Genomic DNA, 139,011 nt, shown 5'->3' with positions numbered 1-139,011 from the left:
AAATTTTTGCTATTTTGTTTAATTTTTTCTGGTTTTGCTAGTTGGGGTTAGGGAGAGGTATTTAAGAATAAGAAACCTTTATCATGTCTGGGTCCCTTTGGACTGCAGTTGATAGCTTTCAAAAGTGTTACCTATCTACAGCAGGAGCAGCTGGCCTGTGGTCTTCCAGATGTTGTTGGACTGCTATTGTTGTTGCATCCATCGAGAGACAATGGAGTGCACCTCCAGGGTTGAAGTCAAACCACTGGAGAATCATGGCGCCCTCCGTGGCTGCAGAGACTGGCAACTCCTAATTGCTGCCTCCTGCGTTCAATCAAAATACTTTATTCAACCGATAGTCAGAAAGAAAAACATTTCTCAATGCAAATATAAAAATATAAAACTGAAGGCATCAGAGGGATACATAAATGAAGTATGACCGCGCTACTGAACCACCTACAGGTAACCCACATCAAGGCGTTCGATTATACGTTTCCCACACTTGAGCGCCAGGAAGAGGAATTTAGCCACCGAGAAGGTTACTTTCCCAGTGGGCTTGTTTAGCAAATATGCTGCCTGCCGTTCTCTTAGTTGGGAACTAAACGGAGATAAATATGGGGTTATAAGATATTGCCTTAAATCATTATAAAAGGGACAACTCAGTAAAATGTGTTGTGTGGATTCTACCTCACCCAAGGCACAATGGCACATTCTCTGACTGTATGGGACTCCTCCAAATCTTCCCCTCAAAACTGCTGAATCAAGAACATTCAGTCTGGCCGCAGTAAGTAAGCTGCGGTATTCCACGTAGCCCAATGCACCTGCTCCCCTAAAAACATCCCAGATTTCACGCAGGCTGTGTCCTGTCTGGCGATATCCCCCAATCTCTGAGCGATCACCGCTTTGGTGCGGCTATACGTCATGGACTCAATATAAAGGGAGGACAAACTGCATTTCTGCACTTCCTCTACCACTTCCCCTTCCCATGGAGATTTTTGGTGCTTTAGCAGCACCAACATGACCTCTCCGGGGGCTGGGCTTCCCAGGTGACAAGACCCTGCCTGCTCAGCCTCGTGGGCCAAAGGAAAGCAGAGCTAATATGTTTGACACCAGCTTGGCTGCAGGAAACAGGCATACAAGGTGCTATCCAACCATCTTAGGAGACTACCATTATCATAATATATTTATGTATACCCTGCCTTTTCCCCTGACAGGTGGTTTACACATAAAATAGGAACAGCTGAAAAACATGGGGGTGGGGAGGCAATAATTTTAAAACATTTAACAGTAATAGAATATATTCTATCTAAACCACTGAGCCTCTTGGGCTTGCCGATCAGGTGGTCGGCGGTTCGAATCCCTGCAATGGGGTGAGCTCCCGTTGCTCTGTGCCAGCTCCTGCCAACCTAGCAGTTTGAAAGCATGCCAGTGCAAGTAGATAAATAGGTACTGCTGTGGTGGGAAGGTAAACAACATTTCTGTGGCTTCCGTCACGGTGTCCTGTTGCACCAGAAGCGGTTTAGTCCTGCTGGCCACATGACCTGGAAAACTGTCTGTGGACAAACGCCGGCTCCCTCGGCCTTAAAGCGAGATGAGCGCCGCAGCCGCATAGTTGTCTTTGACTGGACTCAACCGTCCAGAGGTCCTTTACCTTTTTCTACCTTTTATATTCTATCTATTTAAGAACATGGATAATTACCATAAAGCAGCATGGCACCAGCCCTTTCATTAAAAGCAGTCAGTTCCCAACAGCCTGTTGGAATAAGATGGCGGAAGGACAAGAAGGAATGACTACAACTCCTCCTTATCCCTGAGCGTTGACCACGCTGGGTGGGACTGATGGGGGATGTAGTTCCATAACATCTGGAGAGCCATAGTTAAGCCACTTTTCTCTGTAGTTAACTTTTAAAAATGGGATGACCCTTAATTTGGGGCAAATAGAGAAAGCATTTCCCTGTCTTTAAAATGACGCGAGCAAATTACACATTACCAATTATAATGAAAAGCAACCTTTTTGTGTGTGTCTTCAGCTTATTGCTCATGAATTTACCTTTTGTTTTGTGTACATAAATATTCATGCCCAATGGTTCTTTTCAAACCCTGGATAACATCAGAGGCAGGTTGAAGTGGGTGCCCCCTGGTGTAGCTCCACTAACAGCAGGATGTTGTCAGTGGCTGCTCCTCAGTAGAGCTGCCCCCCCACAATCTCCCTTGTTTGTGACCTTTTTAAATATTTCTCCCACCCAACATGAGTGAATGTCATTACCTGAAACCAAATGCGTCAAGCAGGACTTGGGAAATGCATTCTTTGGGGTTTTTTAAATTATTAAAAGTAGCATCTGCTCTTTAGAAATGTAAACTCTTTGTGGCAGCAACGTTTGCTGATGGGAAAGCTCGTTGGCAGCCAAAGGCTTTGTTTTCTCTTCGTCTACTGCTGTTTTCAAAACGCAAGACTTGTGTGTACAATTTGGACAATCCACCCATCCTCACATTGCACACATTAGTTGGGTTATTCGAATTACATCGTACAACCTTGGAAATACGGGATAATCAACAGAGAAGTGGAATCCATGCATGCATTTATGTCATATTGAGTTATTAATTTATTGCAGTTAAGAGCAACATTTAATACTTTCTCATTTCTGCCAAAAGTTGCAGAGTGGAGAAATTGCAGAACCTTGGTGCCAAATTTATCATGACCACTGAAGATACTGTGGGACTTAGCACTTATAGGAAAAGATACTATAAAAGATACTTTAAACTATATCAGACTGAGAAAAAAGAAGAAAGGTCAGCTTCACCAGCATGGTTTTCTTGTTGCCCAAATAGATGATTATAAGGCAGGGATCAGCAAACTTTTTCAGCAGGGGGCTGGTCCACTGTCCCTCAGACCTTGTGGGGGGCCAGACTATATATTTTTTAAAAAAATATGAACGAATTCCTATGCCCCACAAATAACCCAGAGATGCATTTTAAACAAAAGGGCACATTCTACTCATGTAAAAACACCAGGCAGGCCCCACAAATAACCCAGAGATGCATTTGAAATAAAAGGACACATTCTACTCATGTGAAAACACGCTGATTCCCGGACCGTCTGCGGGCCGGATTTAGAAGGCGATTGGGCCGCATCCGGCCCCCGGGCCTTAGTTTGGGGACCCTGTTATAAGGTTTATAAAAAGTTTATGGAAGTTTAAAGATTGCTGTAGATCTCCCAAGTGACTGGCAATAGATCAGCAAGCATTTCAAACTCCCACTTATTTAACAACAGAAGGAAGAAAACGGCGCTTGCTGCCTGTATTAAGTTGCTGAAATGAAGAAAGCTACCTAGGAATGGACTTGTGTGGAAAGACGGAGGTCAATGTAGATTTGTAACTGAATGTGCTCAGAGGTACCCTGTTCATTAATTATAACTCATACCTCTCTCTGGTCAACATATGTTACATTTATAGTAAGAAATGAAGTTGATCCAACAAGTCTGAAGTCTGTCCAATCATGCAAAACACAGTCAAATGGCTTAGCATTCACTACACTGTTAGTTCCCAGCTTCCTAGTCTGGGTAAATGCCAATACTGGAAGGACCTTCTGTCTTGAAAGAGATAAAATATATACCTGTAAAAGAATATCCCTTCAAATGCTATTTAGCATTTTTAACATGATTGAAAAGATAGATAAAATTTTGTGAAGTATTATCAGTTGCTTGTAGCTTTCCAATATTTCCTAAACCTTTTTTAAAAAATTAAATGCCTGTATATTTATGGCCTTGTTATGTACACAGCCTATTCCTTATTAATTTATCTTTGCTTAAGTGAATTCAACCTATATGTGAGGCATCTCTTACTCTTACCTCCATTACAGCAGTGCCATCAATTTCTGGCTAACCAAGCTGTCTCCTTGTGTTACGACGTTATTTGCAATTCTGAGTGGAGTGACTCTTGGAATATGGTTAAGAGAGATCCAGTACATTTCAATTACTCTTTATGTGTATTAATTATATCACAAATAGATGACTGATCTTGTGCATTTTTTCATCAAAGGACCCAACAAATGCTGTTATTAAACCTTGTGTTGCTAACTCTGTCTTCAGATCGCTCACACTGTAAGCCAATTACGCTGCTGGAATTTAAAGTCATTATTTCTGCTGTTGCCTGAGGACTTTGCAGAAGAAATAGTGTTCATAAGTTGCCAGAAGCATGGGTTTCTTAATCTTTGTCGTACAGCATCATTCAAATAAACAAAATGACATTTTAATTTGTGATTACTTGACCCTCTACAAATTCAGGTTATGAAGGAGTGTTTTTGCTTTTTATATTCCATGAAAATTAGAGAAGAAGTGGGGAAATTGATAGGATATTCTTAAATTTATTTAAATGAAACCTTCAACAACATGGAGATACCCATGAATCTTTGAGGATTACACTACTGTATAACATAGTCTCATGCACAGAACAAAAGAAGCAGGAGAAAAGAATTCAAAAAGTGTGACCTTCCAGTGTTAAGTTGAAAGCTGATACTGAACATGACTTTATGGACATCGCCGCATCTCTGTGGTAAAAGGCGAGTAGATCTGATGTTGGCCAGAGAGTGGCAACAACTCTAATACCAGAAGTACCAATAACAATGATCTTGGGAATTGGACCCATAGTTCACATGGAAATGACTTAAAATGTTTTCTCTCTGCTTTTTGACACTCAAGCCACCAATATCAGATTTTAAAACACAGACAAATAAAACAGTAATAAAGGATCAAAATAAAATTTATAAATAAGTTAAAACTACATCATCTTAACACGTAAAGCAACAGCAGAATTAGATAATAATTTGAGATAATGGGGGGAAACGGCCCCAAGCTTACCTTCGGTTGAAATCTAACATAAACTAAACTATTCCACAACCTGAGGACCAGGCAGCTGTAATTCCTGAAGGCAGGGCCCCCGAGATCAAGGCTTCTGGTGACAACTTTAGCAAATGGGTAGGTTCACAGAGAAGGTGATCCTTCAGATGCCATGATTCTAGGCTGTTTAAGGCTTTCTTTGTAGTCAACACCAGTACTTTATCAGTAGAGTACTTCAATAAAAACGCAGTCCACAAGGACAGAAAACTTAACAAGATTGTAACTACTGTGGGTTAGGCTCTATAATGAGCTCAAACTACACAGCTCTTCCTCAAGCTAGATTTTTTTATATATATAAAAAAATGTAACTTAGATTCCAACTCTACCCCCATTTTATTCAATTTAGTGTTAAACATTAGATTTACTGTCTTCCAATCCTCTGGGGAGCTCTGTGTGCACATTACATTGAGAGCATGAGCTGTCCTAGTTGCACTTTGCTAATGCTATAAAATGGTTATTAATAGTAGAAAGACAAGAGTTTTACTCAAGCCATTTTTCTTGGTGTTTAACAAGATTTATAAGTGTCCTCTTAGAAAAGGTGTTTCCAGTTACTTTTGACCTATAGATAATGTGCCATCGCACATTTTTTGAAAGTATCAAAACTTCCGATTCAAAATACTTGCTCTGACATTTTTCTTTGCAATATGGGACCTATGAAGCAAATGTAGCATGAAAGAGTGTGCTGGTAATCTAGCCATTTCACTATTTGTTTGAGCAGCACCCTGCTATGACTTCGAAAATAACGATTTTGTTCTGAAAGCATCAATCAGGATTTGAGATACCCCCCCTCCCACCTTCATTGTCACTGCAGAAATGGCTTGCTGCCTGGAATCTCGCAAGGAGACAATACCTTCTCCACAGTACCTTTTAGGAGATTGTCTTTCAATATGATAAATGTGTGAATATATATTAAAAAATCGTGTTTGTTTTCCATGCACTGGTGGGAGCCACAAAAAACATGTTGATGGTCCATGTCCATCCGCACAGTGGGTGGCAAAGATCCCCCTGAACCATTTACTTGTAATTTCTTTAACAACAACAAAAAGAGAGACTGAAATAGCTTGGCCACTGGTCCTTAAAAAACATTACTGTAACCAGGCATTCTTTTGTCTAAACCCTGGACACAGCCATAGTGATCAGAACATAGAATTGTAGAGTTGGAAGGGACCCTGAGGGTCATTTATTCCAACCCTCTATACTGCAGGAACCCTAACTAGATAATACATGGCAGATGGCCATCCAACCTCTGCTTAAAAACTTCCAAGGAAGGAGAGTCCACCACCTCCCGAGCAAGTCAGTTTCACTGTCAAACAGCTCTTACTGTCAGAATTTTCTTCCTGGTGTTTAGTCCAAAATCACCTTTCTTGTTGTAACTTGAATCTTAGCTTTCGGAGGTCTTAGCTTTCGGAGCAGGTCTTAGCTTTCGGAGCAGGATAAAACAAGCCTGCTCCATGTGACAGCCCTTGAGATATTTGAAGGTGGCAATCATATCTCTTCTCAGACTCCTCTTTACCAGGCTAAACCTACTCAAATTCCCTCAACCGTTCTTCATAAGGCTTGGTTTCCAGACCCTTGATCATCGTGGTTGCCTTCCTCTTTGCACATCCCAGCTTGTCAATATCTGTCTTAAACTGTGGTGCCCAGAACAGGACATACTACTCCAGGTGTGCTCTGACCGAGGCAGAATAGAGCATGAAATCACAGCTATAGAAAACAATGCAGTGAAAATATTGTTACATTTTTAAAAAGATCATGTTAGAGCAGTGTCCAGTAGAGGGCAATGGCACAATACTTAATTAATGCTATCAAAGCTCTTTATTCGGAGTGAATGTCCCAGTCTGGCTCTGTACAAGTATGAGTGTGCTTTGCCACTTTCCCAAATGCCTGTGTCCTTACTGCTGCATAGTTATATCCACAATGCTTCGTGAATCTAGGGTATTATTAAGAGCTTCAGCTCTAACATTTGAAATTGATATCCATGATAGCCCGGCAAAAAAGCCATTCCAAAGTCAATATGAAATTGTACCAACCAGTCACTTACAAGTGGAATGGGAAACCTGTGGCTCTCCAGATGTTTCTGGACTACAATGCCCACCATCCCTGACCATTGGCTAGGGCTGATGGGTGTTGGGAGTCCAAATAACTGCTGAAGGACCACAGGCCCCCTATCCCTGAAGGCAAAGTGTTTGCAAGGCAATCTTTCTCTGATGCCCACCTCTTTCCAAAACCACAGAGGTGACTAAAACATTTAGAGTCATTTACAATTTATGAGGGATCTGTATACAGCTGGCAAGGTAGTAGCCACCATATTGTATACAGATGAAAATAATCCTTCTGCGTATGTTTACATATGAATTATCCAATGGGGACTGCTCAGATTGCATTGTAATCTTGCTGTTGGTTTTCCTTTGGGTGGGTCATTATTTCCTTTAAAGCTGCCTTCTTATGGTCTCTTTTACCTAGTTTTTTTCTCCCTCAGGTGTTCATATACCTAAACTGCTGTAGCATCTTTCAGTTACTGTTGTGATTTAGTGATGGGAGAGTCTTGTGGACTCCTATGGCCCCAAGAACGAAGCTGTTCCCAGGAAAGCAAACCATTTAAGTTTCCTGTGCTTGAGAGGGTCAAATAGTTAGCAGCCAGACTAAGAATTACTGAGCGGGTGGCGCTGTGGGTTAAACCACAGAGCCTAGGGCTTGCCGATCAGAAGGATCTGCGGCTCGAATCCCTGTGACGGGGTGAGCTCCTGTTGCTCGGTCCCTGCTCCTGTCAACCTAGCAGTTTGAAAGCACATCAAAGTGCAAGTAGATAAATAGGTACCGCTACAGCGGGAAGGTAAACGGCGTTTCCGTGTGCTGCTCTGGTTCGCCAGAAGCGGCTTTGTCATGCTGGCCACATCACCCGGAAGCTGTACGCCGGCTCCCTCGGCCAGTAAAGCGAGATGAGCGCCACAACCCCAGAGTCATCCGCAACTGGACCTAATGGTCAGGGGTCCCTTTACCGTTACCTTACTTCTTGTTAGATATTGTTAGGATCACACTTTTTTTAAATAAAAAAACACACCTGAATATTCTCCACATGTAGTCAAAACTGCAACAGCCGAGCACAAGGAGGCAGATACCATACCATACTGGCAGAGTTGGGGAAACCTCAAGGTTTCCAGAAGGAAGGAAGGAAGGAAGGAAGGAAGGAAGGAAGGAAGGAAGGAAGGAAGGAAGGAAGGAAGGAAGGAAGGAAGGAAGGAAGGAAGGAAAGAAGGAAACCTCTCAGAACATCTAATTAAGGACTGTGTGTGCTTATTTTCCCATGAAATGCTGACTGGGACTTTCACCACTTTGCATCTAAGCTAAGTTTTACTGCCTGTGCAACTTCTGAAGCATGGGGACCTGATCTTTGAGGAGTTTGTAAATAAACCAATTTTTAACATGCCAAACATGCGGTCTTTTCCTAAGCTGGGGGAAGAGGGAAGATTTGGAACTCACAAGGGCATATTTAAAAGGTCTAGCAGCCTGCATTTCCATGCTTTACTTTGCTGCATATTTTGTGACTTTAAATCTCTGCTGGGGTTCTCTTACCAAAGAGAACTTGCCCCAAACTTGGATCTTAGCATCCAGGAATTCTGCATTCCCTATAAAATTTCTCCCTTGCACCAGCAGTATGTGTGTAGAATAGAATGAAGTGGCTGGAACCCTGAACAGAAGCACCCCACACTAACATTTTATATTTTCTGCTTCTTCTTTGTTTAATCAGGAGTTTCTTAAAATTGGAATAATATTGTAGGATATGAAGAGTTACAATGCAGAAAGCCCGTATGAATCAGAGCACGTGGAAACAGGGGCAGCTCATGCCCCAATGGACAATTTTAAGATATTAATTTATTTTATAAGAAGGTAAGTCAGATAGCAAGCCTCTCTTAAAAACAATGAATTTAGCACTATTTGTGCTCAGCCCCCATATTTGCAAACTCCTTTCTGTCTTCTGATGTAATGCCCATGCCACCACTCTGGCGATTCAGCTCCTGTCTAGTCAGTGATCTCAACACTGTCTTGAAAGATTCACCCTGTCTGGAGGGAGAGTCATAATTCAGACTCCCTATTAGCTTAGATGTAAGCCTGCAATGCAATGGATGACAGACTGTGCCAGTTATGCTTGGTGGCTTTATGATATTGAATGAACTGTCAGCTTCAAACATTTCACTGTAGGGCAGGGGCTAGCTGTGAGCTACAGTCCTGACAGAGAGTTAACTGTGTTCCACCATGAGCCAGGGCTTCACTTACTGCAGCATGTAATGTGCTAAGGAGAGTAGAGGTAACCCCAGGCTTTCCCCAGATAGCATTTAAAGTATAAAGGATCCAAAATGGATAGTGTGATTTATTTAACGTTTTCAAAAGACACATCTCATATTGTTAAGAGTACAGCAATCCTATTTGTTAGCATTTCCATAAAATGCAGTACAGATAAGAATGTCTTGCTCATTTTATCCTTCCACTGCCTCTGTCTCTTCCCTAACTAATAGGGCCCTTATTATTTGCATAGGTCAAAGAAAACAATATTAGAGGTGTAGTCTCTTAGGTTCAGTCTGAGGAACTGGAACTGCTTTATGTTGTACTGCTCCTAAAGCAGTCTGCTTAGCTCCCTGGGATAAACCTGGCTATAAAGATTGCATGACTGGCTTCTCATCATAAGCATGAAGGGAGAATGAGAGCACACCTTTGATATGTATATATGACTAGAGGCTGTGTCCCTGCTCGCTTCATTCACCAACCCCACTGCCATTTTCCCCCAGATTAACCCCACCTCTCCCCGTATGAATTGACATGTGTGCCTCCTCCATGAGAAGTCTGGCGGGTGGTAACACAAGAACAAGCCTCTTCTGCAGTGGCACCCTGTTTGTGGAATACCCTCCCCAGGGAGGCTCGCCTGGTGCCTTCATTATGTTTCTTTAGGCACCAGCTGAAAAGGTTTCTCTATAACTAGGCCTTTGGCTGATTAACATTCTATATGGCCTTTTAAATGTGTTTGCGGGAGGGAGGCTATTGGTTTATTTTTGTTTTATTATGTATTTTGTGTTCTCATTTTGTATTTTTATGCTGTGAACTCCCCTGTGATATTTGGATGAAGGGCAGTATACAAATCTAAATAATAATAATAATAATAATAATAATAATAATAATAATAATAATAACATAAAGAGCCAATAAAATAAATAAAAAACAATAAAAACATGAATATTGAATGTGTATCTGCTGTGGACCACCAGAATCAAGCTGAAGGACCACTGGTGGTCCATGGGCAAAATTTGGGGACCCCTGAACTACGCTATTGATGGGAAAACATACCATTGCTATGCCCATGCTTTACTTTTTATTCATAATTCTTTATTATGTGGTTGTTCCAGTACCAATGCTGTAAAGTAAAAAAACAATAAAGCAGGCAGGAAAGGGAGGCAAAAGAGAAATGGGGAAATGAGTTATCAGGGTTACTGATTAGGACAATCCATTAATCAATGGGTTAATCAAAACGTTAGTTGATTAAATTACTGATGAAACAAGTTCAAAACTGCAGCCCTGATTTTTTCCCCTCCAAGCAGACTCCTTGCAGCACAATCCTAAATTTGTTTATACAGAAGCAGGTCCTATTTAATTCAGTAGGGTGTACTCCAAGGTAAATGGGGTTAGGATTGCATTCTTTACTGCAGGTCAGCACAATCAAACACAGCACAGAAAAAACAGGGCGATGAAATGGTCACTGCCACGAAAGTAAAAAGGGAGTGATACTTAGTGTGTTACTACGTATAAATGACCCCCTGCCATTCAGTCAATCTGTCTTTTTAATGGATTCAATATCTAAGCTGTGAGTTGTCTGAAGACCTTGAGTACTTTACATTAAGAATGAAGGCTGAAGTGGGAGGAAGGTGTTAGAAATTAATTACAAGTCCTCTACCCATACAACAGGTTCTGAAAGTAGTTTCAAAGCATTCCATTAAAAACAGAAACGTGCATGGAACAGAAGTAAACAGAAGAAGCTGTTTTGTTCTTGCAGAACAGCCCAGTAGGGGCATTACCTCTAAAGAGAACTTTAGCTTTGAGGCACAACATGGTGCTGATTAGTGCAAATAAACCTCTAAGTGAGGCACCTTTTCAGCAATTGCAATCAGACACTGCCACTGGGGCTTCGAAAGCTTCATTAGCAACCCCCCCCCCAAAAAAAACCCAACCCGAAACACCCCCCCACCTTTCTAAAATGAAAGTCTATTTTCAAATACCAGAGGACTTCAGCTGATCAAGAACACTTTTCACACTAAAGTACTTGGTTGTTTTCTTGAAATGAAAAAGCTCAGAAAGGTAATAATGTACATAAAAAAAAAACCCAGGGCTACTCCTCCTCAAATATTGGCGGAAATACATCAAACAAAGATTTTTGAATAAAAGCAGAAATCTTTTTAAAAGAAGAGAGTACTGCATGGCTTTTTAAAAGGAAAACAAAAGCTTGTTAAATAGCCTTTGAAAAAGAAAAGAACATGAGGTTTCCTCTCTCTGTGTAAGTGCTGTTTAAAATTGGGGTCTTTTCACTAAAGATGCAATAGAATTCCCATTGATTGGCCATTGAGCAATCTGAGCTCTGAATTCTTTTTTGTTTATCTTACGGGTTATGTACCTATCCTAGACATTTTATCGGTAGATTATTATTATTATTATTAGTAGTAGTAGTAGTTGTTGTTGTTTAGTCATGTCCAACTCTTCGTTACCCCATGGATCAGTTCCTTTTCTAATTCCTTGGGAGAAAATATTACATAGTTTTCCCTGCAACACCAAAGGCTTATAAATCACTTGTTAATCTTATTTAGGTTGAATTTTAATAATGAATGAATGAACTCTCATGAATTGGTCACTCTGCCTTAATTATGAATGAAGGAAATGAGGTAATATATCAAACACAATTTCCTGTCCTCTATCAAGGCATTGAGATATGCCTGATGAGAAAATTAGCCTTGGTGTGAAGTGTTCTGGTCAGCAAGGAGTGGAACATATAGCAAAGGGATAATCTGCTTCTCCTAGTTTAGAGCCTTCAGGAAAAAAAAGTGGAAAGGTCCAATCATTAGCTTTCACACAATCCATTTGGATATTTGTTCTATTCATTCATCTGCTAGACACACAAGGGGACAAAAGCATTGTTGTGGTTCCTCCATCCTCTATCACTTCTCCCATACTGGACATATGAGCAGGTATTTATGTAACTGTGCATGCACACCTTTTAAAAATATTTTTTTCCCATTGGAAGTGAACTTCTGCAGCATAGGCTGATGTCACAATCTGAACCACCTTGTTCCACCTCCTCTGCCACCTCAGGGGATAAAGTTGCAAGCACAAATTTGGTTGGCTACCAAAGCCAGACAACATCTGTGAATATGTGCTTATGTAGGTTGTCTCTGTCTGTCTGATTGACATAGTTGTCCTTAAGGTCCAAGGTTCTTCCCTTTGACGGTACCTCATTTTATTAGTATATTTTGCTTGAACATGTTTTATCTGTCCTGAGTGATGGGATGGGCTAAAAATGGAAAGGAATGAATACAAATGAAGTTCTTGTAATAGAGTTTGAAGTGTCCATCTATGTTTTTCTAATGCAACCTCTGCCTCCCCTTGCCAAATCTGAATTGATGTGGAGACTACATAGGATAAATGGAGTAGGATGGTAGAGTATACATAGAAAGAAAGCATATTTAATTTATGCAAAATTCTTCTGTCTATGGACCTATCAGTGTTTAGTATACTATGAACTAATGTAAGGCAGACTTCCCCAAGTTGCTGCCCTGCATATATTTTAGACTACAACTTCTACCTGCTACAGCCTGTCTGCATGGATGAAAATTGTAATTCAAAATATCTGGAAGGCACCATGTTAGGGAAAGGCTGATTTAAGCACATATGAGTATAATCCCATGTCCAAATGGACATTCCCTGTTAAAAAGTATTTATAACTTAAATATAGTGGTGATGTTATTAAAAACAAAAGCTGTGGAGAAATCCTAGAGGATGGGGCGGGGGAGAGAATTGTCATAGAAATTTCTTGTTCTCGTGAAACACCTGTCAGTTGCTGCCCTTTGCAATTTGGTTCCTTGTGAGATGATGATCTAAGCCCAAGGGGGATTCAAAATTTACAATTAATAGCCTACTTTCTCACTCTAATGGGCCTAAACGGGATTAGCAACTGGGGTGTGTGTGATGGGGATTTTGAAGCAATGTAAAGTGATGTGACAATAGAATGGCACCTGAAAAAGGCTTTTGGTGAGTGCTGCTAAACCATCTTTTGAAAAATCTGAGTAAGAAATGTGGAGGCATATACATGTAAATTTATATGAATATCAGAGGCTGCATCAGGCCAGCATGCAAAATTGTAAAATAAGGTAATATAACATGAGCCTAGTTAAGGGTGAGAATGTATGTAAAATAATTACAGTGCCCCCAAATTGGTGCTGATAAAACACACATCCTATCATTGTAAAATCAAAAAAGATTCTTTTTCTAAAATTTCAGACTAATGGCAAAGCATTCAAAGGTGCATGCCTTGCTTTGCGGCTGAGAAAGGGCAAGCAAAAGGTAATCAGTTGATGGCCCATTTCCCTGTCTTTGTTCTCTGTTAATTGGTCATCTCTCATGGGAAGCTGAGTCTAGCTATTAAGAGTCTGGCTTCCAGTTTAACTCTCTAAACCATAGCTGCCAAGTTTTCCCTTTTCTCAAGAGGAAGCCTATTCAGCATAAGGGAATTTCCCTTAAAAAGAGGGATAACTTGGCAGCTATGTCTAAACATTGATTAAATTCTGACACTTACTAAATCCAGGAATTATCGGTGCTTGCTACCCACGAATTTTGACACCCATAAACTTACGACATTGTGATATAACAAGGGAAACATCTAAGTCTATTAACAGAGGTGATAAAGGATGTTGTTTAGTTATTTAATTCAGTGGGATGTTCTCAAAATATGAAAGAAAATTAAAATGTCAATATTAACCTCCTCCACCCTGGTGTGCTCCAGGAGCTTTGGGTTATAATTACCAGTCAGTATGGTTCGCGCTGGTGGGAGCTGATGAGAGTTGTAGTCGAAAACATCTGCAGGGCACCAGGTTAGGGAAGCCTGGTCTAAAATTGGCTTTAACTGCAACTGAGTGTTTCTTCAATGTCTCTCTTCCAGCCACTTGAAGGGAAGTAACAGTGAAGGGACCCACACAGTCCTCCCCCAATTCCCTTGCTAATACGAATACTGCCAGTGTATGGGATATGGGAAGATCAGAGTGTTTCAGGAGAAGGGAACAACCTAGCCTTGTTGCCATAATATTTTAATTTGTGGCAAAATGTTTTCTGACAGTTTATGTTAATATAGGGGGTGGGGTGGGGTTAAATTCATTGGAATAACACTCCATGTGGATTTAACCTCAGGGTATTTTCTCCATTTGGGATTATTCTGTTCTTCTGCACCTGGATCATCCAATGAAAGCCAGGCTCAGAGCCAGTGAGTGAATGGATGCATGAATAAGCAGGCCAACAACCGTAAAAAAGATTCTGAGAACCTGCAGTAAAGCATTACTTTAAGTATTATTATTAAAGCACTTTAAAATATATATTGTGTTGTGACCTGCACTGTTATCACAAATGATGAGAAGTGGGATATAAATTGTATAGATAAATAAAATAAGTAAATTAGAAGAACTCATCTAATAGTGGGATTTCAGTCATTGTACTATATACTCACACAAGTCATAGTGGTGGAAGAACACATAACACAATGGAAAATAAAGACAGAACTAGAAACAGGCAAACTCCCCAAACATTAAAATGATCCAGGATGAAAACCCTTCAAACTTATCAAGAAATATTTTAAGGCACTGAAAAATGAAAAATAAAGCAAATGAAATGTCATATTAATGACACTATTCAGTTAGAAGTTCTCCCTCGTAGAAAACTAATTGAAGAACTGGAACATCTTAGTCAGAGGCACAGGCATTTCTCTGGTAATTTGCCAATGTTATGAACACATTGCCACAGAGAATGGCCTCGTTGGGCGCATTCCCTAAGGAGATAACCCCATTTGCCCACAAGTTTTCCCCTTTTCTTTTCATTGAAAACCTGTTAATGTCAACTGCGACAAAGATCCACTTTTTCAAATTTGTTTCATTTACAGGTGGTAAGGTTCAATCAAAAATTAATTAAAGGTAAACGTAAAGGGACCCCTGACCATTAGGTCCAGTCGTGACCGACTCTGGGGTTGCGCGCTCATCTCGCATTATTGGCCGAGGGTTAGCCACTAGCAAATGATGTTGAGAAATTTGGACAGAATTAAACTTCCAAGTGTTTGCTGGCTATCCAAGGCTTCATTCATAAGTGTCTATTATTTGTGAGAATCCCAAAGCACAGACATAATAGTACTAGGTAACATTGCTGAAAATGGAAACAGCTCTGAAACATTTATGCCAACACATTTCACCAGTTCAGGGTCTATATTTGGTTTTTTTTCCTGTTAGAAGCATACATATTCCTCATTACAAATTAAATTTCAATAGGATCGTCTATGCACTACTCAGATCACCAACATTCCATTAGGTTTGGGCAAAGATAGAATTAAAGTGAAATACATTGAATTTGTAACGCGGGTGGCGCTGTGGGTTAAACCACAGAGCCTAGGGCTTGCCAATCAGAAGGTCGGCAGTTCAAATCCCTGTGACGGGGTGAGCTCCCGTTGCTTGGTCCCTGCTCCTGTCAACCTAGCAGTTCAAAAGCACGTCAAAGTGCAAGTAGATAAATAGGTACTGCTCCGGCGGGAAGGTATACAGCGTTTCCGTGCGCTGATCTGGTTCGCCAGAAGTGGCTTAGTCATGCTGGCCACATGACCTGGAAGCTGTACGCCAGCTCCCTCGGTCAATAAAGCGAGAGTGCTGCAACCCCAGAGTCAGTCATGACTGGACGGTCTGGACCTAATGGTTTGGGGTCCCTTTACCTTTTACATTGAATTTGCATGATTTTATATGTGGTCTACATCCCAATCCCAAAGAAGGGCAGTGCCAAAGAGTGCTCCAACTACCGCACAATTGCACTCATTTCACACACTAGCAAGGTTATGCTTAAAATTCTACAAGGCAGGCTTAAGCAGTATGTGGACAGAGAACTCCCAGAAGTGCAAGCTGGATTTCGAAGGGGCAGAGGAACCAGAGACCAAATTGCAAACATGCACTGGATTATGGAGAAAGCTAGAGTTCCAGAAAAACATCTACTTCTGCTTCATTGACTATGCAAAAGCCTTTGACTGTGTCGACCACAACAAACTAAGGCAAGTTCTTAAAGATATGGGAGTGCCTGATCACCTCGTCTGTCTCTTGAGAAATCTCTATGCTCACAAGAAGCTACAGTTAGAACTGGATATGGAATAACTGATTGGTTCAAAATTGGGAAAGGAGTACGACATGGCTGTATATTGTCTCTCTGCTTATTTAACATATGCAGAATTCATCATGTGAAAGGCTGGACTGGATGAATCCCAAGCCGGAATTAAGATTGCTGGAAGAAATATCAACAACCTCAGATATGCTAATGACACAACCTTGATGGCAGAAAGTGAGGAGGAATTAAAGAACCTTTTAATGAAGGTGAAAGAGGAGAGCGCAAAATATGGTCTGAAGCTCAACATAAAAAAAACCAAGATCATGGCCACTGGTCCCATCACCTCCTGGCAAATAGAAGGGGAAGAAATGGAGGCAGTGAGAGATTTTACTTTCTTGGGTTCCATGATCACTGCAGATGGTGACAGCAGTCACGAAATTAAAAGACGCCTGCTTCTTGGGAGAAAAGCAATGACAAACCTAGACAGCATCTTAAAAAGCAGAGACATCACTTTGCCGACAAAGGTCCGTATAGTTAAAGCTATGGTTTTCCCAGTAGTGATGTATGGAAGTGAGAGCTGGACCATAAAGAAGGCTGATCGCCGAAGAATTGATGCTTTTGAATTATGGAGCTGGAGGAGACTCTTGAGAGACCTATGGACTGCAAGAAGATCACTGGAAGGACAGATCCTGAAGCTGAGGCTCCAATACTTTGACCACCTCATGAGAAGAGAAGACTCCCTGGAAAAGACCCTGATGTTGGGAAAGATGGAGGGCACAAGGAGAAGGGGATGACAGAGGACGAGATGGTTGGACAGTGTTCTTGAAGCTACCAACATGAGTCTGACCAAACTGCGGGAGGCAGTGGAAGACAGGAGTGCCTGGCGTGCTCTGGTCCATGGGGTCACGAAGAGTTGGACATGACTAAACGACTAAACAACAACAACAATATGTGGTCTTGACACATTCACTCCAAATCAAATGAAAGCTTACATTGGTAAATTACACTGTACAAACTATACCTTTAAAGGTATACTGTGTACAAACTATACCTTTAAAGCATATTCAAAGTACATTTTGATAAAAGGGCTCTGAAGTTTCACAAGTGCTAGGGGGGAGTCCCCAAGGACACCACATTGGTGACTCCAGTGTTTAATTAGAATACAAAGCTTTTCACACCTGCTTCCTCTTAAAATTTCTTTGTCACTATATAGATACTGTACTGTAGTTTGACACTGGTAAAGCAATTTTAGCTACACACTTGCTCTATTGAATGAATTGCAGCACTTTCACTCTGTTTGTTCCTTTCTAGGTCAGGTGAATTTCTGCTTTTAATCCCACGGCATTGTAACCTCAACAAAAATTGTGATACATGTTGATATTTATGCCACAGAAAGTGACAATCTTAATCAGTTCTACAGATCAGACCTTGGTTGGCTGTTGCTCTGCTGCTCCATGAAGCACAGCAAATATAGCAACATACATAATCAAAGCAAATCTGTAGCCTGGAAGAAAACATAAGCAAAAAAGGTATGATAGGAAACTAAAGAAATAACTCAGTTCATGTTGCAATGTTGTGCTTGTGTCATTTTGCTATATACTCCAGCAGAGAATGGGGGGATAAAATTCTTTCTTATAAATGGGGATTTTCAGTTATTACCAGTCATGTTGCCAAGGTCTAAGATACTTTCCTTTTATTCTATTTCAAATACTGGTCTTAGATGGAAAGATACAAAAATAAAATTCAAGAGTATCTGGATTTTCTTCATGAAATAATACATGTAAATTATTATCAACAGGCTTTAATAAATTACATCTTTGAATTTAGCCTCTGGGTCTGCTCATCCCAAACCTATGTCCAGCTACCTGGGTAAAATATGAATAAAGGTACTGAAATAAGACTTCCATCATTGGAGGATTTTAGGTAGTGGTTGGATGGCCATCTGCCATGAATGCTTTAGTTGAGATTCCTGTATGACAGGGGGGTTGAACCAGATGACCTTCGGGGCCCCTTCCAACTCTAAAATTCTATTATTCTATGCAACAGCGGCAGCAGAACTAGAAAGAGATCAATAAAGCGGGAGTTTGAAAATACCAAGGCTGCAGCTTGAGACAAAGTGAAAGCTAGGAATAATTCTACAAATTCTAGATCACCAGGCCTCCAAGATCACAAAATTGTGAGCAAGCTTTTAAGGCCACCAGAACTATATAACTGGAATGTAATTGAAATTACTGTAGTAAGATTTTGGAATGCAGAAATAAAGAAAATCATCAAACCATCAATTCTAGCACACCAGAACTATTAATCATGCTGGATGTTAAGCAAAGCGGGGTGGGAGTGGGGGTGAGACCTGGTTTGATATTGAAGCCATAAAAATATTGGGTGTTTTTTTAAAAAAAAATTAGGTATTTTGTGGTTTTATACCTTGATTTTATTCTGTGAACTGCCCTGAGACCCCTGAGTATAGGGCAGTATATAATTCAATTAATAATAATAATACTTGTTTTAAATATAGGAGGAAGAAGACTCCCTAACTGGGGCTTCTTTGTGGTGATGCCCCAGTTGCGAAACTCCAGAGGTGGAGATGGATGTGCTATTGGGTTTCTGTCACATGGTGAGGATCCACTCCCCGTCATAGCTTTTAAAAACCATTTTTCCATCACTTCCAGCCGTTCGCCTCCCTTTACATTTTCATGTCTGCCGCTGTCATTTTACTGTTGGTGTTCAGAGGTCTTGCACAGGTGTATTGTTTCGACAGTTGCGTGTAAACCATTTTTAGGGGTCGTCTGCGATGGGAAGCGGTGCACAAGAGCTTCAAAGAAACACAACGGACCAAATAATTGCCGCACACAGGAAGAACAAGGATATAGTTTGAGTGCCTCACTTGTTTTATAAATCATTTAATGTGTCAACACGAATGGAAGTTATTAATATTGCAGTTGTTGTATAAGGGATTATGATTTTGACCGGAATGCAATTGAAATTAATAAGATTTTGGAACGCAGAAATAAAGAAAATCATCAAACCATCAATGTGGCACTTACTGTAACTACTTTCACGAGAGTAGTTACCAGCAAACACCCCCCTCCCCCACCCAGAAAGGCAAGAAACAACCGCGAGGAACTGAAGCGCGCCGACTTTTCCGTAGTCTCGGAAGAAGAGGAAGGAAAAACGGGACGGGAGAAGTCCATGGAGGCGGCGTCGAGGAGGGAAAGAAAGAGGCCCTCTATCTATTCCTCGGAAGCGTGGAAGCGGCAGTGTGAACTCCCGCGCGGTTGTGAGCCGGTTCACACGCTCCTCCGCTCCCGCTGGCGGGCGGGCGGGCGCGTGCGCACACCGACGCAGGCTCCCCCTCCTCGCTCCAGCACCGCCCCGCGCGCGGACAGCGAATTCCCGCGGCGAGGCCCCGCCCCCGCCGCGTTTACGACAGAAGAGGAGGCGGGCCTCTTTTTCTCTTCGGCGAGCATCCCTAGGCGAGCGGCGGGCTCGCGCGCCTCACGTGACACAACAGGTATCTCTCTCTCTCTCTCTCTGCTCCCCCCCCTTTCTCCGTTCGGAGGGGAGGAAAATTAAACGAGGTCTGTCCCCTTCTCTGGCGGGTGAGGGCTGCGGGGGGTGAGGTGGAGAAGGAGGAACCAGGGTTTCTATGGTAACGGAGTGACACCCCTTCCCCCCCCCCGCGCGCACACATACACCGTTTCCTCCTCCTCTTCAGGCCTCGGCCGGTCTCCAGGGGCATCATAAAGCAACGGCAGAATGCGGGGAGATTGGGGGGGGGAAAGCAGCAGGGATTCGTGGGGTGCTGTGGGGGGGAAATGAGAAATAAAGGGGGCGAGGGGGGCTGAGGGGGTTGGATGAGGATGAATGGGGGGATGGGATGATCTTCCCTTTCACAGCTGCTTAATCAGCAAAAAAACAGGGGGTGGTGGTCTCTAAGCAAAGGTCTTCTTGATGGTTCCCTAACATTTACTTGGAGGCATCTTTCCACTGTAGTGATAATTGGGAGGGGAAGGCCTAGTTGCCTTGGCAGAGGTGCCCTTCAGTTTGACCTAACGGGGAGGGCGGACTTGGAAGCAGAAGAGGGATTTGAAATCAATCAATCAAACCGCTGTTTTAATTGTGTCATTGAGGGCTGGAGTTCTATGGGTGCAGCTTAGGGTTTGCTGGGCTGTCTCCGTGCAGGCCAAAGCACCCCTGCCTCTCCGATTGGCGGTACGTATTTGGAGTAGGGAGGCAATGTTGATGATGATGGACTTTGGTAGACGTGGTCCAGCCAGGCATGAAACCTAAATGGATGGGGTCATCTCTGCTTTAAAAGGTACATAAATTTTCAGCTAAAGTAACCTGGCTGCCGCTTGTGCATCTGGCTGAACGATTCAGGACCTTGCGTTTCATCTCTGCTTCATTGGATATCTCTGTGAACTCGCCAGCACATGCCTAAAGAAAAATGATAAATGCAAAAAGGGGAGGGTGTATAATTAAACATGTTAAATGGGGAAGCAACAGTTAATTTATTAGGTGGTATTTCAAGAATCCCTGCAAATCCAAAAGAAAATATACACATTACAGTATTTGTCTGTGTGTATCGGAAAGGTGTGTATCGGAAAGGTGTGTATCGGAAAGGTGGCGCTGTGGTTTAACCACTGAGCCTAGGGCTTGCTGATCAGAAGGTCGGTGGTTCGAATCCCTGTGACGGGGTGAGCTCCCGTTGCTTGGTCCCAGCTCCTGCCAACCTAGCAGTTCGAAAGCACGTCAAAATGCAAGTAGATAAATAGGAACCGCTATAGCGGGAAGGTAAACGGCGTTTCCATGTGCTGCTCTGGTTTGCCAGAAGCAGCTTTGTCATGCTGGCCACATGACCTGGAAGCTATACGCCGGCTCCCTCGGCCAATAATGCGAGATGAGCGCGCAACCCCAGAGTCGGTCACGACTGGACCTAATGGTCAGGGGTCCCTTTACCTATCGGAAAGACAGCCCCATGTCTAATATAGTCTTAATAAAAGACTAAAGTATGATTTTCAATATATATTTGTCAAATCTGTTCTAGAAATATACACGGGAATATTACTTGGTATATAATTTTGTGACTTCACATAAATTGATATCATAAACAGTAAGTCAGTATAATTATTAAAATCTCTTTGTCTTATTTATTACATTTATATCCCACCTTTGCCTTTGTTCAGATACCAAATACAGTACTAGCACATGAATGTTCAGATTTTCTGGGGAGCTGGGGGTGGTGTGGAAGAGAAGGGGAAGTTATGCCACTTGAGCATTTATGCAATATTGGATGTCACCTATCAATATTTCCCTTTTCACAATGCCCACATGCAAGTTGACATTTTTGTTGAACTAATTAGCACAACCTCAGTATCTCTCTTCTGGAGAGTCCAGATTCTGAACAAGTTGCTGCTCCTTAGCCCCAAATAGAGGGATTTACTTCCATCAAACTTTATTTGCCACTTTGTTGTACATTTTCCCAGTTCAGGAAAGTCCTTTTGGAACTCTTCCTCATTTGCTTGGGTTCTTACCATCCTCAATAATTTAGGTATCCCATGAAAAGTCTGCTCCCTGATTTCAGATTCTTTTTGACTAGTAAAACAGCACCATTCCTATAAAGATTACTCTTGATCTGGAGGCTAGGTGCCGAACCAATGGCTTCAAGTTATGAGAAAGGAGATTCCAATTAAACATCAGGAGGAACTTTCTGACAGTAAGAGCTGTTTGACAGTGGAATGATTTCCCTTGGGAGGTGGTGAACTCATCTTACTTGGAGGTTTTTAAGTAGAGCTTTGATGGTCATACAGTATGTCATTTATGATTTAGTTGAGATTCCTGCTTTACAGGGGGTTGGACTAGATGACCTTCAGGGTATCTTCCAGCTCTACAGTTCTGTGATTCTGTGATTCAGAAGCACCCCACTGTTTAGTTCCCTTAGTTATGAAAGCTGCCCCCGCCTCCAGTTCTTTAACCAGTTATTGAGCTTTAAGAGGACCTGGCCTCCTGAAAAATTTGTGAATGGATTCCCTAGAGCTTGGAAGAAGTTACAAAATACAGACATGTACGCCTATAAGCAACACTTAAAAAACACAAATCTACACTCATTAAAAGCTTAACTTTGGTCACCCAAAACCAGCTTGAATGAGTAAGTTGTAGTTGTCCTAGATACCCCATAAAATTAAGCACATTGTGGGGTTTGTTCCCCATTGGGAGTGCGCCTTTGGGGGTGAGGTCAAGCTGTTGGAAGGTTGCAACACCTGCTGTGGCTGTAGACACTGATGTGGGTATTTGTTCAAACTTTGGTGAAATGAAAAGTGTTTTTGACATCAGCTAGATTCACATTAGGGACCCAGGTGGCGCTGTGGTTAAACCACTGAGCCTAGGGCTTGCTGATCAGAAGGTCGGCGGTTCGAATCCCTGTGACGGGGTGAGCTCCCGTTGCTTGGTCCTAGCTCCTGCCAACCTAGCAGTTCGAAAGCACGTCAAAATGCAAGTAGATAAATAGGAACCGCTACAGCGGGAAGGTAAACGGCGTTTCCATGTGCTGCTCTGGTTTGCCAGAAGCGGCTTTGTCATGCTGGCCACATGACCTGGAAGCTATACGCCGGCTCCCTTGGCCAATAATGCGAGATGAGCGCGCAACCCCAGAGTCGGTCACGACTGGACCTAATGGTCAGGGGTCCCTTTACCTTTTACCTTAGATTCACATTGGCATAATGGCAGGCTACAGTTTTTTGGCCAAATGAACAAACCAAAGACTCTGACAAGCTTTTGACTTGTGTGCCACTCCCCTCTTGTGCATCAGAGGAAGAGATCAAAAGCTTCCACTTTAAAATTAAGTGTATTTCCATACAGCATCCAGGATTCATGGAGGCTTGGACCATGATTAATGAAAAAAAGAGGCAGAATCTGAAAGTTCATTCTTTATTCTGGCTTGGCACTTAACTGACTCCAAGAGAACTGTAACTGTCCAAGTTCTGGTTGTCATCAGGAACTGCACTTAGTTTAAAAAGTGCTTGGTTTTCTTCTCCTTTGTTGCATAAGAGAGCATTGGGGAGCTTATGATCCTGAGACTTGTTTGTGTAGCATGGAAACATGGTTTTCTTTTACATCTGAATCAAACCATTACCTTAAACTAAGGCAACAGAAGCTCCTCAACCCTGACCCCTTGGCTGCACCCTAGCCATACAGATTTATTTGAAAGAAATAGCACTTGTTTTCTTTCTGTTTATTTCCAAAAACTTAGGATAGCTGCATTGGGAAGGTTCCTTGTGATATTTGATATCAGCTCTGTGGCCTTTTGTGTTAAAATATCTCCTCCCAGTCTCAGTTCTAAAAAGATTAAACTCACTATTTTCAATGTGATTTAGGTCTCTGTTTAAGGTTGCTAGCAAATTCTCCAGTTTTTCTCTGACTCCTTTCGATACATAGAATCATAGAGTTGGAAGAGACCACAAGGGCCATCCAGTCCAACCCCCTGCCAAGCAGGAAACACCATCAAAGCATTCTTGACATATGCCTGTCAAACCTCTGCTTAAAGACCTCCAAAGAAGGAGACTCCACCACACTCCTTGGCAGCAAATTCCACTGCCGAACAGCTCTTACTGTCAGGAAGTTATTCCTAATGTTTAGGTGGAATCTTTTTCTTGTAGTTTGAATCCATTGCTCCGTGTCTGCTTCTCTGGAGCAGCAGAAAACAACCTTTCTCCCTCCTCTATATGACATCCTTTTATATATTTGAACATGGCTATCATATCACCCCTTAACCTTCTCTTCTCCAGGCTAAACAAACCCAGCTCCCTAAGCCGTTCCTCATAAGGCATCATTTCCAGGCCTTTGACCATTTTGGTTGCCCTGCTCTGGACACGTTCCAGCTTGTCAGTATCCTTCTTGAACTGTGGTGCCCAGAACTGGACACAGTACTCCATACATATTTTATGAGACAGGTATTGGGGACTCTGGCACTGCCTGTTTTGATAAAATTTTGGAGACCCACAGAACAACAATGCACAAGATTCTTTCATAGGATTTATAGCTATAAATGGCTTATTCTGGGATATTAAAACATACCTTGGGTCTATGTTACTCTGAATCCCTTCATTTATTTTATTTTATTTGGATTAATAATAAGTACTACCAGCAGATCTGTCTGTTTTAGGGGTGACTCAATGATAAGAAATGGTGACGTGGAGTTGAGGTGGAGTAACACAGCTGGTTCAACTTTTGCCTGTGCTGATCTTGATCTTCATCACCTTGTGATGAAGCTCTGTATGGAATAACATGAATGAATTCACTATCCATTTTATACCTATTTGCTGTGTGATTAATAGGGCAGCTCCATGTATGATGGTCTGGTCCGTAGATTTTCATCATACCAGAAGTTAATATTCACCATGAGTCCAATTTTAGTGAATTTAACCTTAGTTCAATTTTAGTGACGGCTATTGAGGTGTGTTATGACTTATTCATGAAAATGCAAACTATTCAGGTTTTCCAGAGGCATTAACCGTCAGCAGAAATATGTGGGCGTGTACATTTTGAAACCTGTTCCAGGGAATTTGTTGACCTATGACATGTAGTTCTCTTGTTCCACCTGAGTTCAAAAAGAATCAGATCATTCTAAGATTATACCTGGTACCAAAATTAGTTTGTTGCAAACTTCTCCTTAGGGGAGAACAAGAGGTTAGAGGTAAGTTAGACATTGACAGGATCATTTGTGCCGTCAGGGTTATCTAGGTTATTGCTGTATTTAGTTGTTTTAAGGAGTATTATAAATATACATAAGATGCACTGATACTTTAAAGCCCTTCAGCTGTTTATTGTCCCACTTTAGTTTATTATACCCCAGCAGTTTGATAAATACAAATCACTTTTCTTTTGCAATCCAATTCTCTTTCACAGAAACATACTTTTTTAAAAAAACCTATGATAAACCCCATGTTTAATTATCATTTGTTTCCAGATGGAAATTTGTGTTTAATTTTTGGGTTGAGGTGGAGTAACACAACTGGTTCAACTTTTGTCTGTGCTGATCTTGAGCAGACTTCCATTCCTGGCCTGTTTGGAAGCAACGAACTAGAATTCTGCATTCAGACCCCATGCTTTCTGGTTTCTTTTACCCACATGTGAAGAGAGGACAGAACCTTGAGCAAATGAGATGCAAACCCCAGCATGCTATGTAATCACATTGTGGTTTAGGTAAACCAGAATAAACTAGGAATTTCTGGCTTTTTCTTGTTGTTGTTTAGTCGTGTCCGACTCTTCGTGACCCCATGGACCATAGCACGCCAGGCACTCCTGTCTTCCACTGCCTCCCGCAGTTTGGTCAAACTCATGTTCGTAGCTTCGAGAACACTGTCCAACCATCTTGTCCTCTTTCGTCCCCTTCTCCTTGTGCCCTCAATCTTTCCCACCATCAGGGTCTTTTCCAGGGAGTCTTCTCTTCTCATGAGGTGGCCAAAGTATTGGAGCCTCAGCTTCACGATCTGTCCTTCCAGTGAGGCTTTTTCTTAAGGGATAATAATAATAATAATAGATATATTTATACCCCGCCCATCTGGCTGGGTTTCCCCAGCCACTCTGGGCGGCTTCCGACAGAAGTATTAAAATACAATAATCTACTAAACATTAAAAGCTTCCCTAAACAGGGCTGCCTTCAGATGGATAATGCTGTGTGTCTCAGATAGTTGAGTATTGTTGATGAGAGCAGTGTGATCATTTATACTGTATGTCAGTTCAGTGGGCTTACTCCTAAGAAAGTGGATCTATAATTGCAGCCCAAGTTTCTGCTGTAGAATAAACACCAGGAAAAAATAGGCTAGATTTACTGTACTGAGGACAATTTGAGGATTAAACAGATTTGACTCTCATTTTACATTCTGACATACTCAGTGATTTCTGTTTCATATCTCCATTAATTGAAGATGTGTACCTTCATAGATATTGATTAATAATGTTGAATGAAAAATGTTAAGATACTAAACTTTGTGAGAGTAAGCAAATCTGTCTGACCATGTGGATTATCCATCCATGAGATGGATTATTGTTTAAATGGGACTGTTATAGAAAAAACCTGCTCCTTTTCCCTTATCCAAGAGCTCATATAGAGTCCTTAAGTGGGTTCCCTGTTGGTAGGAGAAAATAACAAAGGCCAACCAGAGAATATTGTGACGCAAAGCAGCTAGTAAGCCTGTTGCAACAACGTCCTCACTTACCATGTGCAGGAGGGAGGAGGAACCCAGAACAATGGTGAGCAAGCCCTTATATAGACTTTTGAAATTGCCCACCCTGTAGCTCAAGACCACCCCCAAAACATCATACATACATCACAAAAGGGGGTTGTCTACAGCAGAAATACATCACAGAAGGCGGTCTACAGCAGAAATCCTGTTTGCCAGGATATTTGTTAATGGTCACTGGTTGCTTTACCTGGGCAGTCTGGTTATTCTTTTGTGATGGTAAATACCTGAAACCAGGTCACAGGCTCACTCTATTCATACACAAATATGCCTTTAAGACAGGTAAGCAAGAGACAATGGAGAGGCTTTCACATTTCCTTCCTCCCTGCAGAGAAATATTTGAGGTCAATTTGGGAGAGTCAAAATGGCTTCAGGATGGCTCTCCTGTACTATTTCAGACACGTGGTTACTTACTGTATGTATGTGTTTGCCTTGTACATTTATGAACATTTATACCTGAAGGAGCGTCTCCACCCCCATCGTTCTGCCCGGACACTGAGGTCCAGCTCCGAGGGCCTTCTGGCGGTTCCCTCACTACGAGAAGCCAAGTTACAGGGAACCAGGCAGAGGGCCTTCTCGGTAGTGGCTCCCACCCTGTGGAATGCCCTCCCACTAGAGGTCAAAGAGAACAACAACTACCAGACCTTTAGAAGGCATCTCAAGGCAGCCCTGTTTAGGGAAGCTTTTAATGTTTGATGGATCTCTGTATTTTAATGTTTGATGGATTTCTGTATTTTAGAATTTCTGTTTTGTTGGAAGCCGCCCAGAGTGGCTGGGGGAACCCGGCCAGATGGGCGGGGTATAAATAATAAATTATTATTATTATTATTTCGGACCTTAGAATTCTTATAACAGGTCACTGACAGTACTTTGTAGTCTCAAGAATTTTTTTTTGTTTTTAAGTTGACTGATAACCACAGAAAGATGGTTTTGTTTTCCCTTTTGGGGGGAAACTTTTAATTTTACAGTTAAACTGTAAATAAGATTTTAACTATTTTTCAAAAATTACATTTATCCATAAAGTTCATTTCTAAAGTTTTTGTTGTTGTTGTCCTGTTTCAGATTGTGTATTTAAATCACCCCAGAAACAAGGAGAGAAATTAAGTCATCAAGTGAAATACCCTTTGGCTATCTATGTACATACTGTATACAGATTTATTTTTTAAAAAAAATGCTATGGTTTGGATACTAATGAGTGGAAGGAAATTGACTCCCTTCTTCTCCAGCCCCATCCCTGCTGAAAACTTGAATATACAGTTGTCAGATACGTTTTGGAACCATTTTTTCATATGTGGTGGACATCTAGAAAGGTTTAAGAATATTGGGAAATGATCTTTAATGAGTTGAAAAAAATGTTTAAATTTACCTTCCCAATAGGTAATAACCCAGACAGAAATTCCCAGGTGCCAGAAAAGTTCATTTATGTATGCAACAACAGTGGCCTGTTGTCTGTTAGCCCAAAAATGGAAAGTGAGCGAGGTCCCTTGTAAAAAGGATTGGCAATTTATGATGTTGCAATATGCAGAACTTGCAGATTTAACACACAGAATAAGAGTGCAGGAAGAACTTATATTTAGAGAAGAGTGGAAAATATTTATTGAATAAATGGAAAATAATTGTACACAGCTGAAAACGCTGGCAGCATTAAGATAAATTCAACAGAGTATACAATATTTGATTGATGTAAAAGTGGAAAACTGATTTGAATGGTTATAGTAAAGGTATGATGTGTCATATGAATCATAGAAGGAGAAGAAGGGACGTCATTGGATATTTTAAAGTTTGTAAAATGTTTGAAATTATATACCCTGTTTCTCATATTTTAAGACATACCCATAAAATAAGCCATAGCAGGATTTTTAAGCATTCAAGGAATATAAGCCATACCCCGAAAATAAGACATAGTGATAGGCGCAGCAGCAATGCCGGCCGCGGCAGAAGGAGGAGGAAAAAAATAAGACATCCCTTGAAAATAAGCCATAGTGTGTTTTTTTGAGGAAAAAATAAATATAAGACATGTCTTTTAATATGAGAAACACGGTATGTAAAGATTAAAACTACCCACAGGTTGTAAGGACAGGAATAGATTTGTGGGTTAGGCAGGGAAATAAGACCAAGGTAGCTAAAGAAAATGCATGTTACAATCAGTGGACTGAGGAACAGAAACAGGAAGGAAGAATATCTGATAACTAAGGAAGTTTGAAGATAAAGGGCAGAGCCAGGCCTGGCTCTAGGTGCAGTCCCGGTGGCGTGGGGCGCCAGGCCAGCGGTGTGTGTGTGTGTGTGCTGCATGGCAAAGCCGTGCGGAAGCCGTGCTGCGCGCTGCGGGGGCGCGGGAGCGATCTCTGTACCTCAGCGCCAGGGTGCCCGACCTGCTTGAGACGGCCCTGGGCAGAGCGGATGGGAAGGAGGGACTATTAAGATGAGCAGGTGAGAACAGAGTTTTCATATTTATGAATTAACTAGCCACTTGTATGAGACTACATCTTTCCACCATGGAGTGATCCTAATATCTAAGGAGGTTTTCATTACTGTTTTTCATTATGGTCGATGTAGTCGTTATTGTTGTTGTTCTATTTTCTTTTTCCATATGTATTTTCAAAAATGGCAAAGTGTCATTTTTAAAGGACGGATTGAAAAAAGAGCATCTAAATGAGACAGTATAACAATGCCTATTGTTGATGAGCTTAGTTTTCAAGCCTGAAACATCCTTTTTGGGGGGCATGGTGTGGTGCATGAGTAAACCCCAATGCATATCCTTAGTGAAAGTATGTGTGATCAGATTGATGTTCTGCTGTATGACATTTGGCAATAAATAAATAAATCCTGTACAAGGTTATAAAAATGAAGCATTACTGTGACGTTCTGGTCATTAGTCAGAAGTGGCTTGCTTGCTGGATTGGAGCTGTTTTGGTTGCTTGCTTCCCAAAAGGTGGGTCACTGTTGCTTACCAGTTGGGAGAGGGGTGGTGTTGTAGAGAGGTTGGTGCAGTGCAAAGGGCACCAGATTGACTCCACTGGAACATCTGTTTTGCCCCAGTCTCCCCAATTCCTTGCCCCCTCCTTCTCTAAGCAACAGCAGCTCACCTGCCAGGAAGCTAACATAGCATCTCTTGCCCATTGCTATTGTCAAGATGTTTCAAATACTGACTTCCTATCTGCTGCCCATGAATACAGATAATTCTATAAACTGTGCATCAGAATGAAGTAATTTCTTTAGCATTCCTGACATCAGGAGTTCTTTTATTTCATAGGATCTATTTCTCATTTAGCTGAAAATTACCTTGATAGAATATGCAACCTGTGTAAAAGTGATCATTGTGGGATGTATATAGAAAAATCTGTTGGTGAGGAACAATAAACTATCAGCCAAAATAATCACAGTGATAACATCACTGTACATGGATAGATAGTGATATAAGAGAGTGTTATTGTAATAATTATTGGGGATCAACTAAGGATTAAGCAGAAGCAATGACAACACTGTCTTCTTGAAACACTAATGTTGCTGAATTAGATTTCAAGTGTAGCTTCCGGCCCTGCAGGAATCTGTGTGCTAATAATTCTTGTTAAAATCAATGGGTTTCACCGTTAAGTATTTCTTAGGAATTGGATTTCTGTCATCCAGGACAAGATTCAGTTTCTAAGTAGACTCTCTATTAAAAAGGAAAGCCTTTAATTGCAAGATATCCATTAAGTGTTGGCTGCTTTTCTAATTCCTTTTTACTGTTTTCTATCAACAGAAACTCATCTACGAAATATACAAAAATGAGTCATTTGCGGCTGATTGCTGCTACCCTAAAACATCGTGGCATTTGTTCGTTGATGAAGAAAAATGTAAACAAAAAAGAATTTCTGCCAAGTCGGAGTTATGTTTCAGCGGGAGCCACAGAACCATTCTTGAGTGGAAGTAATTCAAATTACGTTGAGGAAATGTATTATGCATGGCTTGACAATCCGAAAAGTGTGCATAAGGTAATGCTGTGTGTGTGTGTGTGTGTGTGTGTGTGTGTGTGTGTGTGTATTATACTAGGACATTTCCACAGCTAGAAATCTGAAGTTTGATACACATTGTGACTTGAGCCTAGCTTCCTTGAGCAAAATTCCCTTTCCTGTTTTAGCCCTCTGTGCATTCCATGTCTACTCAGAAGTAAAGCCCACCATGTTGCTCTCTTTTATATTTAGGATTGAAGCATTTATTTTATATTGGTGAACATATGTGAATTTTCCTGAAATAAATTGGGTTCTGGCAACCGTTCATTCCAAGTAGTCACACAGAGCTTTTGAAAGTACTCAAAAGTAGTGCTCACAAAAAAATATTATTCTCCTTACAAGAGCAAATGGAGGGGGAAAGTGCATGGTAGGCTCAGGACTGCAATATCTCAAGGATCTCCTGAAGTTGTTACAGGAAGTGCCACACTTTTTAACAACCACGAAAAAGCGGTGCCAATACTGTGTACTCTTGAGTACCCCTTGGGAAAACAAGCACTGGTGTCAGCTTACCTTTGTATTCCTGCCAGCATTTTAGATGACTTTTTGGTTGGAACTGCTTTGCCCTAGTCTTAATTGTGTTTTATTTTTGTCTGCTTCTTATCCTGCTTCTTGTTATTTTAATAAAAGCATTGTGTTAAAATATGTGAGTAGTTTTATTCACGGTTTTGTACTTCTCCTTGGAATCTTTTGAGGAAGGGCAGCTCAGAAATATTTTAAGTAAATATACTGATACAGGTGTTTGTGTCACTCCTGGACAGAGATAGTGGGCCTGTAGGCCAGGTTATGCCATAGTCCCTCCTGTGTCACTATTGCAGAAGATAGTGGGCTGGTTTTGTAAAAAGTTACTGCTAACTATTGTGATAATTTGTGGTGTTTGATTCTCTCTCTCTCTCTCTGTGTCTGCATGTGTGTGTTTGTATGGTTGCGTGAATACATGTGTTTTAAAGCTGTGGCTTGCTTTTGGACATCGTCCTAGGTGTTTTGTAACTGGTGATTAACACGACAAAAATAAATGGCTTGGGCTAATAAAGCTAAGGCATGAACGTCAGCGGAGATAAATAGATTTAAAAAGCTTGGTATAGAGCTAAACTGAAAACACTTCATTAAAAGTTGTCAGAAGCAAGGCTTGTAATCACTTGGAGCTTTAAGGTTGAGTAACTTTCTATCTGTCACCTTGCCCAGGTTACTAGAGTTATTAAAAGTATCAATAAAGCTGGCTAGAGGAACTTTGTATATTGAAGCCAAGTAAGAGTAAACCCCTGTAATGAAGAGCCTGGCAGTGCTAAGGCTCGTTTAAAAACAATAGGTCAAAGCATCACACAAATACAGCTGAATCAGTTAGCAAATGATTTGTCAAACATGATTTTTGACTGTATTTTTTCCCCTACTAGCATTTGCGTGCTATCATGTAACTGCATTTTCTGCTACAGTCCAATGCTATAGCTCCAGCCTGTAAAAACATACGTGGAAGTCAGTCCTGTTGAGTTCAGAGAAAGGCATGTTCAAGCCTGATGCCTGACAATGAAAAAACAATCTTGTAGAAGGTTCCACATGCTCATTTGAATGGTGCACCTACACCTAATAAATGCAGTGCTAGCATACCCAGCCCATAGAGCCCTAGTGCCCTAATGTTGCACATGTAACACTCCAGTTTAAACAAAACGACAAGTGTGTGGCACCTGCACAATTACGTATGTCCAATTATGTCCCTCATGTTTGAGCTAGACCTCACTTTATTTAGATTTGTATTCTACTCTCTATATGTCTTCCAGAGTGGCCAATGTAACCTTTGATTGTTTGTTTGTTTTTTAAAATTAAAGCTTACGTTGGCCACTTATATACCGTGTTTCTCATATTATAAGACATGTCTTATATTTATTTTTTCCTCAAAAAAACACACTATGGCTTATTTTCAAGGGATGTCTTATTTTTTTCCTCCTCCTCCTGCCGCGGCCGGCATTGCTGCTGCGCCTATCACTATGTCTTATTTTCGGGGTATGGCTTATATTCCTTGAATGCTTAAAAATCCTGCTATGGCTTATTTTATGGGTATGTCTTAAAATATGAGAAACAGGGTATATATTTGTTTTGATCTGTTGGCAGACAACAATAAAGCAATTACAAACAAGGTTGCCACTTTTGCAGCAGTAGATCGAAAAATTCACTGCAGTTTTCTAAAAATCTATACCCTGAACTGCAAAGACCATCCACATAGTATTTTGATGTAGTTGTTAATCTCAGGGTGTTTTTTTTTTTGGTGCTAGGTTTTCTCCCTGCTTCCCTAGCAGGAGTTTAGATCTGCTACCAATTTGGGATTGTAGGTACTTCTACTGTTCCCGTGTTTTGTAATGGCCATTGGGCAACAGGCAAATAAAATCTCTCACACTAAGACAACTGCAGTCCTAGCATTTTACCAGGAAATAGGTGCCTGTGGGAGTAACATCTGAGTAAACAGATTTAGGATTGGGCTGTAACCTGGAAAGCATTTTCTAGAACTACCTTTCCCCCAACTGATATTTTGGGTCTTCTTTTCTTACAATGCTCTTTGCTCTTTCATCTCTTGTCCCTACTAATCCTTTGCTCCACTAGTGCAAAGTAGCATCTGAAATGACTCTAGGAATGAAATGATACAAGCGCCGAGAAAGGTGTCATTATTTCTGCTCATAGAATGGTGTCAGGGCCATAGATCATAAAGAAGAGACTTGACAAGGCTCAGCTATTGCTATCACAAGATTAATTGAAAAAAACTGCTTGGTTGTCTATTGAGTACACAGCAGTTGCCATGTTTTCCAGTATGTAGCCAGCCTACCATGAGAGCGTAATGACTTCCTTGATAGTGTTTGCTTGGAGATGAGTGGTGCGTTTTTGTTGTTGTTGTAAAAAACGCAAAAACCCAAGTTATTACACCTAACACTCAAGAGTAATAATGGTTAAAAGCCAAACAGCTAACATTGCAGTGTTTTAGTCATCACCACTGAACAGTAAGAAAAAATAACTGAAGCAGCTTTTCAGGAGAGCCATTCTTAACACTGGATAAACAGTTGTATTCTGGGTTTAGGCTTCAGTCCTAATCCCAATCTCCACTGTTGGAGGGGATGAGGATTCAGCAGATGCCCTTGTCTGCTGGCCTGTACCGGTGCTGGTGTTCCATCGCTAGAGACCGTTGCTGCAGCCACAGGAAGTACAGTGGAGGAAGCACTACCCCAACAGTGTTCTATGGCCCGTAGTGGGCCTAAATATGGGGTATTAGCGGTTTGGAAAAAGCCAGAGCTGAACCAGACATGGATCTACTGGATCTTAAACTGGGCCAGCACCTGGAAAGGGGGCTTTGCTGTGCCAGTCTAAAATTGGTACAGTGAAAAAAAGAATCTGCCCACCTCCCACCCTTCCTGGCCAGCTTTCTCACTTAAAATGAATGGATCATGTGACCTTCATATGCTGTTTCTTATTGCTCGCTTTAATAATAATAACAACTAATACAGTATCCTGTCCATCTGGCTGGGTTTTCCCAGCCACTCTGGGCAGCTTACAACATATGAAACACAACAAAACATCAAACATTAAAAACAAGATGTCCTATACAAGCAATAAACAAACCAATAAATCAATAAAAACTAATAACAATAACAAGAAACAGTTTACAGTTATACCCAAATTAAAGTAACCACCAACCCCAACTAAACATTTACCCAACACCAACCTGACCAAAATGAAACAGAGGAACCAAAATTAGAACCTTTAAAAACATTTTAGCCAGTTGCCCCAACCCAAGGAGTTGGTCCAGCAATGTCCCTCCAGCCACCAAGGAGCCTCTTTTAGCTGTTCAATGTGAATCTGGGCCCCGCCCTCTAGGTCAGGTAGAAATGGGCCTGGGAGCAGGTCTTTCTTCCAGAGCTCAGGCAGCAGCACTTTAAAGCACGTTGCCCAAATGTTGGGGGCATTTACAAAATATAGGATAATACAAATGAGTAGATTGTGCTCCTTATGGTCCATGATTTCGGGAGCTTTCTGACAGCACAGTCCCCCCCCCCAATTTTATTAGTATACTGACTTGTTTAACTCAGTAGTTGTGAGCCCCAAGTCTGAAAAAAGTATCTTTTAAACCATCTTGCCACCCAAGACGTAGCTTTGAACTATTTTTGTCTTATCACTGAGACCTATAACAAAACGTGGCAGTGTATCACTAATCCCTAAGAAGAATGCTCTTGCAGGGCACAAGACAGCTACAAAGAGGAGCCCCATAGTACTTTGAGTGGGGATGGTAGTGAAATATTGGTTTAAGAGCTAGGTAATAGAGAGGGATAGCAAAAAGAATTGTTGTTGTTTAGTCATTTAGTCGTGTCCGACTCTTCGTGACCCCATGGACCATAGCACGCCAGGCACTCCTGTCTTGCACTGCCTCCCGCAGTTTGGTCAAACTCATGTTCGTAGCTTCGAGAACACTGTCCAACCATCTTGTCCTCTGTCGTCCCCTTCTCCTTGTGCCCTCCATCTTTCCCAGCATCAAGGTCTTTTCCAAGGATTCTTCTCTTCTCATGAGGTGGCCAAAGTATTGGAGCCTCAGCTTCACGATCTGTCCTTCCAGGGAGCACTCAGGGCTGATTTCCTTAAGAATGGATAGGTTTGATCTTCTAGCAGTCCATGGGACTCTCAAGAGTCTCCTCCAGCACCATAATTCAAAAGCATCAATTCTTCGGCGATCAGCCTTCTTTATGGTCCAGCTCTCACTTCCATATATCACTACTGGGAAAACCATAGCTTTAACTATACGGACCTTTGTCGGCAAGGTGATGTCTCTGCTTTTTAAGATGCTGTCTAGGTTTGTCATTGCTTTTCTCCCAAGAAGCAGGCGTCTTTTAATTTCGTGACTGCTGTCACCATCTGCAGTGATCAAGGAGCCCAAGAAAGTAAAATCTCTCACTGCCTCCATTTCTTCCCCTTCTATTTGCCAGGAGGTGATGGGACTAGTGGCCATGATCTTGGTTTTTTTGATGTTGAGCTTCAGACCATATTTTGCGCTCTCCTCTTTCACCCTCATTAAAAGGTTCTTTAATTCCTCCTCACTTTCTGCCATCAAGGTTGTGTCATCTGCATATCTGAGGTTGTTGATATTTCTTCCGGCAATCTTAATTCCGGCTTGGGATTCATCTAGTCCAGCCTTTCGCATGATGAATTCTGCATATAAGTTAAATAAGCAGGGAGACAATATACAACCTTGTCGTACTCCTTTCCCAATTTTGAACCAATCAGTTGTTCCATATCCAGTTCTAACTGTAGCTTCTTGTCCCACATAGAGATTTCTCAGGAGACAGATGAGGTGATCAGGCACTCCCATTTCTTTAAGAACTTGCCATAGTTTGCTGTGGTCGACACAGTCAAAGGCTTTTGCATAGTCAATGAAGCAGAAGTAGACGTTTTTCTGGAACTCTCTAGCTTTCTCCATAATCCAGCGCATGTTTGCTATTTGGTCTCTGGTTCCTCTGCCCTTTCGAAATCCAGCTTGCACTTCTGGGAGTTCTCGATCCACATACTGCCTAAGTCTGCCTTGTAGAATTTTAAGCATAACCTTGCTAGCGTGTGAAATGAGCGCAATTGTGCGGTAGTTGGAGCATTCTTTGGCACTGCCCTTCTTTGGAATTGGGATGTAGACTGATCTTCTCCAATCCTCTGGCCATTGCTGAGTTTTCCAAACTTGCTGGCATATTGGGTGTAGCACCTTAACAGCATCATCTTTTAAGATTTTAAATAGTTCAGCTGGAATATCATCACTTCCACTGGCCTTGTTATTAGCAGTGCTTTCTAAGGCCCATTTGACTTCACTCTCCAAGATGTCTGGCTCAAGGTCAGCAACCACACTACCTGGGGTGTACGAGACCTCCATATCTTTCTGGTATAATTCCTCTGTGTATTCTTGCCACCTCTTCTTGATGTCTTCTGCTTCTGTTAGGTCCTTACCACTTTTGTCCTTGATTATGGTAATCTTTGTACGAAATGCTCCTTTCATATCTCCAATTTTCTTGAACAGATCTCTGGTTTTCCCCATTCTATTGTTTTCCTCTATTTCTTTGCATTGCTCATTTAAGAAGACCCTCTTGTCTCTCCTTGCTGTTTTTTGGAAATCTGCATTCAGTTTCCTGTATCTTTCCCTATCTCCCTTGCATTTTGCTTGCCTCCTCTCCTCCGCTATTTGTAAGGCCTCGTTGGATAGCCATTTTGCTTTCTTGCATTTCCTTTTCCTTGGGATGGTTTTCGTTGCTGCCTCCTGTATAATGTTACGAGCCTCCATCCATAGTTCTTCAGGCACTCTGTCCACCAAATCTAAATCCTTAAACCTGTTCCTCACTTCCACTGTGTATTCATAAGGGATTTGATCCAGATTGTATCTTACTGGCCCAGTGGTTTTTCCTACTTTCTTCAGTTTAAGCTGGAATTTTGCTATAAGAAGCTGATGATCTGAGTTACAGTCAGCTCCAGGTCTTGTTTTTGCTGACTGTATAGAGCTTCTCCATCTTTGGCTGCAGAGAATATAATCAATCTGATTTCGATGCTGCCCATTTGGTGATATCCATGTGTAGAGTCTTCTCTTGTGTTGTTGGAAGAGAGTGTTTGTGATGACCAGCTTGTTCTCTTGACAGAACTCTATTAGCCTTTGCCCTGCTTCATTTTGAACTCCAAGGCCAAACTTGCCAGTTGTTCCTTTTATCTCTTGATTCCCTACTTTAGCATTCCAATCCCCTGTAATGAGAAGAACATCCTTCTTTGGTGTCATTTCTAGAAGGTGTTGTAGGTCTTCATAGAATTGGTCAATTTCACTTTCTTCAGCACCGGTAGTTGGTGCATAAACTTGGATTACTGTGATGTTAAAAGGTCTGCCTTGGATTCGTATCGAGATCATTCTGTCATTTTTGAGATTGCATCCCATTACAGCTTTTGCCACTCTTTTGTTGACTATGAGGGCCACTCCATTTCTACTACGGGATTCTTGCCCACAGTAGTAGATATGATAGTCACCCGAACTGAATTCGCCCATTCCCTTCCATTTTAGTTCACTGATGCCCAGGATGTCGATATTTATTCTTGTCATCTCATTTTTGACCACATCCAGCTTACCTCCACTCATGGTTCTTACATTCCAGGTTCCTATGCAATATTTTTCTTTACAGCATCGGACTTTCCTTTCGCTTCCAGGCATATCCGCAACTGAGCGTCCTTTCGGCTTTGGCCCAGCCGCTTCATCAGCTCTGAATCTACTTGTACTTGTCCTCCGCTCTTCCTCAGTAGCATGTTGGACGCCTTCCGACCTGAGGGGCTCATCTTCCAGCGTCATAACTTTTATATGCCTGTTGTCTTTGTCCATGGAGTTTTCTTGGCAGGGATACTGGAGTGGCTTGCCAGTTCCTTCTCCAGGTGGATCACGTTTAGTCAAAACTCTCCACTATGACCTGTCCATCTTGGGTGGCCCTGCATGGCATAGCTCATAGCTTCTCTGAGTTATTCAAGCCCCTTCGCCACGACAAGGCATTGATCCATGAAGGGGCAAAAGGGGCAAAAAGAATTAGGGGCAAGGAAATGAAGGGATTGAATTTATCACCTGTATTGTTTTCTTTTAAAACTTCTTAGGGCTATAATAGCTTTCTATTTCCCAATTCCCCCGCTTCTTCCTCTCTCTCCCCGCCCCCCCATCCTTTCTAGTCATGGGATTTATTTTTCCGAAATGCTACTGCTGGAGCCCTTCCTGGACAAGCCTTTCAAACTCCTTTACCGGACCTTTCAGGAAGCAAAACATCACTTGTCCGAAGCCATGGACTGACAAAGTCGCCTGCGAAAGCTGAGAAACTGGTCGAGGATCATCTGGCTGTGCAGTCATTGATCAGAGCATATCAGGTGGGTGTACAGAAATTTGCAGCAGCTGAGGGTGTTTGCTTATAACAACGTTTTGTAAATAATGCGCAACTAAGGAGCCTCTTCTTCAAAGGTGTTTAAGGGCATTTCCACACAACACTTTATTCTGGACTCAGAGCTGTTTGTGCATGCAATATTTTGCGTCATCCACATCCTCCCCCGAATGAAACATTTTTGGTTTGTGAATCCCCTTAAATTTCTGTTCGTATAGATTCCTTGTCAACGCTAATCTAAAAAGCAACCAGAATATTGTCGGACAAGTGATTTGCACGGGACCCCCTGACTATTTTTTTAAAAAAGAAACATAATCGAACTGTTTTCGTGGCTGTTGCATTTGCTCTCTGAATGATAAATTAGTGTGCTGCAAGAACTCCCTCTAACTTTGCTTTATATACACATACTGTCACTGTGTGTATTAATTGGAGGTTTTTGATATGCAGAAGGCCTTTTTGTTACAAAATACAGCCAAAACAAATGAGTTGCATTCTGTCATAGGAGAATCGCCATTTATTAAAAAGATAAATTAGCAGAAGATCATTGAAATGTTGTACTATATGCAGAATTATTGTTTCTTCTGTCTTTATTTCCCCCCCCCCCCTTGGACTTTGCAATTAGTCAAGATAAAAGCCGATTAAAAAAAATAAAAGGTCTGTGGAAAATATTTGTGGGAGATCTTTACTGCATGCTTACTTTATGCTGTCTGTTTCTGCCTAGTACTGAGAATTAAAGACTGTATTTCCCTAAATTGTTGTGCAACGATCCCTACTGGTGCAGCAGGACTCCCCCACCCCCACCCCCCAAACCTGCTCTTGAGAATTCAGAGAATTCCCAGAACTGTGCATGGTGGGGTGGGGTGGGGGGAGAAGAGGGGATCTAGTTCTGTTGGGCAAGCAGAAATGCTTGCACTGGTGGATTGATCCCCTTAGTGCTACTTTGACTGCAACCCTGAATTTTTAAAAATAAATGTTTGCAACAATTGGCCTTAAGTAAGAAGAGCCCTTCTGAATCGGATCAAAGGTCCACTTAATGCCATGTGCCATGGGAGCCAACTCCTAGGGGCCAAGGTCCCTACAGCCTCCCCAATAAAATATTTGAGTGGGGCACCCCGCCCAAGTTGATGGACATTGCCATTCAATAGTGTGTGTGCACTGCATCATGTGATCAGTTATGCTTACCTTCTCCCCCCAAATATTTTATTCAAGTTGGCACCCTTGCCGCATGCTGTTTCATACAGAAGTCAACCATATTCTTGTCCACAGCCCACAACCAGGTCCTGCAGGCAACAGCTCTTCCTTGTTGTTCCAACTCTGCAAATGGTATTCAGAGCCATATAGAGAGGATTGTCTGTAGCCATCATGGTTGTTATCATTGATGGACTTATTCTCTACTAGCTGGCCCTGCACGCATTGCTGTGTGTTAGTCTGTCAAATGGAGGGTAATAGCCCCCCTTCAGATCCCCCTGAGTCTCAGAGTCCCCCTGTTTTACAGGATCTCGTGGCGGAGGCGGGGTTTGTGGGTGTGGGCTAGACTCCATGGGGAGGGAGGAGGAGGTGGAGGAGGAGCTGTGGGAATAACACCACTTGAGGGCGCTCTTTTAGTTTGTGGAAAAGTAGGAAGCGAAAGGAAAGTCCGATGCTGTAAAGAAAAATATTGCATAGGAACCTGGAATGTAAGAACCATGAGTGGAGGTAAGCTGGATGTGGTCAAAAATGAGATGACAAGAATAAATATCGACATCCTGGGCATCAGTGAACTAAAATGGAAGGGAATGGGCGAATTCAGTTCGGGTGACTATCATATCTACTACTGTGGGCAAGAATCCTGTAGCAGAAATGGAGTGGCCCTCACAAGACAGGAGTGCCTGGCGTGCTATGGTCCATGGGGTCACGAAGAGTCGGACACGACTAAACGACTAAACAACAACAACAAAGGTTTTTACCTGTGCAGGTATGAGATGTGAGCAATCCGAGGTTGTGCAAACACTCGGGTAGTGGCATGGACCGTTGTGTCCAAATTCCAGGACAATCGGTCAAGCAGTTTCGGAGAAAAGTGGAGCCCACATTTTCACCTTTTTTTACATTTATATATATATAATATATATATATTCATGTCTTATGTGCTCTTTTAAAGCCATGCAAGCTAGTGCCTGTCACTGCATCTTCTTGCAGTGAATCTGCCTGCTTAACTGCTGCTTAATTACTGAATATACTGCTTAATTATGGTAGTTTCTAAGCAGTATATACAAAAAGTATAAAATCAATTAAAATTAATCATGAAAACAGAAATACCTTTGCCAAAGAACTACCGGTATGCATGTAAATATATGTGCTTCGTAGGGATCACCATCTGAACAGTTATTTGCAACTTTTATTTATTTTGCTTTTACTGGTATTGTATTCATTTCTAAAAATGCAAGTTCTATAGTAGGGAAAATGTAACAGTAAAAAACAATAAAAATCATCCCACCTTACTGGTCAAATGCAATACTCCTCTGCCACACACCTTTACACAGGTTGAGAAAAATTAATCATGATCTCCCAGTGCAAATCTAGTTGTTATTTTGAAGAAGTGTAGCCAGTGCTGGCAGATGGGGTTTGGATGCTCATCCAACTGAAAAGCAGTGCAGCATGAATAGATGGCACCCACACTTAGATGCACATCAGATTTATGCCTGTGGTTCTTGATCCAGCAGATGATGTATGTACCTAACCAGCCTTCCATACAAGGAGGTCTCTCTGCATGTGCATTTCTCTTAGCTGACTCAGGATATAAGTGGCTTGAATGTCAATTTCCCCCACTTTTTATTGAAAAAATATTTTGAAAAATGAGTGCTTGATTCAAAAGATGTAAAGGGTTCCGGGTGATCTCTCTGTTATTGCATACAATTAATGAGAAGCTGAAGAACACACACACACACACACACACACACACACACACACAGCTCTCTCTTTGAGTCACCTTATTACTACAATGTTTTCTTCTTTCCCTTTCCTACCGCCTTTCTTACCCACTTCAACCTATGCAGATCCGTGGACATCATGTGGCTCAGTTGGATCCCTTAGGAATCTTGGATGCCGACTTGGATTCATTCATCCCCTCAGATTTAATCACTACTATAGATAAACTGGGTAAGAATTTTAACTCCTTGGCAGTAAATTAATATCCATGGTGAGGAGCATGCCTTATGATTTAAGTGCAACAGGCAGTCAGGTGAGCACTGCAAAACTGAATAGTCGCTCCTGTTTGCAGCAGAGCAAGCAACTCATCTTTAATGAGAGAGTCCTCTAACTTTATGTATTAATTCATGTTAAATTGTTACATATATGAAGAAGATGTGAGAATGGCATTCTCATTCTCATTATAAAAGCACAAGTGGCCAACATAGATTTAAAAATGATTATTTACAAGAACTTGGCATGAAAGAGATGTTGCAAAACAAATGCCTGGCTCCTAAATGCTGATAGATTAATAAAAATGGGCATGAAAATAAGGATGAAACACAGGAAAAGAGTAGGCAAAGAAACAACAAGGTGCATGTGTGTTCATGCCAAGGCTATTTGACTTCATTGGTTCATCTCCTGTTAAGTTTAAGATGCCTTGAAAATTTTTGCCCTCAAAGCTTCAGATATTTTCAGGTATGTACCAAATTGCATTATTTGTATCTAAGTTAATGAGGTATATGTGGCTCTGTTGAGTCAATGTTTGAGGTTTGAACTTTTTTTCCTGCCTTCTCACTATATACCATAGGGTTTTATGGCTTAAATGAATCTGACTTGGACAAAGTGTTCCAGTTGCCCACAACCACCTTCATTGGAGGAAATGAAACCATGCTTTCCTTACGAGAGATCATCAAACGGTTGGAGGTAAGTATGATGACATCCTGTATCATTGATTCCTCCTAAAATGGAGTTCAGTTACCCAGTTATCAATCTTCATTCCCTGGGTTGTATAAAATATAGCATGGCGGGGGGAAAGATTAACATTATTTAATCTTCCAAATGCTTCAAATGAACATTGCAAGGGAAAAGTTGTATGTGGAGTGCCCTGTTACAGTGTAAGAAGTGCTTCCAACTAGAAATAAAAATTAATGACATGCCAACAGAATCTGCGGATGTCATGCAGCAGGTGGTATCATTTCAGTATAGACTTGAAGACTTGCCTAAGTTTGAGGAGGTATTAGTAACCAGGTGAGTCGCTCTGGTCTGATCATTTCTCGGACCAGTTGCTAATGTAGGCCTTCACCTTGGGGTGGGGGGGAGGACTTCTAAGACATGGCATTGGCCACAGTTGAGTTGTTGCTGCTTATCGAATTGTGGAATGCATAAGAGGTGGATCCGTTTGGCCCAGTTTTGTTAATAGATTCTTAACCCGGTTTTCCAGAGTGCCTTGCGCCATTTCTGTTTTGAGGGACTTTAGTAAAAGGTGGCTAGGATTAAACCTGGAGCCTCATAGCCAAAGTGTATGGTCCATTATGGTTCCTTTGTGTAGTGCATATACGTGTGTTCCTTATGTAAATTCTGTTATTTTGGAGGGATGTCTAGAAGTATTTAATTGATTTCTACCAGGAAGGCTTGTGAAAACATAATAGATTCCAAATGCTGACTGGTTTAGGTATCTAAAGTAGGTCATGGGCTTGTGCGCTCCTGCACCTATACTAGCTCTTAGGAGGAGCTAGTTCCTTGGGTAGAGAGAAAAGTACCTTTAAAAAACATAGTTTATACTCTGTCGTTGCTACCTTTTAAATGTTTTCATGCTTTTAATGTATCATTTTACCATCCAGAACACATATTGCCAACACATTGGGCTGGAATTTATGTTTATTAATGATGTGGAACAGTGTGATTGGATCCGGCAGAGGTTTGAGACTCCAGGTGTCATGAAATTCAGCAATGAGGAAAAACGGACGTTGTTGGCTAGATTGGTGCGGTCAACAAGGTATGTTGGGAAGGAGTAATATTGTCAGGGTGCTGTCAGCGGCTCCCAGCTGGTTGCCCAGGAATTAAAAAGACAAGGAAAAGTTTCTTACAGCCCTTTTTTATTTCAATCTTTATAGAACCCAGCCTCTTGGATAATGGTGTTGTCCCAAGTGAATCTCTACCCCCCCCCAAAAAAAATCTCTCCCTCGTCCTCATTTGTCATTCTCATAATCTCCTCTGTGGGTGCCACTAAGTGTCCTCTGTCTTTGAGCTCTTTGCTCTCCTACTTTTAAGGCTCGCTGGGTTCTGGGAGATGGAGGGCCTGGAATGCTTTCTAATGACAATGTGTCAGCTGGGTGTTGTTCTGGCTTTTCCATGATTTCCCAACTTTCCCCCTCATCTGCCTCTGAGCTGCGACCCCCCTCAAACCCCGGTTGTAAATCTATACAGTCATACCTTGTGCTGCGTCCGCTTCATGTTGTGTCTTTTTGCGTTACATCCCGCGGCAACCCGGAAGTACTGGAATGGGTTACTTCTGCGTTTCACCACATGCGCAGAAGTGCTAAATCATGCCACACGCATGCACAGATGCGGCACTTCTGGATGCGAACGCTTCAAGTTGTGGATGTGCCTTTGGGATGAATTACGTCCGCAACCCAAGGTTCCACTGTACTGTCTTCCTTCTCCCTGGAAGGGTAGAATGGGGGGGTCTCCACCATTCCTCCTCTGCCCAGTCCCTGACAGATATGGATTCTGGATGGGTCCAAAAATGGTTAGCATCTCACTGTGTGGGAGTTATGGCCACTGCCTTAAAATAGTGGTGAATCCCCTCTTGAAGAGGCCTTCCCTAGTCCCAGAGGTTTTAGAAAACTACTTCTCTGGATGAAGCAGATTATCCAGACCTGGTTCAGTTTCAGCGTTTTAGCATTAAAACAGCCTTGACCACCCTGATTGATGGCCTTTATTGAGAAAGCGACAGGGGAGTGCAACCTGGTTAAGGTAAAGGGACCCCTGACCATTAGGTCCAGTCGTGAACAACTCTGGGGTTGTGGTGCTCATCTCACTCTATTGGCCGAGGGAGCCAGCGTACAGCTTCCAGGTCATGTGGCCAGCATGACAAAGCCGCTTCTGGCGAACCAGAGCAGCACACGGAAACGCTGTTTACCTTCCCACTGGAGCAGTACCTATTTATCTACCTGCACTTTGACGTGCTTTCGAACTGCTAGGTTGGCATCAGCTGGGACCGAGCAACGGGAGCTCACCCCGTCGCGCGGATTTGAACCGCCAACCTTCTGATCGGCAAGCCCTAGGCTCCGGAGTTTAGTTTTCCTTAATCTCTTAGTGGCCTTTGAAGCCATTGACCCTGATGTTCTTCTGGAACTACTCAGGAGGTTAGAAGCTGCAGGTGTACTACGTTATAGTCCTTTTGTTTCTTCCTTTAGGGTCACTACCAGAGAACAATTCTAGGATGCTTTGCCCTAATAGTTATTGGATTGTGGGGTCCCATAGAGATCTATTATTTGCTGGCTTGGGCTGTGGGGAGCTGTAGTGTAAAACATTTGAATGGTAGTGGGGAAGGATGTTTTAGTTGCATTAAATGATGATAATAAGAACATGAAAGCAAGGAGCTGATAAAAATATGGTCATGTTCTATTGGCATGGATCAGTTCATGAACATAACCATTAAGACTGGTTCTGCTCTATAGCATTTGGGTAGATATTTTACTTTGTTAGTCGGATATAACATTTGCCTTCTGTGGTAGTGTTTATATAGTGAGACAGCAGTATATAATTCCTGCCCAAGTTTAATTAAAAGAGAAATGAATTTGAACCAGATGCTTTTTAATAAACAGGTTACCATGGTGTTTGAATGACAGGCTGTTAACAGTCTGCCACACAGAATGTTTTCTCATTTATCTTCCTGATATGTGCATCCCCCCTCCTCTTCCTCCACAACATACATATTGTGTCCTGCTATACATATTGTGTACTGGTTAACTAGAACGATCTGTATAAAAAACCAGGGAGGAGCCTGATATATCCTGTTCATGCAGAAAAAAATGCTAGGTAGAGGAATGAAGCTCACTGTCTGCCTTTTCACTCTGCAATTTCTAGAGATCCTAGATATAGCATGGCCACACTCCCAATAATGATAGACAGCTTGTGACAAATATCAAAATTAAAAATTCTGTAAGAGATATTTTTTCATGTTTTGCATTCAAATCACGCAAGCTGTGTGTCCTGCATAAAATCACTTAGCTTGCATATTCTGAACTGAATATTTGGGAGTTTTTCCATTTGCAAAAAGAATGGGTTAGACAGGAAAGGAGAATTGGGTCAACAGGAATGTTGTGCTAAGGGAGATAATGAAAGGCTAGGAGTATCCCTGCTTGTTTCTCAAGGAACTCTGGGAATTGTAAAGGGGGCTGCGTATTTCTAGATATGCAGGGTTTCTCTTAACCCATAATTTCGGCTACTTTAAACTGCAGTTTCAGAACCTGGTATAAGAAAAATCCTGTTTAGGATGTTAAGTATCTGTCAGGTCAAAAGAGTAAGGTATTTTAATTAATCACTTCCAATTTGTACCTTAAGATTTTATCGGTTTTATAAATTCTAAGTATGCTTAGTGGGAACTGACTGTGTAATCCTAACTCTGTCTATTTGGAAGTAAGTCCTACTGAATTCATTGGCACTTAATTCCAGGTAAGCATGGAATTATAGAATTGTAGAGTTGGAAGGGACCACAAGGGTTATCTAGTCCAACCCCTGTAATACAGGAATCTTTTGCCTAAAGTGGGACTTGAACTCACAACCCTGAGATTAAGAATCCCATGCTCTACCAACTGAAAAACTGAGTAAGATGTAGTCTGTAGACATGGCACAATTTTCTATTTGGGGGCAATGAGTATGCTACTGATATTTGTTAAGGGATTTACAACTAATACCGTATTGGCCTGAATATAAGCTGCACCCGAATATAAGCCGCACCTTTAAACTTTAATGGGGGAAAAAAGAAAAAAAGACAATACCTGAATATAAGCCACTCCCTTAAAATTCCACAGGCACTCACACCCATTCCGTTTTACCATATGTCTGTTTCAGCAGTGATATCGGTAAAAGCCAATTTTTGTAAGGTTGCGAATTTAAGCTACACTAACTTTTCATGGTCGATTTTTTTTTGGGGAAAGTAAAGCTTATATTCAGGACAATATTCAGGTATACAGCCTTGGCCCAGTATACCTGAAGGAGCGTCTCCACTCCTATTGTTCTGCCTGGACACTGAGGTCCAGCGCCGAGGGCCTTTTGGCGGTTCCCTCACTGCGAGAAGCAAAGCTACAGGAAACCAGGCAGAGGGTCTTCTCGGTAGTGGCGCCTGCCCTGTGGAACGCCCTCTCACCAGATGTCAAAAAGATAAACAACTACCTGACATTTAAAAAACACCTGAAGGCTGCCCTGTTTAGGGAAGCTCTTAATATCTGATGAATTATTGTATTTTAATCTTTGTTGGAAGCCGCACAGAGTGGCTGGGGAAACCCAGCCAGATGGGCGGGGTACAAATAATAAATTATTATTATTATTATTATTATTATTATTATTATTATTATTATTATTATATTACTGCATGTTTAACTGGACTGCTTACTATGAGCCACGTTGAGAGCCCCATGAGAGACAGAAGTCAGGATAAAATTTTAAAGAAATAAGTAATTCATAGTATTAATTGACCCCATGATATAAACGGTTCTTGCAAAATCTTGGTAGCTTTAGCTCCTAAAGTGATCATAAAGATGCTTCTCCCCATTTAATATTTTGTTTTAAAAAGAGAGGGCTTTAGTTAGAATAATTTTTAATTGTGTACATTGGTTCTAGTCTACTTGCGTTAAAAAAGAAGATACTAAAACCTCTCACTAAAGGATAGCTTTATTTTTCTGGTTATTGATTCTCAAGGAATGTATTCCAGTATAGTTGTTGCTGGCAAATAACCAAGCATTATATCATCAGTCTAGACAGCTGTGTTACCCAGTGATATTCCTAAGTTTACTGATTGTTTCATGCTGTTTCTTTCCCTCTCTTCATTATTACCTCTTTATTTTTAAATAATATAGAATTATTGCTTGTTGCTTCACTTCCTTAATAAGGGCTCTCTCTTAAATCTATCTTCATGGACAGATTTGAGGATTTCCTTGCTCGGAAATGGTCATCAGAAAAACGCTTTGGTTTGGAAGGATGTGAAGTAATGATCCCAGCTCTGAAAACCATCATTGACAAATCTAGTGAAATGGGAATTGAGTATGTTATAATGGGCATGCCTCACAGGTAACTATTTGCCTGTTTTAATTTAATGATCATGATCACACAGCAGTGTGCAGTTTAAAAACATGTAATAGTTACATTTGTTAACACAGTTACATTTTAAAGTTTCAGCATACTGCTATTTCCATAATATTCTTATTCCTTAGTTTCCCTATTCTTTTGTTTCTGTTTATTTATTTATTTATTTTAAGAAAGCCAGTTTGAGCAATGTTTTCACTTTATTTCATAAACACACACAAACAAATCTTGCACACTTTCAGGTGCTATAAAAATAAAGTTGCTGCTACTGAGACAAACTGAATGGGAAGCTAGTAAAAACATAAAATGGTGATAAGTTTGTGGTATTGAACCAGACAATTGGAACTCAGTATTCAACGCTCTACAGAAGCTGTGATTTTACTTGCAGTTGCTTATTATAGCTTCTATGTGCGGTTCATTCACCCGACTTTTTTTTGTTTGGTCTCCAAGGGGAAGGCTGAATGTGCTGGCCAATGTTATCCGAAAGGAGCTAGAACAGATCTTTTGTCAGTTTGACCCAAAGCTCGAAGCAGCTGATGAGGTGAGCTACAACTTCATTGGCCATTATTACTAATGGATTCTTTCTCGTTAAAACTAGAGTTAAGGCTAATTGTGTGTGTTAGATTCATATTCAGACTTGTATTCTGAGGGCTTTCAGATGTTATATCTCAGAAATGTGGGAGGTGGTCTTTTCCTATCAGGGTGCTACCTCTCAAAGGGTGGAGCTGGAACATTTGCTGGGGGTGTATCTCAAGTAGTTGTAGTTTTTGCAGGCTGTGTCTTGGGAGAGCACTGGAGGCTGTCCTGCAAGCACAATCTGTGTCAGATCATTTCTGCTGGGATTGCTGCCAAATAGGACCAATGGGTTTCTGCACAGAGATCTGTGAAAGTGCCACTGAACATCTCATCCCGGTGTGACTGGTTTCATTTTCTAACCACTCTTCTTTCACGTCTCTGTGGCCAGGAAGACAGCAGAGGTGCAGTGACAAAGCAAAATAGGATTAAGTCAGGGTGCCAAGTTCAGATATAATGATAAATCACACAACGCAAGCTGAGTCACAAGTCATCTTCAAACCATAATTTACAATGGTAGTTTGTTGGCTCCAGTCAAACCACAGTTGGCTGTTGAGGATTAAGAGGTACAAATAAGACAGACTCTAGCTAAATAAGCTATCATTTAGTGTTAAATACGAACCCAGCCATTGAGATGATAGTGTTTGGACTTTCATAGTTTCTGGTGTCTTAGGGATCTGGGGATGTAAAATATCACCTGGGAATGTACCATGAGAGGATCAACCGAGCAACAAACAAAAAGGTCACCCTATCACTTGTGGCTAACCCATCTCATTTGGAAGCAGTGGATCCTGTTGTACAAGGGAAGACCAAAGCTGAGCAGTTTTACCGAGGGGATACTGAAGGGAAGAAGGTAACATTGCCTGGATAATAACTTCTGCTTGACCTCATTTCTAATAGCCTATGGTAGATTTCATCTATTGAAATAAAAATATGCTACTTGTGTCTTCAGAATACTTTCCCCCCCCAGTTGAGTCAATGTACAAAATGTTTGAGGCACATAGCTTCTCCCACATTTTCGTTTAAAGCTAATCACTTTCAATTGCCATGAATGTTCAAAATGGCAGTTTCTTAAAGAGGTTCGGTCAGAAACAAGTTTTGTTGAATGGCTACTTTGACAAGGGATTGAGAGCAAGATTCCAACTCCTCTGGCAGAATAGCTTGCTGCCAAGCCATGTTACAACAGATCTTGCCCATCCATAATCCTCAGTTGGATCCTAGATGGCCATATGGAACAGATGGCATCAGTTATTGATCGTTTCAGTGACGTATCAGATTCTTTACAACTTGCATTACATTAGGAGGGGGGGGAGTGAATTAAACTAGGGATTTGTGAAACTTGTTGACGGATGGATAGCACCAGTAATTTTTAACTCCCTCTCCACTTAGGTTATGTCTGTACTTTTACATGGTGATGCTGCCTTTGCTGGGCAAGGAGTTGTTTATGAAACTTTTCATCTCAGTGATCTTCCATCATATACCACCAATGGCACCATTCATGTAGTGGTCAACAATCAGGTAAAAAGCAGAAGTAGCAAGTCGGGGTTCCTTAATAGCTTTTGGCAAGCTTTTCCGTTGCCTTCATGATAGATAGTGGACAGCGCATTACATTCTTCCCTTGAGCCAAGGGGTTGCTCTGCGGTTACAGGAAGCCTTTATGAGAAGGAAGACTAAATGTTATTTTTGGAAAACGTTACCAGAAAGACTGGGGGAAAATCCAAGGGAAGACAGAAAGTAGTTTTTTCTGCTGTTTATGCAGGGTCACTCTGAATTTAGAAGGCAAAGTGTTTTATTACTTATGTCGAAATTGATCATGAATTGTCATGAAATGACGTGGTGGCTTTTTGCTGTCCCTGTCTCCAGCACCAATAAAATGATGTTAATGTACAAATGAAAAGAATGAAATGTGATAACTTTCACAACTTGTTCTTCCTAACTGAAAAGCATATCATCCTGCTGTATAAATAACGAGTCTGTAAACTGAAATGTCAGTTCTCAACACACTTTGAAACACTGCCACTAAAAACTACATGTTAAGTATTGCGTTTTAGATTGGCTTTACTACTGATCCACGAATGGCTCGCTCATCTCCCTATCCAACTGATGTTGCTCGCGTGGTCAACGCACCTATCTTTCATGTCAATGCTGACGATCCTGAAGCAGTGATGTATGTCTGCAATGTAGCTGCAGATTGGAGAAACACTTTTAATAAAGATGTGGTTATAGATCTGGTAAGTACTATCATTCTTTACTATTGAATGGTCTTCCCTGCATACGGGGCTAGGTGGGCATCCATTTTCCACTACAGCTCTTTGTGCCCCTTCAAATCTCTCATGAGAGTTGAGGGGCTCCGAAACAGCCTCCATTGAAGGTTGAGGAGCTGTGGTGGAAAGAGAAAATCGGCATAATCCTGTAACACGTTGAAATACTTGAAGTATGTGCACACAGCGTCTTTGAAACCTGGACTTTGAACTTACTGGAGTAGGTTCTGAATATGATGATGTAGTGTTAATTATGGATTGTGCATTTCCGTTTGTAGCATCTAAAAGTCAATTAAGAACAGGACACAATATTGCTCTGAATCTACCTAGGTATTTCCCTTAAAATGTATTTCACCCCACAGATAATAAGGGAAAATGTTACTGCTATCTGTAACCTTTTGGTTTACATTCTGTCCAGGCTCGAAAGCTAATTTACACAATCCCACAATCTTTAAAAAAAAGACAGACCTGACTTATGTGCCTTTATTGCTTGCTGCTTCCTGACCATACTTAATTACTATGCTTTTGTAAGAGAGTACAAGGAAAGGAGGGAGAAAAAAGCCCTCTTGTGTTGTATGCATTTTAGTCTCTAGGAACTCTCGAGAGTCAAATTGGGAAGCTATCCCAGAGGAATTAACCCTGGGATCTTGGGGGGAAGCACACTCTCCAAAGAAGAAGACTAAATAGCTTGAAGCATTAATTCCTTTATTGCATTTATAGACCTTTCTGCCAAAGCTCCCACAGACGGATTCACAGTTTTAAAATATTAATTCAAATAAATAGTACAAAATATTCTCAGGGCTGCTTCAGGAGCTGATGGCACTGGCACCCTGGCACAGGCTTCTCTTGCCATTTTTCAGGGCTCAGGGATTTAACTGTAGATTCCTGGGTGTTTTGATTTCTGATGGTGTCAGGGAGACTACCAAACTTCTGTCAGGACTGAGCGAGCTAAGTCAGGAAGAAAAATGGGGGGGGGGGGAGTATCTGCTCACTGAGCTTTCAGCCTTTCTGGAATTCTTTCCAGAACTGGGTGTGTACAGAGAGCTACAGCTGGTGGGAACTGCAAACTGTAAAGTAAATTATAGAGAAAGCTTTAGAAAGCAATGGCCATTCATTGTTCTTATTATCACCCTTTTCACCGTGATCATCGCATTGACTGAAATATGTAGGTTTGTTACCGAAGACGGGGCCACAATGAAATGGACGAGCCCATGTTCACCCAGCCCTTGATGTACAAGCAGATTCACAGGCAGGTGCCTGTGCTTAAGAAGTATGCCGACAAGCTAATAGCTGATGGAACTGTGACGCTGCAGGAGTTTGAGGTAACAAGGCTAGCAGTGGAGAGGATCGTTGATGGTGTTGGCTTTGTAACAAGTAATACTGCTGTAGCTTTCTATTTTAACTGGTTTGACTTGTTTTGATTTTTCTAGGTCAGGAAATAACTTCTGACTTATTCTTTAAAACTTACAAATAAATTTTCCTTAGTGGAAATCTGTTGATTGTCTCAGTAATTTCAAAAAATAAAAACACGAAGAGCAAGAACGGTATGCAGTGGTGCATTGGTTCACAGCAGCAGTAGCAGCAAAAATTATGCAGGCAAAATAGTGTTTTGGATTTGCAGGGGACACCTCTAAACCCTAGAAATTAATAAATGGTAGGATTTGGAGTATTCAGGGAAAGGCCTCTAGCAGGCTTCATCGTGATAGGCTGAGGCCCAGGGTGGATCCTGAGTCCTGCTGCGAGACATAAGCCAGGGTCTCTGAGTTTAGACTTTGGGTTCCCGGACATTTCCCATCTGTAACCTCTTTTTTCCGTTTTTTATTTTCCTTTCTGTCTCCAAGCTCCTAAGATAGTGACGGCGAACCTTTTAGAGACTGAGTGCTCAAACTGCAACCCCAAACCCACTTACTTATCGCAAAGTGCCAACATGGCAATTTAACCTGTATATCTCACTTTTTCTGTGTGTTTCATGTTCCTTCTTTATGACTGCTGTTGTAATAAATAATCCTTCATAAAAGTTATTCCATTACATTCTTCATTAAATTATCTTTCCATTGATAGAAAAGGAGCAGTATGTAATTGATGAATAATAAAGAGAAAAGAGAACCACGAGTTCTTTACCACCAGCTAGACTGGTGACTGGGAGTGGCCGCCAAGACCATATAACACTGGTCCTGAAAGACCCACATTGGCTCCCAGTATGTTTCCGAGCAGAATTCAAAGTGTTGGTACTGACCTTTAAAGCCCTAAATGGCCTTGGCCCAGTATACCTGAAGGAGTGTCTCTACCCCCATCGTTCTGCCCAGACACTGAAGTCCAGTGCCGAGGGCCTTCTGGCGGTTCCCTCACTGCGAGAAGCAGAGGGCCTTCTCGGTAGTGGCACCCGCCCTGTGGAATGCCCTCCCATCAGAGGTCAGAGAGATAAACAACTACCTGACATCTAGAAAATACCTAAAGGCAGCCCTGTTTAGGGAAGTTTTTAGTCTGTGATATTTTAATGTATTTTGATGTGTGTTGGAAGCTGCCCAGAGTGGCTGAGGAAATTATTACAGTATTATTATTATTATTATTATTATTATTATTATTGGCAGACCAATGATAGAAAAGTGCAAGGATCTGCTGATTTGGTGACCATGATACCTATCCCCACCCTCTGGTGATCTTCCCTTCCCTGGTTTCTAAATTCATGCCATGCTTTGTAGGAACTCGGAAATCCTTGTTCCTCCCCAGAGTCCTGTGAGCAGGCTTGTACAAGTGGCTTCTGCCCAATATCCTCCTAATTCTCCTCACTCCCAGTGTAATATATATATATATGGACCCAGGTGGCGCTGTGGTTATACCACTGAGCCTAGGGCTTGCTGATCAGAAGGTCGGCGGTTCGAATCCCTGTGACGGGGTGAGCTCCCGTTGCTTGGTCCCAGCTCCTGCCAACCTAGCAGTTCAAAAGCACGTCAAAATGCAAGTAGATGAATAGGAACCGCTACAGCGGGAAGGTAAACGGCGTTTCCATGTGCTGCTCTGGTTTGCCAGAAGCGGCTTTGTCATGCTGGCCACATGACCTGGAAGCTATACGCCGGCTCCCTCGGCCAATAATGCGAGATGAGCGCGCAACCCAAGAGTCGGTCACGACTGGACCTAATGGTCAGGGGTCCCTTTACCTTTACCTATATATATATATATCTGCGGTAAAAAACTAATTGTTTGTAAAGGTGACTAAGGGATTGTGCTAGGTATAAAAAACTTGAATATTACTGCTTTGATGGAATTTAATTTTCCCTGTCCCTCTGCATTCCTGCTGTGGTATTTGCCACATGACGTTTTGCCCCTATTCTACAGGAAGAAATTGCAAAGTACGATAAGATTTGTGAGGAAGCTTATTCTCGATCCAAAGACAATAAAATCCTACACATTAAGCACTGGCTTGATTCACCTTGGCCAGGTAGGAAGTGTTGCTGTAAATCTCATTGGCTGCATTTCGATGTCACAGTAAAACATGGTTTATTGTGATAGGAGGGAACGTGGTTGTCTCCCCTTTCCCCTTCTCTGCGGTGGCTGCGAGATGCAGATTGCAGGAGGACAAATCTCGGCTGCAGCCTATAGTTTTTCTGAGGGAGACAAGCTATGAGCCTGGGTCTTGACATAACACTAAATCAAACCACGCCTTAGCTGCAGTTAGCAAGGGGGCTGCAGTTTCGGCTGTGAGTATTCACATGCTTGCACATTTATGCTTACCCATGGTGTGGCTTAGCATTTCATGAGAAATAGGCCTATGTCAGCTTCCCCTTTCTGATTTGCCTTGCTGTTTAAAAACCACTGCTGCAGCAGCTATTTTGCCCCCCCATTGCTTTTTAACTGTACAAAAACTTCTGTCATATTTAGCTCCTCAAATGACCCTCAAATGATGCTTTTCTAGGTGTACAAACAAGTAAAATTGAGGGGGGGCTGGGAGCTGGCTCCATACCAGCATTTTTAAAAAGCAAAAGAAAAGAGAAGGCATTTGTTCCTTTCCAAGAGAGTTGGGTACATTTAACCTCTCTATTTCCCCAAATTACTCTTGGCAGTTCAGGGTTGGCCTGAAATCCCCATTCCCAATTTGGCAGATCTCCAAACTGGAATAAAGTTCCATTTTAATATGCAAACAAATGAGCCATAAAAAGATGTACCCTCCCTCTCCCCTGCCCCCAGGAACTCCAAAAACTACTACAAATGCCTGTTTAGCACTCTGGCCAGGCAAAAAGGAACACTTTTCTTAAGGGCTGGGGGTGCAATTTAGCATTTGGTTCCAGGTCACCCACTTGTGTGTTTCTAAAAGGGGACTTTATTACACAGGATGGGATTTTTCTAAACAAGCAGGATCTTTCTGGAAAAAGTTTCTGTACTTTTTCAACATGTCTCCCCATGTTTCAGGTTTTTTTAATGTGGACGGAGAACCAAAGAGCATGACTTGCCCTCCAACTGGAATTCCTGAAGACATGCTGATTCATATTGGAAATGTAGCCAGCTCTGTGCCTCTGGAAGGATTTAAAATACACGGAGGTGAGAACTTAATTCTTACTATATTTCCAGCACTGGCTTCCTTTTTCTCTAGAGATGCAACGTTGACAGGAGGATATTTGCTAGTTGCATGCTGATTCTCCCTGTCCTGAATTTGGAACGCCGTCTGTTTCCTGAACAGAAGAAACTTCTTCCCTTTCATATCCCTTTCCATTAAAAAGTAGTGTTTGCTGTACATACTACAAGTGCACAGCATTACCAGCTAGGAGTTTGTATGTTTCTCTTTTTTGTTTAGGCTTAATGCTCCTACAAGCAGCATTAATGAGTTTTGCTAATTATTATTTTCAGCCTTATTGAATTGAAGCAATCATGAGTTTATTGTTAACTTCAGTGGTCTGGCAGACATTGTGCAAAGGACTAGGGAAGTTGTGGGCACTTGAATTAGTGTTAAATTAATAGTACCAGTGCTTGCATTTATGTGAGGGGCTTCTTTAGTTGTAAAAACATTCTTTAAAGAAAAATGTTTCAACTGATGCTTTGCACAACACTTAAAAGTGATGAAAATGTAGAAGAAAAGGTGGACGTTGGGCAGAGGTTGGAAAGAGAGAGGTTCTCAAGGGAATCAACAAGATTTGAGGGATTACATATCATTGTTAAAAATGCCTCTGCAGAGATTTTTGCCTCTGGAAGCCAGTGTCTGAGTCTTCCTGCCAGAGCTAGCAAATTACATTTGCTGCATGGTCTGTAACCTGCATTGATTCATTCTCTAACGTGGGTCACATTATGAGCTGTGTGAAATTTGAATAATGTTTTTGATGATCACATCTGTCTTTCTTTTATTTATTTTCCTTCCTCTGAGATTGATCAACAGGGGTTGTTTTATACAATTAAAATTCCTGAGACGTTATTACAGCAAAGCTTTCAATTACACATCTTCAATGTTTTGTTTTCAAGTGGCATGTAATTAACATACACTTTCTTATTAAATCAAAATATCATTATTCATTAGTAAGTATCTGGAGAAATCCTTGTATACAAAGTGTAGCTTCTAGTTCTGTCCTCTGTTGCTATGCATTGATGTGTAAATATTTTATTAAATATGCACACATGTTCCTGAAACACTGAAAAGTAACACGATGCTTAGAGTGAACCATCTGCTTGGTGCCTCTAATTTTTAATAGGCAATTGTTAGGTTGATATGGATTTGATGTATCAACCATACTACAGTTTTGAAATTGCTTTATTCATAAAATAAGTGAAATATTGCTTGCCAAAGTCATTCAGCAAAATCTTATTCATGAAACAGCACAGCTAGCTATGCAAGACTTTTCATGAATAAGACAGAAACTTTGCCTGTCATAAAAATACAGTATTGAATTAGGCAAGGATTTGCTTATTCCATGAATGAAGCTGAGGATGTGGTTAATTCATGTATTAGACAGCTATTTGACTATATTATTTCATGAATAAAGCAGGTTCTCTCATATATACAATGAAGGGTTTTGAATAACTAAAAAGTGGAACAAAAAGCAGGACACTTTCAATATTGGAACTTGCTTATGTAAGGGAGTATAAGTTTTCCAAGCCTTCAGTCTTACGGTACTCTAGTAACATTCTTAAAAAGAAATAGAGTATGCTAATAACTTGAGGTGTAAAAGTATACCACCGTTGATGGGTACAATAAAAGAGGTATTCAGTTTTAGTGTGTGATTAGCAAGCAGGAATTGTGACAGTTAAAAGTTTACCTATGGAGCAGTGTAGGTGGAGAGATAAATTATTAAGACCAAGAACTGAAATAGAGCTGGAGCTTAATTGTGTGAAATGTTATCAATATAAGGACAATGAACTTGTGGTTGAATTGAATTGTCTGGATTGTGAATGACTATCAGAAGTATTCAGAAGGGAGGAAAATCAAAGAGACATTCAGGTCACCATTTAGTTATCAGTATTACATCCTCTTTTCCGTTTTCTTAGTGCTCCAGTCTTCATCTTGGGAATGGAGGAGGAAAAGTATTTGACCCCCTGCTAAATTTGCCCGTTTGCCCTCTGACGAAGAAATGACCAGTCCATAATTTTAATGGTAGGTTTAGTGTAGCTGTGAGAGACAGAATAACAACAATCTCAGTTCGTTACATACAGTGAAGATACCAGGTAGCCTGACATTTGGCTGGTTGATAGGGGATCAAATACTTATTCCACTCATTATAATGCACATCAATCTCTGACTTTTGTCTTCTGGGTTTCTGGGGTTTTTTCTGTTGTTATTCTGTCTCTCACAGCTACAATAAACATACCATTAAAATTATGGACTGGTCATTTCTTCATCAGGGGTCAAACGGGCAAATTTAGCAGGGGATAAAATACTTTCCCCCCTCACTGTATTGGTATCCTGGTAATGGTTTTTTTTTTTTTTTGCTAATTGCAGTCAGTAATAGTCAGTAATGCTACTTTTCTCCTTCCTCTCCCCATTTAGGACTTTCTCGGATTTTGAGAAGTCGACTGGAAATGACAAAGAACAGAGTTGTCGACTGGGCCTTGGGGGAATACATGGCTTTTGGGTCTTTGTTGAAGGAAGGTATCCATGTCCGACTAAGTGGGCAGGATGTAGAAAGGGGCACTTTCAGGTGAGTTGTATAATACGGCTGCTGGCCATCTGGTAGAAAATGTCATACAGATTTTGCTGTGAGTTAATGCTAAACTGGGTCGCTCTGAAGGATGGATGTCTTGCTGTTTGTAACAGGTAATATGTTAAATGCTATAGGGGAATGCACATGTAATTGCATGAGGTAGTTGAGTATGAACATGAATTTGAATTAAGAAGTAATTGCAAAAGCTCAGGAAGAGGTGTTAGGGAGGGCTACTGCGATGGTGGAAGGAAAGAGATCAGGCAAAGAAAAACAGGTATATAATACATGCTGCCTTTCTGTTTCGGTTTACATCAGAGTGGCAGGGGGGGGTCTCGTCATTTGAGCAGCCCATGACCTCCATATATGCTGCCCAGGCTTGTGTCCTGGAGAGATCACTCGGGTGCTACTAACGCAGCAAAAACAACATGGGAGGCAGAGGTTAAGAGTTACTGGTCTCTGCAGCCACAGCAGGCACTGTGATTCTCCGGAATGTTGGCTTCACCCCCGGAGGCGCTTTCCATTGTCTCTCGAGACAGACAGATGCCCACGACAACATCATGTTTCAGGGTGAAAGGTTCGAGTGGGAAGGAGAATGAAATTGAATGACAGGAATCTGGAAGAGGGACACTTCACACTGCAATCTTTTGTCGCAACAGGGCAGCACATAGCTGACACAAAATACAATCATAATACAGCAGTAATTAAAATTATTTGATTTTATACTATAGCAAACCTGTTTACTGAGTACCTGTCCTTAGATAGCCAAAACAGCACCATCCATACTGAAGACTGGATGTATCGGCCGGTGTAGGGGAGTTCTAAGATTTGCAGACGGGGGAAAACATTTTTTTGGGGGGGGGGACTAAGATCAGGGGGGAACCCAAAACAGCTAGGAGCAGTATACTCAGTGACCACAGAACCTTGTCTTTTTGTGGGAGGAGGGATAATAAAAGTGGGGGAGGGAAAATAGAATGGAATGTCCAGACTATGGCATGGTTGGCTGGAACCCATGGAGAAAGAGCCCATCATATGCTGCAATAGATCCCATTTGGACCCACTGAACTATTTTCTCTTTCAGTGTGCTCATGCAGGTTGGAAGATTTTTGACTTTTAGAGCCAATCTGTACATTATTTGGATCAATGATCTGTTAGACTGAAATGAGCTACAGCAGATCAGACTGCATATGGGAGATTAGGGACTACATATGGGAGAACGTACTTTTTTTAATGGTTACCCACCGCTTGCTTCCGGAAACCATATGGTCTAGAGTCCCACCATATTTGCCTACTGTCTTTTGCTACACGAAGTGTAGATCGTTTGCTAGAGGCATTTTATGGGGAAAGGGGTCGACAAAAATGGCCACCTCCATTGCACTTCTGTCGTTGTCGCGTTTTAACCTTCGGCACACCGTTGGCTCCTGTTTTATAACATTAACTAGTTTCTATTTCGAGTGGTGAACGGTTCTTGCTAAGATGCTTTAGAAGAACAGAATTTCTGCTTGCAATTTGTTCAGCTTCGGCAGGCGTGCACCACAGAATAGCTATTATCAGGGTAATAGCCCTTCTTCCTTTAGTGGTGGTAGAGCTTGAACATATTGGTGTGTTTCACTCAGTTAGTCTTGCTCAGGGAGTTAATGGATTACAGTAATTACTTCAGTCATCTCTGTTTTGATAATGTTCCTTAGTGCACCATTCTAATGCTGATTAATGGAACTCTAGAGGGCACTAAGCAGTGAGCCGATGAAGGGTGGGCAACGAGGACCGAAAGATGCAGCTCTTTCAAGACTTGAACCTGAGAAGTGCTCAAGGAGCTGAAAGCCGGTGCACAATACAGGCTGCGCATGACTCAAGGCACGAGGAATAGAATTTCACAGCTAATTATAATTTGAGCGAAAGCAGCCCTGTTGTGTAATGGCTTCCACACTTCATATTTTATGGAGTGTAACTGCATGCCACTAAAAGCTTCATGCATCGCACAGCAACAATTGCCAAGTTATCTGCAGCAATGTCAGCCTGTTGTCAGAAGTTAATACTTGAGATATTGAAGAGCTTTAATTTAAAATAACAGTAATGGTTAATCCCTTGCGACTGCCTAGATGCAGTGAATGGTAGTTTCCATACTGGATGCCACTGTTGATTTTTTATAAATTTAGCTGTAGCTTTAATCTTTCCAAACGTGTGGAAAATAATATGAGAGACTTTGTGTAATGGGGAAGGGTGTGAACTGAGAAATACCAGATTCAAATCTAAGCTCAGCCAGAAACTCACTTTGTGGCCCAAGACAAGCCATCATCTTCCAGTCTCTCTCTTTTTTTAAGCAAAATAAAAAAAATTCCTTCAGTAGCACCTTAAAGACCAACTAAGTTTTTATTTTGGTATGAGCTTTCGTGTGCATGCACACTTCGTCAGATACACTGAAACAGAATCAACCAGACCATTATGTATATTCAGAGGGTGGGGGGGTGGGAATGGATGATGGACTGATAGGAGTGGTGAACCTGTTGATGGCTGTTAACGACTGCTGATGACCGCAATCTGTCTTTTTTTAAGGTTTACGTTGTATTTATTTATTTAAATATATTTTTTTTAATTAAATTTTCTGTTTTACAGTTTAGAATATTCATTTAAACAACCTTAACGTATCATTGACTTCCCTTCTTCTCTTTCCATGGTTCATTTTGCACAACATAAATCCCTGCATATTTTACATAAACTAATCCATTCAGTACACTCGTACCTTGGATCCCGAACGCCTTGCAAGTCGAACATTTTGGCTCCTGAATGCTGCAAACCCGGAAGTGAGTGTTCCGGTTTGCAAATGTTCTTTGGAACCCGAACATCCGATGGGGCTTCCGTGGCTTCCGGTTGGCTGCAGGAGCTTCCTGCAGCCAATCAGAAGCTGCGCTTTGCTTTCCGAACATTTTGGAAGTCAAACAGACTTCCAGAACAGATTCCGTTCAACTTCCAAGGTACAAGTGTATTCCATCCATCAAAACTTATGTACACTGCTGAATTTATCTTAATGTTGCCGTTTTCAAATGTACGCAAAACTGCCCCCCCCCCAATATTCAGTAAACATTTTCTAGTCTTCTTTAAACGTATGTTCTTCTTGTTCTCTGATTCTATATGTTAGGTCCGCAAGCTGCGCATATCCCATCAGTTTAAGTTGGGACCTCGCTCGCGTTCCATTTTGGGGCTAACACCATCTCCCAGTCTCAGTCCTCAGCCTGCAAATGGCTATAATACCAAGCTGCCTTGCTGGGTGATTGTTGTAATAATTCCGAAGAACTCTGAACATTCGAAAAGTGTTCTGTGTGTGCTCTTGCCACAGTTTCTTTTCCTAAAAATATATTTTCTTAAAACGTCATTGTGTTTTTAAAAATCTTTGTAGCCATCGCCACCATGTGCTCCATGATCAAGATGTTGACAAGGGGACCTGTGTTCCTATGAATCATCTGTGGGAGCAGCAAGCCCCTTACACCGTATGCAATAGCTCCCTTTCAGAATATGGGGTCTTGGGTAAGTTTGGCGGTTTTTTATTGGATTACTTGAGTACTTTGAGATTACATAGAACTATATACCATACTTTCCTGTGGATCAGACGAGGGTTCTTTACTCTAAAATAAAGTTTAAAATTGGGGGGGGGGGTTTCGTCTTATACATGATAAATAACAAGATGAAAGATGAAAAAATAATTTTTAATAATGCCAGAGGCACCTTTAAGAACAACTAAATATAAGCTTTCAAGGTATGAGCTTTCGTGTGTAATACACACTTCGTCAGATCCTCTGAAGCAGAGGTCGCTTCAACCTTATAACTGTTGATGACTGTTATGGCAGTTGGTTCCACAGGGAAGGGCAAGGGATTTTTAAAGGGATAGATGACCAAAATTAGCTTCAGTATGTATACAGTGGTAACTCGGTTTAAGTACACAATTGGTTCCGGAAGTCTGTACTTAACCTGAACCTTTCCCATTGAAAGTAATGGAAAGTGGATTAATCCGTTCCAGACAGGTCCACAGAGTACTTAAACTGAAGTACTCAAACCGAAGCATACTTAAACCGAGGTATGACTCTAATGGGACATGAATCCAATATCTCTATTCAGAACAGGTCTCTACATAAGTCTCTCCACGTCTTATACATGGATAGTGCAGAGGGTGTGTGTGTGTGATTGGTTGCAGCCGCCAGCAGGATCTTGCAATTGGGTGGGTGAATGGTGTCTGCTGCAAGGGCTGCTTTTTATTGGCTGCTGCCTTGTCAATTTGGTGTGCGTTGCTTGCGATTGGTAGTGTTTGTCAGTTAGGTGACAACTCTGGGCCATCTCCTCCCATTTTCTTTAATTTTAGTCCCCCCAAATAGGGGGGCTTATCATGGGGGTGTCTTATAGACGAAAAAGTACGGTAGCTTTGCTTATTAGGGTCAGCATTGCTATGAGTGTATCTGAATCTATACACTTGGACCTTTGTCTTTATTTTTTAAAACTGTGACCTCACTTTTCGGATAAACAAGCAAATGGATTATTTTTGCAATATGCTTGTCAATATTGGGCTCCACGCGAATTGAAACTCTTGAAATTTTTCATTCGCTTTAGCACGGGTTTCTTTATTGTTGAAGGTTGGGGAAATGAACTCTCTGCATTCCTTCTGATTGCAAGTCATTTTAAATAGTAATTAGGGAAGGACATTTGTCTGCAAGGCAGCATTTTTGAGAATTACCACTTTGAAAGAGAGAGGGAGATTATTAATGTTCCAATATGGTATAGACCAATAGCATCTGATCCAGAAATTCCTGCTTCATGTTTTATATACTACCTTTCATTTTGTTTTCTAAATTCATCCCATCATAAACACAAGTAAGCACAACTCCAAAAAGAGAGAGAAGAATTAAGCCCTGAACTTGAACTTCAATTTGCGTAAACAAGCAAAATGATTCTGTCATTTTAGGAATTCCCACTAGTGTCTTAGATTGCAGCTAATTAAGTAAAAATGAATTGAATAGCCCTGCATGATGAAGCTTCAAATTGTTTTTCTGGCAGGTGCACAAGCAGGGAGCTGGCACCTGTTCAGAGCTGCGAGTCAGTGCTGAGCTACTATTGAACCACTAAAGAGCACCAAGTGTATAATAGTTCTACTAAAATGTTATTCTTGCTGGACTAATTTGCCACAGGGATAAATCCACTGCAGTCTAGGTACTCTGCAATGTAAAAGAGGATTTTTGGGAAAAAGGAAGAATTATGTTAAAGATAATGGAGAAAAAAACCATCCTGTTTAGCTTGCATTCCTTCCTGTAAACTGGCTACATCACTTACTTTGTAATTTTAATGATGGGGATTCTGTAGACAGGGCCAGCCTTGTATTTTGCCAGTCATCAGCTTGCCCATGCTGAATAGCAGCTGCTCCTGTTTAAAAATGTGTGGCAAACTGCCCAGGAATAATCAAGGTAGAGTAATGCCACAAAAACATAGCTTACCATTTTAGTTTTCTTCCCCATATTGAAAATGCAGCCATTTTTTCCCCTTTCCACGATTACTGTTAGAAAGAATCTTAAAACCTAATGGCAGTCACCTCCTTATTGGTCTTCACTGAGAAATATAGGAGGAGACCTGTTCAGAAGAGTGAAGAAGACATTACAGTAAATGAAGTGCTACCTTGCCATTTCAAAGCACTTTGGGTGTTTTGTTATTTGTTTTAAATACCAGCCTGAGAACCCTTGACTGATGACAAATCATGTTGCATTAAACTGCAGCTTAATTAATTTTAATTGAAAGACTCTTGCTCTTTCTGACAGTCACACAACTTGCTGTCAGGGAGAAGGGGGAGAGATAACATAATATGAAGTGCAAGCTGAGGCTGCTTCTCAACACCTCTGTCTGTCAGAGTGACACATGAAAACAAAGATGAGAGGGGAGGCACCAAGAATTGGACTGGTCACTGTTTCCTCATCTGATGATTCTGTTACCTGACGTTCTCAGAGCATATTAGCAACATAATATTTGTACCATCATTGGACTCCACCTTTAGTGATTTTCTACTAAAGAACACTTGCCTGATGGGATTGCATCACTTATAAAACCCCAAATTATTTTAAAATCTGTTAGTTAAACCCATGTGAGTGCCTGGAGGCGGTTGGAGGATGGATGGCGGTTAACAGATTGAGGTTGAATCCTGACAAGACAGAAGTACTCTTTTTGGGGGACAGGGGGCGGGCGGGTGTGGGGGACTCCCTGGTCCTGAATGGGGTTACTGTGCCCCTGAACGACCAGGTGCGCAGCCTGGGAGTCATTTTGGACTCACAGCTGTCCATGGAGGCACAGGTTAATTCTGTGTCCAGGGCGGCTGTCTACCAGCGCCATCTGGTACGCAGGCTGAGACCCTACCTGCCCGCAGACTGTCTCGCCAGAGTGGTGCATGCTCTAGTTATCTCTCGCTTGGACTACTGCAATGCGCTCTACGTGGGGCTACCTTTGAAGGTGACCCGGAAACTGCAATTAATCCAGATTGTGGCAGCTAGACTAGTGACTGGGAGTGGCCGCTGGGCCCACATAACACCGGTCCTGAAAGATCTACACTGGCTCCCAGTACGTTTCCGAGCACAATTCAAAGTGTTGGTACTGACCTTTAAAGCCCTAAACGGCCTCGGTCCTGTATACCTGAAGGAGCGTCTACACCCCCGTTATTCAGCCCAGACACTGAGATCCAGCACCGAGGGCCTTCTGGCAGTTCCCTCATTGCGAGAAGTGAGGTTACAGGGAACCAGATAGAGGGCCTTCTCGGTAGTGGCACCCGCCCTGTGGAACGCCCTCCCATCAGATGTCAAGGAAATAAACAACTATCTGACTTTTAGAAGACATCTGAAGGGAAGTTCTTAATGTTTGATGCTGTACTGTTTTTAATATTCGGTTGGAAGCCGCCCAGAGTGGCTGGGGAAACCCAGCCAGATGGGCGGGGTATAAATAATAAATTATTATTATATTATTATTATCAAGATCCAGAAATAACTTCCTTCTTTGTAAACTATCAGTTCCTGTCCATACACACATACCACCAATGTATTGTTTCAACCCTAATGTCACCTCCCACCTGAAGGTCAAACTAAAATATTTTTGTTTTGTGGGGTTCCAGCCCCTCTTTTCGGAATAACTGGGTTGAGACCAATTGCCAAAAGTAACTTCCACGTGTGGAATTGTTTCTTAAAACTGTACCTGTAAGGTCAAGGAAACATTCCTGCATTGTGGAATTATTTACGACTTGGGAGACCTGCCCTATCACTGGAAATCATAAGGGAGAAAGCAGCTGTTAGTCTGTCTTTTAAGGTATTGCTTAATTTAGTGGTTTTGGACAGTGTGCTGTTATAGTAGAGTTAGGAGAAAGGAATTAATGTATTGTCAGTTTGAAGATACAATTTAAATCTACAGGGCAATCTTTAAGACTAGCCAGAATATAAGTATTGAAATCTTTCATCCTATGTGTACTTCAGTAGGATCTTTGACTGAGATTAAATTTCCATTTTTATATTGACAAAGCCAGATTTCCCTATTCTAATATAGTAGCATGTGTGTGAATAAGGCTTGAACAAATGAGCCATCTTGGGTGTTTCCTCATCCATGTCACCCAATCTGGAGAAAAAGTCTTTGAATGCTTCTTTAAAAATAGAATTGGACTCAAACCTATCCAGGAAAGCCTATTTAGCGCCTCCCTTTATTTAAATAATACCTTAAGGAACTTACAAGAAGAGCTACAAAAGATTTTCACTATTTCAGCAGATGATGACACAGCATGACAATTAGGATGGTTTTTTTTAAAAAAAATTTTTAAAAAATAAATCTGTCTTGTTGGAAATGAGCATTAATAGCATGAAAGAGTATGAATCTCTGTCAGAGAGTCAGTAGTACAGACACATTGAATGAAAGGTTAGAAAGCTAGTATGTCGTGTTTTCTAACTTTTTGGCAGAGGGAAGCATAGAACATGTGCTGCAGTTTACAGATGGGTTCTTTACAGAGTTCAGCACCACAGAAAGTGAGCAGTTTATTGACATACCTTCATCAAGATCTGGCTGAATGTCTCGAATACAATTAGCATCAGGATAGCACATAAAAATTCACATTCTCTGCAAATGAAGTCTGCCTGTGCATTCATGTATGGACATTATAAGTGCCACATTGCTGCACATAATCAGACTATTCAGCATATTTGCCTGGCATCAGGAATGTTACTCTGGGTTGCAAAGTTGTCGTTTTGCCCTCACTCGCCGCCTCTTCTGATAGACATCTAGCACAGGACTGGGGGAAACCTCCAACCTGAGAGCGGGATGCACCTCCAACTTTTAATTAATTTCTGTTCCAGGAATTTTGAGAGATCCCTTGAACATTGAGTTTGGTGGGTATAGCAGTTCGTCAACGCCAAGCCCAGTGTAAAAGGCAAGGATTTTTTCCAGTGGTGTCTAGGAGGAAGTTGAACAGTGCTGTTGAAGAAGGCAGCTCTGGACCAAGACTGGCCTTGGGGGAAAACAGAGGGAAAATGGAGAAGGAAGAGGTTAAGAAGACACCATTTTTGTAGGCGTGAAAGAGCAAATCCTGACCCATTACCGCCCATGTGGTGCTCACTATGACAGTCGCCGTCGACTGGGAGTTCTGCTTGCTCCACCCATCATGAGGTCAGGCAGTCATAATGTTGGCTGGGTTTCCAACAAAAGATTAAAAATACATTAAAACATCAGTTATTAAAAACTTCCCTAAATGGGGCTGCCTTCAGATGTCTTCTAAATGTCAGATAGTTGTTAATTTCTTTGACATCTGATGGGAGGGCGTTCCACAGTGGGGCGCCACCGCCGAGAAGGCCCTCTGCCTGGTTCCCAGATTTAATAAAGAAATAATGTAAAGATAATAAAAGTGGTAGGACATGAAAGAAAAATGGAGAGTAAGCAAGGCTCTCTTCATGTTAGTAACAATGAAAGGTTTCTGTCTCCATCCCCATTTCAATATCTGTCATGAAAACCCACATTGCATGCTGTGATCCTACATACACTTCCTCAGGAACAAGTTGTATTTCAATGCAATCTCATTACTTCTGTGTAATTTAGTAAATCCTACTAAAAATGTTTGTGTTTGGGGAGGGGGGGCTTACCTGCTAGAGCCCAACAACCAGCACCGCCTGATCATTCAATAATGTTAGGGATTGTCTCATTTTTATTTTAAATTTTCGGTTCTGTCGCCCTAGGTACAGTGGGATTGCATCTTATGCAAGGGTTAGGTTCTGGGCAGAGATACACAAAGTTGCTTATTGTCCAGGAGCCGTAGACTCCCTGGATTGCTGCTTTCCATCCCAGCTGGGACACTAGACTGCCACCTCTCTCTTTTCCCCTTTGGTAACTCTAAATGCTTGCTGTGGGGCTGATTCAAACCACCCTTTCCTTGCTGTCAGCTCCTTGCCTGGAGAGCAACTGCCACGCCACGGCTGCCACACCCTGCTGGGATTGACAGTGCCCTTCCCTACTGAAAAGACAGCTTTCCTCCGGAGATTGAGCCAAAGCCACCTAAGCTGGGAGAACGGAAACTTTCCCCGGTCAGCCGGAGCACGCAGTGTTTGACCAATGCCAAGGGGGGGGGCAGCCATGAAACCTCTGTTGCCATACACATGATGCATCAACCTCTAGCTCTGGGACTGTGGAGGAGCAGGAAGAGGGAAGAGGCCAAGGCAGAGGAAGAGAAGCCATGCCAAGTGGCTTACCCGAGTTTGCTTTCTCCTCCCCCCGCCATCCTTCCTTCTCTCCCCACCCTCCACAAAGCCCCCTCCCAGCAGATGCTGGTGGGGTACCACTGTTCTCCTGTCTCTACCCACTTCTCCCCTGTTCCTGGGGATCTTCCTTGCAGAGAAGTGGCAGGAACACCACTTAAAGGAGAGGTTTTTTTCCTTGGCTCTTTGCTTTCGAAGGGCCTTTCCCCCAATAAACCCAGATGCTGCAGCCAAGAGTGTGAAGCAGAATCTGCGCAAGTCAAATGTTTGCAAGATGCAATCTTATTGTATGGCGTTTATGTTTATTTACTGTATTCAGACTAGATTTTTTTTTAAAAAAAATAATTTTTATTTGATTTTACAAGTATAAAAATATGACAATCGTACACCTTAATATTTAAAGATTCCTCCGAATCTGTACTTTCCACCTTCCCCACCACGGGTCCTATTGTCAACCCTTTCAACAGCATATTATTCAGTAGTCCATATTTTATATCACTGCATTGTGTCCATAGTATTTGCTACATTGCGAGTGTTACTGCAATCCTGCTAACGTTTTCATCTGCTTACAGTGGTCTCCAAGATAAATTACAAAATTTCTCCACTCTTTGTTAAAGTTTTGGTCTTCTTGGTCCCTGAGCTTCCCGGTCAGTTTTGCCATTTCGGCATAATCCAACAGTTTAATTTGCCATTCTTCTCTGGTAGGGACTTTGTCTTCTTTCCATCTCTGGGCTAGCAACATCCGTGTGGCTGTCATCGTGTACATAAAAAGTTTTTTATACTCCTTTGGAATGTCAGCACCTACAATTCCTAGTAGAAAAGCCTCTGTTTAAGTTAGTTTGAACATTTTTTTCCAACTCATTATATATAATTTCTCAGAATGCTTTTGTTACCTTACAAGACCACAACATATGATAAAAGGAGCCTTCTTTTTCTTTACACTTCCAGCAGATATTTGTACCCGTCTTATACAAACTAGATTTTTTAAAAAGCCTTGTTGTTGTTGTTGTTTAGTCGTTTAGTCGTGTCCGACTCTTCGTGACCCCATGGACCAGAGCACGCCAGGCACTCCTGTCTTCCACTGCCTCCCGCAGTTTGGTCAAACTCATGTTGGTAGCTTCGAGAACACTGTCCAACCATCTCATCCTCTGTCGTCCCCTTCTCCTTGTGCCCTCAATCTTTCCCAACATCAGGGTCTTTTCCAGGGAGTCTTCTCTTCTCATGAGGTGGCCAAAGTATTGGAGCCTCAGCTTCAGGATCGGTCCTTCAAGTGAGCACTCAGGGCTGATTTCCTTCAGAATGGATAGGTTTGATCTTCTTGCAGTCCATGGGACTCTCAAGATTTTTAAAGCCTACAATCCACTTAATAAAGACAATTAGTGGAATACCTGTGTGTGGCCCAGGATTGATTTCTTCTTCTGTAGAACAGTGGTGCTTAATGGGGGGGTGGGAGACCCTTCCACCCTTGATGTAGGGCAGTAACTGTATGCATTTGAGTGGATTTTGTAGAAATGTACAGGTGCCAAATACACATTTTAATTATGATGCATATGGCTGCAATGTTATAATGGCGGTGGACCTCCTTGTTGTCAAGCTTGCGTTGCCCATATTGATACTCAGTACATTCTGTGAAAAAAACAGACCTCAAATTCCCACAAGCGCATTACCCTTGGCTACATTCTCCATTCCCCACAGTATAAATCACAAATGACAAGTACATGAGACCTGTCAGTGACTGCTTGCTGGTGGGTTTGAAGCGGTAGCCTACTGTGTGCAGAGCATATCAAGAGCCAAGTTGCCCTCCTTTGGTCAGCAGGAGTTTCAGAGTTCACAAAACTTTCCTAATTAAAGGTATGAATGCAAATTCTTATCACAGCTAGAAACGGAGTCTAGGGACTTCATTCTGTGCTTATTAATAACTTCTCCCTAGGTTGCCTCATATATTTGCAAATGGTACTCTTGGGGGTAAATTTACTGCAGCTACCTGAATATAGTAAATCTGACAGATAATATATTGCATAGATAATTGCAACTGTAATTTTATGGGTTTTGAGTATCGTCATCGTTTTTATTTGTATGTCGCTTTTCCGCAAAGAGAATCACCCTCATAGCGGCTTACCACAAAGGAATCGGGAAAACATCTCAAAATCAACCATCATTAGAACGGTTTCAGCACTATAAATATAACAAGATTACATTAATAACATTACACCTCCTGGCGGTATCCAAAATAACACCTTGGTCCTATAAGTCCCTCTCAGGCCCTCCCTGAATCGGCCTCTTATAAGGCTTTGAAAGGCAGAGGGCCGGGTATCAAGAAGCACCTTTGCCATAATGTTGCTCATGAATATACCCTTAGATACAGGGTTTTGAGTAGATTGTTAGATTCTGAATTGTCAGCTTTCAAAGTATTTCCTATAATTATAGATCATATTCCCCAGTTTGTAGTTTTCTTTTCTTTTTGAAATACAGAAATCACAATAGCACACTTAGATTTAGGACAACTCAAAGCATCACACTTGTTGAAAATAACACTGATGTTTCTTGCATCACATAAGTAATTCTTTAAACAGATGTAATATGTGCAGCCACCCTCAGTAATTGTGAAATTGCAATTACTTCAAGTCTCAGACTTATGCATGTACAGTATATAGTGACATGGAGATGGGAACGATAATTTTACAGAAAGGGAAAAGGCTTCTTTCACAACACAGTGACTTAGTAACCTTGTTCACATAACTAGATCTACATTTCAGCAGCCAAATGTATATTCCACACACTTTGGCTTTTGTCTTGCCAAATGTCGCATCCAGCTCTGCCTTTCAGCTGCCAGTCCCAGTTAGCTTGTTCAGCAAAAAATGGTAAAAGCCTTTTTCCCAACCAATTTTAATTGTATCTCTTAGCTGCTTTCTCTGCCCAGAGATGCTCAGTGTGGCATGCAACAGTCCTGTTTATAATACAACTGCATAAGTTAATTGGACAAAGAGCATTTAAAAGCACAATTTAAAATCAATAATGAAAAACAAACTAACAGCATGTGAACCAGAAAAAGAAGACATATTGAACATTTGAACTTTTTGACTCATGCAAGTATGATGAAAACTTTTACTAGCTGGAAGAACTGGAGGCTTCAGCTAAGTACCGTAGTGAAAGGAATTTCTTTCATTTTATGGAGTTGTGGTTGTATTTTATAATGTAAGTGTTCAGTCTTCATGTCTTCAGAAAAACAAATTCTGAAAAACAAGCCTGCAAAATGCAGCTGCAAAAGTGTTCCCTTAGGACTTACATTTAACAGATGCTGTTGCATGCTTTGAATGGCTTCAATAAATAAATGTCTGTGAATAATACACTTTGATAAAGGTTGGTACGCCAGACTTTGCCCCCATAGCTGCCAAGTTTTCCTTTTTCTCGCGAGGAAGCCTATTCAGCATAATGGAATTTCCCTTAAAAAAAGGGATAACTTGGCAGCTATGCTTTGCCCCTCTTTCACATTTCCTCCAAACCCATTTCAGCTTCTGTGCTGTCCATTGCATTCTAACCTAACCTAGCTACCGAAACCTATTTCCACCCTTCCTCATCTGAATCCCTTATGCTTGATCACATCTCCAGTTGGAAGGGATCCCAAGGATCATCCAGTCCAGCCCCTGCAATGCAGCAATCTTTCCCCCCCACGTGGGTCTCAAACCCACAACCCCGAGTCTTAAGTCTCATGCTCTACCAACTGAGCCATTCCTTACCTCTGTTTCACTATTGACTAACTGCTGTCTTCTCCGTTCAATATCCTGGTTTCCTTTTCACAATCCATGCTTTTCCCTTTCTTGTATTCTCCTGATGAGAAATTTCCTTGATGGATTCCCACCTTTAAGACAGGTCCAAGCAGCTACTGCCTTCTAGTAGTGTGACTATGTGGGACTCTCTTTTCTTCACTCAATTCCATATGAAGCGCCAGTAAAGAGTGCAGGGTTTGAGTGAGTGCAAATTCAGTATTCTGGAGAACATCCAATACCTTACGGTTATTTGCAAACATTTCCCTGCTTTCTTTTTAACATAGAATAAAAAACAGCACCTTAAACTTTGTATTGGACTAGCCATGCAACAGGGGTCCCCAACATTTTTGAGCCTGTGCGCACAATTAGAAATCTAAAACCATTGTAGATACCCCAAGGTACTCGTTTCACAGAATGGAAATTGGTGATGCTCAAAATCTCCCCCAAACAGATGAAACACATACACCTATCCCAAACAACGTACGGACAAAAAACAGGCAACACCCACCAGAAAAAGGCAGCTGCCTCACAAAAAAAGACAAAACCATTAATCGAAATAAATTGGGAGGAGCAGGAAGCCTCGAGGGACACAGGGTGAAGGGTTCCAGCCCTTTAAAAGGTAAAGGTAAAGGGACCCCTGACCATTAGGTCCAGTCGTGACCGACTCTGGGGTTGCACGCTCATCTCGCATTATTGGCCGAGGGAGCCAGCGTACAGCTTCCAGGTCATGTGGCCAGCATGAGAAAGCCGCTTCTGGCAAACCAGAGCAGCACATGGAAACGCCGTTTACCTTCCTGCTGTAGCGGTTCCTATTTATCTACTTGCATTTTGACATGCTTTCGAACTGCTAGGTTGGCAGGAGCTGGGACCAAGCAACGGGAGCTCACCCCGTCACAGGGATTCGAACCGCCGACCTTCTGATCAGCAAGCCCTAGGCTCAGTGGTTTAACCACAGCGCCACCTGGGTCCAGCCCTTTAGCAAACCTTTATGAAAGTTTGATACTTTAGAATGTGCAAAGGTTTCATTTATAATTTTGAAATCTGCCCAGTCTCCCCTTCTCTCTTTCGTTTTTGCAGTACTTAAATTGTAAGGTGTTTTTTAAAATTCTCTGTGCAGCACTCTATTTATTTTAAGGACCATTCAGATAAATACGATGTTTCAAAGCACAGCCTCATCAGATGATTTTTTTAAAAAAAGAATATATCTAAATGTTTATATTAAACAGTGTAATTTTTTATTGTTGAAAGGAACAATCTTGTTTTAAGCGCTATGTATTAATAGTGTGCCTATCTGCAAATCTGCTTGTCCTCCTCTTCCTGAAATGCTTTGGCGGTTTGGATAGGAGCAGGTAATGGGATATATTCAGAGAACTTACCTGGGAGATCAGGGAACCTCAACCCAACACCTTTCCTGCTAGAAACTGCATAGGGCAGTATTATTGAATTCCTATTCTTGAGTTATCTACCAGTGCTGTTGTGGCATTGGCACCCACCGTTACTTGAGTGCATACCTCACATCCAGGAAAAGAGCAAGAATTGCCATTCTTAACAATCCTGTAAGCAAACAGTCAAGAATGAATATTGCTTTTGCCAGCTGACTGGCCGCACAGCTGGTGATGGTTTTTAACCTCTCTTGAGAACAGAGATTCATATGACATGCTGGGTACCCATTCAGTAAGGTGGCATTTGCACATATTTATCTGTGGATTAGATCTAAAGAGCCTCAAGGTGTAAAATAGGGTTTCCAGATTTCAAAAAGTGAAAATCTAGAGACATAAGGTGTTGAGCTTTTTGTTTTGCCCAAAGTTTTTGAGTTATTGTAAAGGAAATTCACCAAAATCTACACTCCCAACATGGGTTGCTGTGTGTCCAGAGTTTCCCGGATATTTCAGCGATTTCCCCCCAGAAGCTGTTTCCCACTGCCAAGTCCCATCTATGTCTGGGAAATTACAGATGTATAGCAGCCCTATAAACATGTATATATATCTTCTTTGAGGGCAGGACTGTTTCTGCATATAGATCTGTGGGTTTTTTTTAAAAAATCCATTTGAATAGATCGCATGCCCCAACAAAAGAACGGACCAGAGACTGCCTTTTCCAGATTCCTTAAGCTTATGTGATTTGCCTCAGTAGCTTCACACAAGGGTCTCCTACAGGGTGCAATGCATTTCTAGATATCATACCAGTAAATTATAGACCATTCTGCTCACTTGACATCGATCCATCTGATGTATGTTGATGATTAGAGCTACATGGCATCATTTAAAGTTGCTGCAGGAATATTTGTCCTCATGCCAATCCAATGACCTATTTAAATGCAAATGATCCTGGGAAAGGGGGTAACATGAGGGGCAAACGGGGGGGGGGAATAGGCATTTTGTCCAACAGGCACTATTAGCTGGAAGCAGTAAAATAAATAAGACCCTGGAGTCAAGGTGGGTCATTAAAAGAGAAACTAGGTTAATATTATATTTAATTATGTTTCTAGGAACTCTCTGCCTCTGCTTGAAATCTTGTATTTTGAAACAGCACAACAAAGCAGCATTGTGATTAGAGCTATTAAAGCAATTTACCATCCATCTGCCTTAGCTGAGTTGCTGGGCAAGAACGATGATACTTTAGATTTTAGTAAATTCCTGTTCTGTTTTTACCCATTATTTAATGCCCTAATTCCTACCATGGAAGTAAGATTTTGCTATATGGTCATCCAGAACACACAGAGGGGGGGGGGGGAATTCAATCGCTTCCTACCAGAATCCCACAGAACATTCCAGACGGACCCAATTGTGTTTGCTGTATGTCAGATTTTTTGAAATATTGCAACATCACTGTGCTATAAGCTACAACATGTTAAGTATAATGGAAGTGGCCCACAACCTATCTTGCCACAACCACTCCAAATTTTTGAAATGCTACCCAAGCCATTCTGGCATTTGCTTTTTTTATTGCAGAATATGGTTTTCCTTGACCTCATTTTTCCTTTTCAGAAGTCGGTTGCGATGGTTCCAAAGACTGAGATGCACAAAACAGTTGTATTGAATCAGTTTTTGACATAGATGTTTTGTATATTCGTATATACTAAAAGTTTCTAATTATTGGATGCATAAAAGGCATAGTCCTAATTTACTTCATCCTGTAATGCCATTCTGTAATTCATCTTCAGGTTTTATTCTCAATACATTGCGTACAGTCATAACAGAATATAGTGAGTACTGATCATATATTTCTTCTCTCTCTCTCCCCCCCCCCGCCCTTAGGTTTTGAACTTGGCTTTGCTTTGTCAAGTCCCAATGCTCTTGTGTGCTGGGAGGCTCAGTTTGGTGACTTCCACAATACAGCACAGTGCATCATCGATCAATTTATCAGCTCGGGACAGGCTAAGTGGGTTCGTCACAATGGGATTGTCCTGCTTTTGCCTCATGGAATGGAAGGAATGGTAGGGCTTCCATTGATCAGAATAATAGTTTCCCTGTGTGCAACTAATTTCACAATTAGATATCTCTAATATTTATTTAGATAAGAAGGAATTGCTGTTACTAATGTGTATCAGTGGGTATTTCCCAAAGAGCAAATGTGTAATGATTGAAAGAGAGAATAGCCCCCCAAAATGCATATAGTGGTTAGGTAAAGGTAAGAGGAGCTGTGGTCTAAACCACTGAGCCCCTTGGGCTTGCTGATCAGAAGGTCAGTGATTCGAATCCCCATGACGGGGTGAGCTCCTGTTGCTCTGCCCCAGCTCCTGCCAACCTAGCAGTTTGAAAGCACTCCAGTGCAAGTAGATAAATAGGATGTGGCGGGACGGTAAATGGTGTTTCTGTGTGCTCTGGTTTCTATCAAAGTGCTCCGTTGCACCAGAAGCGGTTTAGTCATGCTGACCACATGACCCGGAAAGCTGTCTGTGGACAAACACCGGCTCCCTCGGCCTGAAAGTGAGATCAGCGCCGCAACCCCATGGTCGCCTTTGACTGGACTTAACCGTCTAGGGGTCCTTTACCTTTAACCTAGTGGTTAATCCTGTGCATTTCTACATGGAAATAAATTCCACTGCATTCAATGAGGTTCACCATCTGTGTAATAGTGTGCTCCATTTATACAATAAACATGTTATAGTCAGCCATCTATTAAACCTATGTCAGAGAGGACGGTTATAAAGGCCACACACAACCACTTCTATCGAACCAACTAAGCACATCATCCTTCCCAGTAAGGAAATAAATGACAATTATATTTAGGATCTAGATTCTTCCAACTTGTTTTTCTTTACATGATGTGATTCTTAGGGCCCGGAGCATTCTTCAGCCAGGCCAGAGAGATTCCTTCAGATGTGTAACGATGATGCTGATGCCTTTCCAGTAAGTATATCTATTTTTCCTTCCTACCCAGTCGTCTCTCTTCAGGCACTAATAATAATAACAATAAAATAATAAAAAATTATTTCTACTCCGCCCATCTGGCTGTGTTTCCCCAGCCACTCTGGGCGGCTTTCAACAGAACATTGAAAATAGGGGAGGCTCCCACCATTCTTCCTCAATGCAGCCCTCCTCAGCATGGTCCCTGACACCAGAGCTGGGCATCAGGAGCTGTCCTTTGTTACATCTCAGAGAGGGAGGCTCGCCATAGTTGCGGTGAATGACACAACAGTAAGCAATCAATGACACAACTGACACAACTTAGGCAGCAGGGGCAGCAGCAGCAAGTTTCTCAACAGTGTCCAGCAGAGGAAGGAAAGTGTCCACAACTGTTTCTGTCCTGAAACAGTTTCCCCAACATTAAAAACTTCCCTAAACAGGGCTGCCTTCAGATGTCTTCTAAAAGTCAGATCGTTGTTCATTTCCTCGACATCTGATGGGAGCGCGTTCCACAGGGCGGGCGCCACTACGAAGAAGGCCCCCTGCCTGGTTCCATGTAACCTCACTTCTTGCCAGTGTCCAGGCAAAATGATGGGGATGGAGATGCTCCTTCACCTTGTAAAATATGGTACACACATTTGAAACTATATTTCATTGAGTTTATTAAGAAATGGTGCACTCTCCTCTGCCTCTTTAGCCTGATAGGGTCAAATTTAGGCTACGGTGGTAACATTTATAGCAGTGTTAGTATGTTCTGTAGGTTTGCCTGACCTAGACAGGGTTGTGGTAAAAGTTAACTCTTGAATGGTTGTTTTTCCTATGCTGAAGTAGACTGTGGTGATGTGTTTACAGGCCTTTGTCTAATTTCCTTTGTTCCTATCAAAATGTGAAAGTGTAAAAATGGTGGTAAATAGAGAACTTGGTTTGCAAGCCAAACCATGGTTTAGCATAAATGCACAAGCATTCAGGCGACTGGAAAGGAAGCTGAGACTGTTACATTCTTCCTTGGCTGCTCTGTTGTGTTGAGTTAAGCCATGGCTCAATGTGTCACCCAAACCTGGGCTCATGGTTTAGCTCTCCTGGACACACCATGAGCCAGAAACCATAGGGCTAACTTTGCTTATAGCTTGTGGATAGCATAGCCCAGAGAGAGCTAAATCAATTGGATTTGGATGACTTGTTAAACCAAGTCATCTGTACATTCAGTGTACCACAGCTGCAGGATGACTGGGGAGAAGCAAAGCTGCCACATTCTCCTTCCAGAGTCTACATATTCACAATTTCACACTAAACCATGGATTGGCTTAGCAAGATGTGCAAACCAGGCTAATGGCTTCCTTTCTAATGCCCATAATCTGCCTTTGTTCAGGAATTTGATGATGATTTTGCAGTTTCTCAACTCTATGATTGCAACTGGATTGTGGTGAACTGTTCAACTCCAGCCAGTTACTTCCATGTCCTCCGAAGGCAGCTCTTGTTGCCATTTAGGAAGCCTGTAAGTAGTGACATTTGAGTGCTTTTGTACTAATTAAAAATATTTCAGTCTTTTCTGTAAAAATAATGAAGTATGGATGATAGAAGACTAGGCCTGTACTGTAGAAAGTGGGTTTAAATTTAATTATAGTAAAAAATTTAAAGAGCTCAATTGCTTATTTTAGGAAACATCTAGAATATTCAAAATTGTTCCAGAAAGCCATACTGCAATTTGTTTAGATACAGATATGCCGCACTACATATCCCTGCCCCACTGAGACAAACTATTTTGGCTAATGGTTGACTACTTTGTCCATTACTGATTTATGTAATGTACTTTTTAGATATCAGAGAGATTGGGGCAGGCAGAGGCATCCAAGGACAGCAAAGTGCTCAAATCTCCATAAATTTTATTAAAACTTAAGACCCTTTAGATAGGGGTGCTTCTACCCTAGTTCATCTCCAGGCATTGAACCCATTACTTTTTTGTATGGAAGTCAAATTATTTGCTTGTGTGAAGTAACCTGACTCAATATAAGGCAACATGGTAGCAACATTTTACAATTATTATACCGCCTATTTTACAGCTGATTATTTTCACACCAAAGTCCTTGCTGAGACATCCTGAAGCAAAATCCAGCTTTGATGAAATGGTGTCAGGTAGGTTCACTTATGTATGTTTTGTTTTGAAACATTTTAACCCCTTTTTCTGTTGTGAGATCCAAAGTCCTCGCCTTACATTACATTGTTGGCATGGGAGTACTACATTTGTGGCATGGAGACCCTTCCGCAGGAAGAAAACAGCAAAAACACAGTAAAATAGCTGCAAATGGATCCGCGATTGCTGGGGGAACTAATTTGTGATGTCAGCTCATCAGCCAAGATTAAGGTCTCCACTGTTGTGCCTCGAGGCCCCTGAGCCCTTCCCCAGTAAACAAATTAAAACGGGCACATAATTTTAGTTGAAGTTTTTGGGCAAAATTTTGGCCACAACTTTATTGATTACAAAACAAATTGGCCTAGGCATTGGTCAGAGACTATAACTGACTCCAGCCTCTCTGGCTAGCAGTCTGAAAGAGTAAACACCAAACGAGGGAGCAACATCGATGAAGATTGATTGAAGCTCACCCCAGGGTTCCTGTGGTTCTTAGCATGGCCCCAGCCCCTCAAGTGGACTTCGGGCAAGATCCAGGACCCCCAGATTCCTTTACCGGAATACCCTAATTCTGGAGGGGCAGGTGATGGCCACACCTCCCCTCCCGCACATTTCTATAAGCCAATGCCTAACCGCCTAACCTTATAAAGTTGTGATTATTGCTAAGGGGGTAGGCGAAAACCAAGTGGCCAAAGCCAATCTGCCAAATGGAAAAAAATCCTACCCAGCCCCTGCTCCAAAGCAGGCGACCCAATCCAAAGCAAGGCCAAAGCAGCATCACCAAATTAGGGGGTGAGGGCGGGTGTTCGGCAGCGCGGAGCAAGTGCCCCACCACGTCACGCTGCCGCATTTATAGGACTCCAGGATCATGCCATCTGCCCCAATTGGCCCAAACAGCCAGGCACGATCCCAGGGCCCAACTGACAAGGCTTGGGCCATGCCTAGTAACAGCTCACCCCGTGGGGGTGGCTTAAGGGGCCAGAGCGCAACCATGACCCTCAATTTAGGAGGATCTCATATACAAAGCAAACTTCTATGTTTTCTTAAAATTTATAATGGTTATAACAATGATTGCTGTTCCTCTGCCTGTTCAGAATGTTATTGAATTTAAGAATTACAGAACTGATACAAGTACATGAGAGCTAGGAGAAATTGCCACTGAGAACCAGTTGTGTTTCATGAAGGGAGTCATTTTTTCTCTGCATAATTACTAGAGAGTGGTAGTATCCCTAAGTTTTGGTGAGAATGAAACCTATGGAAGGAAGGGTGGAAGGGAGGGAGGGAGGGAGGGAGGGAAGGAAAGGAAGGAAGGAAGGAAGGCTTATCCAAGGAATATACCAAAAATTACTTCTATTTTTGAGAAATCCTCTAGGGTTGATCAGACTAGACACCTTGTAGTAAAACACTTTTGTTGCGCATCTAGGTACCAGCTTCAGGCGTGTGATTCCTGAAGAAGGACTTGCAGCTGAAGTTCCCGGGGAGGTCAAGCGGGTGATTTTCTGTACTGGGAAGGTATACTATGATCTTGTTAGAGAGAGGAAGAACCAGGATTTGGAGAAGGAGGTGGCTATAACCAGATTGGAACAGGTAAAGGAAAGAGAGAGAACTTGTTGTGCGCGTTATTTTTTAAATGTACATGTCTGTGAAGTACACATAATAACCTTTCTCATACTGAATCTGTTGTGAATCTGATATGAGATACACAAGTGGTGGAAATTGCTCCCAGTACCAGTCATCACATGGAAGCAGCTAAGGACATAGATACAGACAAATACAGATTTATACGATCTGAGGAGAAGCCAGAGTATGACAAATACAGACACAGTTCCATATAACACCGAACAAGCAACACCAACAGACTGAGGACCGACAGACCAACTAACAGACTGCTGAGCTGACATGCATTAATCACAAATATAGTTGGGGCACTGGGCCGTTACCATCGCAACTGGCTCGGTTGATTGTGCACCTGAAATTAGCTCATCCATGGGGTGATTTAAACTCATGAAGGAAATTAGCAAAGTCAGACTAACGGTTCATCTAGTTCAGTACTGACTTGCACGTCTCTCCAAGGTTTTAGGCAGGGAGTCTGTCCCAAGCCTACCTGATGAATCTTACCTGATCGGAATTGACTAGGCTGATTTCTGCAAATTATGAACCCCATTCTGTATTTATAAAATGTGGATACTTAGTGATCTGCCTTCACGAGGGTATTCTAATGCTGCTTTTCACAAGTGATGCTTAAAACTGTTTTTCCATTTCCTTTTTCTGAAAATGAAAAATAAATAAATACTATATTGACCAAAATGAACATTTGATTTTAAAAATGGTCGTTTTCCACTTTCTGCCTTCTCAACATTAACAGGTAGTGCATTGCAAGTTAAAGTGCTTTTGGCATCACTTTTGATCTGAGGATTCTCGTGATGAGGATTCTCAAAATGACATCCAAACACTGTATGCCATTGTGACATGCTTTTGGTTCCTTTTGATGTCAGCAGGAATGTATCTAAGTCCAAGAATAACAGTAGGATTACTCAACAGATGTAGTGCCTGGGAAGAATATATCATTTACAGAAAGCAACATGTTCTTTTCTTTTCTTTGCTGTGACTGTATTGTATAATTTTTTAAAAATCGAAATTTATTTTTTTTAAAAAACCAGCAATGTCATATACACCCATATTGGTAAATTTTCAAATGTTCATGTTAACTTGGCGGATTCTGCCCCATGTATAAAAAGGTAAGCACAGTTAAGACTCATTGGTTTGAAATGAAAGTTTAAACATGGTCAGTGCCACTCATTTGCTAAGACAATGAGACCTGAGTGCTCAGCTTTGACTAGATTGTGTCTATAAGTATTCATGTGAGTGAAATAAAAAGTACATTTATGATGAAAGTGGCAGTACATGTATTTTCTGTCAAAGAAATGACAGTACTCACAGCAGCTTCAGAAATTTGCAGCAAAAGTGAAATACAGGCAACTCTCAACTTTCATGGGAATAGCCCATAAAGCCAAAATCAGATTTAGTCAAAACACATTGGGTTTTGGTTGCCCACCTGCTCCCATTCTGCTCCCTTATTATTATTATTATTATTTTACATTTTTTGTGAAGTACGTAAAGCGGAATGCACACAAATTAAATATGTGTAAATTGCGAGTTACCTACATATACTTGCTAACTGTTCTTGCCTTCACCAATGTAACTGTTACGTGTGGGTCGGATCGCTATATTAGAACATTCCTTACACACTTATTTGGAGAGATTCCTTTTTTTTGAAATGTGCCACACTCACTGGGAGCGGTAGACAATATTCCTCATGTATTTGAGGAATAAAGATGTGTCGGCTGTGTACGCAGCGGGGACCTGTTACCATGCCAGAAATTTCTATATTTCACAATATCTTCCCATTTCCTTCTAGATCTCCCCTTTCCCTTTCGACTTGCTAAAATCGGAAATTGAGAAGTATGCTAAAGCTGATCTTGTTTGGTGTCAAGAAGAACACAAGAACATAGGCTACTATGATTACGTCAAACCTCGTTTCCGCACCATTGTGAACCATATTCGACCCATATGGTAGGATGCTTGATGGAGGCATTGATATTTCCATCTGGCTGGCATGGCTTCAGTGGCAACTCTTCCTAGCCAGGCTTTCAGGAGATAAAAAAATGGAGGTGCTGGACATTGAGCCTGGGACCAGCTGCATTCAGAGTGCTGCCCATGTCCCCTTTGTAGGCTGCTTCTCTGCCTCTTTCAGATATATGTCAACTTTCTATAGAACCTTGAGGTGTTGCACTCAAACTATGTATGTGAGTCTGTTTGAATCGCCCGTCTACCGAGCTATTTATTTCTACTGCCGTACTTTAAAAGAGCAAGTATGACAGGCCCCTTCAGATCCAAAGGACTTGCAATCTGAAACAAAGAAAGGGGGAAATGGAAATGCGGGTATGCAGAGAAAGAATATGATAATCACAATTATGCACCCCTAGTTACTGTAAGGCATACAGATGTGGAGGGGGAATGGGACACCCAGAAAAGTTGAGTTTTGAAATAAAGGAGGTGGTTGCAGAGAGGCATTCTGAGAGGCAGGCCCTGGCATACTGGACAGCACAGGGAAATGGACAGAGTATTCAGGAAGCAGGAGGCTTTTGGACAGCTAAGGCTGGTCGAGCTAGATAAAATCACAGAGAGGGAACATTAGAATGGAGAGATAAAGTGAGACAAGGCAACAACAGATGATGAGGAGAGGTTTGTGCAGGATCTTGGAGGGAAACAGAAACCAGAGAAAGGATTTAAGCAGGAGAGTACCAGTGAAGTTTCAATAAAGCAAGCATCTTGCACATGGGCAACAGTTTGAGGAGTCACTCGCCATGGAATTCATGAAGCTTAACAGTACAGGTTGGCTGAAATAGTTTTTACCCGCATAATAAGTGGATAGCCTAAGCAAGTAAGCCTAGCCTGTGGCAAATAGTAACTAGAATCCTATACATATAAGTAACAGTCTATAGAAAGTATCTAATAATAAGAGGTGACTAATGTAAGAGGTGATTATTATCAGTGTGTGTCTGCTTCAAAAAACGTCACATCTCATTTCTGTCATTTACCTCCTTGTCTCTTCTGCTTCAAGGTATGTTGGCCGTGAACCAGCTGCCGCTCCAGCAACTGGTAACAAGAACGCACATCTCGTGTCACTCAGAAGGTTTTTGGACACAGCTTTCAACCTGGAGGCATTTGAAGGAAAGATGTTTTGATTGTAACACTGTGGCCCATTATCTCCGTATGTAGTATAGTATGTATGTATTTCGGGAAGGCCATGACCATAACATGAAATAAAATTCAGCAGGGAAAGACTTCTTGAGGTTATTTGGGGGGGGGGAGGTTTGGCTTTTTCAAAGACCTATTTTTAAGCTTGCCTCTTCTAAACCACTGTGTGTGCATCATAAATGCTAAGCATTCCTCTTAATTCTCATCCCATCAATGTGGTTCTGTTGATTACATCACAGCTACCTCTTGGTAGGGAGATGGAAGACACAATGATTTTGCTGTAAGTTTGGGAATATTCAAGAAAACGTGTGTGCATATTTTAAGGGGATTTCCTAACATAAGATATTAATTTCTCTTTTACTGCAGGCTGTATCAGTGGTCTCATATAGTTCAAATGAGCAAGATTTTTCTTACAGATTCCATCCCACCCTACCCCCAACCATTCTTTGTTGAATTCTCACATGTCCGAATGCAGCAAACAACTTAGCAGGCTTGCTTTCCATTTAGCCACCAGAACCGGGACACAAAGCACATGGTACTGTTTCCTCTCCCTGTTAAGGGCTGGGGGAAGTTAGTGAGAGCATGTAGGAAACCCAGCAAGAGCTGCTGCTGTGCTTACACTGGAGTTTGACATATTTCTTGTGTCAAAAAAAGTGATCGTTGTCCTTCAAGGTTGGTGGGGCAACTGCAGACACCATTATAGTTCATGTTGAGATCGCTGCTGCTCCTTCCTGATTTACCTGGCAGTGGGGAAGTCTGCCTTGTTGTTTAAAAATCACAAGGTATGTTTCGAATAAGTTACTGGGGGGAAACTGAGCAGATGTGGCACTAACTGGCTGTTTCTGATCAGCTCTGGGCATTCTTGAAGCCCTGTATACTGCAGAATAGTTGAAACTATCAATGCAGTGGATAGGCATAACAGCTGGGCTTTCTAAACGAGGGTTACAATTCTGGTTTGCTTTACTCTTAACAGGATCTAAAATATATATTGGAATTTTACTTTGCATTATTTAACTCTAAATGACATTAGTTAACTAGCTAGGCTGTGATCCTGTGCACAGTTACATGGAACTGAGCACCGCTGAACACAATAGAACTTCTCAGTGAACATACTTAGGGTTGTGTTGTAAGAAGCCCCAAGGCACAGCATTTTGAGCTTTTTCTATAAACAAGAATTTTAAAGGGAAGAAGGATGCCGTTTAAATAATAATAGGTCTATATATTTTGCTCTGTTTTTACAAGGAAGGCCATCTCGGTATAACTTGAAATATTTTCTGTCTCCTTTTGAGTGATAAATGCTCTTGTGGCTGGGAACGCACAAATTTAGAGAACAAAATTAACATAGGCATAAAAAGTAGGAAATGGCAGGCTTCCATTTTCATTGCTGTTTGCGGACTGTAGCATTATATTTTAAAAAATAAATTCTATCCAAGAATGTGAAAAATAAGCAGTGGAATATAATGTCTGTTTTCTTTATGCTTGTTTTTTGACAGCTTATCCCCTGGGAACTGGTATTAGCATCCCATTCACAAAAATGCTGGCATCTTGCAGATCTTCTTTCCTGTATTTTTCTCTTCCTCTGTCTTCTCTATATTTTGACTCGAAGTCTGTAGAATTTAATACAGTGAAAGGAACTAGTCTGTTTGGGTACAGGTCTTTGAAGAAATCTGTTCTATTTTAATTTTTCAAAAAAGTTGATTACTGTTGGCACTGGTGAAAGAGAAGATGAAGTAACTAGAATGTGTTAACAAAACTGTTCATACTTCTGGCAAACCCAAAACAAAGCTAGTTTCATTCATTTACCAAAACTAGTGAGCCATTGTCTTTATATATCCGTAACAGCAGCAAAGCTCTACATGTTTTGAAATCTTAGCTTACTTTCTTCCCATTATAGAGATCTCTCTTTACATCACGTGGTGTATATTTCATAATTTACAAGTGTCATTTACCTCAAATTGGCTGACTAGTATAAGGAGGTTTTTCCTATGTAACCCATTTTTCTCCCAGAAAAGAACTCTGTTAGAGTGTCTCCTAGTATTTTCAGAAACTTTATGAAATTCACTGGGTTGTCTTTTGTTTTGCATTGTGGCTTTCGTGCCTAAGACGCCATGAATGAATGAAAATAAAATGTATGCAGAAAAGAGCAATGTCTTTTGTGTTTCTTGTTTTTAGTTGGAAAAGGGTCTCTCAATTCAGCAAAAAGAACAGTACTTAGGTGACAATTCTATCTAAGCCTCCCATTAAACTTAATGGGACTTATTTCTGAGAAGACATGTATAGGGATTACTGACAAACAGTCATCAGCTAACGTTTACTCAGAGTAGATTTAATGAAATTAATTGTAGAGTTGGAAAGGCACCCGAGGGTCATCTGGTCCAAACCCCTGCAATGCAGGAATTTCAACTAAAGCACCCATGATAGATGGCCATTCAACTTCTGCTTAAAAATCTCCAGTCCAACTGGGAGTCCACCAGTTCTGAGGGAGTCTGTTCCACTGTCGAATAGCTCTTACCATTAGAAGATTATCCGTGATGTTTAATCAGAACCAACTTTCTTGTAACTTGATGCCATTCCTTTGGGTCCTCCGGAACAGGAGAAAACATGCTTGCTCCATCTTCCATGTGACAGCCCTTTAGATATTTGAAGATGGCAATCATATCTCCTCTTGGTCTCCTCTTTTCTAGGCTAAATTTACCCAATTCCTTAACCGTTCCTCATAAGGCTTGGTTTCCAGACCCTTGATCATCTAGCTTGCCCTCTGCACACATTTGAGCTTGTCAGTATCCTTAAATTGTGCTTAGAACACCTCACCTGCTACTATAGACAGAGGCTCTGAGATTACATCCGCAAACTCCTTTAGTACCCTTGGGTGTAGCTCATCAGGCCCTGGAGATTGAAAATCATTTAAAGCAGCTATGTGTTCCCTATCCACCTCTCCTAGCTTGAGCTGCATCTCCCTCCTTGCATCATCGATCCTGTTATCTCCATGTTGGGGGACTGCTTTCATTTTGGGTGAAGACAGAGGCAAAGTAGGTGTTGAGCAGTTCCACCATCTCTCTAACCCAAGTTAGTCCCGGCCATTAATTTCAGTGCCCCTGTTCTGAATAAAACTCAGTTGAATGCATTGCCAAGTGGTTTATCAAGAAACAGGCAAGGGATTGTTGTATCGCAATGCAGTCTTGTGTAACGCTCCTTGGCCAAACATTTGGGTGCCTGTCACACCCCTTTCTACCACTGCCTCTGAAGGAGGCTAGCTGTTTGTGAAATTAGGAAAATGATGGAAGATATGCACAAAGTGCATGTAAGGGTCTCGCTCGGAAAAGGGAAATAGCTGGAGTAATTGTGGTGTTCTGCCATTAATGCCACTCGACTGCTGATTGCAGCACCATCGCTGCACAGGTGGCAAAGATCTAAGTATGTTCCCCCCCCCCCGACAGCAAACAGTTCTGAGGACTGACTGGGGTGCAGGGCAAAAGCACTTAATGATACATTTTCTTCAATGATGAATACTTCAGATCCATTTTGGGGATGAGAAATGTGTCCTAATGAGGCAATTAGTCAAGACAAAAAGGCTGTAAAGCAATTTAATTAACACCGCTCCTGGTACATTTGAGGACAACTTTGTATCTTCTGGAGATTACATTTCTCATTGGAGTGAGCAATGGGATGCTGCAGTCCAGGTTTTGCACGGGAGAGTCATTTGAGGATGCAAATACATCTCATAAACGATGGGCTGCATCGCAAAAGAAAGCCTGTATAGCGGATAGACTATTGAGCATCTAAGCCAGGGGTAGGCAATTTAAGGCCCGTGGGCCGGATGCGGCCCAATCGCCTTCTCACGGATGGTCCAGGAATCAGCGTGTTTTTACATGAGTAGAATGTGTGCTTTTATTCAAAATGCATCTCTGGGTTATTTGTGGGGAACAAGAATTCGTTCATTCCCCCTCCGCCCCCCAATATAGTCTGGCCCACCACATGGCCTGAGCGACGGTGGACCGGCCCATGGCTGAAAAAGGTTGCTGACCCCTGATCTAAGCAACCAAGATTCAGATCCCAACTTAGTTTGCTGGGTGCCACCACTGGTCCCTTTCAGTCTCAGCTGGGACCAGATCATGGTAGAATGCGCTGAGGTCTTTGGAAGAACTGTAAGATGCAGGTCAGATCCATGTGACACATTTAAACCAGGACTGCCTTGCATTTTGATATATCTAGAAGACATCATACAAAGTCTACAGCCTGAGGAGTTGCAGATCATGGGTAGATGCAAGACTAGCCGCTGCCCAAACGTATCTCTCCAAATGTAGTCATCTAAGGATGGCGGCCTTATATCTTATTCGTTGTCTGCGCATCTTGATTGCATGTGATCCAAAAGAAACAGAACTGTCACCCCACACTTCCCATCCAGCCAATACCAGCCCTGAGGTTAAATCTCTGTGGTGAGTTAAACTGCCTCTTCCACCTGGATGCTTTTAGCCACATTGGTGGCGAAGTCAGAGGACTAAATAGAACCCTTTTGAAAGACAGGGTTAACAACGTAATGGATGATGCAAGGAAAGAGTCTTATTTATTTGATGTCAGAGCACACACTGGGCCTCTTACTCAGTAAGCGTTTAACACTGCATATCTAGCTTCTTGGCAAAGGGGGTCCAACAGGCCATCGCCTCCTGAGAGAGCGAGAGAGAGAGATGGACAATGTTAAAACATAAATAGGTCATTGGAGGTTTCCCCCCACCTCTTAAAAAGGACATTCCTGTTCATGGTTTCAGGCAGCCTGGAAAAGTTTTGCAATGCTATTCAAGCCTCTTGGTGTGTGTGTGTGTGTGTTGCTTTCCCTCTACTGTACCATATAATGCTAGAATTGCTCACCCCAGTATACCTGAAGGAATGTCTCCACCCCCATCTTTCAGCCCAGACACTGAGGTCCAGCGCCAAGGACCTTCTGGCGGTTCCCTCACTGTGAGAAGTGAGGTTACAGGAAAGCAGGCAGAGGGCCTTCTTGGTAGTGGCATCCGCCCTGTGGAATGCCCTCCCATCAGATGTCAAGGAAATAAACAACTACCTGATTTTTACAAAACATCTGAAGGCAGCCCTTTTAAGGGAAGTTTTAAATGTTTGATGTCTTATCATGTTTTTAATATTCTATAGGGAGCTGCCCAGAGTGGCTGGGGAAACCCAGCCAGATGGGCAGGATACAAACAATGAATTATTATTATTATTATTATTATTCCACCAGCCCAAACCTGGGTACTGTATACTGTATTTGATTGAGGCAGGAAGGGCTCTCACACATGGGTACACAAACATCCACGTTGATTTCATCTCCTGCCCTCCATTTTTCTTTTGTGTGTTTTCAACTCACCCATCTCAAAGAGCTCTGAACAATAACTCGCAAAGTCAGCCTGAATAATAGTTTCCTCTCTGCAGCCTCAATTTCCACCAGTAGTCTGTAAGCTTGCAGGTGCTTATCAGAGTCTCCCTCCACCCTCCCGCGCTTTGGGTACCATTTTCTTTTAATCCACAAACATTTCTTCCATATGCCTATCTGTTTGGGGGCAAGTTGGGGGAAGGTTTTGGGCAAGCTGTGAGGGGAGAGGCAACAGGGTCGGTGAGGTGTCAAGGGATGAGGGGTTGCCTAGCTGTGGGAGAAGGGATCAGCAATGGGATTGGGGCCTGGGGGGTTTGGCGAGCAGATCCCATAGTTAGAATCAAAATCTATGAGCCCTACTAAAGAATGGAAGGAGCCATCTGTATTTCTTCTATCACTTGTTACATTTCTTAGAAATGTTTTTTAAAAGCAAAACAGAAAACAAGTTTATATTGTTACCCCCTTTGTACCCACCGAAATCCAGATCATTAATGTTGCACTGAAACACAGTCTCTCCATTTACTATGAGCTGCACTTCATTCCAATCCGGTATTTCTTCAAGGATTACCTGGTGTCCATCAGCTTTCAGCACAGCTACAGAAAGGCAGTAGGTAGGCAATGTTGCTAAAATCCAACGCTATTGACAACCAGATTCAGATAAGAGATGGAGAATACTGCTGGTTTATAGTACTTATCCTTACTTTAAGCGGTGCATCATCCGAGTAAGCAGCTGAATTTCTTAAAGACACTTAAGATTTATATTAAGACAGCTAAGAATAATATTGTGCATTCATTTGGGAGAAATATGCAATAGTACGGTTTACAAATAGGAGGGGCAATATCGAGTCAGATGCTGAAGTTTTGTCATGTGTGCTCTGAGTCTGTAGCAGGAAAGCAGTAACATGGTTCCAGAGTCAAGGGTAGGATACGAGGGTTTGATATAAGGCAAAAAAAAGAGGGTTTAAGGAGCGAAAGTTACTTCAGACATTTTGGCTAACCCGATTATACATCATCTGAAACATTTTGAGAGAGGGAGAAACTCTGGCATATTAGGACCTTCTCACAGAAAGAGGTTTGCTTACTTTGGAAGTCAAATGGAATCTGTTCTGGAAGTCCTTTCGACTTCCAAAACATTCAAAAACCAAAGCGCGGCTTCCGATTGGCTGCAGGAAGCTCCTGCAGCCAATCGGAAGCCGCGGAAGCCCGGTCGGATGGTTGGCTTCCAAAATAACATTAAAAAACCAGAACACTCACTTCTGGGTTTCGATTGGGAGCCAAATCATTCGAAAACTAGGCTGTTCGACTTCCAAGGTACAAGCATTGCGCGGTCAGACGAGCCAAATCATTTGAGAACTAGGCTGTTCGACTTCCAAGGTACAAGCATTGTCACAAGCACTTATTTCAAAACTGGGTTTAGGCCCAGGTTCGGCACTGAAGTAGCCTTCATAACCCTGTTGACCTCTTGTGGGAGAAAGCATAGCCTCCAACATTTCTCTGATTAAAATAGGGACGTCCTATTCAACAACAACAACAATTTTACTATTCATGCCCCACCCATCTGACTGGGTTGCCCCAGCCACTATGGGCTGCTTCCAACAAATATAAAAAACATAAGGAAAAGAAAAATAAACATTAAAAAAAATTCCTTATACAGGGCTGCCTTCAGATGTCTCTAGGGTTGGGTAACTCCATACCCTCTAACATTTCCACAATGAAAATAGGAGTAGGAACAGTGATAAGCTGGTTCTGCTTCTATTTACAGGGCCACTTTCAGAAGATAGCACTGGAGGCGAGATTGCTTGATTCCATGGCAGTTGTGCTGTGGAGTCCTGTAAGGTTCTATCTTATCTCCCATGCTTCTAAACACCTATAGGAATCTGCTAGTTAACATTGGGGAATGTGGAGTGAGATGCCATCAATATTCTGGTGACACTCTGTTGTTGTTGTTCTCCTGCTCTTTGGTTTCAGAGACAGGCGGTGCTGTGCCAGTACTGAATTTGTGTCTGGACTTAGCAAGGGTTTGGAAGAAGACCAATAAACTGAAGTTGAATTCTAATAAGATGGAGGCCCTAGAGGTAGATGGTTCTCATGCCTGGGAATTAAGTGTAAAGGCCTTTCTGAAGTAAGCCTGGCTTTGACTTCTAGGGAATTTCTTTTTTCTTTTTCTTTTTTAAGTGAAAGGGATCTTAAGTCATTGAATCAACAGATGGGTTTGGTATGATTAAGAACAATGGGAGGTTGATTGAACTCAAAAGTCGAGAGTAACTTACTTGTTGTGGCACCGCACCATAATAACCAATAATTAGGCTCCAAGTGGCCACAACCTTCTTATTTCTAATAATCTATTTTCTCACTGCAATCCTTTACCCACTTACCTGGGTGTCAACCCCACTGAACTCAATAGGATTTCTTTCTGAGTAGACATGCATAGCATTGCACTGTTTGGATGGTGTTTGTTCAGGAGATATGACTGCTTTTCAAATTTGCCTTGCCTGCAAATGTACAGGAATCAAGTATGCTTGATTTAAAGATGGCCTTCTTCTGCTTTTTAGTCTACGGTTGCCATATGTCCAGAATTTCCAGGACATAGCCGGGATTTGACTGTTTGAAGCAGTATCTGGGCAGGAATCACTGTAATGTCCAGGAAAACGCAGAAGTATGGCAACCCATGTTGGAAGTGTAAAGTTTGGTAAATTTCCTTTTAAAAACTCAACAACTTTGGCAACAACTTGTTTTTTTTTCTTTCAGATTTTGCAGAAACAAAAAACAAAACTCAAAAACTGTTGTGTCTGGATTTTCACTTTTTGAAATATGGCAGCCCTACTCTGGTGTGCAAAAAATAAATAAAAGTGAGAGACTCAAAGTTGTTCTGCTCCCCGTACTATGAAAACTTCTCTTCTCCCCCTTCACAAATGTAGCTTGGGTTGCCAACTAAGCCCATTTGCCCTTAGCTAGAGGAGGATGTGAAACCAGAAAAGAAGGGCACCCTTGGTTTAATAACAACAAAAGCAAAATGAGTCAAAATCATAGAACTGCAGAGTTGTGTTTTTATATTGTAAACTGCCCTGTGATCGTCGGATGAAGGGCAGTATAGAAATTTAATAAAGAAAATAAAGAAAATAAAGAAACAACAACAACAACAACAACAACAACAACAACAACAACATCAACAATTTATTTCTACCCTGCCCATCTGGCTTGGTTTCCCCAGCCACTCTGGATGGCTTTCAACAGAACATTAAAAACAGAATAAAACTTCAAACATTAAAAACTTCCCTAAACAGGGCTGCCTTCAGACGTCTTCTAAAAGGTGGCTGCCTGGTTCCCTGTAACCAGATTTAGACTACTGCAATGCGCTCTATGGGGGGGGGGCTACCTTTGAAGGGGACCCGGAAACTACAACTAATTCAGAATGCGGCAGCTAGGCTGGTGAATGGGAGTGGCTGCCGAAACCATATAACACCGGTCCTGAAAGACCTATATTGGTTCCCAGTACGTTTCCGAGCACAATTCAAAGTGTTGGTGCTGACCTTTAAAGCCCTAAACGGCCTCGGCCCAGTATACCTGAAGGAGTGTCTCCACCCCCCATCTTTCAGTCAAGACACTGAGGTCTAGCGCTGAGGGCTTTCTGGTGAAGTGAACCAGGCAGAGGGCCTTCTCGGTAGTGGTGCCCACCCATCAGTTGTCAAGGAAATGAACAACTACCTGATTTTTAGAGGACACCTGAAGGAAGCCCTGTTTAGGGAAGTTTTTAATGTTTGATGTTTTATTGTGCTCCTAAGATTCTGTTGGGAGCCGCCCAGAGTGGCTGGAGAAATCCAGCCAGATTGGCGGGGTATAAATTATTATTATTATTATTATTATTATTATTATTATTATTATTAATAATATTATTTATCATCACACACCTTGTAAGCCCTGCAGTCGGAAGGTCCTGTGTTCAACGACGCCACAGCTCCTGTAGGCCCCGTATCTGAGAGTCACCAATGCGTTCCTTGGCATTGCTGGACCACGTTGCAGCCCTTGCTGGGAGGGTCCAGAACAAATTGGGGAAAAGGCTGTTTCAGAACAGAAACTGTTGTAGACACTTTCCTTCCTCTACTGTTGAGAAACCTGTTGCTGCTGCCCCTGCTGCCTAAGTTGTGTCAGTTGTGTCATTGATTGCTTACTGTTGTGTCATTCACCGCAACTATGGTGAGCCTCCCTTTCTGAGATGTAACAAAGTACAGCTCCTGATGCCCAGCTCTGGTGTCAAGGACCGTGCTGAGGAGAGCTGCACTGAGGAAGAATGGTGGGAGCCTCCTCCTCCCCCTGCTCCTGCTCCGGATCCTGAATCTTCCCAGGAGCAGGAGGACAGTATACATTTGGAACAGTGGTTTGCAGAGGGGCATAGTTCAGAAGGCAGAAGCTGGGAAATACTGGATGGGGAACAGCTAGGAGAAGCAGCACTGGGAGAGAGAGGGTTAAAGATTCACTGTCTCTGGAAAGCATTCATCCGCTCTCCACAAGGTCAAGAAGAGCTGAGAAAGTGGCAGAACAGAAAGCACACAATGCACAGAGGGTACAAGCTCAGATTACAAAACGTAGGAGTGAAGTGGATTAATAGGGACGTAAGGGAGTAGGATTCTTAACTGGGAGCACTTGCTGTGATTATTAAAGTTTCTAACTGGTTAGACGACTCCTTTCCCTTTGTTCTGTTTATCTACTGCCACAGGCGGAGGAAGCCGATTCCCTGGAGCCTGTCATCTGGTGGTATTTGATTTCCAGAGGGAGAGAGGGGAAATTGCTGGGGTTCATACTTGTTTGAACAGGCTGTGGTCACTTAGTGGCAAGGGGCAAGTGTCATGGACTAGTTGGACCCAGAGGAATGGTGGGAGGCATCAGCTGGGGAACCCCCAAGGGAAGAAGGCTCAGAGCCTGAGGATTGGTGGTGGGATGACAGTGAGTGGTCAGAGGGAGAATGCCTAGGAGGAGGTGTTTGAAGCCAAAGAGGCAACAGGGTGTGATTAGCAGGGAGAGTCTATGGCAGAGAGAAGTCAAGAATCAGAAGCAGAGGTGGAAGGAGGAGAGGAGGGAGAGCAAGAGGCGGAAATGAGTCAGGCTAATAAGCCTGGGTGTCTCCCCTTCCTGCTGTGACAAGCTCCCCCACCCCCGGTGTCCCAGGACGAAGAGAGGTATGAAGAGGGAGGAGCAAAGGCAGCGTGCCAGCATAGTCTCAGATTGCTTGGGAAAGGCCCAGGAAAGGACTTATTAGGCAGCTGTGAGACCTTCAAGCTCCACAACTGCCTCACAGAGGCAAGACCCATCAAGAAAAAGTGTTATGCTCATTAGGCTTGGAACTCCTGAGTGGATCTTGTTTCTCCTAATAAAGAGTTAACTTCACTTCCTCCGTGTGATTTATTGCTGGCTTGCTCCCGACAGCAAATGTACAAAACGAAAGCGACAAGTCTTTTCTTTGATATACTTTTTTATTGACTACAGATTTTAAACTGTTTTCTGGATTCATCATAGCTGGGCTACAGTTCACTTTGATATCGTCTATCAGAACGACTCGTAGACCTTAAAGCATAAAACATATAGCTCAGTCTAAACAAAGACACTATAAATACACCTTAGATTTGCCATAAATCTACACTATGTTATAAAAATAAAATATCACTAAAATAGTAACTTTAGGTATATAATATAATGCTCACATTATAAAAAGTTTGGGATGTATTGCCACTTCGTATTGTTTCAGTAGCTCCATGAAGACAGCTCACCTGAGAAAGTCCAGGAGCAAAGGGGGCTTCTAAATTCTGACACTATGGGAGAAAGTTATTTCACTTTTAGCTATGTATTAGGGCAAGTTAGACATGACATTCACTTGTGAATGCAACTGCCATGCAGTACATATGGAGGGGGGGGGGACACAACCCTTCCCCCATATACTCCAGTGACCTCCCGCCAAGCTTTTCTTAGTCTCCAGGGGTGAATCTTCCATGGGAAACTCAGAAAAGCTCTCACGATCTTCCACAAGGCTTTTAACTTGCTCTGCATGTGTACATACATGCACTGCAGCAAACATGTTCTTCAAGTGAATCGTTGTACAGTGGCATCTTGGTTCTCGAACGGCTTAGTTATTGAACAAATTGGCTCCCAAATGCCACAAACCCAGAAATAAGTGTTCCAGTTTGTGAACGTTTTTCGGAAGCCAAACATCCAATGCAGCTTCCGCTTGAGTGCAGGAAGCTCCTGCAGCCAATCGGAAGCCACGCCTTGGTTTTCGAACGGTTTCGGGAGTGGAACAGACTGCCAGAATGGATTAAGTTCGAGAACCAAGGTACCACTGTACCTAGTAACATGGGCTGGTGTTTTGGCGCTTCCAAGCCGTGCAACACGCAAAGGCCATTCCAGCTTTTCTGGGTTCCTCCAGCCAATCCACCCAGAGGAGAGACAGACTTGTATATTTTCTCTTGCCTGATCTCCAAGGAGCTTGGAACAGCATTCATAGACTTCCCTCATTTTTATCTTTGCAACAACTACTTTGTAGGATAAGTCAAGTGGTGAGAGAGAGACTGGTTAGGACATCCAGTAACCTTTAGGAATCATCGGGGAATTAAAACTCAAGACCCCCAGTCTATATCGGGGACTATGTCTACTACATATCACCATCAGTCGGGACGGCGAGGGGGGGGGCAGACCAGACTGTGCAGTGAGTCCGCATGTGTGACTTCCTATGGTGATGTGACGATGCCCTCGAGAAATGCTGCCTTTTCCCAGGACACTTCACACAAACCCAGCCGTATACACTCTTGGCTTCAGTACACTCTTGGCTTCAGTGGAGGCAAAATAAGAATGTGGAATAATATTTCCTAGGGGGAATTAGATCCACTTGGAGGACATTCTATTTCCAGTGTTCGGGATTTGAATGCCATTGGGCCAGGGAGGAATCAGGCTTATGGGAACCCCAAAGCTGGCAAAAGTACAATTTTTAGGACACCCCCACCAGGAACTGAGTGTGCTCAATGAGCACATAACTGGCTATTGGGGCGGGGAATGGAAACCCAGAGGAGAATGGAATGGAATATCCAGGAAAAGGGCATGTCTGGTTGGCTGGTTGGCTGGTTGGCTGGTTGGCTGGCTGGCTGGCTGGAACCCTGAACAGGAGCCCCCCATGCCACATTTTTATTGCAGGTCCCACACGTAATATTTCTAAATTCAGTCTCTCCATCGAAACGCTCAACGTGCTTATCGTGGATGGTCCATCCTGCAGTTCTGTAGTTGACACTTGTGTACATCTACTGTTAAGTTTGCATAGATACACATGCTGCGGTTATATATTTCAAAGCTGCAGAATAAGCTTGCGTTCTACTGCTCTAATACAGCTAACTTTAAATGAAGTTATTGAGCACTAACAATTCCCTGAAATCCACACAAAAAACGAAACCCACAAATCTCTACTAAGTCACAAGTTATTACATGACCCGGCATGTTCACAGAAGGGTATTCAGACAGTATGTGCAGAAAACAGCCACATTTCATTTGACAGCACATTGATGAGTTACATAGCATCCCATATAAACACCGATTCCACCTGATTCAAAGATAGCTCGATGCACCCCCAACTCTGAAGTTTCCATTGTTACCCAATTTTAATTGTGAGCTATGTTGCCATTTACGGAGCTGAAATCTGTGAGTTTAGGACACAACTGGAGCTTATTTTGCTACTAGATCTGAGCCTTAGCCCTAAACCTGAAAGTTTCAGAAGATACCCCAAGGGGGGGGGGGAAATGCATCATGTTATACAGGGCAACGTATTCCTTGAGTTTAGATTGTCAGCTGCATCACCTGTTAGATAGAGACAAACCTCCAGGTGACTTGCAGGGATCAGAAGCAGAACATTTCCACACAGAAATATCCTAAGAGAGCCTTTGCCAACCTGGTGCACCTTCCAGATGTGTTGGGCTACAGCTCCCACTGCCTGTGGCTGGAGTTGACGGGAGTTGTAGTCCAAAACACTGAGATGGCACCAGGCTGTCCTGAGATATCTTAAGATGCAGAGTAATGATGGGGAGGAGGAGGAGGACAGTGGTGAGGATAACAATGAAACAGCACAATAGCTCATGAACAGATGCAGCCAAGAAAACACAGCATGAACATGGGGATTGGTCTTATACCAAGTTGGACCATTGGTCCATCTACACTGACTGGCAGATCTCAAGGAGTTTGGGACAGGAGATGCCCGGAGATGCCAAGAATTGAACCTGGGCTGTTTTTCATGCAAAGCAGATTCTCTGTGCATCTGAACCATTTTAAGAGAGACCCTATAGGTTCGCACCGGCATGTGTACAAGAGATTTCTCTGCACCCAACAGCAAGAGGAACTTCACCACTTATGGAGATGCCACAAATTCCAGTCTTGCATGCGGCTTTGCAGCTGGGAAACATGACGTTGAAGCTTCTCAACCCACCCTGCCAAAAAACCTTCTGAGCGGCCTGTGCACAGAGTCTGAGGGGCAGCTTCCTGGACCAAAGTCGGAGGAAGCTATAGGGGTCTTTCATTGGAAACTATGACGACACAAAATTAAAACCCACAGTGACAAAAACGTATTAAAAAAAATATGCTGTACCACCTGAGGTCTGAGAGCTATTCTAGCAGACTTTCATCTACCTGCTAGTTTAATAAGTTAATTTATATGAGGTGGTTCAGAAAGGTCCTTTGGGTATATTTATTATTATTATTATTATTATTATTATTATTATTATTATTATTATTATTTACATTTATATACTGCCCTATACCTGGGGGTCTCAGGGCGGTTCACATCAGGACTTCTCTGCGTGTGTGTGTGTTTGAAGGAAAATATAATCTAATAGAAACTCCTCACATTTTCAAAATCTCCAGTCTTTCCACATTTCTATCTCATCTTTCTTCTGTGGAGCTTAGTTCAGTTTTGCGTGGGGTTATTCCTTTTTTATCCACATCTGTGGTTGGTTAGGCTGAGAAGGTGTGAATGGCTCAAAGTCACCCCATTGAGTTCTGTGGCTGACAGTGGAGGTTGGTTCATGAGGGTGAGTGGAGCATTGCTCCATCAACATCCATCTGCCCTCAGCCAGGCCCATCTTCCTGCCTTTGGCTCTGGCTCCATCTACTTTTGGTTTTGCTGCCTTCCTACCCTATCAGTCTCAATGGTAACTGGTCCCAACCCATGACTGTGACGCTGTCTACAATACCATGTTGTCTCCTGAGAGGTCAAGTAGTATGTCAGGGTGACAGCTAAGAAAAGAAAAGGCTCAGAGTTGCTTCACATTTCACATGTGCAGGACAAAAACACATCCCTAACATACATTCATGCTGGGAGCCTTGACTCAGAACGCCAAACAATGAATAATTTGGCTTCTGAGCAATGACGGATGTCTTGAGCGATACACTGCGCTTCAGCCACAACCTTTCACAAAATGTTACTCATTGATAACTGGATATGTCTAAGCAAGCATGGAGATGAGTTGCATTCTATCTCAGACTGATAATTAGCAGTCGTGTTCTGCGGAACTGAAACACCAGCTTTTTAGATCATTTATACTGTCTTCTTGATAAATACTGGTGGAGACCACAGCTAAAGATAAAAGAAATCTCCTCCCTGCAATATATAGGGTCTTTATAGCTTGCATTTGTACAGTGACAACATTCTACCTTAAGAAGCAGCTGCGAAACGAAGGAAAGACATTGCATCCTTCGGGCCATGGTTCACACATAACATGGTTCACACATAACACTTAACTTAGACTAAGTGTGGTTTGTTTGGGCATCTGTACCCAACTCAGCAGAGTAACTGTGATTTTGTTTTGGCTTATGACCCATGGCTTGTTTCAATTATAGTTTGGCATGATGTCTGAACTCAACAGGCCTGCTTATCCATGGTTGGTTTGGCTAGCCCATCCTAGATGCTCTAGCACAGGCATCCCCCAAACCCGGCCCTCCAGATGTTTTGGGACTACAATTCCCATCATCCCTGACCACTGGTCCTGTTAGCTAGGGATGATGGGAGTTATAGTCCCAAAACATCTGGAGGGCCGAGGTTGGGGATGCCTGCTCTAGCAAGTATAGTTAGAAAAGTTTTGGATAAGCAAGCTGTGGCTTGATTGTTCATCTGTGGGATGACTCATGGGTTGCTGAACAAACCATGGTTGAAACAAATCAGAGCTCAGCGTTATGTGTGAATGCAGCCACTTAGTGCTTACTGCCAGGTCGAGGTGTTGAAGGTGCTCCTTGTTTAGTTGGAGTGGTTGACTTGGGCAAGTTGCATTTGTTGCACAGCTGTTTCATATCCATGAGGCTTTCTCCCACAGCTTTAGCAAATTTGCTGGAGGAGGTCTCTTTGCAGTCTTTAAAGCTGGAGATGCAGAATAATATATGCTCTGGCTGTGGATTATAGCAAGCACCATAGCCATTAGGAATCACAGGTCCATAGCAGCAGAACATTCCCATGGTAGTTGGAACCTGAACAAAGAAATGAAGCTACATTAAGGTATTATTATTATTTTCTTATTATTTATTGAATTTATATGCCGCTCTATACCCGGATATCTCAGGGTGGTTCGCAGAATAAAAAAAGTACTGTTGAAATAACTTAGTAGCGTCACATAGCTCAGATATTGCCTTCTTAGGAGAATAGGAAACGCAAAATAATCGTTACAATTGGGACTTGCAATAAATGGTTCCAGAATATGCTAACCTGCCTCCCATGAGCAGGAGTGGTCCTGTTCAGGGTTCCAGTAAGCCACCCACCCATAACCACTCATAGGATGCTATAAGCTCTGAGGGGCTCTAGTTGCCCAATTTACCTCTCTCTCCAAAGTTTTCCAACCAAGGCTCAACTTTATGTTGTTCCTCGAAGCCCCTGAGCCTGCTTAAGTCTTCATTCAGCTGGGTTTTTTTTAAAGAGCTTCTTTATTTATTGCACGAACCAATCTGTTTTTTCACAAAAAGTGACCCCTTTGGTTCTTTTTTTTAAAAAAAGGTGTCGTACTTCTCCAAATGAACATGCAAACACTTCCCCCTTGTTTCTTAATGGTCCTGCTCGGACTCTTATTTCTATTGCTAACTCAGACACAAGCTTTGCTGTTTGAAGGAGAGAGTTTTGCTTGGTTTAGTATTTTATTCAAATATCTTTTCCTGGATTTGGACCATTGCTTAAAATGGTTCTTACATACAATTGCATGATCTTGGTACATTTTTAATAATAATAATAATAATAATAATAATAATAATAATAATAATAATAATAATGGGACCCAGGTGGCGATGTGGGTTAAACCACAGAGTCTAGGGCTTGCTGATCAGAAGGTCGGCGGTTCGAATCCCTGCAACGGTGTGAGCTCCCGTTGCTCGGTCCCAGCTCCTGCCCACCTAGCAGTTCGAAAGCACATCAAAGTGCAAGTAGATAAATAGGGACCGCTCCAGCGGGAAGGTAAACGTCGTTTCCGTGTGCTGCTCTGGTTCGCCGGAAGCGGCTTTGTCATGCTGGCCACATGACCCGGAAGCTGTCTGCGGACAAACGCCGGCTCCCTCGGCCTATAGAGCGAAATGAGCGCCGCAACCCCAGAGTCAGACACGACTGGACCTGATGGTCAGGGGCCCCTTTATCTTAATAATAATAATAATAATAATAATAATAATAATTATACCACCCTTCATAATATCTCAGGGTGGTTCACAGAATAAAACACAGGAATTAAAACAAGTAAATCAAAACAGCAAAACAATACAATACCCCCCCTTCCCACAGAGACATTTGAAAGGCTATAGAATATTAGCCAAAGGCCGGGTTGAAGAAGGCTCTGAAGACTGACGCAAGAGGCATAGACAAGCCCAGTGGAATTTTGACTATTTTAATTTGAATCTGTGGAACGCCCTCCCATCGGAGGTCAAGGAGATAAACAACTACCTGACATTTAGAAAACACCTAAAGGCAGCCCTGTTTAGGGAAGTTTTTAATCTGTGTGATATTTTAATGTATTTTGGCATTTGTTGGAAGCCGCCCAGAGTGGCGGGGGAAACCCAGCCAGATGGGCGGGGTATAAATAATAAATAAAATAATAATCTCTCTCTCTCTCTCTCTCTCTCTCTCTCTCTCTCTCTCTCTCTCACACACACACACACACACACACACACACACACACGCCACAAAATGCTTTTGAAACCCTGATTTTCAAATATAGTTTGCCGCATGTCAAGGGAGCAGGTGGCACCTGTTCTAGAAAAGCAAGTCTAAAGTCTGCTTGGGCTTCAGATCTTGTCTAGAGAGCTTGCCCAATATGATTTGATTATCTTTGTGGAAAAAAAATGGTATGATCTTTATATGTGCACAATGTGCTCATTGTTTCTTTTGCTCATTGTCTCTTTTGAATAAGGACTGTACCGGTGGTTAAAGATTGCTTCCATATTCCTGTGGTTTTAATACCCAACTGCTCTTGAGATTTAATTCAGTTTACTGGAAGAGCTTACATAAATCTCAAAGATTTATTGTCGGGAGGAAGCTTAGGAATCAGTATTCACTGATGGTATCGCTTAGCTGGATCCACACCCCCTCCAATTAAAGCTTTGATTATTCTATAATGTTGTAATGGAATAAAATGCTCCCTAGTAAAGCGAAGATGTTATTTGTTCAGAAATCCATGCATTCCTGCTTTTTGTTGTACTCAAGCTTTCAAAGATGACATTTGGCTTTTTAATGGCACAAGACAGACCATTAGTTCCACTAATAGAGTCATAGAATTGTCAGATAAATTTGCTGTGCAACAGCCGAAGGCTATGAAGCTATTCAGATTCACTTTTTTTGCCCATGGATAGTTTCTTGGAGAATTTATGTACAGTAGTGGTATTCTGGTTACACTCTGTCATATTTGAAAAGCCACAGACATCATGGCTGGATCCAATTACTTTTTAAGGCTATTGTGTTTGTGCATTGTATTAGTACTACCCCCTTTCAATCCAGAGGTCTTCTGCCTATATATATATATATATATATATATATATATATATATATATATATATAATATAGTGCTTTTTTCTGGAGGGACACAGGGGGACGCATACCCCTAAACATTTTGTGAATCTAAGTTTGGCCTCATTGAAGGACAGTATTTCAATATGAGTAGGAAAATGAGAGTACCCCTAAACAAAAAAAGCACTGTATATAGCTGACATACAGTTTCATCAAATTCATTATCTCAGGCACATTATATATGTCTTTAAAATTGCTACTGTATATATAGAAATGCGATGTTGCTAAATGCTGGTGGGCTTTGTGGCTTGAAGAATACCTTAATTTAAACAGTAGGAATTACAATTTTAGAAACAAAAAACCCAGATCATTAATCAACTTGTAATGCCACACTCGGTGTGTAGATTAAAGAATGGCTTTTGCACCCTGAGCACAGTGCAAAGAGGGGCAAGGGTGATTTCTGGGGTCAGCTGTGTGTTTTTTTAAAATCCAGCAGATAGGAATTATTATAGGACTCCTTTTCTACAAAAGTTTGAAAAATTTGGTGAGGGCATGCTGGATGCAGCTAGCAAATCAGGTTTAGGAGGAGCTCATGGAAATTGGTTTCTCTTGTTCCCAAACTTTCTGCTGAGGGGTAGTTGCCTAGGATAAAATTCCTACTTATCATGTAGTTAGTGAGTGGCTTTGAAGGAATATCTATCTTTTCAATTCTCGGTCTGTAAAATGAACATAGTAGTGACCTATTTACACGACAGTGTTGTTTTGAAGACGAATGAGACAAGAGTCTATACAGCACTTTGAAAATTAAAAGCACTTTGTTTAATGATGGTACTAATAAGTAATACTGATGTATGAGCGATCGGGCTCTCGACAGTACTGTAGGAATGAGCCAGCGGGAGAGAGTGTTTTTCCTTTTTCTCCTACAGCAATGGAGTCCCATTGACTTTAATGGAAGTGGTCAATGTATCATACTTGATGTTTCAAAATCTGATCTGTTTCTTTGTTGTGGACTTACACACCCAGGCACACTTGGCTAGATGGCAGTGAGTGTAAGAGATACAGAAGGAGAGCCTTATTTAATTAATTGGACTGCTAGCTTGCTTTTCCATAGGGCTTGGGGTGAGTAAATAATATGTTCTGTCCAAAGAGGGCATTTGCCTGGCTCTAATATTGTGATCCCCCAAGAGTCTGGCAAAATACCCAAAGTTAGTTTCTGTCTGTTTTATGGATTGTCTGCTGTTTTGTTTTTGTTTTATTGTATTAATTTTATGTTGTACGCTGTCCTGAAATCGAATGTGACAAAGACTGTCATATGATTTCTGCCACATACACCCGGACAACACCATCACTGGCCCCAACAACATCAAACATACCATCTCAGGACTATTTAATTGCTCATCTTCTAACATTATGTATGCCATCAAATGCCAACAGTGCCCTTCAGCTCTCTCTATTGGACAAACAGGCCAAACCCTACGCCAAAGGATAAATGGACATAAATCTGACATCAGGAATCACAAGACAGAGAAACCAGTAGGAGAACACTTCAATCTCCCAGGACATTCTATACAAGATCTCAAAGTAGCTGTCTTATTACAGAAGTATTTCAGAAATAGACTGGAAAGAGAGGTTGCTGATTTATTTATTTTTTGTATCTGAAGAAGTGTGCATGCACACGAAAGCTCATACCAGTAACAAACTTAGTTGGTCTCTAAGGTGCTACTGGAAGGATTTTTTTTATTTTGTTTTGTTATATGAATTGTTTTTTTTATAACAAAAACAAGCATATCCATCCCTATTCTACTCTACTTGTAGCCACCAAAAGCCCATTTGAATAAAACCATCTTAGGCTGCCATTGGGAGAGGCAGATGCTTTCCAGAGGAGCAGTCCAAAATTAAGCAGCTCTGCCTCTTTCTGTGCCTTTTGGAGTCCGAGAAATGTAACAAAATATGGACTTTCTCTTCCATGCAACTTTTTGGAAACCACGTTCATTTCTTTAGGAATGCAGCTGTGGACTGCTATAGAGTAGATAAAACAGATTTTTCTGGTGGTTACAAATGGCGATTAGTTATTGCAACTGTGTACAGTCGTGTACCTTGGACCTCAAATGCCTTGGCTCCCGAACAAATCAGCTCCTGAAAGTTGACAACCCAGAAGTGAATGTTCCGGGTTTTGAACGATTTTCAGAAATCAAAAGTCCAGCACAGCTTCTGTGGCTTCTGATGCTTGCAGGAGCTTCCTGCAGCCAATCAGAAGCTGCTCTTTGGTTTCCAAACATTTTGGAAGTCAAACGGACTTCTGGAATGGGTTCCATTTGACTTCCAAGGTATGACTGTACTACACCTGCTATTTCAGGGGATCTGCCTCTGAATACCAGTTCCTGGTGATCATGAGTGGGCGAAGGCTGTTTTGTTCACTTCCTGCTTGTGGCTTTCTCATGGGCACTTGGTTGGCCACCGGTGTGACTATGTAGCTGGCCCAGAGAGGCCTTTGCTTTGATCCACCAGGGCTCTTATTTGTGGAAGGCATCAGGTCTGTGGACCACGGTTTGCCCATCCCTTAGATTTCACCCTCTTACCTTTTTGTTGCCACTGGGCTATTAATTTTGGTTGTCCAAAATGAAAGGGATGAGAACCCCGAGGCATTTGGGAGTGCTGCCGGAGTCACTAAACCTCCACAACATATGTCAAAAGGTTGTCACTGATTCATAACATCTGTCACGGCGAGAATAATGGGGTTCCTTTTTTATGACTAATCCCGATATGAATTTCGCTCACCTGGCTGGTGGAGAGAATAAATCGATTGCTTGTCAAATACGTTTCATCAGTAAATATGTCTGGCAGCTCCTTGAAATGTTCACGGGCTATCTCTCGCAGTCCCAGCAAGTGGTTGTCTATTGCCATCCCTGTAATAGCCTAGTCAAAACAGCATATAGAATGGGTTGTAATTGAACATGCCCCAAATTGCAGACACATCCCTTGGATGTCAGTACCAATGAACTTAATTTCATGCTGCTTGGTTGGAGTGGGAGGGATTCTCTATTCCCTCAATTTCCGGTTTTGGTTCAGTGCTTATTGGGACTTAGATCAGCGTATAAAGGAGAGCTCTATCAGTGTAATATACTGTTGCCTGCAATTGTTTCTGGTGGGTTCAGAGCGCACTTCCAGATCCTACACACTGTGGCCCCATTTGCACTATAGATTTAAACCAGTGCCATACCACTTTAAATAGTCATGGCTTCCCCCAAAGAATTCTGGGAACCGTGGTTTGTTGAGCAGTGCTATTTTTCTTGAAAAAGAGGTTCCAGAACTCACCATAAATGCAACCTTTGTTCTCTTTCAATGGGAATGGAACCTGGTGGCTCAAATTTCAGTGGGGCCCTGTGCGATGCCAAAATCCAGCACCCCACGTCTCCCACCTTCTGTGGATGACATAGTTGTGGCACCCCAGAAGTTCTGTGCCTGGTGCGATGGCACCGTTAACGCTCCCCTAGATCCACCTTTGCTTCCTTTCCTCCAAAGATCAACATGGTTCTGCCCTTCGCTATTTAATCTGCACAACAACCCTGGAAGGTAGGGTATGGTGGCCCAAGGTGAGCGTTTAAAAAGTACTTGCTTGTGTTCACTGTAACAGTAATCCTTACAACAACCCTATGAAGTAGAGTTTGGGGCTATTATTCTCATTTTACGGACAGGGATCCGAAGGTGGGAGGCAGTAGAATCATAGAGTTGGAAGAGACCACAAGGGCCATCCAGTCCAACCCCCTGCCAGGCTAAACATACCCAGCTCCCTAAGCCGTTCCTCATGAGGTATTGTTTCCAGGCCTTTGACCATTTTGGTTGCCCTCCTCTGGACATGTTCCAGCTTGTCAGTATCCTTCTTGAACTGTGGTGCCCAGAACTTGACACAGTATTCCAGGTGAGGTCTGACCAGAGCGGAATACAATGGTACTATTACTTCCCTTGATCTAGATGCTATACTCCTATTGATGCAGCCCAGAATTGCATTGGCTTTTTTTAGCTGCTGCATCACACTGTTGACTCACATCAAGTAGCTTTCCTTGGACCATGTAGCGAGTTTGTGGAAGAGGCAGAATCTAAACGTCCAGTTTCACAGAATTTAGGAAGGGAGAAGAAGAGGGTTCCAGCTAAGCAAAATGGTGGTTGCCTTTGCTAATATCTTAGATGGATGATGCTAAGGCCAAGGAATGAATTGACCTTTCATGCCTCATTTGGAAAACTTACACCCTGGAGACTAATACCGGCATGTCCACTGGTGCACATATTAAATGGCTTTTGAGAAAGGATCATAAAACCTCAGACTGGTCACCATCAGTTCTACCCCATCAAGAGGAACAGACTGAAGGATCAATGGAAATATTTTGCTATCCAACATGATTTATAAGCTTCTGACCCTTGACGTTTTTCCAAGATAGATTAATATCATGTCAGAAGAGAAAGAGACTAAGCTGAGCTTACAAAATAAAAGGTGAGGGGTGTGTGTGTGAATATACTATTTTTTATTTTTTTAAAAAGATGACAAGTGTAATCTTGCAGCACTGTTTTTCTAACAAAGGAACAACTAAATAACATTACTCTGTTAATAATGAGATGGGTATTTTTCCTATTTTGGCTTTGGGTTGTCAGTGGGCCAGAAAGAAAACCAACTGTGGTTTTCCTGTTCTTCGCTTTGAACGGAAAAGCCAGATGTGGTGATGTACTAATCCAATCTACCAGTTTGTGACATATTTTGTGCTACTTCATATGAAGGAAGCTTTATCGTCCATCTTCAGAGATGTTTGCAAATAAATAATAAAGCTCCTGCTAACTGCTGCAGCAAATCAAGTGGCCATTAAAGGCCCAGCAGTGGGAGCAAGTACAAAAGTTGGCAATTGTCATCCTTCACACCCCAACTGATGAGCTACACAAATGTTTCAAAGTGTGCTACTTTAACAGTAATTAGGAAATATAAATGATTAAAGCTGACGGGAAATATACATCTAGTCTCTGAGAATTAAATTCCTGAGTCTACTCAAGGACGTACCATTAATTATTAGTTTATTTCAGTCTGCATCCCAACCTAACTTTGAAGCACAAGAGATTTGTCATCCATTCATTAGCATGCCAATTGTGGGATTAAGACAGTGGTGGCCAAACTCTGCCCTCCAGCTGTTTTGGGACTACAATTCCCATCACCCCTGACCCACTGGTCCCGTTAGCTAGGGATGGTGGGAGTTGTAGACCCAAAACTGCTGGAGGGCCAAGTTTTGGCCATGTCATTGGATTCAGAGGATCAAGTGAGATCAAGTGATGTTGTACCACTGAAGCTAAGCGAGGGATGACTCAAACAGTCTCCAGGATGGAAGACCTCTTGGACATCCTATGTAGGAGCAATATATAAATTTAGGGGAGGAGCTAGACTAAGCTAGTTGCCCACAGATCTCACTGAAATGAACAAGTCTTCAGTTAGTCATTACTAACATTTCACATTGACTTCAATGGGACTGAATTATAAGTAACTTAGGCAGCATATGCGACAAACATTTAAAGCACCTCTCCAAGTATCCTTAGAACTATAATGTACTCCTCAGAGCTAGAATTTCCAGCAACCTTAAAAACTAAAAGTCACAGGATTCTTTGGGGGGAAATTACGGGCTATAAAGGTACGGTTTGTGCACCACCTGGATCAAATCATATATATATATATATATATATATATATATGCCATTTTGATCTGCTTCAAAATGGTCTATGATGCCATTTTGCACCCATTCCCCCAAAACCCTCTAATGAGATCTTGTCAGCGAAACTGAATCTGAAAATTCAAGAATACCTTAACCATTTAAACTAGGTTCAATAAATTCCATTAGATTGTTTGGTCATCATGGCTTTTGTGAGAATCATTGTTTAGTTCGATAACTGAGAAGAAGAAAGCATTCATTGTCATTGACACTAAAGTGTCACCCTATTATTTAGTGTGCACAGTGCAAATAATGATCCAACTAATTCAATAGACCAAGGGTGGATCTACACACAGGGAAAAAGACCCAGTTCACATTCCAAATTTGGTAAAGATGGAGGACAGTTTCTTTGGTCTGTATGCTCTACATTTTGTGGAAACATATAGGATGTTTGTCAGTATTGTGCTCCATTTTTTAATCTGCTGACTTCAGAAGAATAAATTAATTTCAGAGTTAGGCATGCCAAAAAATTGAGTTTTATCAAGACAATGTTTTGCTTACCAAAATGGTGTAATTTGTCTGAGCTGCTATGGCATCCTTAAATTGTTGCATTTTCTCAGAGTCCTATAGGCAAGAAGAAATATTTAGAAATAAGAAACTGACAGAAGGCTTTGTAAGCAAAGTACTATTACAATTAGATTACACAAATTTCATTAAAGATAGTGGATTGAGTCATGGGTGTAGCCAGGATTGTTGTTAGGGGGTGCAGCCTTTTGTTGGGGTGGCAGAACCTCAGATTTGTATTGATCTTATTGATTTGGGAGGGGGCAGCTGCCCCCTACCCTTCCTCAGCTATGCCCATGAACTGAATGCAGCCTTTAGACAAGCAGCAGTAGACAAGCAAATAAAAATCATTCTCATTCTCATTCGTCCAATCTTACATTCACTTCGCCACATTTCTGTAGCAATTTTTTTAAAAATGCAATCTTCAAGGAAACTCTTCAGCATTTTTGTGCAAATTTCTCCTAATTAGCACATCTATGAATATACGCATTTTTGAACGCATTTTCCAGTAATATAACGCATTTTTGTATGTTGCTTTCACAAATACATTTATTAAAATATTTTAATGGATTTTTCATGTAAACGTATCAAACACACATGCATTTGAGAAAACCTAATGCAAATATATTACTTTTTATGCACCCCCTCCCTCTGATGCATTTTTGTGAACACAAGTTGGTTGGACAACTGTAACACAAAATTTGGATAAGTGTGCGTTTTGAAGGACGGCTGTGTTTTGGTTCTCATATTGTTTTGGAAGTGTGAATTTTATAGATTCAGCTTTAAATGTAAACTGAATTGAATTGGTCCCCCATCCTCACCCTTTGTTATCCCAAATATTTGTTGTGTGGTGGTTACTTAGAATGCATTAGATTCTTACTTTTGCTGGGAAGTTACATCTGAGTATTGCAAGGTCTCCAATGATAATGTCTAAGGCAGGCACCCCCAAACTTTGGCCCTCCAGATGTTTTGGACTACAGTCCCCATCTTCCCCGACCACTGGTCCTGTTAGCTAGGGATCATGGGAGTTGTAGGCCAAAACATCTGGAGGGCCGCAGTTTGGGGATGCCTGGTCTAAGGAAACCAAACCCAATGTATGCTTTTGCTGCTTGGAAACGGGGATTCATGTAACATTACCAAATATTAACAGGGGCAGGTGGAACAGGTGGTGACAGTCCACTGTTTTTAGCATCAGCCCGAACATGTAGTTCCACTTTTAAAATAGAGGCAGATGAAAGGCTTTTTCAGAGTTACTGGTGGGATGGCAAAGGCACTACTGCCACGGCATGTGGCACACTCATCCCACTGTCTTCTCCATTGGCACTTTTCTCATATTTTCTAGATGCTTCTCAAACATGCACCAGGTCTGTTGGGTCAGAGAAAACACCTGAGCAAAACCAGAGAGGGTGACAGAGTCTCTTTTACACCTCCGAGTGGTTCCCCCCCCAAAAAACCCCTATTGTCTCCAGCTGCAAAAAGGAAGTCGAAATGTTGAAAGGACACATTGCATTTGTAGCTGGAAGGATTTAACGAGTTCAAATGCTATGAGGTGAGATGGGATAATTACCTCAGGGGGGGGGGGAATATAGTGGGAGAAGGTACAGAATTGGCCCACTGAGCTCCCCGCTGTGCTCATTTGTACTGCAAGCACCACTGAATTGCTTTCCTTAGGGGCGAAGGGCACACTTCACGCAAATGTTGCTTTGGCAGACTTTTTGTTTGTTCATGAAGAAAAGCATCTTTGGGACGTTGCAGTCGAGAGCTGAGAGAGGGTGCTTAATTCTTTGCTTGCCTGCCTGCCTACCGTTTTCCCACACGGAAATGGCTCCTCCAAGCTGATTCCCCCCTGTAGGATTCCAGATGTACGTTTTGTTTCTGGAGCTTTACGTTGATGTGAAGAGGGTGGGCGGCTGGGGGAAGCAGCTGGGTTGATGTGATTTTGAGCTGAAAATTGTCAGACAGGGAAAGAGTTCATCACTCTTTTCCCTTCTCCCTTTTCTGCTTAGAATTGCAGACTCCAAACCACTGCTTTTCTTCGTTGTGTGTACATTGCCCCTTACTAAATGTTTAAAAGGCGACCCAGGGCCTATACACACTGGAACTTTTGTGGATTTGAAGCAGCTTCTAAATTTGGCTTCTAAATTAATTTGGTTATCATGTTACTACTATTACTACTACTACTACTACTACTACTACTTCTGTTACTATTATTATACCCCACCCATTTGGCTGGGTTGCCCCAGCCACTCTGGGCAGCTTCCATATGAAAACATAATATAACATCAAAAAAACTTCCAAATACAGGGCTGCCTTCAGATGTCTTCTAAAAGTTGTGTAGTTCTTTATCTCCTTGACCAAAATTTGAGTGTGGACAGTGAAAACGAAGGCATCTTATTCCATTACGATATCAAACAAATTGAGAGTGCACTCCTTTAATTTTTAAAACAAAGGCGCACACCTTTCTTTGAGGGATGGAAAACCCACTATGGCAAGAGGCATTATGACATGGGCCATCCCTTTATGATAGTGCTATGTGGGCAGCTGCACTTTGTAGAAGATGCCAACTCTTCAAGTCACCCTTAAACACACACACACACACACACACACACACACACACACACACACACACCTTTTACAAAATTGCTGCGGCCAAATCTGAAGTAGAATTAAAAGCTCAAATTTGCTTCCAAAAATTATGGGCACTCTATCACAACAATCTCTTGACAGTCTCATTGCTTTGCCAACTGGATCCTTTAATTTAGGGTTGATTAATCTGAGGACCATATGCAGACTCCAATTTTTAACTGCAAGGGAGGCTGAGTATTTGTCAATAATACCTCTTGGAGTGGCAAATTTATTTAGTGGGAAGTAATTCCAATGAAAATTCTTGTTAGTATGTATTTTGCATGGCTGTTTATTTGTATATATTTTAAAATTTCATATATGGATGTTTTATGATGGCCTATACTTCTAATGCCTAATAAAGATTTGGCGAAGTAAGTGCTTTTTGTGGGTTTCCAACTGCCCCAATTGTCATTTAAAAACTTTTTCCTCAAGTTTTATTATTATTAAAAACTGACGCATCCAAGTGATACTGTGCTGTGATGCCGAAAGCATTTTTTTGTGGACCTCCAAGTCCCAACCTCTTTGTCCATTTTAAAAACATGAGCAGCAGTAGCTCTCTAAACAGGGCCGGCCCTACGGCCAGGCTGGGTGGCGCAGAGCACCAGGGTGCCCGCCCACCCGCCACATTGGGAAACGGGGCAGGGCAGGGCGGGGGTGCTGGAGGGATCCGTCACACCACGGCGCTAGGTCGTCAAATATACTTAAGACGGCCCTGTCTCTAAAGTTCCTTACAGGATGTATCCCTAACTTTACCTGGGGATGACAGGTATTGCACCTTTCACCTTCTGCTTGCCAAGCACATGCTCTGCCACTGAGCTATGGCCCTTCCACAGGAACTGAGCAAGAGTCTTACTAAGGACATCTTATTCAAGCCCCGCCTCTGCAAATCTAGAGTTGGCCCTGTTTCTCAGGATATAACAGCATAAAGGGGTGTGTGTAAATCCTCTTACCTGTAGAGATGATTTTTTATCCATCATCCCTTTGACAAAAGTTAAAGCTTCGGGAGTCGCAGATCGGATGTTGTCTACTCTTCCTTCTTCAAACCGCCGTATGGAAGCGCTTTCATAGGTGGGAACAAGTCTCCCGTATAATCTACAGGCACAGTGAAATACATATAGTGGTTTTAGAGGGGGGGGGGATGTGACGGTATGAAATAAAAATAGGCTCTCTGGGTTTTCGTTTTGCAGCCTTTGATTTTTATTTGGCATAATATTTCATGTTTATGCTAATAGAGTTCTAGACGAAGGCCAGACATGGCACCCCCCCCCTTTTAAATGACAAGATTGATGCACATATGGCTGAATTCATTTTGGTTAATGCGGTACTAGTCAAGAAATCCTTTATGTCTGACGACAGGGCTAGTAAAGCCGTTTGCTCGCTGTAAGCTCAAGGAATATGTCACTTGGGCTACATAATGAAATCACGGCATGATTCATCATTGGCTTGTGGGGTGGCAACTCTTTTTATTTCAATTCAATAGAGAAGAAACAACACCATACTTTTCTGTGATTAAAGGGAGACATGGAAGAGCAGCGATTCCTACGCTATGTACCAGGGCATGAGACTGGTACAGTGGTACCTTGGTTCCTGAATGGCTTGGCTCCAAACAAATCGGCTCCCAAATGCTGCAAACCTGGAAGTAAGTGTTCCGGTTTGTGAATGTCCGTTTCGGCTGTCGGCATTATTTTTGGGGCCAATCAGCCAGTCAGAAGCTGTGCCTTGGTTTGCAAACATTTTTGAAGTCAAACAGACTTTCAGAACGGATTGAATTTGGGAACCAAGGGCCTATGTGCTATAAGAGGGCCTGATGTGTGCTTTGAAAATTTAAGGCATCATAGACGAGATGCATCCACCATTCTATGTCCATTGGAGTGGAGAGGCCCAGAAGCGTTGATCTTTCCACTCCCCGCCAAAATAGGGGTAGTGCCAGAAATTTACTCTTGATTGTGGGAAGGCCACAATCAGCAAGCGAGAAGCAGAAGTAGACTTTGGTCTTTCAAATTTCAGCAGTGCGCTGTGGTGTGAGGCCAAAAGTCAGCACCTCCCTGCCTCTCACCTTATATTCTTCTCAATTCACTACGTCATAGTTGGGACACTCTGAGGTGCCCCCTAGGCCCAGGCCCCTGGGCGGAACCGGTCACGTTGCCCTAAATCCGCCTCTGTCCTGCAGAACCTGATTGTGTCCACTTCGCTCGTCCATAGTGCTGGGATGAATCCCTTGCTTAGAAAGACATGCAAAAACCAGAGCTCAAAGATGGTTTTTTTTTTTTGCTTTAAACCATGGTGATAAGTCAAAGTTTGTTCTTGGCTTATTTACTGATCATGACTTGTATGAATGAAACAAACCATTATCCCTGATTTGGACATGACACTAAGAGATTGTGGTTGGTTTCTTCCTAGCACTAGTGGGAAGGAGCAAAACAGCCCAGTTTGGCATATTGACAGCAAATCATTAACTATGGTTTACTATAGTGTGTGAACTAGGATGGGATATTTTTCAGGAGTTAATGTAACAACAACAACAACAACGTATTATTTATACCCCGCCCATCTGGCTGGGTTTCCCCAGACACTCTGGGCGGCTTCCAACAGAAGTACTAAAATACAATAATTTATTAAACATTAAAAGCTTTCCTAAACAATGGAAAGTATGAACGCAACAAACTGAAAACGTGTGCATAGGCACAAATCGCACTGGCTGCAAATCCCAGCTGAGCACAAACTCTATGTTTAAGACTACAAGAACATAAATTGGAGGTTCCATAATACAGTAATACCTCGGGTTACAAACACGATCCGTTCCGGGTCACAGTTCGTAACCCGAAAAGTTCGTAACCCGAGGTGTTCGTAACCCGAGGTACGACTGTAGCTTATATTCATGAGCAATTGGTCTATCAGTGGCTGTGTCTAATCTCTTTTAAAAGCCATCAAAATGGGTGGCTGTCATCATAGCTTGCAACACAGAATTCCATAATCCACCTGTGTGTTGGGTGAAGATGTGTTTGTTGCAATGGGTTATGTGAAATGGCATGTTATGTCTAGACACTCTAGCTGCAGTTCTCACATCTGTATTTCCTCTGCTGTGAGGTCCTCCAGGTGGTGGTTGGCAGATGGCACTTGGTTGAGGTAATGTCGGTCCTTAGCCAATTTATAGGCACAACTATCTTTCCTTCTCACAGTCTATTGCACAGAGATAGGATATCACATTGTTATTGTGGCACTGAGACTTGCAGTTGAAGGAATGTGCTGCCCTACCAAGGCTAGAATGAGGCCAGGGCATGTTTTGATCAACTGGGTGGAAAAGCTTGCAGTTTCAAGTTAAGATCCCAGGCTGAAAAGCAACACAGAGAAGGCTCCGTGGGAATGTTGCTCCCCACCCCACTCTTTAGATTAATTTACTAAAGAGAATTTCAAGGTCATTTATCTACACTGAAAGCAAACCTGGCTGGGTCACGGAGCAGCAGCTAAGCACCTTAATTTTGTAGAATGCCCTTTGTTCGCCTCCATCTTCACATGCCCCCTTTTCTTTAATGCTACGCTGATAAATGTTTGCTGTCTAGCAAAGCTGTTTCCCCCCCTTCTTTTTTACATGGCTCCAGGGCGTCTCATTTAATTTCCCAGTTAAATTCATGATGCTTTAAGCAGGGAATGTTTGCTACTCTTCAGATTCTAATGGCAACGAGGACAATCTGCATCTATATACTCTGATTTGTCTGCTAATTAGGGCCTATTACTCTTCTGCTTGTTCACTGCAGAGTGGGCTTATGACTGACAGAGTGGGCTTTGTTTCCTTCCTGGCTGCACCACAACTCATAGTTGCCAAGTCTCCCGTATTCCCCGGGAAACCCCCGTTTTCCCGGCTGTTCCCAGCAAAAAAACCAACAACACGGTTTTTTTTGTTTCCCCCCCGGTTTATTCTGGCGCGGTGGCCATTTTGGAACTGGGCGGAGCATGCTCAGAAGCGACTTTTGATGCTGCTTTGACCAGTTCCAAAATGGCTGCAGCGCGACTTCTGGTGCAGTGGCCATTTTGAAACAGGGGAGAGCAGCATCAAAAGTAGCTTCTGAGCATGCTCCGCCCAGTTCCAAAATGGCGACAGCGCTACTTCCGGTCTGCTACTTCCGGTCCAGTCCCTTATTTCTCAGGCCAGAACTTGGCAGCTATGCCACAACTAGGAGACTGGAAGTGGTTAGACAGCCACCTATTGGTATGACTGTTTTACTTTGGTAAAATGGCACCCTGTGTGAGAACAAAAATCCTCCCCCCAATTCTTATTTTCACAATAATTCTTTTTGGTACAGTTGCTTGGGTCTTCTCAGTAGGCACCTGTGTTGTTGTTGTTGTTGTTGTTGTTGTTGTTGTTGTTGTTGTTGTTGTTTTGCACCCCCTTGGCTTGACTCCCTGTGCAGGGGAACCAGGTAGAGGACCTTCTCAGTAGTGGCACCCGCCCTGTGGAACACCCTCCCATTAGATGTCAAGGAAATAAACAACTATCTGACTTTTAGAAGACATATGATGGCAACCCTATTTAGGAAAGTTTTTAGTGTTTGACGTTTTATCGTGTTTTTAATATTCTGTTGGGAGCCACCCAGAGTGGCTGGAGAAAATAATAATAATAATAATAATAATAATAATAATAATAATAATAATATGCACTGCCCTAAATCCAGCTCTGCTGTTAGCAATAGCCAAGGAAGTGGATCAGAGGTGGGGAAATGCACCATGTAATGACATTAGGCCCAAGGCCTAGGTTGTACTACAGTTTATGCAGAGAAGGAAGGAAATGCCACTCAGGGCTGCCCCTTTCAGAGGGGTGTGAGGTTGGTTTGATTGGGCAACAGGAAGGTGGGAGTTGGGAACTGATCTGCACACTGGAAGCAGAATGAACGAAGACAGGTGTAGCAAAAGCTGGCCAAGGGGAAGGAAGATCATTTGTTCAGTTATCCTATCTGTTTGCTTGCTTGCATCTTGTGCATTGATATACCTCCCCCTTTCAACCAATTGGTTCCCAAGGTGGTGTGGAATAAGTTTAATAGCGATCAAAGCAATAGAAGCATCTGATAATAAGAGATGAACTTGGCCCAAGTGCAAGAAGCAGGAAGAGGAAGGGGAGGTAGACCTTCTGCTTGCATTTTCTGCTTGCATTTCCTAACCATCATAGTTAGACCCAGCATTTAACACCCAGGATGGCCATGTTCAAACACTACCGCACCAAGATGCTTCTCTAACACAACCTCTAATCTGTCATTCTACAGTACTTGGTGCTCCAAAGATGAGCAAGGATGAATTATAATGTTCTCTCTGGACAGACTGTGTGTCTCCACTGGTGATCTCAAGGCTTCCTGGATGTCAGGCTTGACCCAGATGTCAGGTGGGAGGGCAGGGAGAGACAGAGACAAATATTAGCTCTCTTATTTTGTGCTCTGTGTCCCAAAATGCTGGAGGCAGCATAACCTTGGCCTTCCTGAATATCTGATGGAAACAGATATTCATCTCAGGGCCAACCTAGACGATATATTTGTGTGAAGAATGTCTTTAAGTATAAACTGTAGGTGTGAGTCCCCATTCCCCGCCAATCCAGTTTTAGATCCTGATGGAAGACCCCCCCCCACAATAGTCTTGATCTGGATTGGGTCCTGCATGTCTGCTGTTTGCATGAAGAGGAAAGCTTCCATTGCCACCAGTGGGAGATTTCCTCCTGATGCTAATGGCTGGTGAAGGGTTCCTGATGTAGATTGGAAACAAGGGAGACAAACAAAGGGTTAAATAAACGTACCCACTGCTAGCATCCCACTGCCCCAGTCTTGATTATTTCCCAAAACCCTGCAATTTATACTTACATAACTATTCACACAGTTACTAATAGTGTGAACAATTTCTAGCTTGGCTCTCACTTTCCTAAAGGTGAGCAAGAAGGTCATGAGAAAAGGCTCTGATTTTTTGCTCATTCTTGCCCGGGGGTCTCCCAGAACATGCTGGTAATCTGTGCTCAGCTATTGAATTGCAAGCTTCAAACAAGAGCTGATAGCTGGTTTATTGATTTTATTATGTGAACCTCTGGGTATATGGCATTATATAGATTCAATCAATAAAAATAATAAATAATAAAAATTATAATAAAAATAATTACATACCTGTAAAATGCCAGCTGTAGTGCCACTTGGATGTAGGCATCTGGGCTCATCTTCTGTTTCTTGATGAACTCTTTCCCGTAGTTTTCAAATTTATAGGCAATAAAATCTAGATTTTTCACCATCCTAGAAAACGATGGAAAAACTCCAGAAGTGAGAACAGGAAAATTATCACATAATTTATTTATTTCAATCTATTTTTGTTTCTCCTTGTGTATGCCCCAAAGTAGGTAGGCAGGTGATCTTGGGATCCGGGCGATTGTGTCAAACTCCTTGTATTATATGTCTTGTTCAGAGCTGTGCTATAAAAGCAATGTGATCATATGGCATGTTGGAAAATGCAATGCAGGAGAAAAAGGCTTTGTAGAGGCAGAAGGGAACATGCAAAGAGCTAATACTTCAATTCAAATTGTCTACTCAAATGAGTTGTTTGCTGTCACTCTTGCCTATACATTTTCTCCCCACTCTGTATGTCTTGACTTATTCATTTGCTTGCTTAGGGTACACCATGTGTACAAATAGAGGTTGTTCTTTGCATTTTATGCAAAGGCTAAATGCTGTATCCAATTTACATCCTGTCATGTTTGCAGTCATTTGTTATGTGACATACCGGTAATAATAAGTATTACATTGCCATGGCAAATGTGGAGGCACAATCTTGTGTGACGCTTAGCCCTCAGAGTTTGCTTTTGTTCTATTATTCCTCTCCACCCCCTGTTATACTAAAGATGAGATATCATTAAGGTGTTATTAAAACCCGTATCAGTGCAAATTCCCAGGGTTTGCCACAGCACATACCCTGAATATGGTTCCCTTGGAATGAGGCTAACTGGTGTTTTGTGGTATGTCAGATATTTTTGCATATATACAGGTTTTGCCGGTGCTCTTTTTTCTAGAAAAAGAGGTGCTGGAACTCAGCATGAATGCCTCCCTTGTTTCTCTTATAACGGCAATGGCGCCCACCTGAGAAGTGCCGAAACCGAGTTCCAGCAAATTAAAAAAATGTCCTGGATTTACCATATTGGAGAGTCACATCTTAAGTTGCTGCAGCAGATATTTCTTCAGAGCTGCCAGCAAGCCCTACAGCTCTGACCTTTTCCTCGGATCACCTCAGTCAGAACCTGCACTCCTGCACAAACAGCTTGTTGACATCAATGACATCAACCCACAAGCAAGGGGGAAGGCGGAAGAAAGACATGCCCCTTTCCCAAAGAAGGCTCCACCTATAGGAGCCAACTCTTAGAGGCTGAGGTCCTTTAGGTAAAGGTAAAGGGATCCCTGACCATTAGGTTCAGTCACGGACGACTCTGGGGTTGCGGCGCTCATCTCGCTTTACTGCCGAGGGAGCCGGCATACAGCTTCCGGGTCATGTGGCCAGCATGACTAAGCCACTTCTGGAGAACCAGAGCAGCGCATGGAAACGCCATTTACCTTCCTGCCGGAGTGGTACCTATTTATCTACTTGCACTTTGAGGTGCTTTTGAACTGTTAGGTAGGCAGGAGCTGGGACCGAGTAACGGAAACTCACCCCCACCACGGGGATTCGAACCTCTGACCTTCCGATTGACAAGCCCTAGGCTCAGTGGTTTAACCCACAGTGCCACCCATGTCCTTTAGACCCACCCCCCAATAAAATATTTGAGGGGGCCAGGCAAAAGTTGATGGGCATTGCCATTCAAATGGTGTGTGTGTGCGCCACATCATGTGATTGATTATGTGTGGCGGGGCTTACCAGTGCCCTCCCAATATCACCTCTAGCTCCACCCATCTCCTTAGTTATACATTGGACAACCATTTAGGCCCATTGGTGCCAATTATCCTAACGAAAGGGATTCTGCCAGGCTGAACAGAACACATACTGGAGATCCACTCTAGCACTCTCTGATGATAAAAAGAGTCATGGAGATTATTCGGACTCCTACAATCTCATTGCAAGGCATTTGTCCTTTAGAAACATGACCATAACTTTTCCCCAAGGGGGCAGACAACAGCTTTAGTGAAAGAAATGGGGATGTTCATTGGGAAAATGGCAGAGAAGAAGAGTTAAAACCATTTTCTTCAGCCATAATCTCTCTCTGTGGCTGATATGGGTCAAAGCAGAAAGAAATAGGCAATTCGTTCAATGAATTGATTACAATCAGCTCCCACTCAGCAGTTAGTCAATCTGAAAGTCAATAAAAGCTTGCAGCCCTAATAACTTAAGTTGAAACCACTATGATCTATAGCTGATCTTTCTCTCAGCTTTTACTGGTTTCTTTCATTGATTATGTTATTAAGGAAAGACCAACACATTAAAATAACCACCCATACACACATAAGTTGAAAATCTAATGAAATGATGGTACCTTTGAAGTTTTTCTGCTGATGACGCCAAGTGTCCCTGAATTTCTGGAGAACATTTCCACCTCAGTCTCCTTGGAGCAGGAAGTTCACTCACTGAATCTGCTCTGACCAATTTCTTTGCACCTTCTTTCCTGATTTTTTTAAAATGACAGAATGCCAATAAATTTGCTGTTGCATGCTGTAGAACTCAAAAAAGGTTTGTTTGTTTGTTTACATTAGACAGATGACTGAAGGTCTTGCTGCAATTAACTGATCTACATGACATTTTCTGCCTGATCTATACTCACTGCTGCTTCTGAATGGTTAATATTAATGTATTAGTAAGGTACTGTTAGTTACATTAGGTTGCATCCATTGGGCAAAATGACCATGAATGGATTGGATACACCCAAGTACCCAGAGGTGATGAATCCATTTGTGGCAGTCAATCCACTGGCACTGCCGCTGGACCGATCAATACTTCTAGGCTGGCAGGCTATTTTACCAACAAGACACACTAGAAAGCTCTCCTCTCCCGTTACTTAAAGTCATTGATGTGCTGACATCAAAGCTGAAATTTCCAGGTTTATAATTTCACCACATTACCTAATTCTTTAGAGTTGTCATGCCATGGAAGCGATTGGCATCTCTAGGTGTCTCAAAAGGCGGGCAATAGGACATCCCTTTGCAAGAGTCAAAAGTTTAAAAAAGGGTTTCACGGTGCTTAGATTTCTGCATCTTTTTATATAAGCAAATTACAACCTACGTCAGCTGTGAAACAGCAGCACTGGTTTCCAGTTAGCTGCTGGGAGCAATTCAAAGTGTTCACATTGGTGTTTAAAGCCCTAAATCACTTGGGTACCAAACATCTGAAAGACCCAACTCCTTCCCCAAAGACCCTCTTGAGTGTTTCAGTCAGCATATGGGGCCCTCTTGGTAGTTCCAGTGCCCTAGGAAGCTTGGGGAGTGTGTCACAAGTGAGGGAATTCTCTGTGGCAGCTCCTAAGTTTTGGAATCATATGCTGAACAGACCTCTTTATCCCGACCGTCAACACCTGAGATATATATATATTAGGACCCACCCTATTTTTTCTGATTTTAAGTTGTTTTAACTGATTTTATTGTATTTTTGCATTGTTGTAACTTGCTCGGAGATTTTATGACAAAGGGTGGGTAAGAAATCTAATAGTCGTACCTTGGAAGTCGAACAGAATCTGTTCCGGAATTCCGTTTGACTTCTGAAACATTCAACAACTAAAGCACGGCTTCTGATTGGCTGCAGGAAGCTCCTGCAGCTAATCAGAAGCCCCGTAAGTGCCCTGTTGGACATTCAGCTTCCAAAAGAATGTTCATAAACCGGAACACTTACTTCCAGTTTTCAATCGTTCAGGAGCTGGAATGTTTGACTTCCAAGGCGTTCGGGAGCCAAGGTATGACTGTACATAAACCACCAAATAAAATTTAAAATGTGCATCTCATCAAGGTGCCACCGATTTCCAAAATGTCACTGGAAGGACTGCAGAATTCCAACAGCTGAGGAAGATAAGCAATACTCCAGTGGCATTGGAAAAGAGAAGGAAATAATAGCTTACAGGCCCACCACAGGCAACTTACATGTGTCTGAGCAAATGTTCAGTGCACTGTACCAGGACGATCCCGTCGAAAGGAGAATGTTCACACACTGTTCCACAAACTCCATCTCTTCCCACAACAAACTGAGCAGGGGGGGTATATATAGACAGAAACAGCCTGTGAATCCTTCCACCTCTTTTATTGAGTTGTATATTTATTTTATATACAACTCGATATTGAGTTGTATATTTATATTATTGAGTTGTATATTTATATATTTATAGCACGCCAGGAGTGCCTGGTATGCTCTGGTCCATGGGGTCACGAAGAGTCGGACACAACTAAACGACTAAACAACAACAGCAACATATTTATTTTAAAACTTCTAGAAAACTTATGAAACTTCAGGTTTTGTCGGGGAAAAAATTCTGAAGCAGTTTAAATCCTTCAGGTACGTTCCCATACCCTCCAACATGCTGCAGCGGGAAAACCAGGATGCCTGGCTTCTGGGGCTGTGCTGCTGCATGAGTCACATGACCCATGCAGAAGCACGGCCCAGAAAGACAGATGTTTTTCGGGGCCACAATCTTGCACATTTTTGGGTGCTGCGCTCTTGCCATAGCTGCCTAGTTTTCCCTTTTCTCGCGAGGAAGCCTATTCAGCATAAGGGAAAATCCCTTAAAAAAAGGGATAACTTGGCAGCTATGGCTCTTGCGCAAGAGCATACCCCCCCCCTGATTCAATTGGGGAATGCATTCCCACATGCAAAAATATGGATAGTCACTGGATCAGGCTGCAAGCATTATTTGCTTGCATTGTTCCATTATTTTAGAAAGCGCATGTTTGATAGATTCAGCTTTAAGTGTGAATTGACCTAGATTTCTCACCATCCCTGTGGCTGGGCATGTGCATCAGTCTTGGCTGCCGGTTTTGGAGGGTCTTTGGGTAATGGGCCTCTCTTCTTCAGGGAGCTTAACTCCTCACTGCAGCAGGTCTAGGGACTTGTGAGTGTACCGCCACCACCAACAGGGTATACACATTTATGAGGGTGAGGAATAAATGCGATTCTGTTCACATTTTAAAACAAGCCTACCTAATTCCAAAAACACAGAAATTCAAAATTCACACTACTCTGAATTTTGCAATGTATTCCTTCCTCTCTCTCTCTCTCTCTCCCCTGCCCCAGTCAAGCAATGCCTACAAAACGCACATGCTGAGGCACTGCGTGCAAAAGAATGCATTTGCTAGAGAAAAGAATACGCAACAATGCATTCTTTAAAGGATATTGCTTTGCAAAAATGTGTGTGGGTGTTAGGCAAAATTGCATACAAAAAGTATATTGGGAGATATGTGGATTTCTCATAAGGACTTTGGGTGGGGAGGAGATTTGGAAACTGATGTGGAAATGTATAGAACAGAACTTGATGACTGGGAAATTGAAATGGACAGATATGCCCATCTCTAGGCCCTTTGCAGATGCCTGAGGGTGCTGACTAGGGTGATGACATTTTCATTTTTTTCTCTCAAAAATTATTTCCTGTAGCACAAATGGATGAACTTTTGCCTATTAATGACTAAAATGAGGTACATTCCATTGAAATATTTTAAAAGGTTACGCACAAACCATTTTTAATTTTTTTTGTATGCCATTTTACCATTTCATAAAATTGTATTAACAATTCTATATATATTTCGTATCAAATTTGGACACACCACATTCCACAATGGGGAGTGTTCTTAGCAACATGGGGTATACAAATGTCACACCTGCGCAAGGTAAAAGCCCCTTTTTGGGACCTCAAAACTCAGCCAGCAGACCCTGCCAGGCATGCTGGGAAAATAACCTACAGGAGAGGTAGCAAAACATCGCCCTCTAGCGGCACCTATACTGTTACTGCAGCTAAAAAAAGCTTCCTCGTGTGTTTGATGACCCTATATAATGTTGTATATATGTGACTCTAAAGCTTGGGTTCAATTTTATATCTGCGTACAGTGACTTCAAAAATGGTCAAAAAACTGATAAATAAAATTTTTAAAATCATTTTGTGCGTGAGGGGTTTTTTTTATAGCAAATCTCTTTGAAAGTAAGATTTTATCTAATCTTTAATGAAAGCTCATCAAATTATGATACAGGGAAATGAGGTTGCTGACACTTGATGCTGGTCCTGAAGCTGGTTCCTCCCCATTTTTCCATGCAGATGCAAGTTCACCTGCCATGTTGGGCTCCTAGTCTTGCATGCCTTGTATCTGGAGTGGAGTCAAAGGCCACAACCCCACAAAGTCTTTGCTTGCAGGAGGACATTTCCAATGTAATTACTGAACCACTTGCAAGCAGCAAAGGTCCTGACAGACTGCACAGAGGCATCCAAGAAAACTAACCCTATACAGAAAGGTCGGTTTTTAAAGAGCAAATTACAACAGCAGATATGCTCCACCAGATATTAATATAACATGAAATAATGCAAGATTGGGGAAAACTAGATTCCTCACCCTCCCATGATGGATTCTTTAGCTTAACATTTTCCATTTGACTTAATTGGAAATGAATATAGCTATTTCTGCCTGTTACGCACTGTAGGTCAATTAGACTCACTCTTGTGAGTGTGGAGGAAATTATACGCTGGGAAGCAAATTATATATAGAGGTAGGGGACGTTACGCCACCCCATGTGGAGTTTGACATTGAGAAACGCAAATGGGGATGGTGCTTACTTAATGGGAAACCTGAGTGAGGTAGATCTGCTCCTCAGGTCTAGAGGTCAGGGGTTGACTATGTGAGGCTGTGATGAAGAGATCAGGCCAGTGTAATGTGTTGGTTAGACTGGCATGGTTTCGGCTAGGGACTGGTGGTTAGCTAAGCAAACCTCAGGGTCAGGGTACATAAAGTTCCAGGTAATCTTCTATCTATGTAAAAAGGTAAATGACCCCTGGATGGTTAAGTCCAGTCAAAGGCGACTGTGACTAACTAGGCACCATGTGTCTTCAGTCTGGGACAGCAGCTCTGGGAATATAGGGAAGGTTCTCCTTGATTCAGTTACTAATGACATAGTACATCCAACTGCACAGGCTGGATCGGTCAGTTTTGGTTCCTCTCTCATTCTGCTAAGTTCAGTCTGAGCTTAGTTCTCCCCATTTCCAAATCAGTTAGCAATTTTTAAATACTTTCTATCTCACCTTTTCTCCAAAGAGCTCAAGATAGTGTACAGTGGTACCTCGGTTTATGAACACAATTGGTTCCAGAAGTCTGTTCATAAACTGAAGCGTTCATAAACTGAAGCGAACTTTCCCACTGAAAGTAATGGAAAGTGGATTAATCCGTTCCAGACGGGTCCGCGGAGTACTCAACCTGAAGCGTACTTAACCCGAAGCATGGGTGTAATTGGTTCCGGAAGTCTGTTCATAAACTGAAGCGTTCATAAACTGAAGCAAACTTTCCCATTGAAAGTAATGGAAAGTGAATTAATCTGTTCCAGATGGGTCCGCGGCGTTTGTAAACTGAAAATTCGTAAACCGAGGTGTTCGTAAACCGAGGTTCCACTGTACATGGTTTTCTCCCTCCCCAATTCATAATCCCATCAATCTTGTAAAGTAAGTGAGGCCCAAGATCACCTAGTGAGTTACATAGCTGAGTGGAGATTTGAGCTCTGCTCTCCCAGGTCCGAGTCTAACACACTAACCGCTATACTAATTGCATTTTAAAAAATGCACGCATTGTCTTGCGCATTTCACGTTTTTGCAAGTGATTTTGCTGAATACCTGCCTGTCTATAAGCAATTTCCCCTCCTAGACTGCATTTTTGGTGCATCATTTTTGTGACCATTTTTGTGCACGTTAACTGCCAAAATATGTTTTGTTACATGTAGTTTTGGGGTTGAAAAATTCAGAGAAGTGCAAATTTCAGAGGGTAGCTGCATCCTGGTTCATGTTTGGGAAGTACACATTAGAAGGGCTTGCATTAAAATGCTACAACCCTTCCATATTGACCATCCTTTGACATGAGAACTCACATGCACCAATAGCAACTTCTTACCTGCATAGGCTTATCGTACCAACGGTTGGCACCATTTTTACTGTAGCCTCCGCCATGCAGAAGCTGCAAAGCCATGTTGGTATCTGTGGGTTCCTCCCCACTTGGACTATCAAGGCATACTAAGCAGATGCTTCGTTCGATCATATCAAGAGAGTCTCTGTTTGTAGAATCTGAGGAGAGAAACAATTGGCTTGGTACAATGAATTACTGTTGGCTCTTCCTGCCAATAACATGCCCCTTCTGCAGTGTGCCACTGAGAGTTCCAAAATTGTATTTTGCTCTTTGAAAAATAAGCTTAAACTTTTACAAAGGGTGTGTATTTGTATGTATGATATGATGAAGTATGAGCTTGGTAATGTAGGAATACCAGTACTTTTTCACAGAGCATATGGTTAAACTATGGAACGTGGATGGCTTTAAAAAAGGAATGGACAAATTTGTGAAGATGAAGGCTATCAATGGTTTTGAGCCATGATAGCTCATCCTCCGTGGTTTTCTCCCCCCCCCTCCAGTGCCTCGTTTTTCTAATGTTGCCTCATCTGTTTGCTTTTTAAAAAAAGAAGTCATGAAAGTTCACCAGCATTTTACTGTGAATTTATCCTAATACAGTGGTACCTCGACTTACGAATGCCTCGACTTCTGAAGGTTTCGACTTCCGAACTCCGCTAACCCAGAAGTATTTTAGCCGTGCACGTGTTCTGCGCATACGCAGAAGCGGCGCACGCCTTCTGCGCATGCGCAAAACACAAAATCACGCTTTGCGCATGTGCAAAATGGACACTTCGACTTACAAAGGATTAGACTTCCGAAGAGCGCCGCGGAATGGATCGCCTTCATAAGTCGAGGTACCACTGTACACAGTTCTCTATGCAATTTTGCTTACCATACACACTTTTGTGCAAAACAATTTCCCCTACTATAATGTATATTTGGTATGTTCTTTTCAATAATATATGCATTCAAATGCACCCTTTCCCCTAGTGTATGCATTATTATTATTTTGCTTATTATTTGGCTGGAGGACTGCATTGCAAAATTCAGAAAAGTGCAAATGTCAAAGGATGGTTGTGTTTGAGTGGGTGCAGAGTTTTGGAAAGTGCAAATTAGGTAGGTTTGCCTTTAGATGCAATTGATTCAAATTTCTCACCCATCTCTATTCTGTGCTGTGCCATTTTAGGTTACAGGTGTAGACTCACCAGATTAAATGTTATTCAATGCCAAAAATAAAATCTCTGCATGGGGGTGTGGGGACACCTGGCATGCCATGAGAAAGTCTTGGCTAGAATCCTCCTCTCTGACATCTAATTTTGTATGTGCAAGATGTAATGGAGAAGCATTCTGTTGTGTGGTCCTTTCACCTGCAGTTTAAAGTGGAGAAACAGTTTTGCCACCTTGTTTGCTGTTTATGAGAAGCTGGTCACTGTCCCACCTAGAGACATGATGAGCAGAGAAGATGGGGTGAACAGGGTGTATGACAAGAGAGGCAGTTTGCTTGCCACTTGCTAACCTTCAACAAGGATTGTCCTGGCTTCAGCCCACTCTGTTCTTCCATCAGATGTCAGGAGACCAATTGGAGGCAGCCTCTCTTCTTCATTCTCTGACATTTTGGCTATCTTCCGCAACTGAGTAAATAGGTCCCCCTCACTGAGACGGCGAAAATTAATGACAACGTCCAAAACAAAAAACTGGAGAGAGGGGGAGGGAGCAGTTAAAAATGAAGGGCAAAGCAATAGCAGGAACACACAATTTTAGTTGAAACAATCCTGCATGATTCAAAATGACTTTGAGCCAGGGTGTAGCCTTTTCGAGTTAGCTGGGAACGTTGCGTTGCTCCCGGGGAGGGAGGAGGGAGTCAAAAGACACCGAGGTTTCTTCCAGAGAAAGAGTTTATTTCTGCTTCCTAGGCTGCAGAAAGGCACTGTGTGATAGCTCACAAAGCAGCACAAAGAAAGACAGTTTGCATGAGGGTTTTATACACTTTTGGGGCTGTCTTCCCCCCCCTCCTCTTCTTTTGGACCGCCTTCTGGCACGTCCCATGGCAGTACTGGTTGGTTGGCATCAAGGGTACTTAGCAGGATCCACTGACAAAGCTTTATCCCTTTCCTTCTCAACTTCCCCACATCAAAAAAACTATACTTTGTTCATGGGAAGATAGTATGTCAAGGCAAAGACTTGCCTGCATGGGTAAATGTCCTGGAAATTATAATTCCAGAATATAATAAGTGAAGACCATCGTTCTAAAAATCTATCACTTTGTTCATTACTTGCTCTTCTGTCTTGTATCATTTTGGTCATTAGTACCCTATCCCCAGATTTTTCTTTTCAAACTAACGGTGCTGGTGATTATTGTAATCTTTAATAGATAAACTACAGAAGTGAAATGTGATGGAGCTTAGTGGGACTTGCTCCCAGTACAGGTGGAAAGGCCTGGGGGGGGGGAATGGGAAAATTGAAAAAAAAAAACCTCAGGTTTCCCCCCATTTTTTTTTCAGGCCTTCCCATCTCTACTGCCAAGTAAGTATGCTTAGGCTTGCAGCTTTATAGTGGCCAATTGTAGAAACCCACTCACAGAAAGAACTCAAGAGACAGTTCATCTGCGGTACAGTTTTGGTGCTCAGTTAGAAAGCAAACCAGCACCCCCTCCCCTTGCTTAGTCAATTTCATAGCAAAATGAAGCGGGCTCAGTTTTTGAAAAAACTGCATCCAATGAATGTCCACGCACCTGATTGTTACAAGCAACAATGATATGTTCCGGTTCGGGCATGATATTGCTTTTCTGGGCCACAAGGGTATCTTTGGTATGTCCTGGAAGACGATAGGAAGAAAAGAGTCCATAGTATTGCTTCATACAGAGAGGATGACCAGACAGCTGTCCACGAGCAAAATCAACAGGCACAGCATGGCTGGAGGGACAGAACGAGAGAGACAAAGCAAAAGAGACAAAAAGAGAGAGAGAAAGAAGTAGACAGAAAGGAAGAGAAATCTAATCTGTCCTTTGTCTGTTTACAATTAGGTTAGATACACAACACAAATAGAATCATACAACAATAAGATTACGGCAATGGGAAATAGATGGGCTCCCAGAGCAAAGCTGAAATTCATGATTCTTGACATGACTAGGTAAACGTACGATGCAACTGTGTTTGCATTCAGTGGTCGAGTGTTGAAAAAGCAAACGGTAATGTATGCAAAACGTAAGGACAGAAGGACACATTCCATTTCCACCTCCTCTCTGTTAACGCACTCCACCTGAACTTTTAATCACACGGGTGAAAATATGTATGTGCTTTCATACACGAGGGTGTGGCCTCCTGCCCCCATGTATCTTGTGGGGAGAAAGGGAAGGTTTGCCCTGAGTCTTTGCATGGCAAGTGTTTCATAAGGAGAACCTCTACATCTACACCTCTACAAGTAGAGCAGCCCAGCTGGAAAAAGAAATAGCCAACGCAGGACAACTGCTTCTTAAGGAACGACATCTTAGAAAGACCAAGATGCAACGAGATCTCTCAAACAGGTGTTTTGTAAAATATACATGGACAGCCAGTGATCTGGACTGGTGGGGATTGATTGATTAATTGGATGGATCTGAAGCAGCCACATCAGACACATTTATCATCGCAGAGAAGAAGCTCTCACAGTACATAAACCACAGGATTTATATGAGAAAGCATGCTGCATGCAAGAGGGTTGAGCTGATGCCCTTTTATTGAATTGGCAGCACTGCTGAGGTAACAAGCTTTGAATTGCACAAATGGACGGCCAACATTTATCAGACACGTTCAGGAACCGCAATGGAATGAAAAGCCACTCAAGATGCTATGCTGGGCCCATTTATTTATTATTAAGATTTATACTCCACATACACACATTATCAAGGGAGACTTACAATATTAAAGTTAGGTTGCTAACGTGACAGAAGTTCAGTTCAGTTTGGTAATGTCTACACTCATCAGGGTGCTGTTGGGGCAGACGTCTAGCGTCTTGCTCAGTAGAATGAGCAGAGGGCCCCCACAAATGCCTCAAGATTGGCTTACCACATTTGGAAGCAAGTACTATAATGCACATTGCCCTCTTAAGGAGGCCACCCGTAAGACCAATAAGTGCAAACTCTAAAATTACATAACTGCACCATTGTCTCTGCACTAGGACTGGTTAATTTGCATGGCATGGCTTCTTCTCCAATGAACTCTAGGCTATGTAGTCATTGGAGTGCCAGGCAGAGGTTGCTCAGATGCTCAGAAATGCACTGTGCACATGCACACAGTCAATCTTGCCTTTATACTTTTCATATATTCTAGGGCTGAGACCTATCGTCAAAAAGATATTCCAGAGGTGACACGAGACTTCACATTCTGGGACTGAGCTGTCTAGAGCCCAGCCGTCAAATTACTCCTGAGTTAGGACTCTCAGCACACTTCTGAAGTGATGACAAACTAGTTTTTAAAAACAGGTTTGCTCTGGTAGTGTACATGTAACCTTAAACTACTATCTGATGCAGCTTTGTGAATATGCTCCCAGTGAAATCATTGATTCTGTTCACAAAAGCCAAGTTGCTTACGTGTCCAGCAGTGCTTTATAATCAAGAACTCCAGAAATAAGATTGGCAGCAAACCTGTAAAAATCAAAGACAGAAGAAGCAAGAATTGCCTGTGACAAAGCTTGGGTGGCATTGTCTAAATAACAATACAAAAATAGAACAGATACAGTTGACGCTTTGCCTGCTGGTAAACACCAGTTACTGGGTGTGTTTCATATTTCCGATGTGGTGCCCTCAGACACCTATTGGCACCCCAAACCCCTGTCCCCCTCATTTTTAAAATGAGTTATTTTGTTTCATTGTGTGTGGGTGTATCTGTATTTCTTCTTGTCCATGCAGGGGTGGGGTAGAGCGCACAAGTCTGAGACTCTGTGGCTCATTCCTGCTAGTGTACAGGAATATGCCCATTGGTAAGTTCACAACTCTTGGTAAAAAGTTATCTGTATTTCTCTTTGTATTGAGAAACATGTCGTCTTTTGAGTCTCCATTGGCAGTGAGAAATGGAATAGCAGGGACACAAGTCCACCATCTCAATGAGGGCCAAACCAGAAGTGATGCAGCAGCCTTGCCAATAGGTTTCCTTTATTCTTAAGTATGACTCTGCTCGCTCCTTGCTTTAGATGGGAATAAGGTGATGTGAACAGAAAACCATCTGCCCCCATTGCATTTAGTTTGGTCCTCAGAAGCAGACCTCCAGAGAGCTTTGTCATAGAAATCCATACCCTGGCCAAATTTTGCCTAAGGCCAGACAACAGCCCTATCATTTCCTCCTGCTACAAGGTTCCTCCTGTTAGTTGATAGGCTTCCCATCTGCTCACGAGAGTTTACAGTTTACAGGCTCTCTCCACTGGAGAGATGCAAAACACAGTTTTCTAGAAAACAATGGTCACAATGAAGCTATTCAGTTTCATGAGAGGAAGTATGTGTTCATGCCATAGGGTGTTGCTGTTGTTGTTTATCCAAGTCTTTGTCCAAAACAGAGTAATTCTGATGGACAACTAGGCCAGAGGTGGACAAACAAGGATCCTCCAGATATTCTTTGACATTTTAAAATAGCATTTGCACATAGCATTTTGTATTTAGTTTTGTCTTGGGAACAAATAGTAAGGGAGTTCTAACAGTAAGGAGGAACCTGGCTACAGTTCAGCAGCCTTCTCATGCTCCAGCTGGCAAATTTAGCATAATGTGTAGTTAGGCCCTCAAACACCATAGACCAGGGATGGACACAATGGTGCCCTCCATATCTTCTTGGATTCCAATTCCCATCAGCCCCAGTCAATATGGCCAATGATTAGTGATGATGGGCACTGGAATCCAGTGGTATCTTGAGGGGCATCACATTTGGCTATTCTGGAGTAGGCAATGTAGAGCTTGATAGACCAATGGTCTGTGCCCATACAAGGTATGTTCCTGTATTATTTACTACCTTGCAGTATTAAGGCTGTAATCCTATGCATATTTACATGTACTAGTATGAACCTCTGGGGCTTTCCTTTGAGTCCATGTGGCCTGTAAGTTGGTGAATTCAAAAGGGAACATCTCTACCCACAACACTTTACTTTTAGTCTTCTTTCACATGTCTCATTCCCTAATGAGATCTTTTTGATTGACCCATTTAGCGGGACATGTTTTCTCTCATCTTTTATTTTTACATATACTGTATATGGATTGCAAAGTCCTGATGTTTCCAAAAATTGTGCCTAATCCAGAGATATGGACCTCTCAGGAGGCTGCATGCCATTGTGAGCACTGACGGGCCCAATCAAGAAATGATTGTAGTGTCGTTCTTGCCATGAATCCTTGCCAAGAACCAGTTTGGAAGGGGACAAACTTATGTATTCCATCCCCTTTTCAACAGAAAAAGAAGCCTAGGTCTGCATTGTGAAATTTGATGTCACTGTTTATTGGTTCACTTGATATATTTGTGTAACGCAATATTTCATTTTTGTTCCCAGGTCTCGGGAACATATTCAAAAATGTGTTGCACCAGTCTCTGAATACAAAGTAGGGTGTAGTGACCGTTAGGTCACAGTATACAATGTTACTCCAGCCTTGTGGATATTTTGAAATACTTGTGCCATTGTAGCTAAATCAGTGGCTCATGCAGTTTGTCAAGGACTGGGCTCATAGTGCTCATAAAATGCTGCAGATCATTTGTGGAAAATGGCAGCCTTTCAAACAGATCTGATATTTTCAGCATTGGACTAGGCATTGTTGACACAGGGCTTTAAAATACGAATACCAGTAACTTTCCTGGATATCTTTCATTTTACACTCCGGCTACATCCTCACCCTCTGTTCCACTGAGGCTTTAAACTGAACACAAAAGCACTTCCCTTCGTGACATGGAATCTCAGATCAGGCGACATGCTTTGCTTTGCTGCAGTTCAGTGAGTTGTAACTATCGCAAAGCAGAAGCTGATCTCTCATTGGGTTTGATCTCCCTGAAGATACTTTCCCTGCAACAAACTATGCCATAAAGCAGGAACAGAAGCTTCACATACAGTCTGTTTTCTAGGAATGTTGTCATTTTGTGTTCACATACAGTAGCAAACACACTGAATATATATTTCTTGAAAAACATGACCCGTGGCCTCTGGTTTCCACATGACAAGACACAGAAGCTTTCTCTTCTAACTAAGCCACAGGCTTTGATCCACATCAACCGTGTTAGGCAGAAGTACTTCTGCATTGGAACCCATTTTTAAATTTGTAAAAGGTTTTTACAGCAATGTTGTAATACTAAAGAAAAGGTGTATTTATATCAATGACATCTACAACATTTTGTACTTCTTCCTGTGCATGCCCAGACCACAAAGGCTGGTTTAAGGGTGGTACTACTTGGCCACAAGAGTAGATGGAGGGATGGTTCTCCCTGGAATGTAATCGACAGATACCTTACCTCAGTTGGTCATTTACATCTTGGAACTGTTGCCGAGCAAAGATAACTGCTGGGCTGGAATTGACTGGAAGGGCCAACCGGTTGTTAAGGTACATGTCATCCAGCCAGTAGTTTAAAACCTACAAGAAGGGGGGGAATGGTTATAGATGATTACATAGCTGAGCAATACAAGGCATGCCCTCTGTGCTTATCAGTGTGCTTAATTCTGAATCTAGGCATCTGCTGGAATAAAATTCCTTGGAGACCTTTGTTCATTGCTGTAGGAACAGACGCTGTAAGGGGGAAAAAAAAAGTCCTTCCCCCACATTCCCTGGAGTCTTAAGGAAGAAGAGCAAAAGCCAAATTCTGTTTTAGAATCTCTCGGGTTTATGATCAGCCACTGGAATTTTACCCTTAACTGTTGCAACCTTTTTAAGGTGGAGAAGAAAAACTGGCCTGCTACTGTGGTAGAGCTTTTGATTTCTATAGTTAACCATGGTTTTGCTTTGATTTCTATCGTTGACAATGTTTGTTTTTTGTTTTTAACTCTCTGCTAAAATGTATTATAACTGTCACAGCTGAAAAGTATCATAATATAAGCTTGGACTTCCAATGCTTCTTCCTATATATGTTTTTTTAATAGCACACCTTCACTGCTATTTGTGTCTTTTAGTCTGGAATAATGAAATCATTGTTTTTGCTTTGCCATCTCTTTGGGACTGTTTCAGGGAGGGGAATAGGGAGGACATGGAACAAGAACTTTAGGACAACTTTCACCTGCACGGCTCTAATTATACTAAGACATTGAAGTTCTTCTTCTTCCATCTTTAAAAATTGTTTTTTACTCAAGGGGCAGATTTCTCTTTGACCTTTTCTCTCTTGAAATTCATGGCTCCTTTGTTCTTCTTTCTCTCAGGCCTCTGCTTCTCTAGTCATTGCTTTGTAGGCCATTGCCTGTCTTGTTCTCCTTCATTCAACCATCTGGCCTCTGTCCTGTTACCCCACTCATCTTCCGGGCTCTCATCCTCCCTGTTTTTCTTGTCACCACCAGCATCTTTGCCCTTCCTTGCATTTCTTTCATATATATAGTTGTCAGGGGTTGTTGTGGCTACTCTTGAGTAACGACCCTCCACATCTGCTTGTCTTTCAGATGTTTTTATTTGTGCATACTATTTACAGTGCAAAGTGTCCATAAATCATGTCTGCCTCAGTCTGAGTCAGAATCTCGCAATGGCTGCTTTCTGTTTCGCGCCCAACATAACAGCCTGGGAACCCCGAAGCGCCTCCCCCTGCTCTGATGGGGAGCTGTTCGTCTCAATTACAGCGTGGAGGGGGGGGGATGGCCTCCCGGCTGACTGTCTGCCGGTCCCTTCTTCCACCGCGCTCTCTCCCTCCCCTTGGAGCAAGGGCTCTCTGAGGCTGTCAGAGCCTCGGGTCTCCCTTTCTGTTTCCTGGCTCTTGTAATCTGATCCTGTGCTTGACTTACTGCTTTGCGAGGAACTTGACCTGATGAAGGGGGCCCCTGTTCCCTATAAGCCTTCCCCCTTACAATAGTTTTACAATTAAAGGTTACAGTCAAATATTGGTTAACATCACAAAGATATAGTATTCCCCAAATCATTGGTCTTCCCTCCACCCCCTGTGGGCTCTCTTGTTAACCTCTTTCCATTGCATCTTATATTCTCCTCCATTTTTCTTTCAATAAAACTCTGCTATATCCTTAGTTCTTGTTACATTACAAGGGTTGTTACAATCCTGCTAATGTTTTTAATTGTTTACAGTGTTCTCCAAGATAAATTATAAATTCTCCCCATTCCTTGTTAAAGTTTTTATCTTCTTGGTTTCTGATTTTCAAAGTCATTTTCGCCAATTGGGCGTAATCCATCAAGCTGGTCAACCATTCTTCTATGGTAGGAATTTTATCTACCTTCCATCTCTGGGCACCTTGCATTTCTTGGCCCTGTGGGACCCCACCCATGCTAGTTTCGGTCTCACTGTGTGTCAGCTTTTCTTGGTAGCTGAAATATTTCAAAGCCTACCATGCCACCACAGCACTTGAACCAATCCCAGAGGGGAGGTGATGCGGGAGAGAGGCTGTAGCAAAGGCATCCCCAAACTGCGGCCCTCCAGATGTTTTGGCCTACGTCCCATGATCCCTAGCTAACAGGACCAGTGGTCAGGGATGATGGGAATTGTAGTCCAAAATATCTGGAGGGCCGAAGTTTGGGGATGCCTGCTGTAGCACAAGCAAGCAACCATTTTTAGACTATTCTACATGTTCTATCTGATGAGGATATCTGGAACAAAGTAGCATTGGGCTTACCCAGTTCTCAACTTTTTCGCGTCTTTCCAGCAGTTTTTTCTGAAGGACCTCTCCTGGGCCTCCCGGAGCTTCAAACCTATCCACCATGACCTTAGTCTTCTTATATTGGTCTTCTGACACCAAGTGTTTCATGCAGTGAAGATACATGTGCAATGTTTGTTGCAGTGGTGGGACTGGAAGTTTGGGCAGCACCTATTTTAAAAAGATATTCATTGGTCAGACACTGGATAGCTCTTTGAAATTTTGTTGCAACTATGAGTTACACGTGTTTGAGATCTGTCAGGTTCCATATGGAACAGGATTAAGGTCTTTGTTGTCATTGCACCAAAGGAAGGATTTTGGCCAGGGCATCTTCTTCCATTATGGTGTTGCAGTGAGCGACTCTAGGAGTGAGTGAGAGAAATTCCTCCTCTTGTGCAAATTTCAAAGATGCAGGAATCTGATCCCATGACAAACCTATCTGGTACATGCATATCTTTTGCCTCTGGGGTATAACCCCTATCCTTTCAAATAGTTAAATGCAGAATTTGTAACAATTTGAACTGCAAGAAGCAATGCAACCATTTCTGTCTGTCTCCGAAATCCGCTACAGTACTTCAAGCTGCATGCATTAGTGATGTACTGAACAGGGTAGAGATTTTGTTTATTTTTTTAAAATGGTATCTTATCAATGTTCTCCAAAATAAATAGAACAGAACAAGAAGTGGTCTAACAGCAAATGAAATGACAAGCCTTACATCTTGCACACTTGCTACAAAGGGGGTACAGGAAGCAAAATCCAGAGTAGACTACTTCAAAATATCTGCTTGTCACAAGGTCCAGTCAGAATTTCTGCCCTAGCCATTCAATTCATCATTATGTATCAGCTACTTTCATACAAGGGTGTCTTCATGAAAAGATAGTTTGGGGGTCATGTACCTTTCACTATAGCATTAATAAAGGGAATGAAGTGAAGCCACATTGCTCAAAAGCATCATTCTGAGTCACCCACTTTGCCAACATTGTATTAGACATCAAGTTTGTCAGTAAGGGCTATGACAAGAGACTGCTAAGAGAGGATGATTTCCATCCTCTAGAAATCACCCTTCTGGCTACTACCAGGAGAAAGATTTTTGGATCTTTATGAAATACCCTGGGGCCTTCAAAACTGACAACAGAACCCCAAAGGAGATTTTTGAAACCAATTGATCTGTTCTTCCCAAGATGTGATCAAACACTAGGTCTCAGAAGACTTCCCTATAAGGGCAGTGTCACTGTAAGTGAATTAGTGAGCTCCAAACTAATATTTATTTAAAATGAAATAGGTTAATTGATTTATTAAGCACAATTAAGAAGAATGGATACTCATTTTTCTGATACATTCCATCCTGGTGTCCCCCAATGCAACGTGGCATGTTATATCTTTCAATGCCACCTTTTGTGTATTTTCCAAGTGTTGAATTGTCATGACAAATGACAAGGTCACACCAACCACTTTCACACACACGCACCCAGCAATCGCCCCTTCTTCAACATCCCATTCTGATGTTATTTCCCAGAAACAGTGGCTCACCATCTCATCTTGGCTGCAAGCTTCTTTCTCTTTCTTCTTTGCGGCTTTCTCTAGGATTGGCATCTTTGCGTTGCGTTTGGTCCTTTTGATGGAGAGCTAAAATCGAAAACACTTGCAGGTGATTGTAGAGTCGTACGCCTCAGGTCTAGAAATAAAAATAATTGGGAGTGTGTGGGGAGGGGGACAGAAACAACTCATCGATTGAACAGGGATTCAGGAAAGTCTGCTGCATTGTGTTCATGTGTAAACTCGCAGCTATTACAGGAATGCACATGGGGAAGAAAATGGGATTTGCAGTTTTTGGAAATAAAATCATTTTTGTAGATGCGATGCACACTCAAATCTCAGAGAATATTGCATATGGCTTTTCTTGTTTTCATCCACTACCGTCGCCAGTCACCACCTTATTATAACTGCTCATACAGGCACCCCATTTCTAAGTAGTGAGCTCCTCAGGGGTGCATCCTTCCTCAAGTTCTGTTCCTTTTGAGTGTTGTGGTGTGTGTTGTATGATTTTATTTACACATATATACAGTCTGAGCATAAGTGAAGCAACAGGTGAACTCCAACAAACGTCCCAAATTCAAACCATTCTGTGCTATCCTGTTTACATATCAGGAATTGTGGGAGACTTACGACTGCATAGTTATGAATAGGCCGCAAATGGGCACCCTATCTCTCTCTTAGTGCATCATGGGAGATGTGCACTCTTTGGAGAGAGGGAAGCACAGAAGAAGTCACTAAAGGAAGAGGGAGAAGAAACAGAAAACAGGTCCACAAAAGGCAGTTCACTGTCATTCTCTCAATTGTTGGTTCGAGGGCTACCATGTTTGTTACTATATCAAGGGAATGAACAAAATTAAAGTCAGGATGCTGTCAGAGGCTCCCGACTGGTTGCCCGGGAATTATAAATACCAAAAAAAAGAGGCAACACGATCAATTCCAACGGGCAAAATATATCTATTTTTATCTTTATAAACTATAACAACATGCGAGACAGTGATCCAAGGTAATCATACTGTTTCAGTCTGGTCTTCTTCAGTTTTTTAACTGAAGAACTTTATATGAGCAGGGGTTACATATGTGTATGACCCCTGTTCCGCAGACTGTATACAAACACCAAGTTAAAAAACTGAAATAGATATATTTCGCACGTTGGAATTGGTCGACGTGTTGCCTCTTTTTTTGGTATTTTGACTCAAGCCTGCAACACAGGGGGGTGGGGTTTCATTAGCAGGAATTATAAAGACCAGGAAAAGTTTCTTACACTCCTTTTTTATTTCGATATTACAGAGAGCGTCTATAGAACCCAGCCTCTTGGATAATGGTGTTGTCCCAAGTGAATCTCCACCCACCATCTCTCCCACTTCCTCATTTGTCATTCTCATCACCTCCTCTATGGGTGACGCTAGGTGCCCTCTGTCTTTGAGCTCTTTGCTCTCCAACTTTTAAGGCTTGCCAAGTTCTGAGAGATGGAGGGTCTGGAATGCTTTCTAATGACAACGTGTCAGCCGGGTGTTGTTCTGGCTCTCCCATGATTCCCCAGCTTTCCCCCTCATCTGCCTCTGAGCTGTGACCTCCCTCAAACCCCTGTTGTAAATCTATGCTGTCTTCCTCTTTCTCTACCCTGGAAGGGTCAGGATGGGGAGGTGGTCTCCATCATTCCTCCTCTGCCCAGTCCCTGACAATTAAGCAAATACAACCTAAAATGAGACGAATAGGCATTGCTCGTGACCAGTGATGTCACAGGCACCGTCCAATAGGTGCCCGTTATTCCTCACCACCATTTTGCCTCCAGGTGCCCGTTATTCCTGAGGAACAGCATTCTACAGAATGGTGTAATGGGAGTGCAAGTGAAAAGTGTGTGTTTGTGCTGGACTCAGACTTCCTGATTCCTAGTGATGGAATAATGTGTGATCAGCGTTGTGACAACTGCTAGTTCCTCATAGGCAGAGAAATGAAAGCCTGCCAAGCTCACTTTGATCAACAATCTGCTCAAGATGTGGAAATGGATATTCCAAGGTGAAAGGTTAATGCATTGATTAACAGCTCCCCTCCACTCTTGGTCTTTGCCAAATATCCATTATCCTTTATGCCAACATAAATTCTCAAAAGGCTCCAAGTGAGCTTGGGTCTTACATTCCATGCTCGGGAAGTAATGAAATATGGTAGTGCAATTCCTTTTAACTAATTTTTTTCCTGACTCAACTGAAGCTTACTGATGCCTTCATTTGCCACCTGACTCAAAATATCATTTTCTTTAAATCACTGGTTTTCATATCATCTGATTGAATCCTGGGCAAGAACTGGATCATTTCTAAGTTCTGCATAGCATCTGGCATATGGCAACAACTAGATAGATCTCTGAAATAATGTTCCAAAGTATCCACATGTCTGCCCACTCCCTCCTTCTGAGCTATTTCATGGGGGTGGGAAGTTGAAAACTACACCAGAAAAGTGCATACCAGACTTCCTTGTGATACATCAAGGCTTGAAAGAGAGGTCACGTGGCAATATGCTTTAAATTTTCTTTGCCCCTCTCTGAAAACACATGGGGGAGCCTCACAGAGGTCTGAGCTTTAGAAACAGAACAGTTCCCAAAACTGAAGGCAGATTGTCCTGTACAATATATATTGCTTCCTGCCCTTCCCAGGTTTGAAAAGTGTGCAAGGCGAAAGAAGCCCTCATGTGTGAACTTAGAATATTGGAAGTATAAAACCGGCATGCCAAATTTCTTTCTTATATCTCAAGGTTCAAGGGAGGTATTGTGTTCCAAACCACAAATCTATAGTCCTCCAGATGTTGATGAACTACAACTCCCATCATGCCTTACCACTGGCCATGCTGGCTGGGCTAGAGTCCAGTAACATCTGCAGGGCCACAGGTTGCCTAGCCTTGCCATAAGCAAGGGATGGATACAGCCAACATCAGAGGCCAACATCACTGGGGATCTGTTGAGGCCCTGTCAAGGAGTGAGTTAGAAAGCTCACTGGACCTACTCTGATAATAGGTAATAGAACAAAAGAACAATATCCCCATCCCTCTACCCCACCTTCTCCTTTCCCCCAACTTCAAGATGTCTATGACAAAAGTATCTCTCACCAAACGTAAATGAACTGCGAACAAGACTATGAACTGAAAGTGGAGATAATAGATGTACCTTTCCCTGATTATCTGTTTGCTTTGTAACACAAACAAACTAATATGAACTTCTTCTTTTTTAAAGAAATATCATTGGACCAGACCTTGTCCCTTTTGCCTAACCTGCCTCACGAGGTTGTTGTGAGGATTACATGGAGAAGGGGAGAACCAGGTAACACCACCTTGATCTCCTTGGAAGACGGCTAAGCAAACAAGCAAAACAGGGAGTCTCAGTTTTCACACATTTCCTGTGTCTCACATCTTCAATGTCGAGCAGCAGCTTCTTTCACAAGTGGTTCGTGTTGCAAAAGGAAGACTGGATTATGCCAACGGAAACAATTCCCTGGATGGCTTTACAGCCAGTCACCCAAATGACTGAAAAGAGCAGAGGACTTTGGAGACAAATGAATGCCAGCTACTTTGATTAGGCCCAGCTCCATATGCGCCTCTCTTCCAGTTAGCCCTGTGATGGGGAAAGTGACATTTAAAGGATCCTGTGGTTTTCACTGTTCTTCAAAGCGACAGCAGTAACTTGCGGTGGAGGAGGCAGACAGAGGAACCTTCTCCAGTATAGATGAGAGAGGTCAACCTGAACTTTAAACCACCCTTTGATTGACATTTGCTGCGCTTGTCAGGGAAAAAACAAAACAAAACCCTCCTTAATTTTTCTGCCCTTGTAGAAAATGCTTCATAGAATCATAGAATAGTAGAGTTGGAAAAGACCCAGAAGCTCATCTCGTTCAACCCCTTGCAGTGCAGTAACACGCAGTTGTCCCTTATGGGGACTGAACAATCTATTTGGTTCCAATACTCAGAGGTAAATTCCACTGTGTTTAATTAGGCTTACTCACAGGAAGTGTACATAAGATTGCAGGCTCAGGAAACAATCCGATTTGGTTGTAGTTTTTTGTTTTTTTAAAAAACCAACTATGGTCATAGTTTAAAAAAAACCAAACCAAACCAAAAGAGATGTGCTTGTC

At 42.1% G+C, this 139,011-nt stretch overlaps 3 protein-coding genes across 3 annotated transcripts; 1 reads left to right on the top strand and 2 right to left on the bottom strand.

Moving 5' to 3' along the window:
* The first annotated feature begins 19,657 nt into the window (after positions 1–19,657).
* On the top strand, positions 19,658–84,457 carry OGDHL (oxoglutarate dehydrogenase L). The gene is made up of 23 exons (XM_035137810.3): positions 19,658–19,754; positions 30,227–30,458; positions 38,169–38,360; positions 41,404–41,506; positions 42,126–42,241; positions 43,159–43,313; positions 47,465–47,611; positions 48,077–48,167; positions 48,873–49,052; positions 49,589–49,717; positions 50,251–50,430; positions 51,630–51,782; positions 53,797–53,899; positions 54,868–54,996; positions 57,428–57,578; positions 60,973–61,100; positions 74,340–74,518; positions 75,363–75,434; positions 76,801–76,926; positions 77,492–77,564; positions 78,983–79,146; positions 80,978–81,132; positions 82,184–84,457. Exons 2-23 carry the CDS (start codon positions 30,252–30,254, stop codon positions 82,305–82,307), a joined length of 3,057 nt encoding a protein of 1,018 aa, XP_034993701.3. The 5' UTR covers positions 19,658–19,754; positions 30,227–30,251; the 3' UTR covers positions 82,308–84,457.
* A 2,462-nt stretch (positions 84,458–86,919) lies between these two features.
* On the bottom strand, positions 86,920–91,687 carry C5H10orf53 (chromosome 5 C10orf53 homolog). The gene is made up of 3 exons (XM_035137439.1): positions 91,594–91,687; positions 88,160–88,279; positions 86,920–86,984 (listed from the first exon to the last, which is right to left on the bottom strand). Exons 1-3 carry the CDS (start codon positions 91,685–91,687, stop codon positions 86,920–86,922), a joined length of 279 nt encoding a protein of 92 aa, XP_034993330.1.
* Positions 91,688–96,430: 4,743 nt separating this feature from the next.
* Positions 96,431–134,953, bottom strand: CHAT (choline O-acetyltransferase). Its single transcript, XM_035138155.3, has 14 exons — positions 134,891–134,953; positions 133,339–133,530; positions 131,037–131,155; positions 128,156–128,209; positions 126,320–126,500; positions 125,105–125,282; positions 123,598–123,767; positions 119,611–119,711; positions 118,020–118,148; positions 115,678–115,800; positions 110,494–110,635; positions 106,916–106,978; positions 103,452–103,589; positions 96,431–98,167 (listed from the first exon to the last, which is right to left on the bottom strand). Exons 1-14 carry the CDS (start codon positions 134,951–134,953, stop codon positions 97,898–97,900), a joined length of 1,923 nt encoding a protein of 640 aa, XP_034994046.3. The 3' UTR covers positions 96,431–97,897.
* Positions 134,954–139,011: the final 4,058 nt, after the last annotated feature.

This window comes from Zootoca vivipara, chromosome 5 (genome assembly GCF_965207765.1).
Source record: "Zootoca vivipara chromosome 5, rZooViv2.hap1.1, whole genome shotgun sequence".
Taxonomy (NCBI): domain Eukaryota; kingdom Metazoa; phylum Chordata; class Lepidosauria; order Squamata; family Lacertidae; genus Zootoca; species Zootoca vivipara.
The sequence above is the reverse complement of the archived record's forward strand: the minus strand, read 5'-3'. Positions and strand labels throughout refer to the sequence as shown.

Bases quoted from the DNA above. Each gene is read 5' to 3' on its own strand.
- OGDHL (XM_035137810.3), top strand. From the start codon at position 30,252: ATGAGTCATTTGCGGCTGATTGCTGCTACCCTAAAACATCGTGGCATT. The intron at 50,431-51,629 runs GTAAGTACTATC...TGAAATATGTAG, and splicing joins AAGATGTGGTTATAGATCTG to GTTTGTTACCGAAGACGGGG. The intron at 79,147-80,977 runs GTAAAGGAAAGA...ATTTCCTTCTAG, and splicing joins CTATAACCAGATTGGAACAG to ATCTCCCCTTTCCCTTTCGA.
- C5H10orf53 (XM_035137439.1), bottom strand. From the start codon at position 91,687: ATGCCAAGGAACGCATTGGTGACTCTCAGATACGGGGCCTACAGGAGC. The intron at 88,280-91,593 runs GTGTGTGATGAT...GCCTTTCTGTAG, and splicing joins CCGACTGCAGGGCTTACAAG to CTGTGCTGAAAGCTGATGGA. The intron at 86,985-88,159 runs GTGGGTACAAAG...TCGCTCTCTCAG, and splicing joins CATTAATGATCTGGATTTCG to GAGGCGATGGCCTGTTGGAC.
- CHAT (XM_035138155.3), bottom strand. From the start codon at position 134,953: ATGCCAATCCTAGAGAAAGCCGCAAAGAAGAAAGAGAAAGAAGCTTGC. The intron at 106,979-110,493 runs GTAAGAGGATTT...TCTTGCCTATAG, and splicing joins ATAAAAAATCATCTCTACAG to GACTCTGAGAAAATGCAACA. The intron at 103,590-106,915 runs GTAAGCAAAACA...TGTTTTGACTAG, and splicing joins AGACAAATTACACCATTTTG to GCTATTACAGGGATGGCAAT.